This window comes from Mytilus edulis, chromosome 14, assembly GCF_963676685.1.
Source record: "Mytilus edulis chromosome 14, xbMytEdul2.2, whole genome shotgun sequence".
Lineage (NCBI taxonomy): Eukaryota > Metazoa > Mollusca > Bivalvia > Mytilida > Mytilidae > Mytilus > Mytilus edulis.
In genome coordinates, this window is record NC_092357.1 from 46,202,173 (window position 1) to 46,346,351 (window position 144,179).

General features: G+C 32.4%; 5 protein-coding genes and 2 long non-coding RNA genes across 11 annotated transcripts in view; 3 read left to right on the top strand and 4 right to left on the bottom strand.

Moving 5' to 3' along the window:
• The first annotated feature begins 321 nt into the window (after positions 1-321).
• Positions 322-11,264, top strand: LOC139502472 (uncharacterized). 4 transcript variants are annotated; one of them, XM_071291952.1, is made up of 8 exons: positions 536-693; positions 3,855-3,897; positions 6,225-6,316; positions 6,884-7,137; positions 8,185-8,395; positions 9,159-9,308; positions 9,967-10,095; positions 10,785-11,264. In XM_071291952.1, the coding sequence occupies exons 3-8, from the start codon at positions 6,232-6,234 to the stop codon at positions 10,889-10,891; spliced, it is 936 nt and encodes a 311-aa protein (XP_071148053.1). In that variant the 5' UTR covers positions 536-693; positions 3,855-3,897; positions 6,225-6,231; the 3' UTR covers positions 10,892-11,264. The 4 variants fall into 4 exon arrangements, with proteins under 4 accessions (XP_071148052.1, XP_071148053.1, XP_071148054.1 ...); XM_071291951.1 differs by lacking the exon at positions 3,855-3,897 and having other exon boundaries at positions 322-693; XM_071291953.1 differs by lacking the exon at positions 3,855-3,897 and having other exon boundaries at positions 583-651.
• A 3,951-nt stretch (positions 11,265-15,215) lies between these two features.
• On the top strand, positions 15,216-17,392 carry LOC139502476 (uncharacterized). The gene is made up of 3 exons (XR_011658856.1): positions 15,216-15,387; positions 15,866-15,955; positions 16,299-17,392. It is a non-coding gene; the product is annotated as an uncharacterized lncRNA (long non-coding RNA).
• A 4,891-nt stretch (positions 17,393-22,283) lies between these two features.
• Positions 22,284-28,492, bottom strand: LOC139502473 (microfibril-associated glycoprotein 4-like). The gene is made up of 5 exons (XM_071291954.1): positions 28,040-28,492; positions 25,850-25,974; positions 24,766-24,862; positions 24,074-24,238; positions 22,284-22,774 (listed from the first exon to the last, which is right to left on the bottom strand). The coding sequence occupies exons 1-5, from the start codon at positions 28,272-28,274 to the stop codon at positions 22,527-22,529; spliced, it is 870 nt and encodes a 289-aa protein (XP_071148055.1). The 5' UTR covers positions 28,275-28,492; the 3' UTR covers positions 22,284-22,526.
• A 4,493-nt stretch (positions 28,493-32,985) lies between these two features.
• LOC139502471 (TPR repeat-containing protein DDB_G0287407-like) lies at positions 32,986-69,672 on the top strand. 2 transcript variants are annotated; one of them, XM_071291948.1, is made up of 19 exons: positions 32,986-33,098; positions 36,264-36,655; positions 37,965-38,179; positions 39,721-39,822; positions 40,329-40,404; positions 42,611-42,725; positions 43,518-43,750; positions 45,153-45,314; positions 46,734-46,962; positions 47,340-47,569; positions 48,394-48,540; positions 51,693-51,878; positions 53,164-53,339; positions 54,719-54,932; positions 57,971-58,169; positions 59,212-59,294; positions 61,311-61,500; positions 62,450-62,568; positions 65,088-69,672. In XM_071291948.1, the coding sequence occupies exons 2-19, from the start codon at positions 36,281-36,283 to the stop codon at positions 65,292-65,294; spliced, it is 3,258 nt and encodes a 1,085-aa protein (XP_071148049.1). In that variant the 5' UTR covers positions 32,986-33,098; positions 36,264-36,280; the 3' UTR covers positions 65,295-69,672. The 2 variants fall into 2 exon arrangements, with proteins under 2 accessions (XP_071148049.1, XP_071148050.1); XM_071291949.1 differs by lacking the exon at positions 32,986-33,098 and having other exon boundaries at positions 35,623-36,655.
• Positions 69,673-72,353: 2,681 nt separating this feature from the next.
• LOC139502477 (uncharacterized) lies at positions 72,354-81,275 on the bottom strand. The gene is made up of 2 exons (XR_011658857.1): positions 81,168-81,275; positions 72,354-75,780 (listed from the first exon to the last, which is right to left on the bottom strand). It is a non-coding gene; the product is annotated as an uncharacterized lncRNA (long non-coding RNA).
• Positions 81,276-89,906: 8,631 nt separating this feature from the next.
• Positions 89,907-98,580, bottom strand: LOC139504260 (EGF-like repeat and discoidin I-like domain-containing protein 3). Its single transcript, XM_071294328.1, has 3 exons — positions 98,370-98,580; positions 93,136-93,223; positions 89,907-90,061 (listed from the first exon to the last, which is right to left on the bottom strand). The coding sequence occupies exons 1-3, from the start codon at positions 98,523-98,525 to the stop codon at positions 89,907-89,909; spliced, it is 399 nt and encodes a 132-aa protein (XP_071150429.1). The 5' UTR covers positions 98,526-98,580.
• Positions 98,581-134,578: 35,998 nt separating this feature from the next.
• The window catches only part of LOC139504261 (microfibril-associated glycoprotein 4-like), an 18,223-nt gene continuing 8,622 nt past the window's right edge, over positions 134,579-144,179 (bottom strand). The window contains exons 5-6 of the mRNA XM_071294329.1: positions 140,890-141,054; positions 134,579-136,171 (exon numbers count right to left, since the gene is read on the bottom strand). Coding sequence (XP_071150430.1) covers positions 135,924-136,171; positions 140,890-141,054 — 413 coding nt within the window. The 3' untranslated portion in view covers positions 134,579-135,923. The remainder of the gene's footprint in view (positions 136,172-140,889; positions 141,055-144,179) is intronic.

Consider the following 144,179-nt stretch of genomic DNA (forward strand, 5'->3'; position numbering starts at 1 on the left):
TTGTTCACGCATCGCTGTAAATATGATGGAATTTGATGAGACTGTCGTACAATGAGAGCTTCGCGCTATAAAACCAGGTTCAATCCACCATTTTCTACATTTGAAAATGCCTGTACTAAGTCAGGAATTTGACGGTTTTTGTTCATTCGTTTGATGTGGTTTATCATTTTATTTTGCCATTTGATTAGGGACTTTCTGTTTTTAATTTTCCTCGGAGTTCAGTATTTTTGTGATTTTACTTTTAAGTGACTGTGTCCTGTATCATAGTTAATTTGAACTTTCAATAAACAAACTATACGTGTACTTTCCTTAAATTAAATATAGTTTAAGTATGATGCAATTACGCCGAGTCGTTAATGGTAATAGCAAGAAAGAGGACATAAAATATACGATATAAAATATTGTAAATATCTATTCATTGACTTGATATTTTTTGTCTACTAAAACTTGCGCAATCTCTGATCGATAGACGAATATTACCTTCATCGTTTATAGGGTGACTGTTAACTATATCATAGTTATTTTTAACTTTCAGTAAACAAACTATACGTGTACTTCACGTTATCATTTAATGATTGGATATCTTGTATTGACATATCTACGTTGTGGTTTTGTACAGGGAAACAATTAAACGTTTCATGTAGAGCAAAGGTACAGGCGGAAGTAAACAATTTTATTTAACTACAATCTAGGGTAAGGTGATGTAATGATTTCTTATTAGTTGCATTAATGTCTGAACTTTTGTTTTGATCGTGGTTATAAGAAACTGATTAGTATATATTGATGATTTGTACAGAGAATTACAGGTAAAAAAAATATACCACACGATTGAATGCGACGCTGAGTTATATGAGTTATCAGGTGTGAAATTCTTCCATTGATTACCTGAATCGTTTAAAAGCAATACACTTATTTGACATGACATAAACATCTGAATAAACTGCTAATCGTCCAAATCTTATTCATCTAGAATTCCAACCACATAACATGATTATTACTATGTCTCTTATTGTGCTATTTATATTATTTGGTTTAAAATGTTGAACAATTATGAAATAGCTTAACCTTTATTGTTTAATTTTTTGAGTTTTTGCAGTTAATAATTTGCATGATTTGTTTGTTAAACCAACCAAATTTATCAGGTGAGCGTATTGAAAAAATAAGATAAATACAATTTGGAGTGTCAAGAACTCGTTGGAAGTACTTGAAAAATTGCATGCTTATATTGGTAATTTTTAATTGGCATTTAAAAAGTCAGAATGTGAATATGTATGTTTAAAAACTTTTAGGTCATTTTTAGCTCACCTGTCCCGAAGGGCCAAGTGAGCTTTTTCCATCACTTGTCGTCCGTCGTCCGTCGTCCGTCGTCCGTCGTCGTTAACTTTTACAAAAATCTTCTCCTCTGAAACTACTTTGACAAATCAAACCAAACTTGGCCACAATCATCATTGGGGTATCTAGTTTAAAAAATGTGTGGCGTGACCAGGCCAACCAACCAAGATGGCCACCATGGTTAAAAATAGAACATAGGGGTAAAATGCAGTTTTTGGCTTATAACTCAAAAACCAAAGCATTTAGAGCAAATCTGACAGGTGTAAAATTGTTAATCAGGTCAAGATCTTTCTGTCCTCAAATTTTCAGATGAATCCGACAACCCGCTGTTGGGTTGCTGCCCCTGAATTGGTAATTTTAGGGATTTTTTGCTGTTTTTGGTTATTATCTTGAATATTATTATAGATAGAGATAAACTGTAAACAGCAATAACGTTCAACAAAGTTAGATTTACAAATAAGTCAACACGACCAAAATGGTCAGTTGACCCCTTTAGGAGTTATTCACCCTTATAGTCAATTTTTAACCGTTTTTCGTAAATCTTAGAAATCTTTTACGAAAATCTTCTCCTCTGAAACTACTGGGCCAAATTAATCCAAACTTGGCCACAATCATCTTTGGGGTATATAGTTAAAAAAAATGTGTGGCGTGACCCGGCCAACCAACCAAGATGGCTGCCATGGCTAAAAATAGAACATAGGGGTAAAATGCAGTTTTTGACTTTTAACTCAAAAATCAAAGTATTTAGAGCAAATCTGACAGTTTCAAAGTGTTTATCAGGTCAAGATCTATCTGTCCTGAAATTTTCAGATGAATCAGACAACCTGTTGTTGGGTTGCTGCCCCTGAATTGGTATTTTTAAGGAAATTTTGCTGTTTTTGGTTATTATCTTGAATATTATTATAGATAGAGATAAACTGTAAACAGCAATAATGTTCAGCAAAGTAAGATTTACAAATACATGAAATATGTCAACACGAACGAAATGGTCAGTTGACCCCTTTAGGAGTTATTGCCCTTTATAGTCAAATTTTAACCATTTTTTCGTAAATCTTAGTAATCTTTTACAAAAATCTTCTCCTCTGAAACTACTGGGCCAAATTAAACCAAACTTTGCCACAATCATCATTTGGGTATCTAGTTTAAAAAATGTGTGGCGTGACCCGGCCAACCAACCAAGATCGCCGCCATGGTTAAAAATAGAACATAGGGGTAAAATGCAGTTTTTGGCTTATAACTCAAAAACCAAAGCATTTAGAGCAAATCTAACAGGAGTAAAATTGTTTATCAGGTCAAGATCTTTCTACCCTCAAATTTTCAGATGAATCCGACAACCCGTTGTTGGGTTGCTGCCCCTGAATTGGTAATTTTAGGGAATTTTTGCTGTTTTTGGTTATTATCTTGAATATTATTATAGATAGAGATAAACTGTAAACAGCAATAATGTTCAGCAAAGTTATATTTACAAATAAGTCAACATGACAAAAATGGTCAGTTGACCACTTTAGGAGTTATTGACCTTTATAGTCAATGTTTAACCGTTTTTCGTAAATCTTAGAAATCTTTTACAAAAATCTTCTACTCTGAAACTACTGGGCCAAATTAATCCAAACTTGGCCACAATCATCTTTGAGGTATGTAATTGAAAAAAATGTGTCCGGTGACCCGGCCATCCAACCAAAATGGCTGCCACGGCTAACAATAGAACTTAGGGGTAAAATGCAGTTTTTGGCTTATAACTCAAAAGCGGAAGCATTTAGAGAAAATCTGACAGGGTTAAATTGTCTATCAGGTCAAGATCTATTTGCCGTGATATTTTCACATGTATCGGACAACCCGTTGTTATGTTACTGCCCTGAGTTGGTAATTTTAAGGAAATTTTGCCGTTTTTTGTTATTATCTTGAATATTATTATAGATAGAGATAAACTGTAAACAGCAATAATGTTCAGCAAAACAAGATCTACAAATAAGTTTTCATGACCAAAATAGTCAATTGACCCCTTAAGGAGTTATTGCCCTTTATAGTTAATTTTTAGCATTTTTCATAAATTTTTGTAAATTTTTAGAAAATATTTTCCACTGTAATTACTGGGCCAAGTTCATTATAGATAGAGATAATTGTAGCAACAAGAATGTTCAGTAAAGTAAGATCTACAAACACATCACCATCACCAAAACACAATTATGTCATGAATTTATCTGTGTCCATTGTTTAATAGGCACATAAACCAAGGTGAGCGACACAGGATCTTGAGAGCCTCTAGTTAAGTAGCAATACAAAAAAACTATTTCAATTGGACATGCTTCGATACTATGTCTGCCCTTGAATTTTTAGTAGATAACATGTTTGTTTGCTTTGGAGATTCAAAGACTAAGGTTATCAAAATTCCAATGGAAACTAACTGTGCACCACTTATTTGCGGACCTGTTTTTGTATTGCTATGAGTTACACTTTATGACAAAAATCAGCAAAGACCCATCGAAACAACATCTGATAAACAAATTTAATAATACTTTTAGATATATTTGGATGATATGTTGGCTCTCAATAATGACGACTTCAGTATGTTTACTAAAGAAACTTATCCTGTTGAGCTTACTTTAAATAAAGCTAATACTAACAATGACCACTGCCCTTTCCTCGATCTTGATATCTATATCACTAACGGAAAGCTTAATACTAAAATTTATGATAAAAGAGATTTTTCATTTCCTATCGTTAATTATTCATTTTTAAATGGTGACGTTCCCTTGTCACCATCGGACGGTGTTTATGTATCTCAACTTGTACGATTCGCTCGTGTATATAACAATGTTTTAGATTTTAACGAGAGAAATTTATGTATTACTGAAAAGTTATTACACCTGGGTTTTCGATATCACAAACTAGTCAAAACATTTACTAAATTTTATCATCGGTATAAGGACATCATTCGTAAATACAGCTCAATATGCAGACTTCAGGTATTTCACATCCAATTTTTTTTTGGAAATATTCTTTATAAAGCACAAAAATGTCAGTATTCACCTCAGAAAATAACAAAACCTTTAAATAGACTTATTAAGAAGGGATATAGTTACGATACTGTTGTCAGGTCATTAAAGATTTCATATTTTGGCGTTAATATTGATTTACTTATAGGGTCTTTGCATCGGAACTAAACACATTTAGTAAAAAACCAGTTGTTGGCATGACACGGGTTGTTTATTCTTTAGTTTTCTATGTTGTGTCATGTGTACTATTGATTGTCTGTTTGTCTTTTTTTATATTTAGCCATGGCGTTGTCAGTTTATTTTAGATTTATGAGTTTGACTGTCCCTTTGGTATCTTTCGTCCCTCTTTTATGTTCTTCTAATATATGTTATGATGGTATGATACGTAACCCCTAACGGGAAGGATTGTGCCTAATATTCATATGATGAAATCATACTCTTTCAATCAGTTTAATTGAAGTCTGGAGCTAGCATGTCAGTTAACTGCTAGTAGTCTGTTGTTATTTATGTATTATTGTCATTTTGTTTATTTTCTTTGGTTACATCTTCTGACATCAGACTCGGACTTCTCTTGAACTGAATTTTAATGTGCGTATTGTTATGCGATTACTTTTCTACATTGGCTAGAGGTATAGGGGGAGGGTTGAGATCTTATAAACATGTTTAACCCCGCCGCATTTTTGCGCCTGTCCCAAGTCAGGAGCCTCTGGCCTTTGTTAGTTTTGTATTATTTTAATTTTAGTTTCTTGTGTACAAATTGGAGTTTAGTATGGCGTTCATTATCACTGAACAAGTATATATTTGCTTAGGGGGCAGCTGAAGGACGCCTCCGGGTGCGGGAATTTCGCGCTACATTGAAGACCTATTTGTTTGCTATTGTTTTTTTCTATGGTCGGGTTGTTGTCTCTGTGACACATTCCCCATTTCCATTCTCAATTTTATGTACAAAGTAGATTGTAATATATACGACAAAACACAATCTGTTGGTCTATTTTAGCTTTTATTATTCCAATAATAACGTTATTTCAATACAATGTTATGATATGGATTATGTTCTTCTAATGTATTTTATGATGTTATCATATAACACCCCAACGAAAGGGGTTGTGTCTGAATTTTATTTGATGAAAACGTAATCTGTCAATTAGTTTAATTAAGGTCTAGAGCTAGCATGTCAGTAACTGCTAGTAGTCCTTTGTTAATTTATGTATCATTTGCATTTACTGAGTTTCTTTTGTTACTTATTCTGACATCGGACTCGGATTTTATTTGAACTGAGTATTACTATGTGTATTCTTATGAATTTTATTCTACATTGGCTAGAGGTATAGGGAGAGTGTTGAGATTTCACAGAACATGTCTAACCCCACCACATAATCACACCCGTCCTCTCGCCGTTGTTAGTCTTGTATATTTTTATTTTATTTAAGTTCATTTAAATGTTTTGGAGTTAAGAGTGTCTTCCATTGTCAGTGAAATAGTACTCAATTTAATTTAAGGGGTAGCTGAGAACCATCTCCGGTTTCAGGATTTTCTCTCAAGCTTGAAAGGAAAAATTATCAGAAACTAGAAAATCCAGACATAAAATTGAAAAACAAATTGGGCATGTGAAACAACAACTTGACCAAAGAACAGAAAACATGTTTTTTATACATTCATTTAGCACATCATGATTAGAAAATACCTTACTGATGTCTCAAAATTATGAAATTGTATCTGTTAATGAAAATACACATTACTACCAAACATTTGTAGTGACATTATATTGTTAAAATTTCCCTTTAAATTGAAAAAAACTCGAATATCTCAAATTAAATAGAGTACATACAGACAACAGGTAATTTAGTTAAAGAAATTTAAAATATTTTTGGAATGCAGTTTTTGCTTAACTTTCAGAGAGATCATGGCATTGAAAATGTCAGCTGCTGCGATGGCAATGATGTTGGTGATATCAGTTCATATCTGCCATGGAAAAACTCAAGTGACATGTATGTCTATTTCTGTTTTCTCTTATATGATTATTTGACGCATCTTCTATAAATTCAGTACTGATGATAAAATTTGAGGTCAAATACATGGTGCTTCCTGTTTAGTGTACATAAAGTAACATTTTAACATGGCGGAATAAATAGATCAATCAACACTCGCAACAGCAAAGTGAAAAGGAATAAATATTATTGTTTTAACTCAACATTAAATTTGTTATTTATGAGTGTAAATGTCCTTTTTGTTATCTTTCGCCTTTCTTTTGTTCAAAAATCCAATAAAATAAGACATACTGTGGATTCATTTATTTTCGTGGGTACCAATTTTCGAGGATTGAGACAAACTTAGTGGATATTTTATTTCGTGGTTTTGCCAATGCTACATAAAACCTTGATAAAAAATAGTTGAACATTTGAATTTGTGGTTTATCTGTTGCAACGAACCCACAAAAATTCGTATCCAATGGGAAATGAGGAATCCACAGTAATGTCAAATGTCTCTAATGTATCTGTATATAATCAAACGTTCCTTTCAAGTTGAATATTTACTTTTGTTTTATATTTTATCAGATGTATTTCCAACTGATGCATGTGCCTCTGATCCATATCTTGTTGATGAAAATACCATGGTTTACATGAAGTTTGAAGGTGATTTCGGCAGCCAGGAATGTAGACAAATGTCATTCACAACTCCAAAATCTCCTTTCTATTCATATACAATGTGCATGAAAGAACTTTTTTACAGTAGCCCAAAGTGTCAGAGTAAAGTTAACTTTAAGAAGTATTGGTCTGACTACTACAGCTATGATTATAATAATGAGCAGGTAATATATATTATAATGCAACATCGTTTGTAAAGTTCATTTTGATTGGATATAGTGATGAATTTTCATGGCATCAATTCAGAATTGATGCTATGAAAATATACGTGCGAATGCAGACGACGTATAACAGATTTTAAATGTATGTTTTAACGTTGTTTCATTAGAATAGAGATCATTATGTTGTACAGGTACAAAATAAACGTAAAGAAAAGGTAGGACGAAAACAACAATGAGATAGATATACCAGTCTTATATATATATATATATAGTTATTACTGCTTTACGACGCGTGCTTAGGGAGGAAGCACCATTAGGGACTTTCTGAATATTCCACGGAGTTCGGTATTTTTGTGATTTTACTTTAAACCAGTTATAACCCTTTGGATGTGTGAGGCTTGTGAAAATATCTTACGTCATTGGATTCATGATTGAGGGCGGATAATAAATATTTCGTCAAATCAAATAGTTTTGATCATCATTTTCTTCTTTCCAAGTTCGTCATACGAAGTTATCAACTAGGCATTTTGATATGACATCACTGTAAATGTATACATGTATCGTGTTCTTTCTATTTTTTCTGAAAGACTTTACCATTTGAAACGCAGAACTTCGGGAATGTCCAGAGAGCCGACAACCTTGCTTCTACACATCTAACTTATTAAAATTGCACAGCGACAAGATGTATTAAAGCACACAAGAATATTAGACACGGTTTTGATAAGAATTTTATCTGTTTTATCTTAATGCATCATATTTTTGTACATTAACAAAAATAACTTTGACCGTTTTACTTTTGACAAGCCATTAAATCTTTCGAATTGTTATACTTGACTTCTACTTCAATTATGTTTTCGTCTTTGTCTACGTTTTGTTTTTATTTTTTGGGTTTTTTTTTCAACTTTAAATATTTTATTTTACTACTGGTTGTGAACAATGTCCATTAGCGCTACAGCAATGACGCTAAGGCTCCTCTCCGTGTTATTAATTGCTAATGAAACCAGGGGATTTCATCATTTGTTTTGGTACTATTTTTTTTCTTTTTTAAAGATATTAGGAGAAGACTGTTCTGGCAACTCATATAGCAGAATGTTTCCCCGATGTTTAACCGATGCCAGTCATGTTTCGTTTGAACTAAAAAAATCAAAACGTGAGAATAATGGTTATAACAGATATGATAACAAAAAACAACAGGAAGTGATTCCAGACAAACTAAATGATACTTTTAGTTTTCAAATTGAAACAAAATGGGAATACAATTGTAAGTACTTTTATTTTTATTATGTACTTTGGTTATTGAATTATTACGCTTAAACTGTAATAATAATAGTATTATTAATATAATAATAATAATAATAATAATAATAATAATAATAATAATAATAATAATAATAATAATAATAATAATAATAATAATAATAATAATAATAATAATAATAATAATAATTATAATAATAATAATAATTATGATAATAAAGATGATAATATTAGTAGTATTATTGAAAATAAAATAGTAGATATTATAATTATAATAATAAATTAATAATAAACAATGATAATCAAAATTATAATAATAATAATCAAATAATAATAATAATAATAATAATAATTACAATAATTAGGATGATAATGAGAAAAATAAATGTAAAAATATTACAAGTAGTTATAGTAAGGAAACATAAAGGTTACAAAAAAATTGTGAAAAAAAAAGAACATTGAAATATACCTAAAACATCATTAACAATTTGGAAATAAGTTTGGCGTTCATTATCACTGAAATTGTATTTATTTGTTTAGGGGCCAGCTGAAGGACGCCTCCGGGTGCGGGAATTTCTCGCTACATTGAAGACCTGTTGGTGACCTTCTTCTGTTGTTTTTTCTATGGTTGGGTTGTTGTCTCTTTGACACATTCCCATTTCCATTCTCAATTTTAGATTACAACTCTAGCTTTTGTTGTATGTCGTTGAAACTACAATGCCATAAACTGTTACGACAAAGTGTATATGCCATTTATTTATATTTAGATGGCTTGATTGGTGGAATTGCAGGTGGAATCGTTGGGGTGTGTGTCCTCACAGCAGTAGGAATCTATTTGTGTATCAACTGTCGCCGTAGGAAACGACTTACAGGAAGATACTGCTGCGCATGTCCAACATACAGACCCAATTACTCGAGTGAGTTTGTTTTTTCGGGGTTTTTTTTTTGTTCCACTTGAATTCTGAAATATTGTATTTACAATATGAACAACTAGATTTTTGTCCAATGTTAATTGGACTTGATTGAATGTTAAAAGATCCCCTTTTATACCATATTCAATGTATTACTATTAAATTTGTTTCTGTCATAAGTAAGACAAAAATGACTGCCACTCTTTGTCAAAAAACTTTTCAACATATCGCACTATTAAAAAATATACGAAATTTATGTCTTTCTGTTTTTTCCTTTTTCGTAAATTTTTGAAATAATTAAAAAACAATCTAAAACATAAAAACGAAATCGAATGCATTCTGTGTAACTTTTTAAAAGCGTAGACCAAACCTATAGAATTGGTATTACACGTCCTAAACAAAGAAAATTCAACAAATAAAGTTGTTTTTATTTCAGGCTACGAGCAATCAACCTCAGTTCTTATTCTAAAACGAAACGACCACTCGAACTACAGTGAAAATTGTTATCATGATGGTTTCTTGAATTTTTTTTTTTTCATGTATTCACAAATTAAGAAAATGTGAATATCTCCTTACCTGCAATTCAATAAATGTTGAAATGGTAAAGATGGTGATCCAAACAAAATAGAGCAGTACTGCTTAATGCAATATAAATCATTTTTAGAGTTCATGACAGAAGGATTAACCCAAGGTTTCTCAGCAGAATGTGCTGTAGCTGGTATATTGTTGTGTTCCTGCGTACTATGTAGACGACAAACACGTAATGGACATGAGGAAGAACAATCTGAAAAAGGTATAAAAATGAAAGAGCAGAATACAACCCAAGGCTCCCATTGGGTCTTCAACACGGCCAGAAAATACTGCACCCAGATGCAGACTTTAGATGGACCCCAAACAAAAATGTATACTCGTTAAGCGAAACTGGATATCAAACTAAACTCCGAAACATATAAATGATTTTTTTTTAAACATTACCAACAAATGCTACTAAAAAATGTCACTAAAAAATGCCACTAACAATGCCTAGAATGTAAACTTCCAAGTGAAGCGTAATATATGATTTAAAACAATGGAGTATGGTGTCGGTTGGAAATTCACACTGTCTAAGTACTGTTGTTGATTAATAATTTACATGATGGTTCATTTTGGCAAAAAGCCTCTTTTGAATCGTTCAAATTAATAAGGTGAACGTAAACTGAGAACACCATGACAATCAAGCAAAAAGGACCAAAAGAACAGTATAAAAAACATAGAAAGTTTTCACCATTCGCTGTAGACATGCTAGTTCATTTAGGATGATACTTTTGCGATTGACTGGTCGGTATCATTCAATTGCCAAAATAATATAACCACATTTAAATAAACCGATTATTAATTGTTTCTCTTTTTTGTTTGCGATCACTACATGCACTAAAATAACTCATTTATTCATAATACAGATGTATGTCGAATAATGCATTTGTTTTTTATATATATTTTTAGTTACCATGGGAATTGATTACACCTCGTCTGATGCAGAGAATAAATGGGAAACCGTTAAGGGCTTGCAAGATCCAGACACAGTTCCTCTTATTCAGTGTGACAACTAAAGTGGCAGACGACATATGAAGATCAGGACAAGAAACATGAATTGCTTGCAAATAGAAAACATTATTTTTTCCATAATGCAAATATAATCTAAATGAATGAATATTGAAAATTACCAAAAAAAGCATTAAAAATCTGATTTTCAAGGTACATTCCTAAAATTGCACTTCATTTAAAATGATAAACTTGAAAGCTATCAATCAACAGAACAATTAAAAATAGACTGATATTATCCTGACATTTTTGGTACACGCATTTTCCACAGAAAAAAATGTGTGTTGAACCAGATTTCATAGCTAGCTAAACGTTCCAATTGTACGACATCGATTTTTCTTTTGTATTGATTAAAGATGACTGCAGTGATGTTATCATTAATCAGAGTTTAATTTCGAATATGATTAACAACATGTTCCACTTAGGGTTGCCACGTTACCATCCCTTTACCTAGACTTGTTTGAATGTGAATTCAAAATACCATAACCAACACACTGATAACAACTTGTGGATCGAAACTGCTGTGTTCATTTTTTAGCCGATCGAATATAAATATATTGTATGTGTTTTTATTTTGTCTATAGTTACATGTGTACTTTTATTGTAGCCCTCTCTTTTTGTCAATTTTTCGTTCAACTCTGAATATAAAAAAAGAAGATGTGGTATGTTTGCAAATGGGACAAGATCCACAAGAGACCAAATGACTCAGAAATTAATAACTATAGGTCACCGTGCGGCCGTCAACATTGATCAAACCCAATACCGCGAAGTCTGCTATGTGCGGGATACATTCAGTCCGAAAGCTTTTACTGATTTAGTATCATTGAAATGGACATGCTGAGAGTTTTAAGTTTGTTGCACATGTTAATTTGTGATACATAACTTTCTTCCAAATCAGTTTCAGCGTACCTTTGTGGTTTAAATATCTTTAAACTTCGCTGTTTATCTTGCTTTCTCATAGCAGGCGAAAGATATATCAAAAGGTTGAATAAAATGCATTTATAAGTCCCAAAGAAATTTACAACCCAACGTTTATAAAGCAAACACAAAAAGACAACACATGACAGACTCTACACAACACTACATAAACACATATTTATCGACCTAAAATATAAGTTGCCAATCCCGGTGCTCTCCGTAAACAGATCCTGCTTAACATGCGACACACGTCATGGTACTCATGTTGAATTCAAATTCGTTGAGGAGTCTTATTCGGTAATGATACAATGGAGTGAAAAGGAACAGAATTATAGTGACGATAAGTTGAACATATCTGTGGCCATGAGTAACACATATTTTCCATAACGATCATCCATCCATCCATCTGGAAAATACAAAAAGGATAACTTAAACCAGTAGAACCGTTCTTGTCAGCAGCAATTCTTTTTTAAGTAAATTATGATTAGAAACTCGGGTTCTAAGGTATGATATCAACTTGGAGATATATACTCATTATATAGATGCTGCTCGAATGTTGCTACTTTGTACAAAAGAAAGGGAAAGTTCACAATTTGGAAACTGAAATCATCCGTTATTCTCAATTTTATATCTAACCAAAACGAATATGTTCGTAGTATCTATTATGGTTTTGATTTGTTCGCAATACCGTTTGGAATTTTGAGATCATCAATGCTCTCAAACTTGTTTATTTGGGCCTTTGACTTAGACATAGACATAGATCATGTAAGTGACTAAAAGAGATAATTAAAAAAAATCCTGAATCTATACCATGCTACTGATAGATATTTTCCAACCACTCCTTTTTGTCTTTTATATAAATGAAGAGATAAAGCAAAATTAAACATAAACGGTGCTTTAATTAAAGGTTAATAAGACATTTACTGCTGCTTATAAGATAATTAACATGACTTGGTGAGGACTATAAGTATGCACAACCAAAATGAAATATTTCAAGTTGGTAGTGAATAAAGCTATAGTATATGTATTTATTGTATGGTCTTATTACAGGTATGCATTTCATATAAAATCCTTTACCTGTATCACTTTAAAAAAATATATATACTACCACCACACCAGTGACATCGCAGAAACTTATTTCATCTGTTTTTCTTATAATGTATTTCTTTGTTGTGCCGTTCAACCATTGTACCACTTTTAGTGCAGTATAAAAGAGGGACGAAAGATAGAAAAGGGACAGTCAAACTCATAAATCTAAATCAAACTGACAACGCCGTAGTGAAAAATGAAAAAGACAAACAGACAAACTATAGTACACATGACACAACATAGAAAACTAAAGAATAAACAAAACGAACCCCACCAACAACTAGGGGTGATCTCAGGTGCTCCGGAATGGTCATAAGACACTCGTCAAATGTATGCTAGTCAGGAGTCTGTTTTTCAGTTGCTGGAAAAATATGGTTAAAAAAAATAACTTTTCATTGTAATATAAAAATAAAGCGTTCACATTAAATAAAGCTGTCTCATTTGCAATCATACCACAACTTCCTCTGTCTATTTGACATTATTCGCTATATTGCATGTTCACTATAGTTCATCAATATTAACTAGGTTAATCTCAATATTTAGCTTTATGAACTACGAAAATTACCCTTGCTTAGCACTTATTACACATACACTGATTGTTGAATCTCCGAAACACAGTAGTTTTAATCTACCATTTCACTATGAAATATGGTTCGTCTATTTCTTCCCCATGAATAGAACTAGTATAACATAAAAAAAAATGAGCAAAACATGTCTTTTTTATTATTATAATAGAAAAATGCAGGTTTCGATATTTTACAATACAAATGTTATGATAAAGGAAGAGACACTAGAAATTAAAAAAAAACCCAGATGTGTTACAATGAAGTAGTGAAACAACAATTTTAAAGGGATTGATCAAAAGCATCGAAAATAAGTTATCAATTGTCATGGTTTTTTTTTCAAACACTGTTATAACAGTAGCATAAAAATTAACAAGAAACATAACACATAGATATATTTTAAAAAAGAAGATCTGGTATGATTGCCAATGACACAACTATCCCCAAGAGACCAAACTAACACATAAATTAACAATTATAGGTCACCGATCGGGGTTCAACAATGAGCAAAGTCCATACCGCATAGTAAGCAATAAAAAGGCCCAGCAATGACAATGTAAATCAATTCAAACAAGAAAAGTAATGGCCTAATTTTTATATATAAAAAAAATTACGAAAAACAAATATGCAACATATAAACAAACGACAACCACTGAATTACAGGCTCCTGACTTAGGACAGACACATACATGCAGACTGTGGCGGGATTAAACATGTTATCAGGATCCAAACCCTCTCCTTACCTGGGATAGTGGTATAACAATACAACATAAGAACGAACTAAATAAATCAGTTGAAAAAGGCTTAAATCATTAGATGGATGAAAATGTATTGAATATCTTTACTAACAGACTAACTTGATTATTCCATTTATCGTCGGGCACTTTCGTAACCAGTATCTTCTTCATAGATAGACAAACCATTCTCTACATCCTCGCCATGCGTATTCACTGAATCAGACTTTCAATAAATGATTGTTATCCATCATTTTCTACTTTTGAAAAATGCCTGTACTAAGTCATGGATATGACGGATGTTGTGCATTCGGTTGGTGTGTTTGAAAACAAAACTTTACGATTTCAGCTTTCCAATTTTGAACTTTCCATTTTTTAGTAGCAACATTCCAGTAGCACCTACATACGATTGATACGATATTCCCGTGTTTGCATTTCCTATCATCATGATTTTCTTGATAAAGGGTTGCTGCTCACATGCAAGGAAGCTATTAAACCAAGAGTTCCAAATGGTGAAGTTGAAATCATTCCTTCGTAAATTTTACGGACGCCATCACGAGTTGGTTGACCGTTATGGAATAACTGTTTCACAAATGATATCAGATATGTTCCTTACGTTGTAACTACAATCCCATTTCCATTCATGGATGAGACCTACCGAATTAGATTATTTACCAGAATTGTTTTCACATAAACAACACGACGGGTGCCACATGTGGAGCAGGATTAGCTTACCCTTCCGGAACACATGAGTTCATCCCTTGTTTTTGTTGGGGTTTGTGTTGCTTATTTATTTAGTTTTCTATGATGTGTCATTTATACTATTGTTTGTCTGTTTGGTTTTTGTTTCATTGTTAGCCATGGTGTTGTCAGTTTATTTTCGATCTATGGGTTTAACTGTCCCTTCGGTATCTTTCGTCCTTCTTTTATCATATGATTTTGCCATTGGATTTTGGACTTGTCGTTTTGAATTTCCTCGGAGTTCAGTATTTTGTGTAATTGTACTTTGTATCTGTATCATAGTTATTTTTAACTTTCAACAAACACACTATACGTGTATTTTTATGGATATCTTTGACAATATGATATTTTGTATTTACATATCGACGTAGTGGTTTTGTAAAGGGAAATATTTCAACGTACCATGTAGACTAAAGGTACAGGCGGATGTATACAATTTTATTTTAACTACGATCCAAGGTAATGTGTTGTAATGATTTCTATTATTTGTATTATTCTCTGAACTTTATTATTGATCGTTGTTATAGTATGATAGTACTTGACAAGGGACTTTGTTTGCCAATAGTTCTAAGTACCTGTTTTTAGGTTGTTAATGACATGAGCTAAAGTATTTGAATATTGTATGTATTTTTATTGTGATTTTGTTATGTCAGACAAGGATTTGAGAAGCATTATGGGTGTATGGCGATTACATGAAAAACTGCAAAAAACATATATGTCAGATTTCCGATTGTGAGAAATATATTAACATTATTCGATGTGAAAGAAACATCGCAATAAAAATAAACAGAACTAGAAACTGTGAAAACATCCTGATTTTTTTTAAAGATCAGAGATATTGTGTTAAGATTGAAACCCCTCGTTTAACGCAAATGAAATAGAGCACATATCCACTACAGAACATGTGTAATTAGGTTAAAGGAATTTTGACTTTCAGAGAGCAAATTATTGAAAATGTCGACTGCTGAATTGGCCATGATGTTGTTAGTATCTGTCCATATTTGCCATGGACAAAACCCATTGACATGTATGTTGATTTATGTTTTCTGCTTTCTGCTTTTTTGTCGTATCTTCTGTATATTCAGTAATGATACATAAAGTAAGATTTGACTTCAAATAAATGTTAAATGTACAGCAGATCTTCAATTTTAATTGAACGAGATAATAGATTAATGAACATTGAGTAAACATCAATTTCAATTCATTCATTCATTTGTGAATGACCTTTTTTTAATCGTTCGCCTCTCTTTTGGTTTGACAATCAAATAATAATATGACATAACGTTAAATGTATCTAAGTTATCTTTCTCTAATCAAACGTATGCCCTTTTAGCTGAGTATTGACTTTTCTATTTTACATGTTCCATTAGATACATTTCCAACTGATTCGTGTGTCTCTGCTCCGTATCTTGTTGATGAAAATACCATTGTTATCATGAAGCTTGAAGGTGAATTTGGCGGTCAGGAATGTAGAAAAATGTCATTCACAACTCCAAAATCTGCTTTCTATTCATATACAATGTGCATTGGCACTCAAAGCACATCTTCCTATATCTATCTATTGAAAAAAGTAAAATTTACAGATCTGCCACATGCGATGTTCCCGCGGGGAATTTGACTTTTGAAAATGAACAAATATAGTTTGACACAGACATCGTTTTCTTACAAAATGCAAAATAAGCATGGACTTTTGTCAACTTGTTTTTATATGTATATAACCAATTTTTATATGTTTCAGTATAGACTGTATATTAAATTTGTGTCATTATACAGTAAACAAGGATCAATTCACCAAAAAACACAGAATGAAAACTTAAATCTTAGAATTTTTGTTAATAAACAAAGTAGAAAAACGGTCAAAACAGGTGTAATTTAGGTTTCTCTATTCAATCTGAGAAAAAGTTCTATTATACGAGTGTGGGAGTCTTTACGAGTACTATAATTGAAAAAAGAATATATCGATGAACATACTTTTGATTCTTTAAAGTAGTGTGTAATAGCGTCACAAAAATCATTTAAAATGAACAGCTACACAATTAGTTACACAGGTACTGGTATCTACAGGGACATGATATCTCATATGAAAGCGAGGCTCGAATCCCCATTTGACAGTTACAGACCCGTATATGTCGTATTAATTCACATGCACACTGTGTAACAAATTACCTTACCGACTATATTTCTTCAGAAATCCGTATAAAATAGCTATAAAAACTGAAAATGACAATGCGCATTTGTGACGATTTAATCAGATAACAAATAAAATTACGATTTATAGTTCACAAGTGCATGTATCTTAACTATTGATGTCTATTGTAATTAGGCCTTCTTTTATTAAAAAAAACGGTTGATTACCCTTTTTCCTTCTTTTAAGATATCAGGAAATGTCTGTTCGGGAAAAACAAACATGTTATATGACAATAACAGAATGTTTTCAGAATGTGTAGACCATGCTAGTCATGTTGTATTAAAACGCAGGATTTTCATCTGTCATTATCCTGACTTGATACAGGCAAATAGGTTGGTTCAACCTGATTTTAAAGCTAGCTTAACGTTTCAATTGTACAACAGCGATTTTCCTTTTAAATTGATTAAAGATACATGCAGTGATGTTATCATTAATCAGAGTATAATTTCAAAATTTGTTTATGATATGGCCAATAAAATGGTCCAATTAGGGTTCCCACGTTACCATTCCCTTTATCTTCGAACTGGGATTGATTTAATGCGATTTGAACTTACCATGATCAACATAATGGTAGAAACTGCTGCTTTTAATATCTAAACGATCGATTTCAAACCGCTATGAGGTGCTTCTGTTTTGTCTTGGTAATGGTAAGTTTATTTGAATTATCCGTTTTGTCGTAAAGGTTTGTTTTCTACCCACTTTTATTGTCAATGTCTTTATATAAGTCAATGAATTACTTACCTAAAGAACATCATCTTACGAGCGGAGAGTAAAGTTACAGAGATGTAATCATTAATCAGATTGTAATTTCAAAATTGGTTTAGAATATGACCAGAAAAATGTTCCACTTAGGGTTTTTACGTTACCATTCCCTTTATCTTCGAACTGGGATTGATTGAATGCGACTCGATCTTACCATGATCAACATAATGGTAGAAACTGCTGCTTTTAATATCTAAACGATCGATTTCAAACTGCTATGAGGTGCTTTTGTTTTGTCTTTAATTGTTGGCTGTCCTATCGACATTATTCGATTGACTCTGATGTTGTCTGTGTTTGTATTAACGGATACATAAGTCCGAAAACTTTAAACCGATTTGGAATTTTAGAGATATGTGGAAAGTTCTAACATTTTGTCTAAGGTTTGTCGAACTCAATGCATGGATAAAAGCAACAGTAGTAAACCGCTGTTCGAAAGTCATAAATCGATTGAGAGAAAACATATCCGTGTTACAAACTAAAACCTAGGGAATATAGACTGCTTCCAAACCAGTTGTTGCGTAACGTTGTTTGCTGTTATAAATGTCCTTAAACCTCGTTATTATTATGGCAGTTTCAGCTCCGATCCGCAAACTACTCTAAAGGAATTTAGTTCCGGAACGAAAACGATCACTGTAAGGAGTTTGTTAATTTGGCTTCCCGAAACAGGTGAAATATATCATCCGGATACGTCAAACTCAATAGTTCAAAAGAAATTGACAATATTCAAAACAAAAACGAATATAGAACGAAAAGACACACTAGTCTACATAACACAACATAGAAAAATAACGAGTGAACAATCAATAGAAATCACTGAATCTCCAGAAGGATAATAAGATCCTGCTCCTCACGTGACACCATTGTCTATCCTGTTAAATGCAAATTCGTTGATGAGTCTAATTCGGTGAAGTTACTTTCTCGGAAAAGAGGACGGGATTATTGTAAAGACAAGTTTATCTTAATTATCCATTTTTTTCGTAAAGGTTTGTGTTCTTCCCACTTTTATTGTCAATGTCTTTATATAAGTCAATATATATGAAGCTTACATAACGAATTTGTAGTAACTATTTCTTTTGGCAAAACCGTTTGGAATTGACGGTTCTCAATGCTCTTCAACTTCGTACTTTTTATGGTTTTTTAACTTTTTTTTATTTGAGCGTCATTTATGAGTCTTTTTTTTAGACGAAATAAGTGTTTGGCGTAACAAATTTCAATACTGGTATCTACGATGAGTTTATTTACTTCGACGTTTGATCAATTTCGGTGAAATAAATGCGTTCAACACAGTTTTCATGAAACATTAAATTACTTACTTAACAAACATCATCTTTCAAGCGGAGCGTAAAGTTAAAGGGTAATTATAGTAATTTTCTGTCCTATCTACGATTTTTGAATAAAGTAAGCAACATATGATCAAACGAATAGTATTGCCGTTCATAGCTTATGTGTTATTTGTTATTGGTTTTGTTCATTGAAGGCCGAACGGGAACTCACAGTTGTTACATTCTATGTCATTTAGTGGTGGAGAGTTGCCTCATTTGATATTATACATGTAATACTACATCTTCTTGTTTTAAAATCGGAGAATGAAAATGATATGAATTAAAGGTGCTTGAATGCCCCTTTGTGTTTCGATTATCAATATAGTTGAATTGTCTTTATGTACTTATACATCTCGTTAATGTTTTTGTATTATCTTTCATTTTTGCTGGTGTGTTTTGTATATGCGACTTTTTGTGTTTCTTTGGTTCTTATAGCGTGACTCTGTACTTTAAAAGATCCCGTCATTATGTTATTGTTCTATTATAAATTTGAAAATACTTTGAACGACACACCACAAAATTAGTTACTCGCGTAGTGGTATTAACCATATGTGGATTCTAAAAATTCTAAAGAACTTCTTGACAATTTTAAATCTCGGTCTATTTCTGAAATTAATTCTAACATAGCTTTTGATTTTTAAACCCTGTATACCACCATTCTCCATGTGAAATTATAATTGTTTTGAATAAACATTGAACGACAACTTTCTTCCTATGTGACGTTTAAATTTGTTTTCTCTCAATCGATTGATGACTTTCGAACAGCGGTATACTAATGTTGCCTTTATTTTCCGTTCAAAGTCATATTTGTTCGAGATAATGGTAGGTTTTGACCAATTGGTTTATATCCCACATTTACATTCATATGCATATTTGTGTGAGAAAATGATAGGTTGCTGTGTGATTGACTTATAGCCCATATTTAAATTTATATTTATTTTTGTTTGAGTTACTGGCAGGTTGTTTCATTTTTGGTAGTTTGCTGTCATGACTAATACCCTACATTTTCATGCTTGATGGAAGTTTCAATAGGTTGCTGTCTCATTGACTCATGCTACACATATTCATTCATAATCATATTTGTTAAATATTTTAGTCGGTTGCTGTCTCTTTGTTTTATACCCAACATTTCCATTCATATTAATGATTGGTGAAGGTTTTGATGTTTTGGTATGTTGCTCATTGTTAGCTATCCCATACTTTCTACCATATTTGTATTTGTTCGGGGTACAGGTAAGTTGTTGTCCACTTAGCCTATTCCAATCATATCTATTCAAAGTCATATTTGTTTGAGTAAATATCTAATTGGCTTATATCCCACATTTCCACCCAAAGTCATTTTTGGTTTAAGTACCTGTAGGTTGCTGCCCAATTGCCTTATACCCCTCATTTCGATTCATAGTTAATGTATTTTTTCGATATCACAGTAGGTTACTGTCTTATTGAATTATACCCCACATGTCCATTCATAATTATATTTGTTTGATTATTTTGGCAGTTTCCTGTCTCATTGGACTTATACCTTACATTTCCATTTATAGTCATATTTTTGGAGGTTTTGATACTTTGCTGTCTCATTTACACATACCAAACATATTCGTTCATAGTCAAATGTGTTTGATGTTTTGGTACGTGGCTGTCTTTTTTATATCATTCTTGGAAGTTTTGAAGTGACATAATTTTGCCCTGATTATCTAATAAGTCTTGCACTGTCCAAAATTTCAGCTTTTGCCTATTTTTTAAAGTTTTTATAGTAAACACTTGAACAAACAATTTTCAATATTTTCTTCTGTCTATAAAGCTAGGATAACAGAAATCTTTATCAAAACATTTTAGTTTTCTTATGTATTTATTTTTTTATTTGAGGTTTTCCTTTAATTAAAAACCTCTTGCCGAAATTCCTTTGGTGACCTTCTCATGGGTCCAATGTAACTTATATCATACAATTAATTTGCTCCTCAATCAAGACTATTCTCACTCACTTTTGATTTGAATTAAACAGCATTTTTATGCATGTAATTTTCAGTCTCAGAATAAATGCTTTTGAATTAAGTATTTTTAAACCACCAATATAACAAGATCTTAATTGATCCTACTTAGTTTATTATCCCTGATAAAAGCATACATTTCATTTGATAAATTACGAAACATTGTATCATCTGGACTATGAATAGATAAAAAAAAAAAAGACAAACACCAACACACATAGACACAAACAATTTGATAGAAACAGACGATTTAATTAAGATATGACTAAAGTTTTCAAAATGAAGATCTTCTCAAAGGGAGTGAGATACTGTCTTGAAACTTTTTTCAAAAGCTGTATAATTTATCTAACACTGGCCTATACAAACTATTTTTTTTATTTAGATCAACTAAAAAGGTCATTTCAAGGACCTTTAATGTACTTGAGCCCCATTTCAATCCAACACCAACACAAAGATCCTGGCTATGTGTTTTTCTATCTATCTTAATAATTTGTTTTCCTATGTTTATCTTTAATCCCGAGATTTTGGCTTTAAATTGGAGAACACGCATAGTTGCATCCAGTGATTCTAGTGAATCATCTTATATGTATCGAAACAGTATAAATTCTATATCCCCTATATCTCCTTACTATTTTTTACTAAAATACCTAATACAACTGAACATAGCAAACAGATATAAGAGGAAAAGGTTCCCCTGTTTACAGCCTCTCTCTACAATGAAGAATGATGACAGGAAACAGTTTTGTATCACTGCAGTTATTATTATTATTATTAAAAGGCGTTTACCCAGGACATAACTGATTCACCAAAATTGAAATATCTTAAAGTATCCTCAAGAAAGGAACAAGATATGAAATCAAATGCTTTCTCAAAATCTATCAAAAAGATAACCCTTGGAATATTTTTTCTCTCAGAGTCAGTTAAATAAAGAATATCATATACATAGAGCAAAGCCAGTTTGAAGAAAAATACCGAAGTCAAAGGAAAATTCAGAACTGAAAGTTCATAAACAAATGGCAAAATCAAAAGTTCAATCACATCAAACGAATGGATAACAACTGTCATATTCTTGACATGGTACAGGAATTTTTGTAAAAAAAATGTTAGACTGACAAGGGAGTGAGACAAAATACCACAATATTGGACTAGAAATGTATACTCTTTTCTAGGAAATGTTAATGCGGAATACAGTTTATAAAACAGATATAAAAATGTTTATAGTTTTTATATTACATTGTAAACGAGAAACAAAATTATATATGCCGAGTTACAGTGAGCAGTATGTTATGATAAGTTGACTGGCAATCGGATCAGTGTCATCTGTATGCTATGATTATGTTAATGACGACGACGAATCATCATTTGTGTCTTCTTGAGGGAATAGTTGTAACCCTTCCAGTGATACCACTCAATACCATCTGCAAACGACTTGTGCGAACCATTTAGATACAGTCCATTCAGATTGGAGTGATGACAGCCGTTATACCACCATCCACCTTTGTACTTCTCTGCACAATTGCTCGAACTGTCTCTATCTAATGTTGAAAATGGCTGACGGTTGTGGTTGGACGTACCCAAAGAATTCTCTAAAATGTCAACAAAACTTCAAGTTATTGGTACAAAAGTACAATTATATGTTTGAAAAGTTTTATTCATATTCAAGTAAATATTTGAATAGACCATGTAGACCGGATTATAATTTGTCCAATATGAGCTTTGTCCGTTTAATCCCCCTTTTCCCCATTAATAAAACTGGAACTTCAGTGAATACTTTACCTTACTTTAAAGTTCAAAAGCTTGGATTAGGCAAAATGCGATTGTTATAATTTCGAATGACTACAGTCTTTATGATTCCTTGCAAGGTACAGAAGACTAAAAATATTTTTTTGTAAGTATTCCAAACGAACACTGTTTTGTTCTAATTATTCCTCTTTGCGAATTAAAATAACATTACACACAAATTGAATCTATAAATATCAACTATAACTTGTGTCGACAACAATTAAAAGGGCCAATATTTTCGAATGGTACTTTCCAGATAATTAAGTATTCGTCTACCCCTAAACGGATAATTTGACATGCATGTTTACTTGTGTTAATATGTCTTTTGATTGAGTAAAGCCATTTCAATTGACATTTTATAGTGTGTCTTTCTATGTTGTGAAGTTACACTTCAGTATAGATACACAAATTTGGAGCTTTATAAATTTACCGTTCCCAAAATGTATTTCGTCATCAAGTTTTCCTAATTCCCACAAAATATAAAGGCCTAAAAGCACGACGTCCTGGAAAAGGTCCTTTCGTCCAACAAGATATTAAGATATAACACATGAACTACTGCAACAAGTATGTGTGCAGAATGACTCAGATTGCGAAATAATTGCGATGGTTTTTTTATGCCAAAAAATGCGACAGGTTTACAATCGCAATTATTTCAAATTGCATTTTGAAATTTTGTATATGTAGTAGACAGGATTTCTTTCAATATTGCAAACATTTAAATCCCATTTTAGTCTTGAATAACAAAATCGCAATTATAAATGCACGCAATAATTTCTCAATTTACAGTATCATTAAATGTATTTGACGAATTTATTAACATTTTGCACGCATTTTCAAAATATGCCTGTTGAATTTGTAATTATCTTGCACGATTGTAAAAAAAAAGGCCTGGTGAATTGGTTATCTTTTGCACGCATATTGCAGATAGGCCTGAAGAATTGGTATAGTTTTGTTTTTATACAATTCCCTCTAAAGTATTATAAAAATTGATACCTTTTTGATGTATCAATTTTTACAAGACACCCTTAAATTTCATCCCAACACCAAAGTAGGTTATAAATATGATCCCTTAATCATTTAGAGAGAACACAAAAGTTACAGACCTGCGTTTCCGCTGTAGTCTCCGATGTCTAGGGTGAATTTTGACTGTATGTCTCCTATATAAAACGTCTTGTACCTCGCATATTTTTGTTCTCCTTCAAAATCCTCCATTAGTATGTACAGTTCATATTCATCTTTTGTGGTAATTTCATGGATTCTTGAATTACCTAAATGTAGATAAGATGATTTATAGGTTAAATCTTATTTCGTCAGAAGTATCATAGCATTGCAAGGTTTCCAAAATGTAGTAAATAACAAACTTAAAAATTATACACACAACTAAAATTGGTTATTTGTTAATATATCATACTTCCAATGTTTTGATTGGTCTAAATGTATTATTATTTTGGAATAGAAAAGATTTTCCGCCGCCAAGTTGGTTTATGGTAAAAAGTACATTTTGGAGCCCATTGACGACATTGCGAACACATTCATTCCCTTAAATTTCTTTATAAACAACATTATTCTCAGAAACTTCAATATACCCAGAAAAACTATAAATGTATTTAAGATGACAGTGTCCTAAAAATGAGAATTATTTTTTTTCCCATTTTTTAAAAAGAATTATTTATATTGAAAGCGAATGGCGTAGAAGTTAAAAGTATATACGCACTTGACTGACCAATGATTTATATTAGGAAACAGGGCAGTCTATTTTATTAATTGATGTAAAGCACGATAAATACTGCCTTACCTAACCAGAATTCCCCTATCAAGTCACCAAACCCGTTTTTGTAATCTGTCCAATTTCTGAAGAAGTCAACACTTCCATCTAGCCTTCGCTGGAAAACCTGTATTTCAAAATGAACAGTAATTATATGAATATGTCGTAAGGTACTAAACTGTTTGAAATATAATCACTGTCAGTTTATTGAAAATATCCTTTTTTTGAATTATTTTAACATTGTATGTAATTGTTAAATTAGTTATTTTTTTTATTTTGGAAGAAATGACAAAAGAGATACATTTGAGTAGTTTAATTGTAATAATATTTTTGTAATTGTTATAAAATATATCAAATAAAATAATTACAAACCTAATCCTGATTTATATACAATTTTTAGAAATTCACCTGTGACGTCACTTTTTAGCTTTGGTTAAGTCGTGTGACGGACAGTTCGTAGTTCTGTTGTGTTATTTTTATGTGCTGTTGTTTAACGTGTTCGTTGAAATTCTGTGGTTAGCATGTCGAAATGTACGTACTATTGTATTGTTTAGTTAAATATTTCTCTGTCATGAATTGTTTTGCATCTTAATTGTACTGTCTTCCTGTCATATAATGTTGTCAATTAAGTTGTATAGTTCATAATGTCATAAAAGCACGAGGTTTGGCCAGCCTCAAAATCAGGTTCAAACAACCATCTTTCTTAAATATATACTGTACGCAATTTCAGGAAAATGCCACTTGTTATCTTATAGTTTCTTTTTGTGTGTGTTGCATCGTCGTTTGTTTTTGTTGCGCTCAAGTAAATTCAAAGATGGAAAGAACTTTAAGTTGTCAGAATACAACTACAATTTCTATAAGAGCTTAAATATAATATACGAAGAATACACGGTTTAACATTCATTAAGTGATAAGCATGGCTATATCATACGCATGTGGTTGATCCTGTTAGTACATATTCCGTAATTGGTTTAATTCGGTACGTCACATCCAAAGAAAAGAGTGCAGGATTGTAGTATCGACAATTTGAAGATATCCGCTGTCATCAGTAAACGGATTTTCATAACTATTCAATTTGTAAATTATAATTAAATGTACTTAAAATCAACCTTACCAACCAACCCCCGCCTGCGGTCGTCATGTCACAGTATGTTTCAAATCCACGGATATCTGATGGATATATTTTGTATATGCCACTTTTTGACTCTTTGACATCTTCGCAATCTCTAGGATATTTTTCTGTATAACAAAATGGTGTATTCTGTTTAAATGTTATAAATATCAATGGTTAGTATAAGTATTAGTATAAGGTGATCATTATTTTTTCTATTTACTGTAATGGAAATATGAACAACTGTCATATAGTACGATAACAGTCAGGTTTAACTCACCATTTTCTTTGAACAAAGTATGTTATATATTAACATTTACTTTTTTTTTATTTTTCTTAAAGTTTGGTGTTTCTTCTTTACTTTTTACTGTGTTATGTGTGTGTTAGAACATTACGTAATGTATCTGCAGTATCATTAATCTGTCAAAGTTTAATTTGTAAGATCGATCAAACCCCGCACTTGGACTTTAAGATAATTTTTCTAGGATTGCCAGTTTTTTGTGTGCTTATAGAAAAGAAACGTTGCCCATATAAAATGACGGACAGGAGGCACTCATTCATCCCTCGCTGCGATGCGGAAAAATGAATAAAAGAAATAGTCGTTACTACTTGTTAAACATATAGTGGTAATGTGCAACACTGATATTTAAATATTATTTTGTCTGTAAACTTTCGTAGGGAGGAGATCAATAGTAATCAAATGTACCAGGATTATAATTTAGTACGCCAATATCACTCGGATCCGGTAAAAACAATAGTAAGCGTATAGATCACAGTAAGGTGGTGGAACGGTCGTGGTGATGTCTTCATGATCGTGGCCAATTTTGAACATGTTCAAAAAAATCGTGATGCGGTCGTGTTGAAATCAGGTTGTAGAAGCGTACCGAGAGCGCAGTAAGGTCGTGGTAAGATCGCAACGGTCACGGAACTATCTCTCCGCGACCCAACAAAGTTTCCACTACGACTGTACTACGTTTATTTTACGCTTATAAAAAGCAAAGTACGATTCTAGCACGCTTATGTCATCCTCATCAGGCTCGTCGTACGACCTGACTACGTTCATACTACGGCCATTTCGAGTTCTAGCCATGCTCATTGTCATTGTCACATACAATATATAAATTATTTCAAGTTGTTGTTTATCTGTATGTAATTTGGACCTCATATCCCTAATTTTCAACAGCTTAACCATGCTTGACACATCTGTATCATTGCCACTTTTCAATACAATATCGTCATATGATCTTGATAGATTAGCATTGCGTTGTAATTCATGATGAATTGGTTGATCCGACATCCATACTGGATCCGGATTCGTATCAGAGGCCCCTCTGACTCTACCTCTACCCCTACCACCACGCCCACGAGTTCTGGTAGATTTTGGTGGCATACCTTAATGTTTTCGAGAATTATACGTATCAATGACAATAAGAAGGGAGGAAACAGTTTTATATGGAACATGGTGTTGTTGTGATGGCTTAGAGCGTAGTTAGATAGCGGTATGAACGTGGAAAGATTATAGAATAGTCGTGGTTAAAGCCTGCTATGAAAACATTAGAATCGAGAATAACGTACAAATTAAAAGGAATGCCATGATTAAGCAAAACAAAAAACATATATCTTAATGAAACATATTAATAGTTTTTTATATAAAAAAAAAGAAGATCTGGTATGATTACCGATGAGAATACTCTCATCACAAGTGACCAAATGACACTGAAAATGTAAAGGTATAGGTCACAGTACAGTCTTCAACAATGACCAATATTTGTTTATAATGCGTTTATAAAGTAATTTATAGCGCAAAATACAAATTTAATGCTATGGATATGTAACAAGTATTTTAAAATACTAAATGCGTATAACTTTGTTCTTCTTTTTGCATTTAAGAACTTTCTAATTATGTGAAATTTTCGGCTTATTAAGCATGTTAAGTTACATTGTGTTATGACAATAAAGATTATACTCATTTAAAAGTCAGGGAGGTTATAATATTACGTTAGACAATGATAATTTGTTTTCAATTATGACGTCAGATAACGAAATATTCAATCAAGATGAATAACATACAATTCATATAATATTGACACATGATAGGTAACATGATAATTCAATCCATTGAAAGAACAATAGTTCTACAAAACCATAAGTGACGTCATATCATACTAAAGCACTTACGATATTCATAATTACCTGTTTTAATTTTAGACAATATATCCAATTTCAATTCGGACATTTTTCCCATAACAGTCTTTTCCATAGTTTTATTTATGTATGTCTTTATTGCCTTATTCAGATTTTTTGTATCCAACTTGGCAACCAGCGGAACATCGTCGTTACTGATAAGTGGCATCTCAACTTCCGTATCCGGGTTTTCGGGTATAACTGATCCATATCCAAGTCCAATACACAATATTAATAACAACATTACGGATATGACAGTACGATCACAGTACGGATAAATAATTCAATATAGGATAAACACAAAATCGTCAGAGTATATATACTAAATAATATTCAAAATCATGACTAGTACCGTTTGTAAATGAACACTCTTTTGCAAACCGTGTTGCAGGAAAATATATTTAACAAAATGTGTTAATGATGAGAAGCGTATGTTTTATGCATTTTTCTACAGAACAGTTTGAGTTTCATTCTGGCATTAACAACAATTTATTAATACGCAGACAATAAACAATATATCTCAGGAAAATTTAATTAACGTTTTTTAACATAAACATAATAAATTTTCTGATCTTTCTCTGGTTTAAAACAAATCGTTTTTTTCTTAATGTGTTTTCAGCTTGTATTATAAGTCAATACAAGGTTTGTTATATATCTTATCAAGACTTATGTATTCATTATCGACCTAATGATACCCTCAAGGGATTATAGCCCACCAACAGAGATAAAAAGTTCGTACACATCTTAATTCGTTTGCATTATCTGATGAGTTAAAAGAGTAATTAGTATTTATCAATATAAACAACATTTTCGAAATTGACACTGCAAATTATGCTTTATATATTGTGTGGATCCGATGAGATTTTCCGAATTGACTATCATCATAAACCATAGGTAAAGACATACAATAAAAGTAATTAAATTCTCCCTCGCCATGCTCGTCCGAATTTATAACATTTCTTTACTTAATCCTTGGTATAATAAATAAAACAAAACTCTAGATATAGGTTTAGTTGCTCGCAGTAACTTTTCTTTTTCTATAGTAAGCAATGTTTAATGACATTATAAATCATCGTATTATCACTGGGGTACAGCTGATGACCGTAACTGCATTCACGGTCATCCCAAGATGTCGGATGAAAAATTAGGTCAGTTTCTGTATTGTCTGTTAAAGTGTTTCTATATCATTTTCTTTACAAATCATACATTGAAACGATGTAAATTTATAAAAGAATCACTCGAAAATCACTAATTACTTCCGAGAAATGTGCATGAAACGGGAAATTCGATTTGAAAAAATCGTTAAGATGACCGTAAATCATAATCAAAATATTTTCAAGATGACCGTAACATAAAACAAGTATGACCGTGATTAGTAAAAAGATGACCGTAACTTGTAAAGGATGACCGTAATTTGTAAAGACTGACTGTAATTTATATAGGACGACCATCAATTCTAAGAAATATCCGTATTGTATTCAAAGCTTTTTTGTTAAGTTTGTCGATCTCAATAGGGGCTCGGTTAGCGGATATAAATATGTTTCATAAATTTCTTTTTTTAAACTATAATATAATTGGCCATATTTAGGATTTATAACAATGATAGTAAATTGCATATTTCTCGTAAACAATGAAATATTTATTGATATCGACGTTAAAATTTTAACACAAATTTACAGCGATACGACGAAAATTTGAAGAAACATGAATGTGTTCCAAGTACACGGATGCCTCATCTACACTATCATTTTCTATGTTTAGTGGACTATGAAAATGGGATAAAACTGTAATTTGGCATTAGAATTAAAAAGATCATTCCATAAGGAAAATGTGTACTAAGTTTCAATTTTATTTAACTTGAAGCTGGACAAACGGACAAACAAACAGACGAATGGACGAACGCACGCACAGACCAGAAAAACATAATGCCAATAAATGGAGCATTAAAACATTAATAATACATACGAATATTTGGTAATCGAGCCCATGTGTATGGGTACAGAGGAAGCAGATTAAAATCTTAATTTGTCTTGATATATGCAGGCGGAAACACTTTTGAAATAGAACAAAAGAATCGAAGCTCTGTGTTTATCGAGAAAGCGATAAAAGTTAACTGTAATGTTTGATATAGTAACAAAATTTTAAAAAGTTAATAGAAACAAATAAAACGACAATTTTCTTATTTTAAAAACACCATTTACATAAGTTTTCAATGTATCTATTACATAGTAATGCAAAACAATAAGATATTAAGTCGACGACATGGTTCTTATCGGGGCCTTTTATAGCTGACTATGCGGTATGGGCTTTGCTCATTGTTGAAGGCCTTACGATTACCTATAGTTGTTAATGTTTGTGTTTTGTAAATTTATTGGGGTGTAAATTTAAAGCGTTGACGGAAGTACTGTTTGTATGAATCGCGGAAGCGCTAGCGCTTCATTCTAAAAATGTGCGCACGGTCAACGCTTTTACAACCCTATAAAGTTACAAAAAGAAGCATTCAATACTTATAATTACATTTTTTTAGCTATGATCATGAAAACACGAATTTTATATATTTTTTTATTTACTTCACCTGTGCACTAGTACTTTATTGTTGGACCACGTACGTGTTATCATGAATGAAAAGTTGTATTGAGCAATGCAACTGCTTACGGAATAACACGTGATGTGCAGTTAGCCAATCAGAATAAAGTATTATAATGAAACATACATCTAATGTAATTATTAATAAAACATCTCCATTCTATACATGTATTGCCCAAGGGTAGCTTGTTTGAATCTAACAAATCTACACAGTTCGCAAACGAGAGCTTACTTTAGAAGTATATTTATATTCGGTTATAGCTATATCATCAGGGTTGATTTTTTTCTTCGGCATAACCTCAATTTACTCAATTTTCTTTGTAATATGTATACTAGTAGTAACATGGATAAAGGTTTGAGGGGCCTTTATAGTTTGCTGTTCGATGTGAGCCAATACTCCGTGTTGAAGACCGTACTTTGGCCTAAGATGGTTTACTTTTACGAATAGTGACTTAAATGGAGAGTTTTGTTATTGGCACTCATACCACATCTTCTTATATAATTCTGCTCAATATTAGTCAATGAAATGATCTAATTGTTCAAGCATTTTACTTTGCAATGACTACAAAGGTGATAATCATTAATATATTTAGCCTCCTCCATTATAATAACTGCTGTTTCCTTTAAACGGCTTGAATAAGAAATATTAAGATAAAACAAATGTTTGCGTTATAACACAAAGGTTTGCGTTATAACGCAAACATAGGAAGAAATCTTAAAAAAAAGTTGTGTGGCGCTAATGGTATCAGGTCCGTTCGCGCCCAATATACTTTCGCACCCTACACGTTCGCACCTCGCACGTTCGCACCCAAGGTCCGTTCGCACTCTACACGTTCGCGCCCAATTTAATTCAAATTCCAGTTGAATAATTGGAAAATCATGATTGTTGTTTTTAATTGCTTTCGTGTAAATACTGAATGTATTTATAGCTTGGTATGAGTAAAAGATTGAAGATTTTAAATGAAAAACACAAAAGATAATTGTTTTTAACAGCTTGGTCCCTTTGATCTAAAATAATGAAACAATAATACGCTTCCATAGATTTCCATTGCCAATTACATTTAATTAATCAAATCCCGTTTACTACTATGCCGGAACCTCTCTATCGGGTAGTTAGTAATCATTTGATTGTTGGTCATCCTGAAATTGAAGACAAGTGTCATATATTTCATGCATGTTCAGAAGTAGGGCAAATTAACAATTAAAAAACACAGCTTGTAGTTCCTGCAATAGAAGGTCGACCGGGATAAACTGCAGGAAATTCAGAACGGCCCACTAGTTTAAACATTTTATTCATCATCAATACAATTATATCATCATACAAAATACATAATAATGATAGGATTCGGAAACACGCTACATATAGCTTATATTAATCTGTTCTTGAAAAAACCAACTCCAGTTTACTATTACATAAATATAGCGTGCAATGTTACATTTTAAAATAATTAAATAAAGTACTAATGTATGTTAAACATGTACTCAACTGCAATAACAATAACTAATCGAGTACTCGTTGGTATTTTTTTCCGCGATACCCGAGTACGCGCTCGAGAATCATATATATCTTCAATACAGAAACCGATCGAGTAAAATACTCGTATTTTACATTCTGTGGGTTGTTAATTTAGTGTATAACAAACCCCAGAGTTATTGATTACAGATGGTGTCAAAAATAAAACTTGTAATGCCATAAGTGTGTTGGACAATTTAGTTTTCTCTTCAAATGTATTTCCAGTCTTTTACGACGGTTCGACCAAGGAATTGTATATTTAAATATACAATTCCTTGGTTCGCCGTATACATACGTTTCCCAACAAAGTCTTGATCAAGTGGGGGAAAGGTAAAACTGTTTTTATCAATTAAGATCAGGAAGATTATCATTAATGGCCAAAATACTCAGGTGACAGGCCCGTAGCCAGGAATTTCCAAAGGGGGGTTCGTTGGCCTCACAAACTCGACTTTTACAGTCACTATTCGAACAGAACGTTGACTTTAACAGTCATTATTTGTTTTCAAGGGGGGTTCGTCCGAACCCCCCGAACCCCCCTGGCTACGGGTATGGGTGATCATCATATATATAAACTTTTATTTGACTGCTTTCTATGCATGATTCTTAATTTGCAACATTTACAAAATATACACGCACCTCCTCTTGTTTTTTTAATTAAATAATTATTTTCAGAGAGGACAGTTTCCTTTTACTATATACATAACTTTTATTATTCAGAAAAAATATGTTACAGTAGGCTAGCCAGTCAGTGCATGTAGAAATATATATGGACCTTTTTTTAGTCTGAAATAAAGATGATCTTATTACGGATTTTTACGTTTCTCTTCCGTAAATGTACTATTTTTATTTATTTTAATGGTTCCCTGTTGAAGAGATTTTGTAGGTTAGCTGCAAGGATAAATTCTGTAGCAACAAAAACCAGATTAAGACGCTTTCACATCATCATCTGTGAGGAAAACATTATCACAGGTATATTAGTTTAATTGAATGGTATTTGTTCACAGAAAATAAGTTTTCTATATATGTTCTACAACAAGTTTTGACGAAGAATTTTATTATTTAATTTATTATACAATAAAAAATTAGCACCGGCAACGGAGCGAGCTGTTGATGTTTGAAAACAAATATTTTGCGCAATAAAATCTAAAAGGGGCGTAAAGAGGGGGTTTCTGTTCGGAAGAACGCAAAATAACATTGCCATTTCACGATGAACGCACAATAAAGAATGTCTTGCAAGTTGATCTTTTTACCAATTTCAGGAAACACGTTGAAATTGAATAACAAACCTTTTCACGGCTTCACATGATATAAAAGTGTCAAAACATGTTGAACGTAAATAAACCTTTACCACCCTCATCTAAGGGTCATCATAACAAATGAACAAACCACGTCAAAAACTACTCTGAGTATAGACTTACATGTACCTGTCCAGTTGATAAAAATGTAAGGCCTGGCATGTTACATTCACTAGATATATATATATATATGTAGGACTCGGAGGTGCGATGGGGACGCTGAAGTGTGATGGTCACGCTGAAGTGCGATGGTCCACGCCGAAGTATGATGGCCATTTTGCTGAAGTGCGATGGTTTGGCATGACGTACGTTTCAATAGTGCGACGACGCAGTCGGACGTTTTTATATACAACATGTATAACGTAACATCAAATACAACATAGATTTGCAGGCAGGATAATAAATTGTTGTAGATAAAAATGTCATGCGAACAAAAGAAATGAAAAAAAGATTCAAGTTATGAACAGGTTTAAGCCATTTGCTGGCGGATATTGCAAAAGTATTTAAAGCTATGTCAAAGTGACAAAAAGATTAACATGGTTTGTAGATGAGCTAATCAGTGTTCGGAAGAATGCAGCAAACATTTTGTACGACAAATAAAATGTATTGATCTAAATATTACTTTTAACTTCTCTTTAAGTATGCTTTACACGATTTTGTGTGGACAATTTAATGATGAAATCACTTACTAGCATTAACTATATTTTTGCTATATCAAGTTGATTTGTAAGAACACCGTCAGTGTAGCCTTATTTACATGTATTGTGGTTACAGTGTTTAATTTAACTTCTACTACATGTTAGGCATTAATCTGACTGACCCATACGTGTACTTCCATATATATATTGTTTTTCTCCTCAGCGGCGAATCAACTAATTTCAGTTTTTGTGACTTAAGTACTATTCTGTAGACCTACACGCCATGATTATCATATTTTCTGACACCATACTAGAGGGGGGATAGGAGGGGTCCTGATCCCGAAATCCCGGACTTAAAAAAACGAAATCCCGAGGTCCCGAATTTAAATAAAGTAAATCCCGACGTCCCGAAATCAGAAAAAAGGATTCCCGGATCCCGAAAGGGTCAATCCCGAAATCCCGAGCTTAAAAACACCCGATCCCGGAGTCCCGACAAAGGTCCTATCCCCCCTCATACTACTGCGTATCTAATTATTGGCAAATTTAAAAATAGATTAAAACAAAATGAAGATTTTAAAGTCTTTGGTTTGAATTGACAGAAATAAAAAAATATTTCAAATGCGAGGCTAGCAGCTGCATTTGTACTTTGGTCAAATCTGAATAATGATATTTCATTTAATTATCTCATGTACATGTACATTTTGCTTTTTACTCTATATCACAGACAGCTATACCATACATGTAGCTCTTTTCTTTGATGTAACCCAGTTTTAACATGAAGTACATACAATTCTAAATTGTACAATTTGACAAAAAAATATATACCGCTCACTCCACTTGTCAGTCAGGGGTACTACTTGTATAAGTGTATTTTATTTACTTGAAGAAGTAAAAAAAAATATACACATATAAGTAAATAAACATGATAAATAATGTTTGAATAATCTCCCCTTAATTTTCTGAAAAATTTACTTGTATAAGTAAATTTTTCTTACAATCCCACAAAAATCCTCAAGTTTTGAGATGTGAAATCATGCCTTTAATGATTTTTCCCAGGTTTGTTCAAATTTTTTCATTAAAGTTCAATGTTTCATCTCATTAATTCATTAAAGAAACTGATTGAGCAAAGACCTTGTATATTTGCGCATGGCAATCAAAAATTGCTCCTTGTAAATGAGCAGGGTTATGAAGATAACAGACAAATGGGATTTTCTTTGTCCATGAAATTACACTTAAATGATTAGTAAAGACATCTGTAAAGAGTTCACAATTTAAAATAATATTAGAGCAAAGAAATCTTAAGAATTCAAGAAAAGAAGAAAGGATGATTTGTTTACTTATACAAGTAAAAAAATCTGAATGCCTAAGTGAAATAACTAAGCCAATTTTGTTTTTACCTATACAAGTAAATAAAATTCACTTGTATAATAAGTATCCTACAAATTTACTTATACATGTATATTTTTTTTTACTTCTTCAAGTACCCGTCTCAACAAAACCAATTTTCAAGAAATATATAAATATACAATCAAAAAATTTTGCTCGCTCTCCCCATATTTTTTTGAGCTTTTGTCCGAAGAACTATAAATCAAATTGGTGTAGCCTAAAAGTAATATGCATTTTGTGTTACAAAACGATAAAATCCACTTTGTCTTTGTAAATATTTTTCAGACAAGTTGGGTCCCACTAATTAGGGTCAGAAGGAAAGTTCACTAAATCACATTTTTTTTTTATGCCCAACCAACGATAGTAGAGGGGCATTAAGTTTTCTGGTCTGTGGCTCCGTTCGTCCGTCCGTCCATCATGTCCATTCAGGTTAAAGTTTTTAGTCAAGGTAGTTTTCGATGAAGCTGAAGTCCAATCAACTTGAAACTTAGTACACTTGTTGCTTATGATATGATCTTTTTAATTTTAAAGCCAAATTAGACTTTTGACCCCAATTTCACGGTCCACTGAACATAGAAAATGAAAGTGGGAGTTTCGGGTTAAAGTTTTTGGTCAAGGTAGTTTTTGATAAAATTTAAGTCCAATCAACTTGAAACTTAGTACATATGTTCCCTATAGTATAATCTTTCTAATTTTAATGCCAAATTAGATTATTACCCAATTTCACGGTCCATGGAACATGGTAAAGGATAGTGCGAGTGGGGCATCCGTGTACTTTGGACACATTCTTGTTTAGATTTAATTTTCTATTACAGGCACATATATATAAAAAATGGGTAGTGGTTCATCAAAGAAGAATAAAGAAACAGCCACAAAATCTAATAGTAACAATACATCTGAAAATCCAAAGTCTGATACAGCAGTAAAAAACCATGAAAGTGAAAGTACCAAACAAAATGAAGAAAAGAAAATATTGCCGGAAAAACCAGATGCAGTGCAAAATCAGACTGCTATGTCAAAAGAAACCAAATCGGCTGAGGCGAGCAATCAAAGAAAATTATCCAATGGGGATCATCTGAGCTGGATGGAAACTGATTTGTCGGAGCTCATGGGTGGATTAGAATTAAGTGATGACCCTTGTGTTTGGGAACAATATGTGGATGATTTGATATGTAAAAGGAAACCAGAAATTACTCCAGAAAAAGAGGTATGCAAAATATTTTGATAGATGATGATTTTTATGCCCCACCTACGATAGTAGAGGGGCTTATGTTTTTTTGGTCTGTGCCTTTGTTCGATCGTTCGTTCGTTCGTCCGTTCATCCCGCTTCAGATTAAAGTTTTTGGTCAAGGTAGTTTTTGATGAAGTTGAAATCCAATCAACTTCAAACTTAGTACACATGTTCCCCATGATATGATCTTTCTTATTTTAATGCCAAATTAAAGTATTGACCCCAATTTCACGGTCCACTGAACATGTAAAATGATAGTGCGAGTGGGGCATCCGTGTACTAATGGACACATTCCTGTTATACATACATGTACATGCATGTACATGTCATGCATGTATACACATACCTATTAATCATCTACATTGTACATGTAATAATATGACAATACTTTTAAAATATAGAAAAAAAACCTCTTGAAAACATCTTATTTTCTACTGTTTTATTCATGACAGCCTCAATTCTAGGATTTGAGATCAATTAGAGAGACTCCATTCTAGTAATTGTACATGTACATGTTAATTATGATATTTTTTGGTAACTTCAAGTGCAGAGTGTGTCTGTATACAATAAAGATAAGAAGATGTTTTATAATTACGGATGTCAGACAACTGTCCACCAGAAACCTAATGACAAAGAAGTTAACAAATATAGGCCCTATATGGGCTTCAACAATGAGCAAAACCTGTATCCTATAGTCAGCTATAAAAGACTCTAAAATGACAAATGTAAAATAGTTCAAATACAAAAACTATCAGTCTGATTTGAGTTCACAACAATGAACGAAAAAAAAGAAATGATATATTATAGCAACAATCGTCAATCAGTCACTTGCTCTGACTGAGTAACAACTTACAGGCTCATGTCTTGGGACAAGCACATGACAGAATATGGCTTGGTTAAACATGTTTGTAGGTGCTAATCCTCATGGATACATTACTGTACATGTACATGTATTTTTAGGAAAACATAGTGAGACCTTTTTTTTTGGTGATTATATAATACATTGTAATCGCAATATATTGCAAACCAACTTATTTAAATGCAGATACTTTATTTCACGTTTATCTCTTTCAAACCCATTTCACGACAATTTAATTTCGTGGTTCTAAAATTTACTTAATGAGGATAAATAAGGAAAAATCCAAGTTTTACATATTTGCGATATTTTTCTACACCCACAAGTTGCGAAAATACAATGTAAATCGCTCATGAAAATTAGTTGGTTGACAGTATGCTTAATTTCTAAATTTGAATGTGCATTGTGTTACATTTAAAAATTTTTCAGAGGCGAGGTTGGAAGACAATTAGACTTTTTGTTAGTAGTACTTTTAAGGACATGAACAATGAACGTGACTATCTCGTAAAGGTCATATTTCCCCAACTCAGAGAGTGGTGCGAGGAAAGGAAACTGAGGCTGGTGGAGTGTGATTTAAGATGGGGAATACCAAAAGATGCTGACACTAGGGAAACATTAACAACATGTTTGTCAGAACTAGAGAGGTAATTGTCAGACTTATTTGATGCAGGAATTTATTTGGGATAGACCAGTATGTCAATTTAGCAAAATCTTGAAAATGGTCCATATCCCCAGCCCTAAACCATGTATATACTATAAATTCAGAAATTATTGCGATGTTTTTATTATTGCAAAAATTGCGACAGGATTAAAATCGCAATAATTTAACTCGCATTTTGAAATTTAGTATATAACTTTAATAGTTTTTTTCTCAATATCGCAAAAATTAAAATCGCATATAAGTCTATAATGACAAAATCGCAATAATAAAAGCACGCAATAATTTTTGAATTTACAGTAATTCTGTATATCGACAATAACACACATCAAATGAAATATGGGGAGAGTCCATGGGGTTACCCCCTACCCCATTCAATTTGAGAATGTGCTATTATCTTGTAAACGGTCCAGATCCCCACCCCTTAATCATATATATTCTTGTAGGGGACAATAAAACAAATGAAATGAAATAAAAGGGAAGTCCCTAGTGGGCCATACCACCCCCTTTTGTTTGTAAACTTGTAAGCAGTCAAGATCCCCACCTCTAAACCATATATATTCTTGTATTGGACAATTAAATAAATCAAATGAATACATGGAATATGGGACCATTGGAATGGTGAGTTCTGGGAGCTTTGTTAAAATGGGAGACTTCCTAACAGAATCCTGTTACAATTACTTTTTGTTGTCTGAGTGTTTGGCAAGAATTTACTTGGGACTAGTCCTATGTCAGTATTTCAAAATTTTGCCAGTCCCGCCATTTAATTGATTCTGTTTTAAGAAATAATATTAAGTCCATCCTCTGAATTATTTCCTCCGTTCTAGGAGCACCTGTGTACAACCATGACAGAAGCTACTAATTGAACATTCTAACTCTATGGAAGAAGAACTGACAAACTAATCAAAACTATCAACAGAAATGCATCAGTGCATAAAAACAAACAGTTTTAAAAAGCATGAACCAAAGCTGTGTATCACCAAAAACAATCTTAAGGATGTTCGCTGCTCAGTTTCAAAATAAATAACTTTTCATAAAACTAGTATGCATTGATAGGGAATAAATTGAGGAATCAAAAAAGCAAAAAAAATAAAGGCCCGACAGGTCAATGTGCTTGTTTTCGAGATATTAGCCATTGGAATTTTGGCGGGAAAATGTTCTCTCTTGATTTTTCATAGCTTTATCATTGACCAGTTAAAGTTCTCAAATACTATTAAAAAATAAATAAAACTTTATAAGACTTTTACAAATGACTTATAATTATACATATAAAAGATTTATTAAAAGAAAAATGGGGGTTCATGGGGAAATTTTTTTAAGGCATTCAAATGGATAAAACCAGAGGATTCCGAAAATCTGACAAAAATTCCCAAACATGACAAGCAGACATCCTTAAGTATTCTTCAAATGCGTTCACACTGGTTATTTTAGTATGTAATTAAGCAAACTAGAGATTCATAGTACTGGAGTTATGTCCCTTTTTCTAGTTTTGTCTCTATACCAATAATTTTTTACTATTTTTTGTAGATGTCAAGAAGAGAACACATATCCTTATTTTCTAAGTTTAGTATCTGAAAGATTTGGCTGGGTGCCAAAAATAGAAGAAATTCCAGATGACATCAGGGCAAGGTTAGGTGACTTCTATTTTTTATTCAAGCTGACAATATGTGATTCTCTGGATAATAACTATAAGAATAAGGCATTACAAATATTTTATAGACTAATATTGCAGAATTTTGGAAAACCATGGAATCCAATATCCAGGAAAATGCAATTTTCCCTCTCACTTATATTTAAGGAATGACTGTAATATTTTTTCTGTCTATGAAGAAATATAACATAAACAATTTGGTGCACACTGAATAACGCGCGTAGCAGTTATTTAACAGTGTGCACCACATTTTTTATGTTATTTCGAATAGACAGAAAAAATATTACAGTCATTTCTTATAATTTAATGCTAAATTCCATTTTAAACCGTAGAAAACCACAAAAAAAAACGTTGATGACGTCACGGTCACATGACTAAATTATGTTTATGGGCTTATAACAAAATAACCTCAGCCAATCAGAAGACGTGTTACATCCAAAATTAAATTATTTATAATTAACACTAATTTGATTAATCTTTCCAGATACAAATGGATGCCTGGGATGTCTGTCACTACATCAGAGATTATGGTTGGTGGATATTGGGGACAAAATAGAAATGTAAGTTAAAAAAGAAGGTAGGGTAATTACAGATTATTGACTGCATTGACTTCAAAAAGATTGCAAACATTTTCAACATGAATTAGATGAATATCATATACTTATCAGGTTTAAAATTAAATTTTTATTAAGTGAAATTTTCAAATCTTTTCATGCATCCATTTAGTAAGATAAAAAAACATAAAGATTTTGGGGAAAGCTTTCATTCAAGGGAGTAAAACCTATATTGAGTTTGCGTGATAGTTATTAATTTTCCAGACTTGTCACTATATTTGGGATGAACAAAAAAATTGTGTATCGAGGGCAATATGTTATGTATGCAGCATCTATTCAAGTTGAAAAGTAATCAAAGTTAACCATACTTGTCAACAACATTTCATAAATCCTGCATGAAAAACTAAAATTTTAAATTGGAGTTATCTTCCTTTGTTTATAATTTGCTGTTGAATCAACTAGTATATGTCAGGATTCTACTTCGTCAAAATTATCTCCCCATTACGTCAGTTCATTTTCACAATTGTAGAAATGGAAGCCATTGTAGGGATGACTCTGCCAATTTTGCTCTTGAAAACCGATAAATTTATTCACATAGCACCATTACGATCCTTATATGTCAGTTGTATTTTAAAAGACAAATGTATCTACTAGCTAATGAGCATCAGTTAATGATCTTGTCTGCATTGATTCAACTTAAAACTATTGTCTGATTGGTTGTCAGGAGGAATTTTGGAAAATTCTTAAACATTTAAAAAAAATCTAATTAAATATTTCCTTGAAGGGCAGACTAAAAAAATTCAGTGGTTGAAGATTATAAATAGAATTGAGAATGGAAATGGGGAATGTGTCAAAGAGACAACAACCCGACCAAAGAGAAGACAACAGCAGGTCACCAACAGGTCTTAAATGCAGCGAGAAATTCCCGCACCTGGAGGCGTCCTTCAACTGGCCCCTAAACAAATATATAAACTAGTTCAGTGATCATGGTGATAATGAAGGCCATACTGAACTCCAAATTGTACACAAAAAACTAAAATTAAAAATAATACAAGACTAACAAAGGCCAATGGCTCCTGACAGGCACAAAAATGCGGGGGGGGGGGGGGGGGGGGTGGGGGGGTTAAACATGTTTATTTGATCTCAATCCTCCTCCTATACCTCTAGCCAATGCAGAAAAGTAGACGCATAACAATTAATACGCACATTAAAATTCAGTTTAACTGAAGTCTGAGTCTGATGTCAGAAGATGTAACCAAAGAAAATAAACAAAATGATAAACCCTAGTTATCACACACAAAAAAATATATTTTTTCAAAGATATGCTTTTTTCATCATCCAACTTAAAAGACTGTGTTCATGTACTTTTAGTAAAAAAAAAAATAGCTATTCAAACACACCTACTCTGTTTTTGTGATTCATTAGAAAGGTATTTCACTTGACCCATATATTTCATCTTTTCGACTGTGATTTTTTTATGTGATAAAGTCAACCTGTAGGTTTGATATATAAAAATGATAGAATCTGAAGCGAAATGATATATCAAATACTCTTGCTTTGTACGTGTTAAAGACAAAATACAATGTATACACCTCAAACATGCCCTGACATAAAAAGGTGCATTCAATTTTCTCTTTTTGATACAATTGTTACCCCTTTTTGGGAATTTTTTCTTGAGTCACATAATGGAAGGGCAGAAACGAAAATTACTGAACTAAAAGATTGATATGTTCTCTGTCTGGGGTAAAAAGATTAAATCAGAGGTTATTCATTTTCTACATCCAACTTGATAGATACCCATTTCATTGACTTAATATCTAATTATTCTGCATTACTATGCAATAGATAAATTGAAAACTTATGCAAATGGTGTTTTTAAAATAAAACACTTCGTAATTGAGAAGAAAATTGTAGTTTTATTTGTTTCTATTAACTTTTTAAATTTTTGTTACTATAGTAAACATAACAGTAAGCATTTATCGCCATTTCTAACAAAGAGCTTTGATTCTAAAAAGTTTGTTTTATTTTAACTGGGTTTCCGCCTGGTATTGCCTTCCAATGCTTTATACAATATTATGTTTAATTTTTAGTTTCCACTGAAAAATGAATGCTATAAAGCACTTTGATTCTATTTTGTTATTGATTTTTTAATAAGTTGAGAAAAATGCACATTGAGGCTTTATTGCCCTCATTTGAAGATTTCTGATTTAAGGCTTTGTTTTTAATGAGAACACCAGATTATTTGGACCATGTTAAAGATGAGAAAGTGAAATCATATTTGACTGAGAAAAATGATAACCATAGACATTCATTGAATACCCTTAAAAGTAAGTATTAATATTAGTGCATGTTGGATAAATTTTTAAAAGAAAAAAAAAATAGGAAATGTCCATGTTATACTTTATTTTAGGATCTTCACACAGTTGAAATAAACCTAATTGTTAAACCTTTCAAACAGTCTCAAATATTCTTCAGAAACATTATTGTTTGTGAGGTACTCATTTCCATATAATTACATTAGATGTATGTTTCATTATGATACTTTAATCTGATTGGCTAACTGCACATCACATGTTATTCCGTAAGCAATTGCATTGTTCAATAAAACTTTTCATTCATGATAACAAGTGGTCCCACAATAAAGTGCACAGGTGAATTAAATAAAACAATAATAAAATTCGAGTTTTCATGATCATAGCTAAAATGTAATTATAAGTATTGAATGGTTCTTTTTGTAACTTCATAGGGTTGTAAAAGCGTTGACCGTGCACACATTTTTAGTATGAAGCGCTTCTTAGCTTCATACAAAATGTACTTTGGTCAATGCTTTTACACTCCAATGGAGTTACAAAAAGAAGCATTCAATTCTTAAGTAATTCTTAGATCTATAATACAACAAATTTAGAATCTAACAATATATATATATACATATAAAACTACTCCAAATTTGTTGACTATTTCTATCACAATTTAAAACTCTAAGAACTAATATTGTTTCACCTTCCATGGAATTTAATACATGTACCAACAATGAAGGTTACTTGTTGACAATCATTTTCAAAGAACAGCATCTGCTTGAACTTATCATCACCTTAAATTCTCAATTTTTTTTCTTTCAGAAAAATTGAGGACAAAGTATCCAAAACAAGTTCATGACTACAGTTGTACATATGAAAAAGAGGCCGAAGGAAAACTTTACTTGAGTGGGTTTGAAGAAATGGGAAAAAGAGTGCTTCAGCATTTCAAGACAATGTTAAGTCTACAGTATCCCACCGATAGTCTTGGTCTGTCACCCACACTGAAAGATGTCTTGAAATTGGAACATGAGACTTTTATGTTTCAGCGTTCTCAGGTAAATGATGAACGATATATCAGATGCGGATCCATGATTTTGAACAAAGGGGCTTGGACCCCTAAACTTTGGAACTTTTGGAGTGGGACATGTAAAAAGTCTTTCTATAACCATTGACATATGTAGTTCATTTTAAAAGACCTTTCCCCCTCTTAATACTCCTCTTTACATAAAACAATAAGATGTGATTTGATGGCCAATTATAAGACAACTATCACCAAAGAACAAATGACAGATGGTAGTAACAACAGGTCTTCAAAAAATGACTAAAACCCATACCATATACTGCCATATACTGTGAATTCATTAATATTTGTTAGATTACCAACTTTAGTTGGTTTTGTGAGAACAGGTGAACCATAAATTTAAGTATTCAATGAAATCCAATTTCTATCAAGTTGTATGCTAATTACTTTAGCAAGACCATGAAATCACATATTCACAATACAGTCTTCAACAATGACCAAAACCCATATTATATAGTAGATAATCTACAGTTATTACCATCCTTCAACAATGACCAAAACCCATATTATATAGTAGATCATCTACAGTTATTATCATCCTTCAAATCTTAGACTGGGAAAACAAGTCCCTTGTGAGTTGAGACACAGACTCATTAATAATGTATCCTTCAAGCAATTTTTAATGTTGACTGTTTTAAGATATATATATAGAACCCCAAATTCAGGTCAGGTCACAAAGAACATACAGGACAGTAGTACATATTTAAAAAAAATCCTATGCATACAAATGTAGCTGTAACTTACTCAAAAAGTAAAACATAAGTTAAATTTGGTATCAATGAAAGCGCAAGGACTTGGGATAAAAGTGCATTTTTGATTTATTGCTTTTGAACCATAGATAGATAGAATATATGTGCACCGCGGGAAACATTGGAACTCTTTTCTTTTATATTTATGTATCTAAAATATGCTTTTTTAAGTTTTACTAGAAGCTTAAGAAAAGAGAGCTTTAAGATGATCAACAGCTTTATTATTTAAGGTGGTACCTAACACTACAGGGAGATAACTCTGTAAAATCGGCTAAACGTTTTAATTACATTGTGTTGTTAAGGGAATATTAAGCTTCTCAATGATCAAAATAAGTGTTTGCCAAACTGCTATATAACCAGTGTAATTTTTCTGACAAAACAGTTGGTTCAAAATTTTTGAAATTTTTATATTTTTGTTAAAGGGTCAAAGTAAATACTTTGTCCAAATTTTATCAAAATTAAACGAGCCAAATTAATTTTAGTGAAACTGTTAGGTACCACCTTAAACATCTGAATATGCTTAAGGTTTTACTAGAAAGAAAGGAGAATGAAGATCATTCACACCTGAAAATCAAAATTATTGATCATGAAAAACCAATATCTGAAATTCTGAATATATTTTTTTAGGTTTTACTAGGAAGAGAAGAAAGTGTTCAGATGATACACAGCTATATTGATGACACAGTTAAAGAACATGTTCCATTGGTACTTGCAGGTTTTCCTGGGTCTGGTAAATCTGCCCTGATAGCTTATACTGTGAAACAGTGCCTTACAAATAAGAAATACAAGGTGATTATAATTAGTGTGGAGAGAATGAGAGGTGAACTGAAATTTGGAGATGCAATGAGTTTTAGTAATCTCAGCAGGGGTCGAATTTAAGCTTTTTAGTATACTGGCCAGCCGGACCAGTGGACTTTAGATCTACTGGTCCGGCTCAAAATTTACTGGTCCTGCAAAAATGACATTCATTTGATAACCACTTAAAGATATAAAAGATGTTTAGTTTTATTTTTCTCAGCTGCTTTCCTCTTCTTTATTCCAAAAATAGCACCCCCAATACCCTAAAAATAATTTCTCAGGTTTATTTTTTTGTAAACAAAATGAGATAGAGATGCAATCATTGATTTTAACGAAAATTTCTACTGATCTGCCGGACCACCAGCTGACAATATCTACTGGTCAGACACAAATTCTACTGGTCTCAGACCACCAGACCAGCGCCAATTTCGACCCCTGAATCTCAGTCAGATGACCTCTTTTTCACTTCTTAAGACTTTTGACTTACGGTCATTTTGATCATTCAAGAAAACATCAATGAATTTAATTAGTGATTGCTAAATGAACTTGTAATAAGTTTTCAACAATACCTAATGTGATTTCGGAAATTTTTGGTGAGGATTTTAATATTGTGAGAATTGCTACAAACATTTTTTTAAAAACTTTTTTTTTGGAAAGCGTTATTTGTGTGTGTCATTTCTTTCAGACTGATAAGTTGTTCTGTTCCAATTTCTTTACACATTTTCAGGCTTAAATCAGAACATGGTAGGTACAAAATCCTAGACACAACTATTTTTTTATGCCTGCCATAGATGATGGATCAGCATTAAGAGTTACCATTGACCATCCATCCTTTCGTCTTTCCATCCCTTTGTCTCATTTTAATTTCAAAACTTGACTAGGGGCATTCATGTCAATCTTTTAATATAAATGTTTCAATAAACACTATTGTGATTCTGACTGAATTTGATGCTGACTTTTTGCAAAACTGATCAATGACTCTTACACTGTGATGTCAAAAGGTTACAAAACCGTCACTAACAAATAAATGTTTGGTTTTGACCTAATGCACTTACGATTATTTTACTCAGACTAAGATTTCAACCAATCAGACACTGGATTTGGTGCATAGAGCACAATTTTGCTAATCCATGGTACACAGTTATAAAGTTACATGACTCAGAGCCTTGACTCTTGAGTATTGCCATGTTTTTCTTCAGATAATATGTATGAATGAAAAGTAATGTTAATGATATTTTTAGATGTAGTGAAATTAGATTTTTTTGTTAAAAAGTAAGACAAATAGAGATTGAAAATATTATAACAGCAAGTAAGAAAAACATGTAAATTGGTCATTCAATCGTATATAGTTTCGGTTGTTTTTTCTATGGTATTTTTAAACATTGTGTATTTGCTAATTTTATTTTTTAGGTATTTTACCATTTCATTGGAGCAACTCCAGGATCCACAGATTTATTCCAGATCTTACAAAGATTTTTCTTGGAATTTATGCCTGAGGGAACTAAGATGCCTGATGACTTACAAGAAATGAAAAGATATGCTCACACCATGTTTAAATATGCAGCTCAAGTTGCTAAGAAAGAAGGTTATCAAAAGATTGTTGTGTTTTTGGATGCTCTGAATCAGATGGATGATGATGGTAAACTATATGTTTTGTCAGGCCTGGTTCAACCATTTTTAAAAAGGGTTTCCAACATATGCAAATCATAAAAAAGGGATCACACCAACCATATGTTCCCATACAAATGCATTAGTTGTCAAATAAAAAGGGGGGGTCTAGATGTCAAAACATAGAACCATTAATAACCTACAACTAATGTCCAGAAATTAAACTTTTTTTTTAAACATTGCTTCTGAACTCTCCAAAAAGAATTTAAATGGAATGGTTGAATTAAATGGGTTTTTTTTCTTTTATTTAGTCTGTCTACAACACATGTCCAGAAATAAAACTTCCAGTCCTACCCTCTCCCTGTTTTGATGGAATAGCCCAAATTAGCTGTTTTCTTTTCCTTTTAGGAGATGCTCATTATCTGGTTTGGTTACCGAAAAAACTGCCCGAAGGAATGAGGATCATTGTTAGTACATTGGAAGGAAAATGTCTCAATTCTCTCCGTGATGATCCAGATCGTAAATCTGACGAGAAGAAATCAATTGAATTGTCTGTTGATCCACTTGTTAAAAGTATTCGGAAAAATATCGTCTGTAAAATACTTGCTGAGTATAACAAAAGGCTAGATGATGAACAAGTAAGTCTTAAGAAAAATGTTGAAATAAAAAAGAGGACCAAGAAGGGGTTAACATTAAAGAAAATAATGGCCAAAAAGGGCAGAATAAACGGCTAAAATATCATGAATTGACTAAAATAGAACTAGAAATAGAGAACAGAAAATAATGAGATGTTAGAAAATAGACAATATTAGAGAATTATAGGCAAAATAGATATAGAAAAAAGAAAAATTGTCTAGAATATTAAATAATAAAGAAATTACCCTCATAAAATAAGATGTTGTGTGATAATCTTTGAGACAATAAACGTATTTACGCTTTTGGTATTTAGCTGTATTTTGCCTCCGAATGACCTTATATCACCTCCGAATAACCTTTTGACGTCAAGCAACAATCACTTTTTAGTTGTGACTTCAAATATTTTGAATTATGAAGTCAAAGTTTACGGGAACCTGTGTGATGTTATGTAATGGCGGACAAATTTGCATACAAGTGTAAATACGCCTATTATTCACATGAAGCAAAATAATGAAGTTGTTAACAACTCATAATTAATATTCAACAAGTTTTCAATTCTTATATTAGCATGATTATTATTAAAAGCAGTACCTGATAATTCATTTATATTTATACATGAGAAAAAGAAATTTTCAGAATGATTTATACTTTTGTTTTTGCAGTGGGAAATTTTAACTGATAAGCCTGATTCTAGACAGCCATTTTGTCTGACTGCTGCATGCATGTGAAGAACTCAGAGTGTTTGGTGATTTCAGAAAACTTATATTTGAACATAATTAATTGAAGGCTAAGAAATTTTCAGGATGATCACCTTTTGTTTTTGCAGTTAGATATTTTAACAGATAAGCCAGATGCTGGAAGGCCATTATGGCTGACCGTAGCATGTGAAGAACTCAGAGTTTTTGGTGAATTCAGAAAACTGACACAGAAAATAAGAGATCTACCTATTGATATGATTGGACTGTTACAAGTTGTAAGTCAATCATTGTTTCTGAATCCAAAGGATTGTGGATATTTTTAGCTCACCTGGCCCAAAGGGCCAAGTGAGCTTTTCCCATCACTTGGCGTCCGGCGTCCGGCGTCGTCGTCCGTCGTCCGGCGTCGTCGTCCGTCGTCTGAAACTACTGGGCCAAATCAAACCAAACTTGGCCACAATCATCATTGGGGTATCTAGTTTAAAAAATGTGTGGCGTGACCCGGTCAACCAACCAAGATGGCCGCCACGGCTAAAAATAGAACATAGGGGTAAAATGCAGTTTTTGGCTTATAACTTAAAAACCAAAGCATTTAGAGCAAATCTGACAGGGGTAAAAATGTTTATCAGGTCAAGATCTATCTGCCCTGAAATTTTCAGATGAATCGGTCAATCGGTTGTTGGGTTGCTGCCCCTGAATTGGTAATTTTGAGGAAATTTTGCTGTTTTTGGTTATTATCTTGAATATTATTATAGATAGAGATAAACTGTTAACAGCAATAATGTTCAGCAAAGTAAGATCTACAAATAAGTCAACATGACCAAAATGGTCAGTTGACCTGTTTTGGAGTTATTGCCCTTTATAGTCAATTTTTAACCATTTTTCGTTAATTAAAGTAATCTTTTACAAAAATCTTCTCCTCTGAAACTACTTGGCCAAATTAATCCAAACTTGGCCACAATCATCTTTGGGGTATCTAGTTTAAAAAATGTGTGGCGTGACCTGGTCAACCAACCAAGATGGCCGCCACGGCTAAAAATAGAACAAAGGGGTAAAATGCAGTTTTTGGCTTATAACTCAAAAACCAAAGCATTTTGAGGAAATCTGACATGGGATAAAAATGTTTATCAGGTCGAGATCTATCTGCCCTGAAATTTTCAGATGAATCAGTCAATCGGTTGTTGGGTTGCTGCCCCTGAATTGGTAATTTTGAGGAAATTTTGCTGTTTTTGGTTATTATCTTGAATATTATTATAGATAGAGATAAACTGTAAACAGCAATAATGTTCACCAAAGTAAGATCTACAAATAAGTCAACATGACCAAAATGGTCAGTTGACCCGTTTAGGAGTTATTGCCCTTTATAGTCAATTTTTAACCATTTTTCGTAAATTAAAGTAATCTTTTACAAAAATCTTCTCCTCTGAAACTACTGATCCAAATTAATCCAAACTTGGCCACAATCATCTTTGGGGTATTTAGTCTAAAAAATGTGTGGCGTGACCTGGTCAACCAACCAAGATGGCCGCCACCGCTAAAAATAGAACATAGGGGTAAAATGCAGTTTTTGGCTTATAACTCAAAAACCAAAGCATTTTGAGGAAATCTGACATGGGATAAAAATGTTTATCAGGTCAAAATCTATCTGCCCTGAAATTTTCAGATGAATCGGTCAATCGGTTGTTGGGTTGCTGCCCCTGAATTGGTAATTTTGAGGAAATTTTGCTGTTTTTGGTTATTATCTTGAATATTATTATAGATAGAGATAAATTGTAAACAGCAATAATGTTCAGTAAAGTAAGATCTACAAATAAGTCAACATGACCAAAATGGTCAGTTGACCCCTTTAGGAGTTATTGCCCTTTATAGTCAATCTTTAACCATTTTTCATAAATCTAAGTAATCTTTTACAAAATCTCCACTGAAACTACTAGGCCACAATCATCTTTGGGGTATCTAGTTTGAAAAATGTGTCCGATGACCTGGCCATTCAACCAAGATGGCCGCCACGGCTAAAAATAGAACATAGGGGTAAAATGCAGTTTTTGGCTTATAACTATGAAACCAAAGCATCTAGAGCAAATCTGACAAGAAGTTAAATTGTTAATCAAGTCAATATCTATCTGCCCTGAATTTTTCAGATGAATTGGACAACTGGTTGTTGGGTTGCTGCCCTCCAATTGGTAATTTTTAAAGAAATTTTGCCGTTTTTGGTTATCTTGAATACTATTATAGATAGCGATAAACTGTAAACAGCAATAATGTTCAGCAAAGTAAGATCTACAAATAAGTCAACATGACCTAAATGGTCAATTGACCCCTTAAGGAGTTATTGCCCTTTATAGTCAATTTTTAACAATTTTCATTAATTTGGTAAATTTATGTAAATTTTTACCAAATATAGTTCTCTGTTACTAATGGGCAAAGTTCATTATAGATATAATTGTAAGAAGCAAAATCGTTCAGTAAAGTAAGAACTTCAAACACATCACCATCACCAAAATACAATTTTGTCATGAATCCATTTGTGTCCTTTGTTTAATATGCACATAGACCAAGGTGAGCGACACAGGCTCTTTAGAGCCTCTAGTTATATAAACATTATCAAATGAACTTCAATGTGAGGACTACTGTGGCTAAATTAATATTCATGGGATATCAATTTTCATGGATTTCGTCGGTTTAGAAGAACCACAAATTTCAATACTCAACAAAGCGGAAATTTTCTATAAGCTTATTTGTAGACATTGGCAAAACCACAAAATCAAAAATTGGTACCCATGAAAATAAATGAATCCACAGTTTTTAGATTTCTGAACCTTTTATGGGGGGGGGGGGGGGGGGGATGATCTCCCGAGGTCCCGAAATTACAAAAAAATGAAATCCTGACATCCCGAAATTCAAAAAAAAGAAATCCTGGATCCCAAAATGGTCAATCCTGAAATCCCGACCTTAAAAACACCCGATCCTGACGTCCCGAAAAAGGTCCTGCCCCTCTTTTATAGCTTGTACACAGTATGGCATTTACTCATTGTTGAAAACCTTACACTGCCCTAAGGCTGCTAACTTTTTAATGCTTGGACCTCAGTTGAAAAGTTTCATATAGTGGCAATCGTAACATATCTTATTTTCAAAAATTTATACTAGTGTTTGTCTGACCTTTTGCTTATTTTATAATTGCTAAACTTAATAGCAAATACAGACTGTTAATTCAGAAGTTTTTGCATGCATTCATTTTCATGCAATTGTTGAACAATATTGACACAAAATGCATAATTATTGTAATTTATAGAAATGTTGTATCCAAATTTAGAATGCAAGATTTCATTCTGTGACTATTTTTGTAATAAGATGAAAAAAAAATAATGAATATACAATAATAAATCTGTTCTTTTCAACAAAAATCACACATTTTTTTTTTTTTTTTCAGGTTTTAGGCAGAATTGTGAAGGATCATGGGAATGAACTGGTACAAGCCACTTTGTGTTTAGTGGAGACATCAAGATTTGGACTTCTAGAAACAGAATTGTTTGAACTGCTGGCCATGCAGCCCAGTATACCTGGAGCAAAGATTGCAGATGATTTAGCTTTTGAAGGCAGACTTCCAATGGCAAAGGTTAAGTATTTAAAAAGATATCAAAGTTTCTTTACAGCTGATTGCATTGAGTGTGTAGGTAAAGGTAAAAACTTTGTTAAGCTTGCTTGCTAGCTGAACTGTGAAGGTTATTAGGTTAGGTAAACTTACTAACCCTCCTATCATAGTAGACTAGACAGACAAATAACCAATCTATTGGTCTGTAGGACTAGACAACTTCGAAAGGAGGGTTATATACCTTACCTATTAATGACTTCACAGCTCAGCTAGGAAGCAAGCTAACCAAAGATATTCCCTTTACCTACACACTCAATACAATCAGCTGTAGAAATAAAAGAAGAAGAAGAAATGGTATGATTGCAATTTTGCAAAAGAGACAACTCTCCAAAAGATACCAAATGACACAGAACTTATCCACAATAGGTCACTGTACAACCTTCAAAAATGAGCAATGGCCATGCCACATGTAGCCAGCTATAAAATCCCTGAAAAGACAAAAGTAAAACAGTTCATATTTTTTCATTTTTTTTTTGGGGGGGGGGGGAATAGTTCAAGAGGACCATTGTTTTCATCCAAATAAAACAATGACTTTTACAAAGTTAACACTTTAAATCATGTGTAATATTATCTCCCTTAACCATGATCTACCCAGGCGGCCTCTTACTTGATAGATATCTACTTTCCCATGATCTACCCAGGCGACCTCTTACTTGATAGATATCCACTTTACCATGATCTACCCAGGCGGCCTCTTACTTGATAGATATCTCCCTTAACCATGATCTACCCAGGCGGCCTCTTACTTGATAGATATCTCCCTTAACCATGATCTACCCAGGCGGCCTCTTACTTGATAGATATCAACTTTCCTATGATCTACCCAGGCGACCTCTTACTTGATAGATATCCAATTTCCCATGATCTACCCAGGCGGCCTCTTACTTGATAGATATCCACCTTCCCATGATCTACCCAGGCGGCCTCTTACTTGATAGATATCCACTTTACCATGATCTACCCAGGCGACCTCTTACTTGATAGATATCCACTTTCTTATGATCTACCCAGTCGGCCTCTTACTTGATAGATATCCACTTTCCCATGATCTACCCAGGCGGCCTCTTACTTGATAGATATCCACTTTCCCATGATCTACCCAGGCGGCCTCTTACTTGATAGATATCCACTTTCCCATGATCTACCCAGGCGGCCTCTTACTTGATAGATATCCACTTTTCCATGATCAGTACCTCTTTAATTAATAGGTACCACTTAAGTTAAATGGACTATTTCTTCTAATTGACAGTGGGCTTTAGTGTATGTTGGATTACGACAGTTTCTTCGTCCATGTGGGAGCTCGGGAGAAGGACGATTAGATTTTCACCACAGAACAATGAGTAAAGCTGTCAGAAAGATGTACCTATCGGACCAAGTGGCACAACGTTGGTGGCATCAAAGACTTACTGAATATTTCGACAAATGGTTAGAAATCAATTATCAGTATCTTTTTACATTATAATTTTTATGGGATTACTATTTCTTGGTGACATTTCACATTTATTTACACTAGAAAATCCAAATATTTATTAATGAGATATTGTTTGTATGAAAAATAAGTAAGTAGTATGAAATATATATATGTTCCAGACCGTATGAGTATTTGGACCGTACACGTACGGTCTGGACAGTATGCATACTTTTTCAAAATATGCATACGGTCGGACCGTACGTGTACGGTCCAACTAATAATAAGAAGATGGTCATTAGTTTATCAGATACAAATGTAAATAACAGATAAAAAAATCTTATATCTCAAAATAATATAAAAAGTTCAATTGATATTAAAAGGAAAACTTAATATTCTAACTTTTTAAAAAGGTCACGCTAGTTTAATCTGTTAATCTCCTGTAATTAGCATGTCAGTAATTAATTAAAGGCCAGTATGCTCATTGAAATTGAGGTTAACGGATGTAAACAAAATGTACTGTAAGGACAATTATTTTATAATATTTGTGAACTTTAAAAAAAAAAATGCATATGCAAAGGAACATTAATGGACCGCAAACATGTAAATGTAAATTATTAAAAAAACATAACATTCCTTGTGGTAGTTAGTGTCAACTTGAGCGAGAGTACAAAAATGGGATTCAGATATAGAATTAAACAAACATTTAATTTCAATTGTACGCTTATTCACTTACCCATCTGATGTAAAAATAGCATCTTGGAGAACTAAAGCTACAAATTTTTGGTCATTGTTTATTTTTTTTAATTTAACCCATATGATACCAAAACATATATGGTCAGCTGGACCGTACACGTATGGTCCAAATACTCGTATGGTCTGGAACATATATATACATATACGGATAAACAGCACAAACATAAGGGGATAAAAAAAACTGTTTTTTATTTATGCCCCACCTAAGAAAGTAGAGAGGCATTATGTTTTCTGGTCCGTTCATCAGTTCGTCTGTCCTGCTTTAGGTTAAGTTTTTGGTCAAGGTATTTTTTGGTGAAGTTGAAGCTTAGTATTCATGTTCTCTATGATATAACCTTTCTAATTTATGCTAAATTAGCATTTTTACTCCAATTTCACAGTTCACTGAACATAGAAATGATAGTGGGAGTGGGGCATCCATGTTCTTGTTTTTTATTAATTGATTGTTGGTGCTTATGAGTATTTTCACATGGCTAGATATATACTATTTTATCAGTGCCAAATGTTTAAAATTTCAGAATTTTGTGCTCTCTAAATTCAGTGATTCACAGATTTTTTCACCATGAAATTAAACTTTTTCATACTTTTCATATCCCCCTGTCAAATTATGACTCCTATCATGATAAACTTTTTTTTTCAGTACTGACATGGAAAGAAAAGCAGAAGAGTTGCCTTATCATCTAGAATGTTCTGCTGACAAGGAGAAATTAAAAGAAGTTCTGTTGTCACAAGATATGTTTAAAGAAATGTACAAAGACAACAGTAAACAGCAGTTAATGAAATACTGGCGTTTCATTGGTGGATACCAAATTGCATCAGAATCTTATTATGATTCTCTAAAGAGATTTATCACGGTATATATAATTGCAGGGGCGGATCCAGCCATTTTAAAAAGGGGGGTTCCCAACCCAGGACAAAAGGTGGGGTTCCAACTATATGTCAGTCCCCATTCAAATGCATTGATCTTCCAAAACAAAAGGGGGGTTCCAACTCTCAGAACCCTCCCGTTATCAAACTTGTTAGTTTATTTAACTAAAGTACTGTCTAAGTATTATGCCCTTCTTTTTTTCTTGAAAATTAGTAAATCTTCCATTCTGTGGATTGGTTTGATGACAACGACTTATCAAGGCATCGAATTTGTTTTCAATTGTCAATTTTCTCCTATGATAACAGTTTTTACTGACCCCGAATGGTCGTAAGTTTAATGTAAGTAAATGTTATGATATTTTCACTGCAAAGGAATTATTTGCAAAATATAGAACATAGGGGTAGAATGAAAAAACTTGGTCTTAAATTTTGACAACATCTTAGATATATTACATGAATTATTCACGATAAAGTAAATTTACATGTCAAAATTTTTTCAGAATATCAAGATCTACCAATTTTCTATATCGACCGAAATTATCAGATTACTCATACCTGTCAACTTGTGACGATGAAAATGCAGGTCATGACCTGCATTGAAGAATCAAATCTCAGGTCATAACGCGTACGGACTTTTTCGAGCTGAATTTCAGTATTTATGGTACATTTTCTTATAATGTATATCAAAGATACCAAAACATCAATGCATGTTCACTTTGTTAAGTCATTTTAAATCTTATTAAATATTATTTCATTGCACTTTTAAAGATTTTTATAAATTTGTGTAACTCAGTCTTATGTGCTTTACTTTTTGAGAAAAAATACTACAATTATCACACACCAGAATTTATTGTAAATCTTAAATGTTTCAGACTATTGACTATGTAGTAGCCTTTAACCATAATACTTTTAATTTATCAAGGAAATTAGACTATGATAAAATATAGTAATACAGTTAAAGGAAGTATAAATATAAAAAATAATTTTCAACTTTTAAAAAAAAATTGTATAAAGGTATAAACATAATGAAAAGTTATTTTTCAATATGTATTTGAATTTTATATATTTTATGATTTAATCTTTTTCACCCATAGAATAATTTTGAATGGTGACAAATAAGGGGAAGTAACTCTAGTTCAGTTTGTAAACCGATGGTGCAATTTATTTACGACCTAAAGCTACTAAGGTAACTGGTGTTAATTAACAGTGTGTTTGACACCAAAGCTGTCAAGTGAAGCCATGTACTTAATGGGTCACTTAATTTGACAGTTTACATAGCTAGATGAACTTCCTGTTCATGGAAGAATAACGAATTTGCCGGTATTTCAAAGGAATATTACTTATGAAATCAATCTCAAGGCTAAGAAATACGGGTGAAATCGGGTCATTTTCGGAATTCCCGGGTTATTTCAATGACCCGGCTGGTGTTCCGGGTGATCCCTCAGAATTGTGAAAATCTCGGGTCACACCCGCAGAATACGGGTCAGTTGACAGGTATGGATTACTCCATGTATGAGAATTTGCCCTTAAATGCATATATGACATTTTGGGTAAATTTTATAATTTCTGTTTTTATAAATATATATATCTTGAAATTATTGTAGAAACTGTCAGAGGACAATAAAATTTATCATCAAGAAATAGAATTTAAAAAGTGCTGTTGTGTAAACTGTCTACTGACTATTTTATTAGAGTAAATGCACTTAAATTACTATTTTGGAAATTATTCTGATTATATTTCCTTCATGTATAGCTTTTATCTGATTGGATACACTTTTGGCCCTTTCCTGTTTTATAAGCTTAGTATTTAACAATTCTAATGAGGTATGGTAGCTGGCAGGGGATATCTAAATATCCAACAATAGATTTCTCTTAAGCTTCTTCTAAAGACTTCTTGGTCAATGCATATGTACTTTCTTACAAATTTAGATATAAAAATCTTGGTGTTACAGTCATTATTTTTGTATTATAATTCAATAATTTAATTTTGGATGTAACGCGTCTTCTGATTGGCTGACGTTATTTTGATATGAGCACATAGACATAATTTAGTCATGTGACCATGACGTCATCAACGTTTTTTCATGGTTTTCTATGGTTTAAAATGGAATTTAGAATTAAATTATAAGAAATTACTGTAATATTTTTTCTGTCTATTCGAAATAACATAAAAAATGTGGTGTGCACAACATTTTTTATGTTATTTCTTCATAGACAGAAAAAATATTACAGTCATTCCTTAATTGAAACTAACAAAAAACACATTTCATTTTTTATGTTTTATATTGGGAAACTTATTATTACCTTATCATGCTTATGGAGGAAACATTAAATAATAGAACTGGTATAAAATTTCAAAAGATAATTGCTTTAAAATTCCCAAAACACAAGTTGTCAAACTTAATATAATTATCTGCCCTTGATTTTAAAAGGATTTTTATATGAAAATTTTAAATACACTGACAACAACACTTAATTATTTTATTGTTTAGTCTTTTAATTTCAAGTTTTAGATGTTTGTATTGTATATCATGTATATTTTTAAATGATCCTTGGTTAATATTTTTAATGCATAAATGTTTTTTACAACATGCCCAAAAGGGGTGCTCAGACACATATTCTACATTGATGCCAAAACAGGTGGTACCTAACACTACAGGGAGATAACTCTGTAAAATCAGCTTAACGTTTTAATCATGCTGTATTGTTAAGAAATGTTAAGCTTCTCAATGATCAAAATGAGTGTTTATGAAACTGCTATATATCCAACCATTTTTTTTCTGATAATGTGTCTGGTTCAATTTTTGGAAATTTTAATATTTTTGTCAAAGAGTCCAAAGTAAATATTTTGTCAAAATTTTTAGAAAATTAAACGAGCCAAATTAATTTTAGTCAAGATGTTTGGTACCACCTTACTTGAAATAAACTTATTGTATAATAAACTTGGAGATAAACTTTTTATGGAAGAGAAATATACAAACAAATATCATATACCTTTAAACTTTTTCCTGTTTTGATATTGCAGGATAACAATTTAAAAGAAGTTTTAGACTGGGCTCCCATACAATCAAAAACAGCCTCTTTCCTGGTAGACATTGGAGAGTATACTATTGCAGAAGATATGCTTAGTGAGGTCATCACAACACTTGTTGAAAAGTATGGCAAGGATTCTAAAGAGTTATGCGAACCAACTTATTGCATGGTCAATCTATTGTTCAAGAAAGGTAATGACGAGTATGGACTATTCCAGTTTGAATGGTTTTACACTAGTAATTTTGGGGCCCTTTATAGCTTGTTGTTCGGTGTGAGCCGAGGCTCCGTGTTGAAGGCCGTACATTGACCTATAATGGTTTACTTTTATAAATTGTTATTTGGATGGAGAGTTGTCTCATTGGCACTCACACCACATCTTCCTATATCTATACCAGTAAAATGAATTTGGTCTGGTGTTCCGGTTTAACTCGATCAATAGTGCATGATTAACTTAGAAAATTTCAAAATAATTTTGGTGGGAACAGGCTCGAGTGTAAAAAGGAATATCCAAAAAGGCAAATAGCACGGCAGGGAGGGGAATTTGAGACAAATTCTTTTAAAATGAGGAAAAGATGTTAGAATATATATACCAAAAAATACACTTGGTAACAACCAAGCAAAATCCAGTATTCCTATATAAGGTGTAATTAATACAATTTACACATAGCTGAGGGGATGATAGAGCAGAGCCAAGGTTGACAATGACGTTTCCAAGGGTAACAATCTCCTTATCACCTTATCATTGATGTGTTATATTTTAATTTGTTATACTGAATGTTCTGTTTTCACTGCATCTGACTATTAAATTTTTAAATACAGAATAAAAAAATATGGAGTCTTGTACATCAACCATTTGTATTTGATAAAGCGCACAGTTGATCAAATGTGTCTGTAAAGGGTAAAAGAGTATTTATTTTTTTACATAAATAAAGTCGTTAGTTTTCTTGTTTGAATTGTTTTACATTGTCTTATCAGGGCCTTTTATAGCTCACTATGCAGTATGGGCTTTGCTCATTGTTGAAGGCCGTACGGTGACCTATAGTTTTTAATGTCTGTGTTATTTTGATCTTTTGTGGATAGTTGTCTCATTGGCAATCATACCACATCTTCTTTTTTATATTTATAATACCATTGGATAGAGTAAATTGTCTACCACAAATTAACCTTCATTTTAACACAAAGTATAATAAATAATACTAATATGACTTATATTCACCTCTTTTTAACTAACAGCTTTACAGTATGTATATGGAGCACATCCAGGATACAGAGAGTGTCGTGTTAAAGGTTTAAAACTCTCAGAACTATGTGTGGCAGTGAGTAATATTATATATATAGCAAACTTTAAGGAGCAGGGCATAATAATGGTCCAGGAAAGTAACATGTATGAGTCTATGGCCATTTTTCAAATTTGACCAAAAATTTAGGGAAACGCATCAAATGTATAAAAGAAATAAATCCATTCTTTGGTGTTAATTTGACCTGTTGACAAAAGTTTGATCCATTTCTTGTTATTCAAAAAAATTGAGAATGGAAATGGGGAATGTGTCAAAGAGACAACAACCCGACCAAAGAGCAGATAACAGCCGAAGGCCACCAATGAGTCTTCATGCAGTGAGAAATTCCGGCAACAGGAGGTGTGCTTCAGCTGGCCCATGAAACAAAATGTAATACTAATTCAGTGATAATGGACGTCTTACTAAACTCCAAAATATATAAAAGAAACTTAAATTGAAAATCATAAAATACTAACAAAGGCCAGAGGCTTCAGACTTTAGACAGGTGCAAAAATGCGTTGGGGTTAAACATGTTTTTTGATATGTTTACTTATTTTGTATTATATCTTGTCCCACTTTTTGTACTAAATGTTCAACCTTTGATAAAAAGTAGTTAGTATGATGATAGAGCAGATTGTTACCCATTGTCAACCTCTGGTGAAGCCAAGGTTGACAATGCATTTTTGGGGGGTACCTATCTGCTCTATCACCCTCTCAGGTATGTGTTATTTAATTTATTATACTGAACACCCTATCATTATTTTCTTTTTCAGATTAATTTTATTTTAAAAGTATTTTCTATGATGTCACATACATACTTTACGGGTATTAGGAAAAAAAAATTAAGTAAGATGTTTTATTTTCTTTTATTTTGATAGTCAAATAATAAAATCTTAGGCAAAACCTAAAATTTAAGCATTGTATTTAATTACTTGATGTAAATTCAATCCATTGTCCTTTAAATTATTGATTTTTGATTGGGCTGGATGAGAGGGTAACATGACCAAAAAATTGCCACCCGCTCAGCCATGTGATAGAGTAAATTAACACCTTTGTATTAGCCAATCAAAATATTGCATTTTAATGGGAAGTAAAATAAATGTATTAATTTAAAAAAAAAAATGTTTCAGTACACCAAACAACAAAATAATTATATTTGAATTTACGTCTGCATGTTACTTTATAGAACCCCGTTTTGTCCCTTGTTAAAGTTCTCTTTTTGATATTGTTCTACATCTTTTTTTTAATTAATATTTAGAAATGAAATGATATCGTATGAGTTCCAAGTGTTTTTATATTAATTCATAGATCAGAATTGTTAATTCAATGTATGGTAACTTGTTTATGTTTATTTGTCATTTCAAATGATATTAAATAGTGTGTATTTTTGTGTATAGTAATGCCAGTCTATACTGTTTCAGGTTAGGGTGAAGGTTGGTGCCTGTTTAAGTTTTCAAACCCACTAGTGCATTTTTATGCAATTATCTTAACTTACTTTGAAGGAGCCTGTTGTTCAGTTGTTGTACTTTGTTGGTGTGTTTCACAAGTGTTCCTCATTTCTCTTTTTTTATATACATCTTCTGACATCAGACTCGGACTTCTCTTGAACTGAATTTTAATGTGCGTATTATTATGCGTTTACTTTTCTACGTTGGCTAGAGGTTTAGGGGGAGGGTTGAGATCTCACAAACATGTTTAACCCCACCAAATTTTTGCGCCTGTCCCAAGTCGGGAGCCTCTGGCCTTTGTTAGTCTTGTGTTATTTTAATTTTAGTTTCTTGTGTACAATTTGGAAATTAGTATGGCGTTCATTATCACTGAACTAGTATATATTTGTTTAGGGGCCAGCTGAAGTGTGGGAGCGGGAATTTCTCGCTACATTGAAGACCTGTTGGTGACCTTCTGCTGTTGTTTTTTTCTATTGTCGGGTTGTTGTCTCTTTGGCACATTCCCCATTTCCATTCTCAATTTTATGATGTAATATTTTAAAAATAGATTGTTGGTTTTCCTGTAAAAATTTTAACTAATATCATATATTTTATTTTTTTATTCAAGGTAAATAAGAAATATTTTTCCAAGGATAAACAATATCTTGGACGTGTTTTATTGTCCTGCGGATACTTTGAAAGAGGAACAAGTTGTTTGGAAGAAGCAAAGAATATGTTTGAGAATATTAACGACCAGCAGGGGTTAGCAGTGGCATTGTATATGTTGGGTGAAAAGAACCAGTATCACAGTGATTTAAGTAAGTCTATTTAAATAACATTAAGGATGTTGGCTCCTTCATTTAAAAGAAAATAGTTTTTTTTAAAGACTACAATAAATTGATAGTATATTGATAAAGGAACTTAAAAAGCAGTGTTGTGTGGTTTTAAAAAAAAAATATAATTAATTGAAAATGAGGTTGAAAAAGTATAGGGGTTAAGGGGCAAAGGTTTTATTGGCACTATAAAGATATAAAAAACTAGAGGATTCCAAATATCTCACGAAAAGTAAAAAACAGCATGATCCTTCACTCATACTGTAAACCAAGTAATTTCAGAAGTGACTTTCATGAGAAGAAAAATCAGGTGGCAAACATGTGAGAACATCTTAATGTGAAATGAATATACATGAATATGAAACCTGTTTTGTTCTACTCAAGTTGCATTTTTATTGTGTTTCTTCACAAGTTTAAGTTTATAAGTTTGTATTGTAGAGAAGTAGCAAATATCAATTTTCAAGTATTCAGTTTGACCAGGTCTAGATTGAGTATGAAACAACATTTGTACAATAAGCGTTAAGGGAGCTGAAAAGACACCTCAAATTTGCAATTTTATAGTATGACAATTGAAGCACAGTTGAAACAATTAAGCAATTCTTTTTCATATTTTATTTATATTTTTAACAAAAAACATTTTAATAAATTAACATTTTTAAAATCCATCTAGCATGTCTAGACTTCACTCATAATATCCCAAAAACTGGGGTTACAGGTAAATTGTCCTCTGCTTTCAAAAATTTAGTCTATGTTTATACATTATTTTTGTAATTTCTCAATAATTTTTTTTTGTACAATTGATTGATGGATTGTTGTTTAACGCCACTTTCAGCACTATTATTGCATGATTATGGATTTTATTGTGGCAATTATTGAGGAAGTTACTCCTTAAAAAATTTGTTAATTTAATAATATTTATCTATACTTAAAACAGGTATACCAACAGAAATGTTTAATAAATCTATGGGACTCTGTTCATCCATGTTTGGTAAATTTCACCTCAACACAGCCAGATGTGCACAGCTTCACGGACAGATGTTATGGAATAATTGGGTAACTTTTTATACGAATGCAAAAATAATTTTTTGGTTGTATATATATTGGTATCACATTGGCGTCGTCGTCGTCCGAAGATATTTGGTTTTCGCACTCTAACTTTAGTAAAAGAAAATAGAAATCTATGAAATGTAAACACAAGGCCTATGACCATAAAAGGAAGGTTGGGATTGATTTTGGGTGTTTTGGTCCCAACAGTTTTGGAATTAGGGGCCAAAAAGGGCCCAAATAAGCATTTTTCTTGGTTTTCGCACAATAACTTTAGTATAAGTAAACAGAAATCTATGAAATTTTAACATAAGGTCTATGACCACAAAAGGAAGGTTGGGATTGATTTTTGGAGTTTTAGACCCAAGAGTTTAGGAATTAGGGGCCAAAACAGGTCCCAAATAAGCATTTTTCTTGGTTTTTGCACAATAACTTTAGTAACAGTCAATAGAAATCTATGAAGTTTTAACACAAGGTTTATGACCAAAAAAGGAAGGTTTGGATTGATTTTTGGAGTTTAGGGTCCAAAAGGGTCCAAAATTAAACTTTGTTTGATTTCATAAAAAAATAAATTATTGGGGTTCTTTGATATGCCAAATCTATCTGGGTATTCAGATTCTTAATTTTTGGTCCTGTTTTCAAATTGGTCTACATTAAGGTCCAAAGGTTCCAAATTAAACTTAGCTTGATTTTAACGAAAATTGAATTCTTGGGGTTCTTTGATTTGCTGAATCTAAACATGTACTTAGATTTTTGATTATGGGCTCAGTTTTCAAGTTGGTCCAAATCAGGGTCCAAAATTATTACATTAAGTATTGTGCAATAGCCAGAAATCTTCAATTGCACAGTATTGCGCAATAGCAAGAAGTCTTCAATTGCACAGTATTGTCCCGTTTTGAATATATGGGGTTCTTCAATATGCTGAATCTAACCATGTATTTAGATTTTTGATATTTGGACCCGATTATCAACAAAAATTGAATTCTTGGGGTTCTATATGATATGCTGAATCTAACCATGTATTTAGATTTTTAATATTTGGACCCGATTATCAACAAAAATTGAATTCTTGGGGTTCTATATGATATGCTGAATCTAACCATGTATTTAGATTTAAAATTTTTAAGTTTAAGTTCTTAGACCACATTCATTCTGTGTCAGAAACCTATGTTGTGTCAACTATTTAATCACAATCCAAATTCAGATCTGTATCAAGCTTAAATGTTGTGTCCATACTTGCCCTAACTGTTCAGGGTTTGACCTGCGGTCGTATAAAGCTGCGCCCTGCGGAGCATCTGGTTAAATTAAAATTGAGATCTTTTTTTTTACCCCTTTTAATGCCCCTGCTACAGCAGAGGGGGACATTAAGTTGTACCCTTGTCCGTCTGTACATCCATCTGATTATCAGAGTTCTCGAAAAGTGGTAGAGGGATTTGACCACTAAAATTTGCAAAGCACTGAGTCGGACACTCTTTTGGTATTTTTTAATAGAAATAGTAGTGAGGACGAGCAGTTTTTTGTCAGAGACCAACAGATATAAAAAGATTTCGAGAACTCTGTGTTTATGTTACCAATTTTTATCCCCCTGATATGTGTCAGGCTATTTATTAAATGTATTGGCAACTCATAACTGCACTTCATTTTTTGACAAGATTTAATTATAAACTTTTATTACAGAAATAAAATGACTTAGGGTCAATGCTAAAATTAGTGTACAGAACTGTAAACAGGCTTTTTGTGTTGGTCTTTTTTGCAGTACATGTTAAATGAACTTTATTCTGTTGTCAGACATTTCTCTTGTACTACATACCAGAATAACTTCATATTTAAAGCAGCTTATTTATTGCGTCGGGTATAATGTTTTTGACCCATCTGTCCATTCGTGTGTCTGTATAACTGTCCATCAGTCCTGTTCTTGTCATCTCAAATCAACTAGATCTGAAACAATACAATAGAATTTCATGAAACTTTGTAGATAATAAGGACATATTATGTAGATGTGAACATTGACAGGAAAATACGTTTCAATTTTTTTTCCTAGGAGGTATGCCCTTTGAACATAAAATTTTGGCCTAAATATACTACAACCACAGTTTGTAATTGCAACTCCTCTGAAACCACACAACATAATTTCATGAAACTTTGTAGTTAATTAGGACATAATATGTTAATAATTAATGTGTCTATCCACATGCAAGAAAATGTTTACCAGTTGACTTAGTTTGTAGAGTTATGAGTCTTTGAACTTAGGAACCTGGTGAGATTTTGTTTGTCCTTTGACAATATGGGTGCTAACAAAGGTAACCTTTAATTAAAACTTTGGTGGAAAGTTGTCATATTGGCAAATATATCTCATCTTCTTATTTTTATATATTATACATGAAATTAATTATTACAATTTCAGGAAAAAATGCAAACAAAAAGTGGTATCAAATTGCATCCCGTTGAATTTTTCACTCTGATAAAAACATCATTATAATTTTGAATTGATAGTAATTTTGGGGATAAATTTTTTTTTAAATTTGCAGACAAACAATCGTAAACCTGAATTCCTGGAAAACTGTCTAGTACTATATCAACAAGAAGTGGAGATTTTATGTGAAGTTCAAGGTGACCTCCATCCAAACACAGTACGTTCTAGAGAAGATGTCATAATAATCCTGCAGAAACTAGGGCGGGATGAAGAAGCTAAAAAATATCAAGATCAACAACCAAAGGAACACTCGGCTCTTTAGAGATCTTTAGAACTGTTCTCTTTAAGGTTCATATAGTTTTAATTGTTTCTTTTGGATTTTGGTAATTTTGATATATGTTTTAGTATACTATAAATCAAGTATGATCGAGAATATGGGTCAAATCAGTGAACCTGATATATATATCATATATTGGGATGTGTTTTAGAAATGTAATAATCAGGAGGTAATGTGAACTTTGTCACCTTTCTATGTTTATACCTCTGCTTTAAAGAAGTTGGGGTATACTGTTTTACCTCTGTCTGTCCGTCCCTCTGTCCATTCATTTGTCTGTCTGTCCATCTGTCCCATGAAGTCTTTCATTGCATCTTTCTCATTATAATGAGGATTTCTGAAATTTGGTTTTAGGGTGTAAATAAGTCAACTTCCCAGGCGTTCGGGCAGGTTATCAAAAGTTAGCAGTAGCTCACAGTTTCTTTTGTTTTTTTTTGTCAATTTTGAGCTTACTTAGTTTTTAAACTAGTAACCTCTAAATTTATATTTATCAAACCTTTTTTTTCCTAATACAAAGGATTTTCTACCACATGAAAAAGATTGCATAGCTTTCAGAGTTTTAGGCCCTCAGTGCTCTTCAACTTTGCACTATATTGTGAATGTACTTATTTGTCCTTTTTAATGTTTTGATCGGAGCATCACTGATGAGTCTTGTTGATGAACTGTGCATGTGGCGTTCAAAATTTTAAGCCTGGTGTCTGTGATAAGTTTATAAGTCAGCTTTTGGGAGTTTGTGGCTGTGTTCTTAAACTTTTCAGATAAGTATAGTTTATCGGGTTTTCTACACATTGACATCGTAAAATATCAGCTGCAATCCACAATGTGATTTTTTTGGTGAGTGAGTGCAGCCAAAGAGCTAAAAAGCATTAAATTATGTCGAGCAGCTGATATTTTAAGATACCTATACATAGAAAACCTGATTATTTCTCCCTGCCTAAGTCAGTTTTACACATCACGAAAGCAAGCTTGATAACGTCTTCTCACACATTGAGAGGTAGTTGATTGATAACTTCTCCTCTAAGACATTGTGATGTTGTATATATTGCCTGCTCTCGCCTCAAAGCCTTGATACGAGAATTAAGGATCGACTGAGCAGGGTGATATAGGCACAGGGAAGGGCAATAAAGAAATCTATTAATTAGTTTGATGTAAGTCAAATAAATGATCATCCCCTTGTTAATAACCAATTCAATGATTATTGTGCATTTTTATAAGCATTTACTTTGATAACATTTAATTAATACACAAACTAAATGTCCTCATTTCAAAGCATTGATTGTCCAAAAAGGGGATTATGGTCCTCTGTCCCCACTGGATCTGCCATTGTCTTTCTATAATGTATTTTTATGCCCACCTACTTGGGGGCATTATGTTTTTTCCGTCTGTGTGTCCATCATTTTTTTGTTGATCTGTTCAATTAATGTGTTGTCTGTTCATTTGATTGTCTGTTCATTTGTTCGTCTGTTCATTTGTTTATCTGTTCATTTGTTCATCTGTTCATTTGTTCATCTGTTCATCTGTTCATTTGTTTATCTGTTCATTTGTTTGTCTGTTCATTTGTTTGTCTGTTCATTTGTTTATCTGTTCATTTGTTCATGTGTTCATATGTTCATCTGTTCATTTGGTTGTCTGTTCAAGTTTTGGTTAAAGTTTATTGGTCAAGGTAGTTTTTGGATGAAGTTGATGTTCAATCATCTTGAAACTTAGTACACATGTTCCCTATGATATGATCTTTCTAATTTTAATGCCGAAATTAGAGTTTAGACCCCAATTTCACTGTCAACTAAACATAGAAATACTGGCCATAGAAGTGATAGTGTGAGTGGGGCTCACATGTACTATGGACATATTCTTGGTATAATTGTGTATAACTTATTATTGTACTTGTTTATATGTATGTTTTTTATCTTTGTAGCGTCTCAGGCACCAATAATGTATTTGTATCATTGAAACAAACCAAATATTTGTTATCAAGTATTATGAGCAATCAATTTCTATCAGGAATATGGAAAATTTTGTTTTTTCCCAAAAAACTGTGATATTTTTTATTTTTGTTTTTTTTTATATATATTACAACATTTATATTTTGAATATTTTCATATGTGATATTTCTACCTTATAATTTATAATCAAACTGACAATAAGAAAGAAATAACAAACAACAGACAAACAATAATACACAAAACTCAACATAGAAATCTAAAGTCTGAGCAACACTAACCAAAAAATGGGGATGATTGTAGGTGCTAGGGAAAGGTATAAGCAAATCCTGTTGGGCATGTGGCACCCGTTGTGTTGCTCATATTAGTACAAACCCTGTAATAAGTCTATTTCATGATCAGTAGGTCACATTAAGAAAATCATAAGTCAGAGAAAAAGTTATTGGTCCAGCAACTCTAAAACAAGTGTACATGAAGGAACAGAAGAAAAATCATCAACATTTCATGCATTTATCAATCAGATCATAATACAGAGCCTTTGTCTATGCTACTTTCTACTTTCTGTTTTAACAACCGGTGAGATCCTATAGTTTTGTCATGATGAGACACACCTTCAAAAAAGGCAGACATTTCATTGGTTTATTTTGATATTATCAGAAGAGAATGTAAAATAAAATAATCTTGTCATATCCTTTTTAAGGAAATATTGACTGACAATCTGTTGGGTTTTTTTTTTAATGAACTTCAAACTTTCACAACTACTTTTACAAGCAGTATACATTTACAAATGAATGTTCATTAAATGTCTTAAACTATAGTATGTTAAACTTAAGTAATTGAACTGTGATCAGTTAATTTGATATTTTTGATATTTTGCTTTTTACATGTACATTACATTTTGAAATAATTTTATGTTTGATATCCAAGTGTTAACTAGACAATCAAATGCATGTTAAATCTCAGGGCACTCACGAGACAATTGTACTTAAACTTTACAACCATTGAAATTTGTTTACTAGTACAGTTATTTGATTTATATTTTAAGGTATAACACATTATCTGTGATAATAGCTATTGATTTTTTTGCCAAATATATATAATATTTATTTATTGCTGTTTTCTTAAATTTTACTTTGATCTTTTTGTGTGCTTATTTTCCATATCAATTTGATTGAGAGGTTTTATCTCTGTTGAGTAGCGTGAGAACATGATGACATCATGTGATAATTAATGTCATTGATGATGCCCAGGCAAATAGCAGTAAACAGTTATACTATTGGTTTTAAAATCCAGGAAGTTTCTCAGCTACATCTCATCTCAGGGCTTTCACCATTTGGTGAGATTCTAACAGATTATGAGTGAGCAAAAAATCTCATTTTTTTTTTATAAGGGTTTTGAAGACACATTGTCAAATTTGTTATCATTAAGGAGGTAGACCTAGGTTAAGGGAGATAACTCTTAAAATCATCAGTACGTTTGTGTCAGCCATTTTCATAAATATGTTCTAAGCTTCTTGGATACATAGATTATTTCCAATCTGTTTCAGGTAAATGCTTCAAATTCATTGGCAAAACCTGAATTTTACAAACGCATAACTGATTTAAAGAGTTATCTCCCTGATCCAAGGTCTACCCCCTTAAAGCCAACTTTCAATCTTTTTTTATGAAAATATTGTTATTGTATTGAATTTGCGAAGTAAATGTCCTGGCCGATTTTATTTGTTTTGATAAAAATGTTGTATATTTATAGCAGTATGTTGTAAGAGCATTTTCTGTTGAATTTGGGGGGAATTTGAAAAGATATGGATATTTTTAATTTAGAAGTTAGGAAACTGATTTGTATAATCTTTCTTTTTAACACTGTTTTAACCCGAATATATCTGAATAACCTATGATCAACAATTTATTTTTGAAATATACGTTCCTGTTTTTTTCATAAAAAAATACATCTTTATTATTTTATTTTTTATTCTGTTTGTTAAACTTTATTTCTATACATTGAATCTAGATTTATCTCCATCAATGTCTATGAAAATACTGTTGTGTTAACATTGATGTGCAACCATGAAAATACTGTTGATATTATTGTGCAACCATGGAAAACACTGTTTACATTGATGTGCAATAGTATATATTTGTTGTATGCATACTTCATGTTTATTGTATTGATATGCATTTTTTGTGACACACTTCTTGAATTTTACTATAGGCGATATTTACCAGTATCAGAAATTTTGCTGCTAAGTCATAGTATCAATATATGTGTATGTGTATTTGACTTGTATTGTTTTATAACCATTCAAATTTAGGGCGTGACATTTTTATAGTTTTTCGCTGTTGCCTTTTTCAAAAGGGGGAGGGGTAGTTGAAAAGTTGTTAATTGTGTATGAAAAACTGATGACAAGTTAAAAAAAGTATTGTAACATTTCTAGCAATTAATTTATTTTGTAAATAAGGCTCCAGGATTTTAAAGGGTTTTAATGTGTTTTTGATAAAACATGTACCAGTGTATATATTTATTAACAATCAGGGCATACATTCCAGCTTGAACAGAAGCTGCATTGCATTAATTATATTTTTTTTATTATTGTTAGTAGTTGATTTTGCATTTCTTTATCTGTTATAAATAAACTTTACCTTTTTAACTTTATTTTTGTGTATATGAAGAAAGGGAGATGTTGGTTATACATCAATGAGACCCAGATACACAAATTCTTAGGATAAAATGAGGACATTTTCTATTAGAGAAACACACAAATATTATGCTATAGACAGGTGTCTTTGCAATATCCCTAGCTCAAAATCACCCCGAGTCTGAAAAAGTTGTGACTAAGTAAAAACAAAAAAAATAGATGTGCCACAAATGTAAATTAAAAACTCAAAAGTCTAAGAGAAACTGACAATACTGGCCAAATCTGAATCTACTCCTTTAGCATAACAAAATAGTTGTTTGGTAAACATAGGAAACTTTGTGGAGAATTGGAGAAATATGATCAAATATAGATTCCTACACTGCAACAAGTGTATTACGATATTTCTCCACTCGAGACAGTTAAATTTTATTATTTGAAGCGCGAGGCTTGCCGAGCTCTTTAATAAATAAAATTTAACTGTCGAGAGTGGAGAAATATCGTAATACACGAGTTATAGTGTAGAAATCTGTTTTTCTAATGATTTTTAGCCTTCTTTTTCAAAGATTTTCCGAAACTTGTGTTCTTTATATGCGACGTCATCGGGCATGGTCACCCGTTTTCATGACGTCACAATAGGAAAATTCAGAAGAAAACAAAACATTTAGACATCATAATCAAATTTCGACTAATCATTTGCCGAGGAACAGATTTTTCACTAGTGAGGAGAAATATTTTTCTCACACAGGCCAGGAAATGTGAAAATAGCACAAAAATTAGAGAATAAGGACATTCTATATAGATGTGCATATCGAAAAAAATATATGAATCAATTTTTTTTTTCTAAGAGTTATGAACCTTTTAACTAGTGTGTTTCCCAAAGCAATTTTAATATTCCCTAATATTGGTCTAGTATATTTGGTGAATTGAAGTATTGCAAGTTGTACATGTGCAACTGGCAGGTTTGCTAGCTGTACATGTTTGCCCGACAGGGTTAATCTGACCTTGACCTCACTTTAATGGTTCATCTGCCAATGTTCAGTCTTCTTGGTTTAGTCTGTTTCTTAGAAACTATACATAAAAGGTCAACTATTTTAGTGTATTGAATGATTGTAACATGTACAATACATTTCTTGTTTGGGTTATAAAAGTTGCAGTAAAGCTTTCTTTTTTAGGACTATCAATATGATATCAATGGAATGTAAAGAAGGCCGTACATTTCGGCGTGTGTACTCTTGTTCAATTCTTTATAAATTTTGACCATAATGGATCATTTTATTCTTTTAATGTCCCATTTATGGGCATTATGTTTCTTAGTCTGTGCGTCCGTCTGTTCGTCCGTCTGTTCGTTCGTTTGTTCACTTGAAAATTAGTACACATATTTCTTATGGTATGATCTTTCTAATTTTAATGCCAAATTAGAGTTTTTACCCCATTTTCACGGTCCAGTGAAAATGTTGTGAAGATGAGGCATCTGTGTACTAGGGACACTTCTTGTTATTTTTATTAAAGGCAGTGCTTTAATGCCTGACTTTCAAGTCATGAGGTTCATCTTTCCTTACGCGACATCCAACAAATCTATGCTGGGGGTCATTTGGCCAGAAATAGATCCGGAAATGTTAAATTTTCTCTTCTTTTTGTGGTATGAAATGGTTTTTGTTTCTTTCATTTACATTGGGAAATAAAGAAACGATTAGTGTGTATTGTTCGTTTTAAAAACTTTTTATTAATGTGTATTTTGCATTATAAGCAGTCAACCTGACTACAAACAATCATTATTTGAATTCCGTGTGGAAAGAGGTCGGGTCAATTTCGAGTACTATCTGCCGCGATCTAAAGATATTTTAAACATGTTAAAATCATTTCAGCCGTTGATATTACAATTAAAAGTCGACTGAACATGAATTATATTGCATATTATACAATTTAAAGCATTTCTGTACGTGAAGCCGAGGTTACATACTGATAAAAGATTGTAAACAGGGAAAACAAGGGGTGCAAAGTATTTTTTATTTGAAACAAAAAAAAAAGATAAATTCTGCATTATTTTATGAAAAGTTCAAAATTAACAGACTAGGGGAAACAATGGCGGTATATATAACTCCTCTGATAACTCTCGTACCCCTTGTTGTGGGTCACACACTTCAATTGGGAAACTGTGTTAACATTTCGATCATCAAATATAGAAAAAATTCTAAAATAACCATATATGTGGAGTACGCACCCATTACCTATAACCTAACGATAAGGTAACAATTAGACAAAAGATACTGTTTGTCAACAGTAGACAACTACCTTTTTCTGATAAGGACAAACAACCGATTTAACAAAATTAACTAAAAAGTATGATCCCTTAAGATTAAGAAACTGTTTGCTTCATTCAACGGATGGTGTAGCTACGATTTTCAGTAACATAAAATAATTTTGAAATTACAGATGCTGAATAATGCACAATCGTACATAATAGAGGATAACATAGACTTTTCAAAATATTAATTAAGCACAAATAACACAATTGCATATACGTACATATTAAAAACAAAAATAAACAGTGTTTCATAAACAGAATTAAAATTCAATTAAAACTTGAATGTTTATAGCTATTTTCTCCTGTGCTAGTGACTGTTTTTAAAATGTACCAATACATTCAGATACGTCTTGTTTATTGTTCAGGGTTGATGATTTTTGATAAAAACAAACTTATTCTGTTTAACTCTGCTTAGTTTCCATTTCGCGTCAAAAGTATTTTTATTTTTACGTTTTACATCTGAAAAAACAATTTCTGTTTGTTACGGCCGCCATTATTCGTACGACCGGTTCTGACTCAGTCCCGTAGTTTTCAATGCGCAATCGCCCGTTGACGAAATTGCGATTTTGTAGTCTCTCTTTTGAAATTCTTGGTTAAACGAAGGCAAATGTAAAATAAATGACGGAAGAATAATAAATCAGGCCTTGCTATAATGTAGGAACTAAATTAGTTTGGGTGAGTCTTGATGGGGTTTACAGAATGGGAAATAATGGCCAAATAATAAAGCGAACATATAAAAAAGAAGATGTGGTATGATTGCCAATGAGACAACTATCCACAAAAGACCAAAATGACACAGACATTAACAACTATATTTCACCGTACGGCCTTCAACAATGAACAAAGCCCATACCGCATAGTCAGCTATAATAGGCCCCGATAAGACAATGTAAAACTAAGACCATTATAGAGAAAAATTAGCAAATCAATAATGTTAGAGAATAGAGGAGTGTAAAGATTTAAAGAAGAGAGGCCCCTCATAGGTTGTCCAAGTTCTAGATTGTCACATAATCAAAAATACAATTCTAGATTACTAGTATCAAATAAACACAAATACAATTCTAGATTATCAAATAATCAAAAGTACAATTATAAATTATCAACTAATCAAAAATACAATTCTGAATTATCTGATACATGTAATACAAAATTCATGAAATATGTGGTCTGGTAATTAAATAATCACTATGAAAACAGCCAAGAAATCACATAATGAAAAGCCTAAGGAGGCTCAGAATAGTCATGGAAAATAAAAGAATCTAGTAAAACAACATTGATTACGGAAATAAACACTACATAAATGCATACAAGTACAGGAAAGCACTTTACTCTAAAATATCGGTATATTAGATAACAAATCTCCGAAACAGTGGTAACTCTAAAATATCGGTATAATAGATAACAAATCTTCGAAACAGTGTTAACTCTTAAATATCGGTATAATAGATAACAAATCTCCGAAACAGTCTTAACTCGAATAATTCTGCGCCCTCTAGCGGCCTATAGCCTAACGTTAATGTAGCAATCGGAGATTAGACGGAGATCAGCGGAATATAACGACTGACATTATTCGGGTTAAAACACTCTTAACTCTTAAAATCGGTATAATAGATATCAAAACTTCGAAACAGTGGTCTAGTCTTCCTTGCTATGCTACGTTGCCGCTGTTTAGGAGTAAATAATTGTTTCATGCCATGCTCTGTGTACATTTTAATATTGGTAGGCATTATATTTATCATTATCTTAATTAGCTTGGAAACCTGCCATTGTATTCCTAGTAAATTAAGACTTGAGCCGAGCACACCTGTCACGTGGGTTATTCGAACTGTTTAACTCCGTGTTGAGAGGCTTGTAGTTCCAAAGGGACTTGTTTCTATCCATTGGAAGGTCGACTATCATATCCATATGGACCTTCCCGTGGATATTAATAATAATAATATTTTTTATTTCCCAAATTACAGGGCTCATAAAGGGCATAAAATCAGATAAAATTGATTTACATAATTGGTAACAACAACAATAATAGAGGCATATACATAAAGATTTAAAATATAAGTATTGATCAGAATCAAGCTAAAAACCACATATATATTGTGAATAAATAATAAAATTACATTATATATGTATTTATTCTCAAATTATTTACTTGACTTAGTGTCAGTGTTCATACCTGATCTCCTTAATTCAAAACAGTCACACATATAACAGCCCAGTTTTTTCCATAAGAGTAACACTTTCTTGGGTCAAGAGCCATAAAAGTTTAGAAGATTTATTTAAATTTATAAAATTATAACAATTGTTAGAAATGTCTTGAAATGTCCCTTTGAATATCATAAAGAGGGCATTCTAATAAAAAATGAAGCTCATCGTCAACTTTACCAAGTGAGCAATTGGAACAAAGACGCTCAGATCTTTCTATATGTTTTTTTGAATATCTGTCTGTCTCAATTTTTAAAGAGTGAGCGCTTATTCTTAATTTACAAATTGACTGTCTTTTTTGAAGTCCTGTAATTCTGGATATAAACAAGTGCCTGTAAGTTAAACAGTAGTTTGACTACATAGACTGATCGACCAACGATACCTTAAGATGGTTGGTAGATAAGTTGTATTTTCTGTTGTGTTATTTCTTTTTATCTTGAGTGTTTCAGTATGGTTATCAGACCTGATATATTATCATTATTCACTTCAAAACAGCAAATAACAAATTTTGAAAGACAATTTCGAGCCCTAAAATAACGTTGGTAGGAACAATCTAAACTTTTTTTTTTATCTTGCCTCTCTGTGCGAACACCGAGTTTAAGGATGTTCGCTACTCTGTTTCAAAATAAAAAGCTTCGCTACACTGTTTCAAAAAAAAGCTTCGCTACTCTGTTTCAAAATAAAAAGCTATTCAAAAGACTTATAACTTGATAGTATTTAAACATGATAAATAAAGGAACTAAAAAAGCAGAACAAAATTAAGTGTCCGTTTGCTTGTTTCCGAGATATTAGCCATTGACATTTTGGCGGGAAAATGTTCTCTTGATTTTTTATATCTTAATCATTGACAAGTTTAAGTTTTCAAAAGCTATTAAACAATAACAAAGATTCTACAAGAATTTAACAGATGGCTTATAATCATACATGTAAAAGATTTATAAAAAGAAAAATGGGGGTTAGTGGGCATTTTTTAAATCCGAAAATCTGACAAACTTTCCAAAACATGACAAGAGAACATTGTTGAACAATCCGTTGAACCTACATGTATGGAGAATAGCGACAACGCGTGAATGATCATGTTGTTATTATTACAAAGTATTACAATATACATAGCTACATGTATGGCATTTAAATAACAATGTGTTTAAAGTGAATATAAATAATAATGTTCAAAAGCAACATCAGTTATAATTTCTTTTCTTGTCTGCTTTATCTGGCATGGACCAATTAAGAAATGTATTTCCCATCATCGTAAATCAGGTTGCGTATTCTCAGGACGCCTGGACTAATCAAAATGTCCAAAACGAAAATGTTACAATAATCCAAAACAAATTCAAATTGTTCCCTTTTATCTTCTAAAATGTGTGTTGTGTCAATATCCTATCACTCAATAAGCGTCTGTAAAATATAATGATTGACAAGAATACTGTATACAATTTTTTTATAATCATAATAAGAAGATAAAATTGCCTACGAGACAACTCTCCACCAGATACCAAATGACATATAAATTAACAACTAAAGGCTACCGTACAGCCTTCAACAATGAACAAAACCAATACCGCATAAGCAGCGATAAAAGTCCCCGAAATGACAAATGTAAATTAATTCAAACGAGAAAACGAACGGCCTGATTTATGCACAAAAACAATGAACAAAAACCAAAAAAAAAATGATATACAGCAACAAACGACAACCACTGAATGTCTTTGAGGCGGAAGCGCTTTCAATTTAAAATTGTGCGCACAATCAAAGCTTTAACAGCCCTATAAATTAATAATATGTGTATATATATGCTACAGCCATGAAATGTAAGAGTTATATCAAGCTTTTCGTTTGTTTTTCTATGCATTGTTTTAACCATGTGCAGTCCTAGATGTTATATTTTTTACGGAAATAAAATTTGATATGGGAGTTCAATGCCACGAATTCTTAGCTAAAAGTTCCAGTACACCACCAATATTCAATCGGCAATCCTCGGGTGAATCCGCTACTCGCCATGAAGGTACGGAATCGGCCGAGTTGTGACGAATGCACAAACATTCCTCATTGTTGAGGGTCTAGATGAGGAGTCCTTCATTCTGTATTCATTAAATTTTTAGGTCATTTTTTTCTAATCTTTATATTTAAACACCGCAATGTTCTCTATTATAATGTTATGGCCTATTTTTCTCTTTCCTTTAAGATATTTGCCCTTTATTCTGAACGTCTTGCCTTTTATTGACTATTCAGTAAAACCCGACCCAGACCCTAATTAATGGTTTGAAATACATTGTATTTAATAATGACCTATGTCGCTTAAACGGTGGGAAATTTAGTGACAAAATATTACTTCCCCTGTAAACACTGAAAACTAGACCAATGTCAATGTTTGTCCCAATTTAGCAAGGACGCTATCAATTATGGATTCACGGAAAAAAGTTCTGGTAAATAGTAAAAATAGAAATAAATTGAAATAAAAACAAAACAACCACTCAATGTTATCATTTTCCTCCTTAAGTGGCCAACGACGAGTACAGGCTAGATCAGAGAAAATCAGGGGTAAAAATCCAAAGGAATCGATTGAAATGCATCAACGATTGGCACTTTTTAAATTAATTTACTTAGCAAAATCATACAGACCTTATCTCGATGTTAACATAAAACGTGAATAGATCGAGAAGACCGCAAATACTCGAGACGACCTTTTCTTAAAATTGTAAACAAAATAGTAGAAAGGTACCTACTTTATAAAAAAAGTCATCTTAAATTTTGTAACCTGCACAGACACACTTTTAAATGTTTATATTCACGAAAAACAATAATTCTCTATTAAATATACATGTGACAGGAGCAGACCGGTGTTCTCGATAACTTAGGTATGAGAAAATAAGCATAAATTGGGAACATGTAACATACTAAGGACTTTTTGGAACACTCAGAAAATTGGTGACTTGAAAGATCTTTCGATTTTGTATGTACATGATTTTTTCCATTTTTTTTTATCAATATACAGCAGAGATTGGCAGTTTTTAAACTCAATTTCGCAAGCTTCTCAAGCAATTATCTCGATAAATACTGAACATGAAACATCGTGCATTTGCATGTACAATCCTAAATTCACAGTTTAACAAATAGTTTCTTTAAAATGTACAATTATTATTTAGAAATAACTTTTGATCAATATCGTCACCGGTATTGTTTTATTATTGACTTTCTCGATTCTATCATTAGAAGAGTGAATTGTCTTTTGTTTTTGTTAACTGGATATCCCACTGAACATGGCCGTGTAGTATGACCATTTTCATATTACCGACTATTGTCTCCGAAGTTTATATTTTTTCGACAGGTTACTTACTCAGAGGTACGACATCCTGGTACCAAGTCAAGTAAGAGCAACGTAAAGAAGCAAAAACGTTGGGGAAAATTAACTACTTTATATTTTCTTTACATGAGAAATTCATCGGAAAACAGTAAACTTTCCCTCCAAATTACATCGATTATATGTTTAATTTTACTTATTTTGGTTGCTCTTACTTGACCGAGGATGAGGATGTCCTACCACAGAAAATGTAACCTGTCGAAAAATTAATAATCTGGAGTCAAAAGTAGTCTATGTATAAGTATAAATTACGAACGTAATTGGCTGAGTTGTAGAAATTCAAAGGAGGAAATTTCTTGGCATGTAGATACAAGGTTTTCGTATTTGCCAAAAATGTAAGATACCAAATATTAATACTCAGCGACAACATTCAACCCGGTACCTTCTATTGTTCTAATTGTCACTCGAGTGTTATCCCTTAATGATGTTGTTAGGTGAAATTAAAAATATATATATACTTTATAATTGATATTATAAGTCAGAAGAGCATAAGTTAAGGAACAAAATAAGCTAAAAATATTGATAGGTTATGGAACCTTTTTTGAGATATTTGATTTTTTTTTTAAATAAAGGGAAAAGGGTCACGCCTGTATGAAACAATCCGTATGGAATGTACTCGGAATACAGTAGGAAAATTGCTTTGAATTCCTACCAGAAAAGAGTTATATTCTAGTCAGACAGTAGTAGGAATACACACGGAAAAAAGCCGAAAAATTTAAATTAACAGGAATTTCTTAGTAGGAATATTGTATATTCCTACCAGGAATATGCAAATTAGCAGGAATAATTTGGTAGGAAAATAAAATTCCTACTAGAAAACCTGGTAGGAATTTTTCAAAATTCCACCCAGAAAAAAATATTTTCTGGTAGGAATGTAAAAATATACAAAATGTAAGTGTATATATTTAAAAATACACAACTGGGTCAATGATAAGTTTGAATCTCAACAACAAAGATCAAAGGAAATTCATGGAATCAATTCCTTTTTAAAAAATAGATTTTGAAATTTTTAAGGAAACTGCATGCAATATATGCAAGCTATAGAAAGTGTTATACATAAAGTACATGTAGATCTAAATTAGTTTAAAGAATAAATAATGAGTAAGATTATGCACTATTAATGAATTATTAATTGATTACTAAATATTTTTGGCAGGCAGATAAAAAAAAATCATCTTGGATGTATAAGAATTACCTTTAGTCTTGATTAGCCATATTTCCTTACATTTCTTTATTGTTACGTTGTGTGTCCCTAACTTACAGCTCATTGTATTCCAACACAACTTTTCAATCTTTCCCCTCCAACTTTTGAATTTGTGAACTGGAACTTGCTTGCATTTCACATTGCAAAATGTGTGTCATTAGCAAACAGGAATTCAGTTCAAGATAACTTTCCAGGTAGAAAGATTTTCTGGTAGGAATTCAATTTATAAATTAATTCTGGTAGGAATCTTAAACATGTAGTAGAAAAATAAATAATCAAATAAGATTTTCAAAACAGAAAAAAAATCTATACAGACTTTAACAATTCCACCTAGGTAGTAGGATTTTTGAAGTAGGAATATTAAAAAATCCAGTCAGACTTTTGTTCATTTTCCATGTTCATCTACTTTCTATATGGAATCTTTGAATCTAGGTGGATTCCTACTTCATTCCTACTAGTGTCTAGGTGGAATCCTACTACTTATTTCGTACGGGTGACTCGGATTTTTTCTGTATATTTAGCTATGATATTATATATTTGGGACTCCATTCGTAAAGAAAAATGAAGAATCTTCTTAAAGTTTGGTAATGACTTTAAATGAACTATGTGTCTCTATGAAAAGAAAAGTGGGTGATATGGGGCAAAATACGTATGATTTTACATATTAGGAAATGTGTCAACACGGTACATTGTACCTTCTACCATTCTCAATGTCACTTAAATTTTCTCCAATAATAAACTTTAACTAACTGGTGATACTCCAAGAGATTTCTGGAAAAATTTTGGGTTTATTAAACTGACCAAAACACTCTTTAAATGTGTTGAAAATTAGAATTCGACAGCCAAGATATATTCTGGAAAATCAAACATATGCAAATTATATGCAAATTAGTTGACTCTTGATACTGTAACTGATGATGATCTATTATATTAAACTATGTATTGATTGATGGCATGGGAAGGGGGTGTGGTAGATTTTTGATTTCTATTTGTGCCTTGATTGTCTTAACGGGGAATTATTATTGAGGAGCCAGGTCTGCTGCCGTTTTTACAGACTTCAGACAAAACATTGTCCAATTTGACCTTGTTTTACAGATAAGATTTTCACATGAATTGCATGATTGAACTCCTTGCTCTGAATACAGATCAGCTGGGGCAGTTCTAAAAAATAATTGAGGGTTATATGGACTATCAACGGATGGTGTTTTCAATCACGACTACATGCGGGATTTGGAGTGAAGAGGTTATTCGTATTTTGAAGTTCCCTCATCCTGAGCTATTAATGGTAGGTCTTTCGTTTCTGTCTGTCTGGTTATTCCAGAAATCTCAGATAACTTTTGGTTGCCCCGATATTAAATTACGTACTTGTAGTTAGCTCTCCCTTATCGTTAATTTCTAGTACATTTCAACTAAATTATATCATGAAATACCGGTACCAGAACAGGAAATAAAACGAATATTATATTCGTGCACAATTATACATTTTTAACTAGAAGTTAATGTAAACTTAAGTGGATTTGTGTTTGTCGTGTTTTAACCGCTGACTGGTGCTTAAGGACATACGATACAGTTTTGATCCCGTATTTACAGTTTGATGAAAATTTCCATATAGGCCATTTTTTGCCTGATTAAATCAAATATGTAATAAAAAAATACCTTCATGCGCTACTTGTTGAGTTAAATGAGGTCGAAATTTTGTATATTTGCTCAAAATTCGGATTTGTGGCCGTACTTTTTCTTTCGAAAGAAAGACATAACTTTTTTGTTTTAAAAGATAAACACAAATTGTTTTTTGTTAAATAATTTGTAATTTCTGTATTTTATTAGTATCCTAACAATTTATGCTTTTCTTATTCAGAAATAACTCATATTTATCAAATGGTCATGCATTGAGAAAAAAAAACGTAATTTTTGCTGTATATTTATCAAAATTAAAAAAAATGCACTATTTACAGTTTAATAAAATTTGGTCCACATAATCTCCCTGCAAAATGAAACAAAATGTCGTTTTAAAAAATAGGGGTCAATGCACACTTTTTCAAATTAAATCAGTTTCAATGATAAAAATCAGTCGAAAAATGCATTTTTTCCCGATATGTCACAGTTTGACGTCGCAAAAATAACATTTTACTTTAGCAAAGTCATTATTTCTCCTGTAACTGTATCGTATGCCCTTAAGCAGACTGACCCAAGACTGAGTTAGGTAAAATCTCTACTTACGTTCACAGTAAGTTCCATAATAACCCCCTGGACAATAGCAATAACAGCCAGATACAGAAATTACACAATGCCCACCATTGTGACAATACACATTGGTGCATGGAGTGTCTGGAAAATAGAAATTGAATTTATTTCAAGTTACAAATAATAATATCTTAAGTCTTTGCCTCCGTTTCAAAACCCAAACGACTACAACTGATTTTTTTCTAAGAACGGATGAAAGATTGTGTGTTGTATAATCATGTCATGACTTGAAATCAAGTACATAACACTACAGGGAGATAACTCTGTAAAATTCAGCTGAACGTTTTAATCACGTTCTATTGTTCAGAAAATATAAAGCTACTCAATGATCAAAATTAATGTTTGTCAAATCCCTATATATATTCAATGAAATTTTTCCGATAAAATGTGTGTTCGAGTTTTTTATTTTTTTTTTATTTTTGTCAAAGGGTCAAAGTAAATATATCGTCATAATTTTATGAAAATTAAACGAGCCAAATAAATTTAGTCAATGTGTTTGGTACCACCTTAATAATTATTTGGAAGTATATAATATGGATTTTTTATTTAAAGGGTTAACATTTTACAACCTTAAAAATTACTTGAGTTTTACAAGTCGATGAACTTTGATGAGAAACATGACGGGTAGCATTTAATTTGTGGAGCAGGTACTGCTCACCTACCCGCAGCACGTGAGTTCATCCCGAGGTTCTTATTACTCCACCTTTAGTTTTCTATGTTTTTTTAGACTTGCTCGGTATTTTTGTCGTATTCCGTTTTTGCCATGGCGTTGATTTTTATTCTTTCAAAATGTTGAAAGCCCAATCGTTTATTTTCCGCCTCTTTGTTCTAAAAAGGCGGTTAGTTAAAATATTTTTTCATGCAATTAATATAGTGAAACTCCAAGAGATTTCTGGAAAAATCTTGGGATGTAAAACTGACCAAAACACTCTATTAATGTTGAAAATCAGAAGAAACAAATTGGGTGATACTGATTCGAACCCAAGGTATTTTCATGTGAAGTTAAATTGTTGCTCCCTTAGTTCCCCTAAATTGTTAATTTCTAGTACATTTCAACTAAATTATATCATGAAAAAACAGAACAGGAAAAGGAAACAAATAGTATCTTCGTGCACCATTATACATTTTAAACTAAAGATAATGTAAACTTGAGCGGATTTGTGTTTGTCGTGTTTTAATTACCACTGACTGATGCTTAATGAGATTTGCACTAAGACTGAGTTCGGTAATATCTCTACTTACTTTCACAGTTAGTTCCATAATAACCGGCCTGGCAATTGCATTTCCAGCCAGATCCAGAAACTACACAATACCCATGATAGCCACACATCCTATTGGTGCATGGAGTGTCTGGAAAATAGAAATTGAATTTATTTCAAGTTACAATTAATAATATCGGAATTATTTGCCTCGATTTCAAAATCGTGTCATGATATGATATGATATCAAGGATTTTAAAAGGACCAAAACACTTGATAATATTATAAACTTAGTTTTAAACTGATAAGGTTAAAAATCAATTTTCTATTTAGTAAAGAAAATTGTAATAACAAACCGAAATAAAAAAATTGCTAAGCTGTGAAAATAGAAATAAAAATGAAAAGTAAAAAAATATAAAAAAATTGAATATTGAATATCTGGTTTTTTTACCAACTTGATCCGTTTGGAAGTGTATAATATGGATGTTTGATTTGAAGGGTTAAAATTTTACAACCTTAAAATTAACTTGAATGTTAAAAGTCGATGAACTATGATCAGCAACATGACGGGTAGCATTTGTGGAACAGAGACTGCTCACCTTCCCGCAGCCCATTAGTTCACCCCAAGTGTATCATTGCTCAATCTTTAGTTTCTATGTAAAGTGGACTTGCTCGGTATTTTTGTTGTATTTCGTTTTTGACATGGCGTTTTTTTCAAAGACTCTTCGTTTATTATCCGCCTTTTTTCTTAAATGCGGCTAGGTCAAATAATTTCGGGCAAATAATAGTCCTTTTTAATTGTTCTGTTTTTTTTTTAGAATATGGTTTATCTAACAATATTAGAGTTCACGACTTGAATTGGCTATCGAAGGTCGTACCGTTGCTTATATTTATATATTTACTTCATTTGAAATATGTTGGATAGTTGTGTCATTGGTACGGGCGTATTGCATTTCCGCTAATTTTTCAAAGTCCCAATACTACGTTTCCGCAAATTTAAAATATACGTTTCCGCAATTTGTATTTATTACTTTTCCGCAAATTTACCTGGTAGATTATAAAGATTTGAATGTACATATCATATATGATAAATTATTTAAAGTAATGCCAATTTGCGGAAACGTAAAACGCCGATTGGTACACCTCCATATTAATTTTTATATCCAGGGTTTTCGATTTTTATTTTGCATTCCTTTTATTTTGATTCGAGCGCCACTGATGAGTCTCGTATAGATCAAAACGCTCGTCTGTCGTTCTACTTTATTCCTTTTTGGATCATGATGTTCTCTCGACTTCTATGGTTTGTCTATTTCCCAACTCGTTGTCAAAGTCGTGTCTTATTGACGCTTCAATAAACATTATCTATCATCATGTACATGTATATGATGTTTATAGAGCCCGTAAACTTAGATACGATACATATACACTTATTGGTTCTTTCAATAAACTTAATCTTAAAGGTTATAAAACTATAGTAAGATCCCTAAATATTGTCTTGATCGTAACTTTCATTGATTTTGTTTTTTTACAAATTAATAAAAAAAAAATATATATATATATGAACTGTAACAGTCGTGCGTGTAGATGATGCCTATCTTTTTGCACTGCACAATGTAATACTTTTTGTCAAACTATTTATAATGTCTTTGCACTAATTTGTTGGATGTGTCCTAATCCTTGTAAGGTTTTTGAAAACACGATTGATTTATTCTTTAAGCCAATTTCTATATTTTTTATTCCGTTATTCTGTATTCTTTACATTTAAGCACCCCATTATTCTCTATTCTTTATTTTGTTTTTTTGCCTATTTTTCTCTATCCTTTAAATTTTCTGCCCTTTATTCTGCCCTTTTTGAACATTATTCTCTATTATGTTCACCCTATCCAGACCCTCATAAACTGTAATGAGCAAGGAAGTTTGCTACTCAGTTTCAAAATAACAAGCTTTTCATAACACATATAGAATAATAGGTATATAGTCTTACCTGTCTGAAAGTTTCAAAGCCATTGTCCCAGTAGAAATCCAAATATATTCATTTTCTCCATGTCGGATATTTTTATTGACTGTACAATCGCTCGCAAGTTGACTTTAATATCACTCGGAGCCTTCCTGTAAATCACTTGGAGCTTTCCTGTAGAATTGCTTGGCCAAATTTCTTAAATACCGTGCATATGCATTGCATTGGTTGTTTATTGCTGTCCTATTTGTTCATTTATGGTATTTGAAGTGAAAATAAGCACAAAACCAGTCATTTTGACAATTAAGATTCTATCAAGGAATCCTTTTAAGGTGACTATATCAGAGACAAAAACAAAACGTGTACACTACACATAAAAAAGAAGATGTGGTATGATTGCCAAAGAGACAACTTTCCACAAATTAAGAGACCAAAATGACACAGAAATTACCAACTATAGATCACCGTACGGTCGTCAACAATGAATAAAGCCCATACCGCATAGTCATCTTTAAAATGTTCCAAAATAACAATGGAAAACGACTTCGGAAAACTAACGGCTTATTTATGTACAAAAAATGAACGAAAAACAAATATGTGACACATAAACAAACAACCACTGAATAAGTATACAAGACAAAAAGAAAAGGACAGTACAAAAATGTTAAGAATCTAATCTTAAATAAAAATGAAAATAATCCTCTTACAAAAAAAATATTTATATATACTGAAAAGATTCTCTGGAAAGTTAATTGACATATTTTGAATTTTACTTATTATATTATTCATCAGCAATTTTAGAAAAATAGTACATACATATTTTAACAATACAACAAAGAATTTTTCAGCACAGGATCGGGATATTGTAACTTGATATGTACCATAGTTTGTTTGAAAAAGTGTGAGGGAATCGACACATACACCACAGTGCGATATCGACCCTCTGATTGGTTTACCAGAAGATTGAAAATGGTCATGTGGTGTATGTTAGATACTTCACACTTTTAGCAAGAAACTACATTGTAACACATTTTCTTTCTTGTGATATCAGTTGAGAACTTTGACACATGTCATTGACCAAATAAAAAAGTGATTGGCTATAAGTGTAGATACACCATAGGATGAACTAAATTTCAAAGCGAAGCTTTATCGTGAAATTTAGCCTCTCTTATGGTGTATCTACACATACCCAACACTTTTTAATTTGGTATAACAAGGAATTCGAATGTGGAATTGTGGTAGCTAACCACTGACCCAAGAAAAGACACGTATATGTCAATAAACATGATATTAAAATAGAAGATGTGGTATAATTACAAATGAGATGTCTGTTTATTACAAGCTATACATGTAGCTACTGGTAGATAAAGCTCCAGTAAAATTAAATTTTACCAAGGATGGGAGAGGACTTATTATCTGAAAGACAGAGAAAACACAAAATTCTTCAACATTTTTTTTATATCAATGTCACGATTCAGGAACTTTTTAATAATCCCAACTAAAGCATCTGACAAACGAACGAAATAGTTGTTTTTATTTAGGGAAAACAACATTTTATCAAACCAAATTTATATTTTCAACATAAAAATAAGGAGATGTGATATGATTTTCAAAGTTAAAAAGTAAATGGATTTAAGCAATTATAGTCGGCTATAAAAGGTCCCGAAAAGAAAAATAAGAATCAATACCTTCCGAATTTAACTGACGGCCTAATTCATAATAAAACAATTTACGAAAAACATATATGACAGACACGAACCAACTACAACCACTGAACTACGAGCTCTTGACTTAAAACAGGTACATAAAGAATTTGGCAAGTGTAAAAATGTTTGTGTGCGCTCATTTCTCCCTAAAACTATCACAGCACAAGACCAAACTATAAAAATCAGATGAATAATCGGATCATCATACTATCATTGACGATATCAGACCAAGTGCAGATCCCGCCTGTCTACAAAGGGGGATCCACACTACGGAACACCATAAAAATCGAAAAAAAAATAGGCTTCAACCACCAAAAACTCCCTCTCCCCGCATACCAGATCCGCTAATGCAGGCTGCAGCCATTCAAATAAAACGTTCAAAAATCATTAACACTTTTGAGTGTGTACTTTAGGTTAAAACAAAAATCGATAATAATACAAAAAAACGTAACAGAAAAAGGAGAGAAAAATCATACCAGACATATATTGTATTGGATTGCAGTAGTGTTAATAAATATTTAGATGACACAAGTATCATGGAAAACATAAACTGATCATGAATGTGGCAGAAGAAGTTTAGCATTATCTACTTAAGAGTTATAATTAGTCATATGCAACGAGAAACTATTACAGCAAAATGCATTGACTAGCTTGCTTGCTAGCTGGACCGTGAAGTCATAAGAAGGTTAAGTAGGTTACCCTCCTTTCGGAGTAGTCTAGTTGGCCAAACGATGAAAAGAAAACTCCGAGTGATTGTACAGGAAGGCTCCGAGTGATATTACAGTCAACTTGCGAGCGATTGTACAGTCAATAAAAATATCCGACATGGATAAAATGAATATATTTGGATTTCTACTGGGACAATGGCTTTGAAACTTTCAGACAGGTAAGACTATATATCAGAAAAGGTACATGTGAAAATCCAGGTAGCAAACAATGATTTTTCGATGTTTATTTGACATTTTTGATCGCTGTTGTGTGACAATTTTGATCGTTTTACACGGAGCTCCAACATTCTAAGGAAAACGTTTTGATGCATATATCTTTCTTATTATTTTATTGGTTCATATTTACATAAAGAATGTTTTAGCTATCAAAACTTGAAGCAGAAACGTTATATAGGAACATAAGAGTTCGTCAAAGTTTCCATCAAGCAACTTGTTATTTTTCGAATGTCGGAGCACCGCTTGACAGTCTCCCGAATGACCAAAATATTAGAAAACCGTACAGTTCCGTTCCCACACTGTGAGCCTTATTAACCCCTAATCAAGACTCATCCATCATCATTGCCGAACACATAATTCATTTGAAAAGGTCTTCCCAAATCGATTGGACGTTCACACAGACAGAAATATTTGCCACTGGTCTTTATACTCAAACAACGATTCACTCATAATTGTATTACTGAAAAAAGGGTGAGGTTAATTGTGTGTAGTATTTCAGATCCGTTGGAATACAATTAGAAATAAAAAAAAAAACATTTCCCCCTCCCTTTTGCAAATACTCCTCGGAGAATAAATACCATTTGAAACAAACAGACAAGATAGAAATGTAGTGATCCTTAACATCGCAACTCGTTTTCTTCGTCTGTTAGCACGCTGTTTGCGAGCCTACGTTTTTAATGCGTAATCGAGACATCTTTAAACTTCTGCAAATCACCCAAAATGACTTTCTAAAAGTAGCAACCACTTTACTTTAAAAAAAAAAAAAGGAAAGAGAGGGGGGTGTTCTGATTTTTTTTCTCGCGAAAGTTTTAATTAGGTTGTTTTTTTCGATGTACAAATTCAATATTTAACACTAAAATGTATGGGGAAACTTTGGATTCAGAATATTTGTTCTTTCTAATCATCTGAGTGACCCGATGTTTTTAAATCAAATTGTTGAAAAAGCCATCCCCCCTTTTTATTTGAAGTCAAATGGTCGTTCCCTTACTGCTAGAAAAGTTTTTCGAAAATCTGAATTTCGGTTCTACGTAATGAACATTTAAATGACATATAGTTTACAAGTGTGAACAAATCTTGTGTACAGGTAGCTAAACAAGGTGTATAGATAACAAATTTAATGTGAAACTAGTGTACGTTACAATCCAAATGTAAACATGTTTACTGTACATGGCGTTTGGTGTGAACACGGCCTTAGTCAAACTTTAGTTACGTCAATAGTATGCAAATCTATTGTTGTTCCTTTGTTATTTAATATACAACGCTCTATGACAATGCGAACACCATTCAGACCCTCATAAACTGCAATTTCTCTTAATGTCTTTTGTCTTTTCGTAAGTTTATTTTGCCCTTCGTGATGATATGTCATTGGTCAATCCCATTTCAGTGCAACAAAAATATTTTAACTAGTCTAAGGCCGTGTTCACATTGGCCTAAATTAGGTGTTGTGTTAGTGTAACTCACACGTAAACTAAACACAATTGCGTTCCCATTGATAAAACTCAATGTTTACATGTAGTTTAAATCATGTTTTATCTACACACAGTCGATAGTCAATGTAGGCCTTGTTTAAGTTAAGTGTACACAAAACTAGGCATTGAGGACATTAGTTGTATCGTGTATATATTTAAGGAGGAAACTATTTTTGAGTAAAATTGATATTTTTGATAATTTTTAGTATAGTTCTTTACAGAAATTGTTGTAATTTTACAGATATTTTTTTTTTTTAATTTATTTAACGTACTTTATTAACCCCTGATCAAGACTCTAAGCAGCATCATTGCCGAACCCATAATTGACTTTCGGGGTGGGGGTGGGGGGGGGGGGGGTGCTAATATAGTTGAAAACAAAACATAAAGGCAGGGGAGTGGGGTGGTGGTGGGCCGTGGATTTGTTTTAAAAAAAAATGTTTCCAGTTTTTGGCCATGATTTTTTTTTTGTTTCTTTCACCCTCAGTTGCCGCTTTATACAATGCTAAATTTGATTTCGACTTGTCATCAAATTTTTTCGTGAAAAGATCTATAGCCCATGCCCCCTACCCCTCGACCCCCCCCCCGCTCCCCCTCCAAAAAAATGAAATAAATAGTTGCTGCCTAATTCATTTGAAAAGGTCTTCCCGAATCGACCTGACGTACACAGAAATATTCGCGACTGGTCTTTTCTCAAACAACGATTCACGCATAAATGCATGACTAAAAAAAGTGTGAGGTAAATGATATGTTTGTCTAGTATCTCAGATCCATAAAATAACACTTGAAATAAAATAAAAACGTTACCCTATTGCTTAACCAAATACTCCTTGGAGAAGAAATACCATTTGAAACAAACAGAAAAGATAAAATTGTAGTGATCCCTAATATCTTTTTTTTCGGCTGTAACTTGGCACGCTGCTGCAGCTAACGTTTTTTGATGCGTAATCGAGACATCATTAGTTTATTCAAACTACTACAAATTATAAAAATGGCTGTCATAAAGTAGCAACATCTTAACTCAAAAAAGGGGGACAGTTATTTTTTATCTGAGTCAGAATTTTTTTCCGCGCGTACGTTTTTATTCCGGTTTTTGTTCGATGCTGGTGAACAAATACTTTTTTCAGTATTAACCACTATAATGTATGGGGAAACTCTTGATTCAGAATAATTTTTTTATCATCTGTATGAACAGATTTTTTTTTATCAAATTGGGGATCGGAATATTTCCATCCCCCCTTTTGAAGTCAAATGATCGTTCTCTAACCGCTAGAAAAAATGTCCGAAAACTTTGAATTCAGTTCTACGTATTTAAAATTTAAATGACATATAGTTTACAAGTGTGAACAAATCTTATGTACAGGTAGCTAAACAAGGTGTATAGATGTGAACAAATGTAATGTAAAACCAGTGTATATTACGGTAAACTAATTGTAAACATGTTTACTGTACACGGCGTTTGGTGTGAACACGGCCTAAGAGTTGCTTACATTCACAACGATCGCCATAGTAACCTTCTGGGCAAATACATCTGTAATCGTTGACTTTGTTTCTGCATACACCATTGTTTTGACAAGGGTTAACGTCGCAAGGTGCATCTAAAATAAAAGAAAAAATATTGGGCTCTTCAAACGAATATATCTAAAGGTTTCAGATTCCCCCCCCCCCCCCCCCCCCCAAAAAAAAAAGATAAAAAGCGCCACCAAAAAGATTATTTCAGAGATACTTGTCTCTTAACAAACAAGTTGCTTTCTTCAAAAAGGATGGCAACATGTGAACTCAACGCTGATTCGTTATCTAAAAACATTGCAGGTTTTTCTTTCTTTTTTTTTGTTGTTTTTTTTTGCTTTTGATTTGACACAATTGACTGTAAATAGAATAAGTGATGTTTTACATTTTTTAAAATGCTTGACTATTTCATTTATGACTTTGAAATGTATTTTTTCTTCGTGTTTAATACAGAATATTGCAATTTCCAGTTTCTACAAACCGGGTGCATGTCTAAGGTAAATAGACTATTGTCATATTTCCAACTTTTGCCGGACTCCAAATTATATGTTTGACAGGTTACCTACTCTGTGGTACATGTAGGACATCCTGGTCCTCGGTCAGGCAGGAATAAACAAAAGAAGTAAACTCAAAACAATTTGGTGAAAAAATTTTAATGTTATCTGAAGACTTTGTCGTGAATAGAAAAAAAAATCAGAATTTCTGTCCCTGAAATTGTACCGATTGAAAGTTTGATTTAACTCCTTTATGTTGCTCATATTTGACCGAGTACCAGGATGTCCTACCACAAAGTAGGTAACCTGTTGAAAAATATAAACCCCGTAGTCAAAAGTCGTTTATATGAAAATACCGGTAGTCTATTGCACAGTCCAATCGCAATATAAGTATAAGCACTCAGTTCGCTTTATAATCTGGGATGCATTTATTTCATCTTTCATATCTTCATATTTTGTTTCCTGGATGCTTTCAATTAGTCACATGCATCTACTCATTATTGAAACTATTTGTACTCGTGGTTGATGTGTTATATATAGATTAATTAACAGTCGAATTTCAATGTGTTACTCTGTGGCATGAAACGTATAAGAAAGTTTCGTATTTTGTTCTGAAAAGTAACGCACCAGGTTCATGAGGACATCTTTTATGCTGACAATTATTTTGGTCTCATAAAACATAACATAGTTAAAGGATTTCCTAAAGTCACTTAAATCAAACATTCTACAGGCTCAAAATGCCGAAATCGAAGGGTCTGTGTGAAAACTGTTGAAATATGGAAAAATACAGGTTGGCAGGTAGGTAAAACTTACATAAATGAAGAGATAAATGAAAAATGAACAGATTAATGTCCGATTTATATTAATCCCAGGCCTTCAGTGGGCACCAGAATCGACGAAGCAGCGCATCTATTTTGGGTGGGCAAATATCCATTTTTTGATATGGGACGAGCTCTGACGTCCCACGGCCCCAGCTTGACTTGCAAACCAGCCGTTGGACGTCAGAGTAATCCCGGACTAGCACTTGGGGTTTTTTTCTCGAAAGAAATAGTTATTAGAAACCATACGTACTGATACTCTGGGTTAGAATACGCAATTTCGTTATCATGTATATATATTCTATGCTCAAAAATGTTAGTTGATTATTGGGGGTGGAGTGAGATGTAGGCTTTTTAGACTCTTCCGACCTAAGTTTGGCCTCTGATGAAGACAAACCATGAGTTGTCCCACCTGGGCCTTTTGATCTAGTTTGTAAAAAAAAGTATTGCCGTAGGGAATTTTTGACAGACTTTGAAAGATCGGAGATGGGGAGGCATCTTGTGCTTTTTAAACCTAAGTTTAAACCTAAGTTTGGAGGAATAGTGAAGACAAACCATGAGTTTTTCTCTCCTGAGCCTTTTGGTCCAGACACCTCCGAGTTTGTCAGCATAGGGTTGGGGAGGGAGTTATCTCGGTATATCACACAGTCAAAATTAACCATTGCCGGCTGGCCAAACTAAGAAATTCTTCACGAGGAAATTATACAAGAGGTAGTGGTATACATGGCCTCCAAATTGGCACATAGCACTTATACCCTAGACTCGTACGAAATTGTCAGTATAGTGTGGTGGAGAGGGTTATATATCACAAATTAAGTATTGCTGGTTAGCCAAACTAAGATATTCTACACGTAGGTCATTATACCAGAGGTAGAGGTAGATATTGCCTTGAAAAAAGCCTATTACATAAATGAGTATAAGTTATGTGAGCCATTTAAGAGACTATATGCCTACCTCTACCTCTGGTATTATGTCCCACGTAAAAAAATCTCTTAGTTTGGCCAGCCAGCAATAGTTAATTTTGACCGTTTTATATACTAGGTGCAAATAAACTCATCATAGATACCAGGACTAAATTCAGTATATACGCCAGACGCGCGTTTCGTCTACAAAAGACTCATCAGTGACGCTCGAATCCCAAAAAGTTAAAAAGGCCAAATAAAGTACGAAGTTAAAGAGCATTGAGGACCAAAATTCCTAAAAGTTTTTTTCAAATACAGCTAAGGTGATCTATGCCTGAGGTGAAAAAGCCTTAGTTTTTCAAATTATAAGTAAAGGTGTAAGCTCCATCAGACCAAACGGTCCAGGTGGAACAACTAATGGTTTGTCTCCAACACACTCAGGTTTAATTGTAGGTGTATAGCTTGTTGTTCGGTGTGAGCCAAGGCTCCGTGTTGAAGGCCGTACTTTAACCTATAATGGTTTAATTTTTAAATTGTTATTTGGATGGAGAGTTGTCTCATTGGCACTCACACCACATCTTCCTATATCTATTAAAGAGTCTACCTGTTCAATGCCCCATAAACCCAATCTTTTAAAGTCTGTCAATCATTCCCTACGGCAATATTGTTTTACATACTATGTGTAAATCATAGGTTAAAGTCTAAAGTAACGTCCATTGTACCGTAAGGCCTAAATGGAAATTCCTACGGTAATACTTTTGTACATACTTAGATGAAAATGATAGGTTAAAGTCTAAGGTCAATTGGGCCAAAAAGTATAATAAATTGAGAAAAGTGACCTTTATAAAAATAAAGGATATAAAAATGAAGGATCCCCAAACCAGATCCTCTTATAAGAGAAATTGAAGTATGGCTTGAAGAACTTCCAAGACATTATCTAATCACTTACCAAATTCTAGGCAGATATGATTATTGAACATGGCCAGGATACATTGTTGTCCAACTTCACATGGGTTTGGGGTGCATTCATCTTTATCCTATAAATACAAAAAATATTTTCTGCACTAGGGAATGACCGTCAAAGATAGTTCATATAGACTGTAATACAAATTCAAATTTAATGTAAAAAATAAAATGTACATATATAAGCAAAAACCTTATCCGAATACAAATCCGGTATATACGTTATATATAAAAGTGGTGTGGATTGGGTTTACTGGAAAATGTAACTATTTTGATCTGAGCGTCACTGATGAGTCTTGTGTAGACGAAACGCGCGTCTGGCGTATAAAATTATAATCCTGGTACTTTTGATAACTATTTACACCACTGGGTCGATGCCACTGCTGGTGGACGTTTCGTCCCCGAGGGTATCACCAGCCCAGTAGTCAGCACTTCGGTGTTGACATGAATATCAATTATATGGTCATTTTATAAATTTTCTGTTTACAAAACTTTGAATTTTTCGAAAAACTAAGGGTTTTCTTACCCCAGGAGTAGATTACCTTAGCCATATTTGGCACAACTTTTTGGAATTTTGGATCCTCAATGCTCTTCAATTTTGTATTTATTTGGCTTTTTAACTATTTTGATCTGAGCGTCATTGATGAGTCTTATGTAGACGAAACGCGCGTCTGGCGTATAAAATTATAATCCTGGTACTTTTGATAACTATTTACACCACTGGGTCGATGCCACTGCTGGTGGACGTTTCGTCCCCGAGGGTATCGCCAGTCCAGTAGTCAGCACTTCGGTGTTGATATAATGATGCAAAAATGCGTGATATTTAAAGATAATATTTATAAATAAATTACAAGTTGTTATAACCAAGATGACTTATTACTTTTTAGATATTCTTATTCTTATTTTTATTATTAATAAAACAATTTTATTCTTTAATGTTTTACATTTTTCGATCTCTTCATTCTGTATTTTAGGAGCGTTGGTGCTTTTTTTTATTATCATTATTATTATCGTTTCTCTACAACTTATATGTGGTAAGCCCGCTTTTCTTGGTAGTCTGCTCGAATTCCAACAAATATACCCGAGTCATTTCCTCTCGCTGGAGTATGCTCATTTCCTGGGTACTTTGCTCCGACTCCAAAACTACCGCAAGTCATACCCTCATTTTCTTTTATATTGCTTTAGTCGGATTTGTTATTTGTTTTACAATGGATAGTTTCTAAAACATTTGATTACAGTTAAGATTTTACATTATGGTTGATGATTTGCTTATGCTAGAATACATTATGTTTGCTATAATCAAGGTTTTACATGATGACTAGCTAGGTCAACACATTTAGCACTATTTTAATCAGTATTGCGTCAATTACCAATTCTTATGATTAAACTAACATTAAATTCTTACATACGGGAACCTTAAAACATATGTTTCTCTACACTTTATCGTAATCGCTATAGAACCATTAAAAACTTTCACAATCAACCAACATTTTATTCTTTTTTTACACGTGCATTTCTCTTTAAATTACTACTAGTAATTATTTATTTCTCTGCATTTGTTCCTTATAGGACACTTTGCATTATCTTTTTGGCATTTTCTTCTATTTTTAAATCTTTAAACAACCAACCTCTTCTTAAGATTTTATTTTTTTATGTACTTTTATCTTTTGAAGGTTAAAGTTTAAGGCATTATTTTACGATTCTCATATAAACAAGGGTATTTATTTCTACTCTTTTACGTTAAATGAATTTGAACCGCCTGAAAGTTAACTTCTAAGACATATTACATTTTAATATAGTTACTCTAAGTTACTTGTTCTTACTTTCTATATTTTTGTATTTTCTATTCAGTTAACTATAAATATTTTACTTCTCATCTCATATTGCTTTGTTTTCTTTTACATTCCTTTTCTGTTGTGCGGGAAAGAGGGGGAAAGCGCTGACTTAGGCAGTTGCCTCCCCTTTCCCATTGAAGGGTTAAATTGTATTGTTGTTGTTCTATTGTTTTACATAACTGTGTTCTCTATTTTTATCTACGATAATTGGGGGACTATCGTATGCGTTCTTTCGAGGCCTCCTGGTGAATAAAACAAAGATGTCAATATATGTTTATTTGGAGTCCAACCATACAAGTAAATTCATTAAATACATTAATATGTAATAAAAGAGTTTTGATTCTGAAATAACATTTATCAAAATACTTTATCAATTAATTAAAATAGTGTATCATAATAGTTATGGAACTTTAATCAAGAAAGACTTCTATTATTTAACTTTTCATTAAACAAAATTTATAAGTTTACGAACCTGGTGAATAAAACAAAGATGTCAATATATGTTTATTTGGAGTCCAACCATACGAGTAAATTAATGTTTCATTCCTTAGGGTTTCCTATTTTAAACCCTAAGAACACGTGCTGGTTGGACTTGTTTTATTCACCAATCAAAATGACTTTTAGAATACTTATTTTTATAAGGACAGTTTCTATTGGTTAGATCTCTTTTACCTTATTCACCTTTTTGGGGTTACTATTTTTAATTACTTAATACTTTGTTTTTACGGCCATTAGGGGAATCCGATTATTTTGGTTATATTGAATTCTAAGTGCACAATGGAAAAGAATTAGATATATTTGCTAAAGGAAATACTTCTAAGAGTATAAGCTGTCAAACCTTATTTATGTCGCTAAGTGTCAAATAAGAAGAATTTCACATCTAATACTTTGTATTAAAAGTTACATAACATTACAGACTTTCTAATTATATCTTTCATACAAAAAGCTTTATACAAGAATTAGTTATTTTCTACAATTACATAGAAGATTCCTTAGTTTTATATGAAATATTAAAATTTATTTCTTTAAATATGAAACCTTAAATTTTAGATGACTCTGTGAAAATTGACAAAAATAAAAAAACTGTGTAAAATAATGTATATAGAACGACGAGTTACAAATCAGTGGATTTATTCTAGTCGGAACAAACAGCCAGCGAACCAAGATGACAGACAACCAAGAAACATTGAACTATTATTGCAATTGATTATTATCTCATATAAAAACACATCTTGTTCTACTAAGTAATCATAACTAATTTTTAGAAACAAAAATTTTGAAACAAAGGGGTAATATAATGATGCAAAAATGCGTGATATTTAAAGATAATATTTATTAATAAATTACAAGTAAAGCGTTCGTGAATAATGGAAGAATTGCACAGAAGTTAATGAGAATATTTATCATTTAATTGTAAAATTAAATAAAAGAAAAATAAACGTAAATAAAACAAATTAAAGAAAGTTTAACTTGTTTAAAGAACAATTTCCTAAAAATATAAATGTAAAGTGTTTAATCCTTTAAGCATATATGATAACGTTGTCTCAAAAATGTCCCCCAGCTAATTGATAAATGTGTCAGCTTCTAAAGCATAAAGATAATTATAGTTACTTTTGAAATTAATAGACTTGAACAATTAAGATTAAGTAATTCTGCCTTTAACCGACAAAGTCCATTGTTTATTAAAAGAGATCAGAGAAAGCTATTATTTTGAGTAACAAAATATAACGTGTCAAATTAAGTCCAGTCTGCTATATAAAGTCGTGCAAAACTATTTGGTTCACTAGACTGTGAACCAGAATAAAATGTAGTTAGCAGACTGGATTGTCTTTTAAAGGTTAGTAAAAATGTTAAATTTGTTTAATAGTTTATCTTATAAATTTTAGCAGAAAAGAGTTTAAAGAATTAAAAGATGTTTTCTAGTAAACTAATTTTAATCACATTCACAAGTAAAATCGTGGTACAGTTTAAATAAATAAGAGGCAAAGTTTGAGATAAAATTTAGGTAAATGATTTGTATAAAATATTCTTAACATATAAAAAAGAATTTAACTTATTCGTATAGATAACTTTGAAAATACAATTCTTCATTTGATATTTGATTGAATATTAAAAGTAAACGAAATAAGGGGAGATAACAGATTACACGAGTGTTCATTTATGGCGCGTATACTATTGTCGAGTTTTGTATTATTGTTCGATTGATATCGCGAAATATTTGATGTATAACTATGATGGAAAAGTTATGTAATCTTTATTGTAACTATTGTAAATATATGACTAGACTGTGAACCAGAATAAAATGTAGTTAGCAGACTGGATTGTCCCGTTGTCATGCCGAGTCCAAGCTAGTTCCCAAACAATGTAACATATGATGTGAGCAGTTCCCCGCAAAAAGAATCGATAAAACCATGAGTTCCCGCATAATATTGACATGAATATCAATTATATGGTCATTTTTATAAATATTCTGTTTACAAAACTTTGAATTTTTCGAAAAACTAAGGGTTTTCTTACCCCAGGAGTAGATTACCTTAGCCATATTTGGCACAACTTTTTTTGGAATTTTGGATCCTCAATGCTCTTCAATTTTGTATTTATTTGGCTTTTTAACTATTTTGATCTGAGCGTCACTGATGAGTCTTATGTAGACGAAACGCGCGTCTGGCGTATAAAATTATAATCCTGGTACTTTTGATAACTATTTACACCACTGGGTCGATGCCACTGCTGGTGGACGTTTCGTCCCCGAGGGTATCACCAGCCCAGTAGTCAGCACTTCGGTGTTGACATGAATATCAATTATATGGTCATTTTTATAAATTTTCTGTTTACAAAACTTTGAATTTTTCGAAAAACTAAGGGTTTTCTTACCCCAGGAGTAGATTACCTTAGCCATATTTGGCACAACTTTTTGGAATTTTGGATCCTCAGTGCTCTTCAACTTTGTATTTATTTGGCTTTTTAACTATTTTGACCTGAGCGTCACTGATGAGTCTTATGTAGACGAAACGCGCGTCTGGTGTATAAAATTATAATCCTGGTACTTTTGATAACTATTTACTGAATAGAGGATAATCGTTAAAATTGCATAGCAAAGGGGGAACAAGTATTTAGAAAAAAAGACAAAAAAAATAGAGAATAGAGAAAAAATGGTAGATATCAAAACAAAAACAATAAAAAAAAAATGAAAAAAAAAAAACCACAGACTACAATTTAGCCTTCAGTGCTAGCAAACGTTCCACGTTCTCACGTCCACGTGACAATGCTACCACAACAAGAATTTAATATTTTTATAATTCGTAAAATGCCTTCATATCCTATAAAAATGGTAAGCAAAGAATATTTTTAAAAAAGACAAGAATCATTAATTAAAAATGCCTACCTTTTTCCAACCACCTATCTCTGTGTAATAAGAACCGTCCATATCAGTAATACTGTCACCCGGATAGGAAACGACAAGCAATTCACATTCTAGTTTATTTCTGTTAAAATTCACTGCGTTGCATTCCTTGTACATCATACAGTCACTAACACACATCAATGGACCAACATTGTTAAATGCCAAGATAACATGAGAGTCACTAGATTTGTTTTTAGTGGTCCGAGACCACCATTGTCGTCCCTTGATTTTCGTTGTTCACAAATATAGTCCCTAGTGTTGACAGTGGGTTACTTGCCATTAATTTTTATACCCCTTCCAAATTTATTTCTCCATGTTCACTGCCTCAAATTGCAAGAAGGGGGTTGAAATTACACTGTAAAAAAATTTGGGTCCAGAATTTTAAAGGAAAGTAGTGATTTGGTCCAGCTGAAAAAGGTTGAAAATGAGCACTTCGGAAGCTGTCAAAAGATTTCAAGACGCCCTAAACATAAAATTGGCCATATTTTGAGTTAGAGGCGATGAAGTTTTCTATAAATTTGATATAATTTGTCCCAAAAGTAGTACAACACACTGTAAAAGTTTCTTTGAGAAAGCGCAGGTGGGATTTTTTTTATTTTCATTTATGTTCTAAAAGAAATGCACTACGAATTAATTGTGTTCTCGGACCTAAGAGGTGAAATCTGTAAATATAGAATTTGTACTCTGGCAACTTCCCTAAATGATTTGATGGTGTCAACTTGTCAAATAGCATGAAACTAAAGGATTTAAACTTTTATTTTATAGAATTTCTGCCAAAACGACCAATTTTGACATTTTATGGTCAAAATAGGCATTTTATAACTTTTTCAATATTGATGCATAAATGGCATCCTGACTTTCTATCTGACAGGTTTTTATGTGTCAATATTTGTGTTTCTATGCCTTTACCTGCTTCTTTTACTTATTTATGAACTCTGAATCTACAGAAAAGAAGTTTATCTCAGATAAAATGTGCAAAATGTGTTGTATGAATGACCCTTGTCTAACGCCTTGTTTGGATGAAGGCAATAGTGGGGAGCTTGGTATATAAAATTTGATGTCCATATTAGAGACTTCACTAAATTTGTATCAAATGCACTTTACAATGTCTATTGTACCTGTTCCATTTCACATACTATATTTCTTTTCTTCTGTAGGATAGCAAGTGGTTTAAATATAAGCCTGTTGAGAATAAATTGCATGAAAGTTTTTCCCTAAAAAGGCAAAAATCTTTGTTTCAGCCCATACTGCTTGTAAGAAAAGTTATTTGCAAGAGTCTTTTTGTGCTCAGATTTGTTGTATCATGTCACATGAGTATAGAAATGATAAAAAAGACACACATTTTTATTTTTTATAGCCTCAATATGCATTTTTAAATGTAAATATGTGGCACGGCCTTAATTGACCCTAAATTTTTTCCAGTCTTACTTGGCCTAAGACCCTTTTAAACTAATATGATATGTTATTTGTAACTTTTCTTTCCATTTAAAGTACTTTAAATACATATGTAAGGATTATTTATAACCAAAAAGCTTCACAAATTTAAAATTGCTGGAAAATATTACATCTTCATGTAAGGCTCCACTTCATTGAAAAACCTGAATTTTTAGGCGCAGGCTCATATAAATTTGACTTATGAATAATTATGCCAAGTCTGATAAATCAAATGAGTACTCTATTGCTTTTAGTACATGATAAGTTATATATTAAGGCATTTAACAAGTATTTTTTTGCAATATTTAAATTTTTAAAGCCCCAAATGTTGATAGTTGAAATTTTTCAATTTTAACGTCAAAATTTTACACGCAAAGATGAGTATAGAACTAAACTTAATGTCTATAATATACATCCTATTGTCATGAAACTTTGTAAGTAGTGTTATAATACATTAAGCTTTGTTCATACCAAGTTTTTTTAAGATTTGTCTACTCTTTCTACCCTATTAGGTCCGAGACCACCATTGTCGTCCCTTGATTTTCGTTGTTCACAAATATAGTCCCTAGTGTTGACAGTGGGTTACTTGCCATTAATTTTTATACCCCTTCCAAATTTATTTCTCCATGTTCACTGCCTCAAATTGCAAGAAGGGGGTTGAAATTACACTGTAAAAAAATTTGGGTCCAGAATTTTAAAGGAAAGTAGTGATTTGGTCCAGCTGAAAAAGGTTGAAAATGAGCACTTCGGAAGCTGTCAAAAGATTTCAAGACGCCCTAAACATAAAATTGGCCATATTTTGAGTTAGAGGCGATGAAGTTTTCTATAAATTTGATATAATTTGTCCCAAAAGTAGTACAACACACTGTAAAAGTTTCTTTGAGAAAGCGCAGGTGGGATTTTTTTTATTTTCATTTATGTTCTAAAAGAAATGCACTACGAATTAATTGTGTTCTCGGACCTAAGAGGTGAAATCTGTAAATATAGAATTTGTACTCTGGCAACTTCCCTAAATGATTTGATGGTGTCAACTTGTCAAATAGCATGAAACTAAAGGATTTAAACTTTTATTTTATAGAATTTCTGCCAAAACGACCAATTTTGACATTTTATGGTCAAAATAGGCATTTTATAACTTTTTCAATATTGATGCATAAATGGCATCCTGACTTTCTATCTGACAGGTTTTTATGTGTCAATATTTGTGTTTCTATGCCTTTACCTGCTTCTTTTACTTATTTATGAACTCTGAATCTACAGAAAAGAAGTTTATCTCAGATAAAATGTGCAAAATGTGTTGTATGAATGACCCTTGTCTAACGCCTTGTTTGGATGAAGGCAATAGTGGGGAGCTTGGTATATAAAATTTGATGTCCATATTAGAGACTTCACTAAATTTGTATCAAATGCACTTTACAATGTCTATTGTACCTGTTCCATTTCACATACTATATTTCTTTTCTTCTGTAGGATAGCAAGTGGTTTAAATATAAGCCTGTTGAGAATAAATTGCATGAAAGTTTTTCCCTAAAAAGGCAAAAATCTTTGTTTCAGCCCATACTGCTTGTAAGAAAAGTTATTTGCAAGAGTCTTTTTGTGCTCAGATTTGTTGTATCATGTCACATGAGTATAGAAATGATAAAAAAGACACACATTTTTATTTTTTATAGCCTCAATATGCATTTTTAAATGTAAATATGTGGCACGGCCTTAATTGACCCTAAATTTTTTCCAGTCTTACTTGGCCTAAGACCCTTTTAAACTAATATGATATGTTATTTGTAACTTTTCTTTCCATTTAAAGTACTTTAAATACATATGTAAGGATTATTTATAACCAAAAAGCTTCACAAATTTAAAATTGCTGGAAAATATTACATCTTCATGTAAGGCTCCACTTCATTGAAAAACCTGAATTTTTAGGCGCAGGCTCATATAAATTTGACTTATGAATAATTATGCCAAGTCTGATAAATCAAATGAGTACTCTATTGCTTTTAGTACATGATAAGTTATATATTAAGGCATTTAACAAGTATTTTTTTGCAATATTTAAATTTTTAAAGCCCCAAATGTTGATAGTTGAAATTTTTCAATTTTAACGTCAAAATTTTACACGCAAAGATGAGTATAGAACTAAACTTAATGTCTATAATATACATCCTATTGTCATGAAACTTTGTAAGTAGTGTTATAATACATTAAGCTTTGTTCATACCAAGTTTTTTTAAGATTTGTCTACTCTTTCTACCCTATTAGGTCCGAGACCACCATTGTCGTCCCTTGATTTTCGTTGTTCACAAATATAGTCCCTAGTGTTGACAGTGGGTTACTTGCCATTAATTTTTATACCCCTTCCAAATTTATTTCTCCATGTTCACTGCCTCAAATTGCAAGAAGGGGGTTGAAATTACACTGTAAAAAAATTTGGGTCCAGAATTTTAAAGGAAAGTAGTGATTTGGTCCAGCTGAAAAAGGTTGAAAATGAGCACTTCGGAAGCTGTCAAAAGATTTCAAGACGCCCTAAACATAAAATTGGCCATATTTTGAGTTAGAGGCGATGAAGTTTTCTATAAATTTGATATAATTTGTCCCAAAAGTAGTACAACACACTGTAAAAGTTTCTTTGAGAAAGCGCAGGTGGGATTTTTTTTATTTTCATTTATGTTCTAAAAGAAATGCACTACGAATTAATTGTGTTCTCGGACCTAAGAGGTGAAATCTGTAAATATAGAATTTGTACTCTGGCAACTTCCCTAAATGATTTGATGGTGTCAACTTGTCAAATAGCATGAAACTAAAGGATTTAAACTTTTATTTTATAGAATTTCTGCCAAAACGACCAATTTTGACATTTTATGGTCAAAATAGGCATTTTATAACTTTTTCAATATTGATGCATAAATGGCATCCTGACTTTCTATCTGACAGGTTTTTATGTGTCAATATTTGTGTTTCTATGCCTTTACCTGCTTCTTTTACTTATTTATGAACTCTGAATCTACAGAAAAGAAGTTTATCTCAGATAAAATGTGCAAAATGTGTTGTATGAATGACCCTTGTCTAACGCCTTGTTTGGATGAAGGCAATAGTGGGGAGCTTGGTATATAAAATTTGATGTCCATATTAGAGACTTCACTAAATTTGTATCAAATGCACTTTACAATGTCTATTGTACCTGTTCCATTTCACATACTATATTTCTTTTCTTCTGTAGGATAGCAAGTGGTTTAAATATAAGCCTGTTGAGAATAAATTGCATGAAAGTTTTTCCCTAAAAAGGCAAAAATCTTTGTTTCAGCCCATACTGCTTGTAAGAAAAGTTATTTGCAAGAGTCTTTTTGTGCTCAGATTTGTTGTATCATGTCACATGAGTATAGAAATGATAAAAAAGACACACATTTTTATTTTTTATAGCCTCAATATGCATTTTTAAATGTAAATATGTGGCACGGCCTTAATTGACCCTAAATTTTTTCCAGTCTTACTTGGCCTAAGACCCTTTTAAACTAATATGATATGTTATTTGTAACTTTTCTTTCCATTTAAAGTACTTTAAATACATATGTAAGGATTATTTATAACCAAAAAGCTTCACAAATTTAAAATTGCTGGAAAATATTACATCTTCATGTAAGGCTCCACTTCATTGAAAAACCTGAATTTTTAGGCGCAGGCTCATATAAATTTGACTTATGAATAATTATGCCAAGTCTGATAAATCAAATGAGTACTCTATTGCTTTTAGTACATGATAAGTTATATATTAAGGCATTTAACAAGTATTTTTTTGCAATATTTAAATTTTTAAAGCCCCAAATGTTGATAGTTGAAATTTTTCAATTTTAACGTCAAAATTTTACACGCAAAGATGAGTATAGAACTAAACTTAATGTCTATAATATACATCCTATTGTCATGAAACTTTGTAAGTAGTGTTATAATACATTAAGCTTTGTTCATACCAAGTTTTTTTAAGATTTGTCTACTCTTTCTACCCTATTAGGTCCGAGACCACCATTGTCGTCCCTTGATTTTCGTTGTTCACAAATATAGTCCCTAGTGTTGACAGTGGGTTACTTGCCATTAATTTTTATACCCCTTCCAAATTTATTTCTCCATGTTCACTGCCTCAAATTGCAAGAAGGGGGTTGAAATTACACTGTAAAAAAATTTGGGTCCAGAATTTTAAAGGAAAGTAGTGATTTGGTCCAGCTGAAAAAGGTTGAAAATGAGCACTTCGGAAGCTGTCAAAAGATTTCAAGACGCCCTAAACATAAAATTGGCCATATTTTGAGTTAGAGGCGATGAAGTTTTCTATAAATTTGATATAATTTGTCCCAAAAGTAGTACAACACACTGTAAAAGTTTCTTTGAGAAAGCGCAGGTGGGATTTTTTTTATTTTCATTTATGTTCTAAAAGAAATGCACTACGAATTAATTGTGTTCTCGGACCTAAGAGGTGAAATCTGTAAATATAGAATTTGTACTCTGGCAACTTCCCTAAATGATTTGATGGTGTCAACTTGTCAAATAGCATGAAACTAAAGGATTTAAACTTTTATTTTATAGAATTTCTGCCAAAACGACCAATTTTGACATTTTATGGTCAAAATAGGCATTTTATAACTTTTTCAATATTGATGCATAAATGGCATCCTGACTTTCTATCTGACAGGTTTTTATGTGTCAATATTTGTGTTTCTATGCCTTTACCTGCTTCTTTTACTTATTTATGAACTCTGAATCTACAGAAAAGAAGTTTATCTCAGATAAAATGTGCAAAATGTGTTGTATGAATGACCCTTGTCTAACGCCTTGTTTGGATGAAGGCAATAGTGGGGAGCTTGGTATATAAAATTTGATGTCCATATTAGAGACTTCACTAAATTTGTATCAAATGCACTTTACAATGTCTATTGTACCTGTTCCATTTCACATACTATATTTCTTTTCTTCTGTAGGATAGCAAGTGGTTTAAATATAAGCCTGTTGAGAATAAATTGCATGAAAGTTTTTCCCTAAAAAGGCAAAAATCTTTGTTTCAGCCCATACTGCTTGTAAGAAAAGTTATTTGCAAGAGTCTTTTTGTGCTCAGATTTGTTGTATCATGTCACATGAGTATAGAAATGATAAAAAAGACACACATTTTTATTTTTTATAGCCTCAATATGCATTTTTAAATGTAAATATGTGGCACGGCCTTAATTGACCCTAAATTTTTTCCAGTCTTACTTGGCCTAAGACCCTTTTAAACTAATATGATATGTTATTTGTAACTTTTCTTTCCATTTAAAGTACTTTAAATACATATGTAAGGATTATTTATAACCAAAAAGCTTCACAAATTTAAAATTGCTGGAAAATATTACATCTTCATGTAAGGCTCCACTTCATTGAAAAACCTGAATTTTTAGGCGCAGGCTCATATAAATTTGACTTATGAATAATTATGCCAAGTCTGATAAATCAAATGAGTACTCTATTGCTTTTAGTACATGATAAGTTATATATTAAGGCATTTAACAAGTATTTTTTTGCAATATTTAAATTTTTAAAGCCCCAAATGTTGATAGTTGAAATTTTTCAATTTTAACGTCAAAATTTTACACGCAAAGATGAGTATAGAACTAAACTTAATGTCTATAATATACATCCTATTGTCATGAAACTTTGTAAGTAGTGTTATAATACATTAAGCTTTGTTCATACCAAGTTTTTTTAAGATTTGTCTACTCTTTCTACCCTATTAGGTCCGAGACCACCATTGTCGTCCCTTGATTTTCGTTGTTCACAAATATAGTCCCTAGTGTTGACAGTGGGTTACTTGCCATTAATTTTTATACCCCTTCCAAATTTATTTCTCCATGTTCACTGCCTCAAATTGCAAGAAGGGGGTTGAAATTACACTGTAAAAAAATTTGGGTCCAGAATTTTAAAGGAAAGTAGTGATTTGGTCCAGCTGAAAAAGGTTGAAAATGAGCACTTCGGAAGCTGTCAAAAGATTTCAAGACGCCCTAAACATAAAATTGGCCATATTTTGAGTTAGAGGCGATGAAGTTTTCTATAAATTTGATATAATTTGTCCCAAAAGTAGTACAACACACTGTAAAAGTTTCTTTGAGAAAGCGCAGGTGGGATTTTTTTTATTTTCATTTATGTTCTAAAAGAAATGCACTACGAATTAATTGTGTTCTCGGACCTAGTGAACGAACTGTCAGCTATGTTCAGTAGAACTGCCTCACTAATGTTTATAATCAACAGCGAAATGAAAATTTCAGATACTCTCAACAACATTGTATCCCTCAATTCAATGTAATTATCTAGAACTATTGCTTCACGCGGAATTTTATCAAGAATACATGTGTTCTGTTGATTAGACGAAGTTGTATTGACTACAACTGTGTCATTGCGCTGTAAAATGTAGATGCCTTGTTTTATCCGATTTTTTTTAAATATAAGGCATGCTCAATTTAACGACAGTAATATTAAATACAATATTGAAGTTTTCGTGACTTGGTTTTAACCAATAGGAATAGTTTAGCTGAAACTATTGTTCATTGTTATTTATAGACCAACCGTTTCAATATTTCCAGGAGTTTGATTTGTTAAGCTATTGTATGTTATGAGACATTACAGGAATTAAATAATAAACATAATGCATTTGTTTGCTCTAAATTCTTGTTTTATAGCTCCGATATTTTTTTCAGAAAAGAAGGTTGTGTTTTTTTCATATTTGTATCATTTTCGTGCTAAGACTTTTATAAAAAAAAATATCCCCTTTTAAGGAAGTAGCACTTTTGTCGTGGCATGAAACATCATCATTTGCAGTTTGGTTGTTTGTTTGTTTGTTTGTTTGTTTGTTTGTTTTTATTCTTATCAATTTTATATCTATAAAATGTTAAAATAATCGACAAGCTCATTTTTCTACCATTTTTAAGAATATTCTGTTAGCATGGCTTTTTTTCAAGACATTTAGACCATACGATTAAATCGATTTACGATTAGCATGTGATTAAATCGTTCAGTTGATCTTTAAAGAGTGAACTCCCCTTAGGATGTATTTTGTTGACAATTCGAACTGTTTGAATAGTTGGAAGGCTGAATCAAGAATGAAGTTAACAATGTACTCAGGTAAGGTTTATGAATGTTTGTCAAATGTTCGAACTTCTTGGGTTGTTTCCCATTGTTCCCGCCATTTTTTTAAAACTCAAATATCGCAAAAGAGAATTCCATAACCAATCAATATTTGAACCTAACTACATCAACATATAGCACTGAAAACCAAACATTTTGAAAAGCTATCATCCTTACAAGTACTATGCCTTTAGAGACCCCCCCTTTTTTAGAAGGACGTTTTAGTTCCGAACGATTCATCATTTTGTATTGACAATTTTTTTTTTTATAATAAAATACAGTATTGGTGATATACATGTTACTTTCAGGAGACTGTAGCATATGTGCTATCTGAGAATATCCTCATTCCCACTTTTTTTAAATAATGCATTACGTTTTTCGAAGTTAAAACTGAATAAATTCGACAATACCTAATATAAAAGGGCATTGTCGATGCTTTGTTTTCTCTTAACAATATGTTTTTCATCTTGCTCTGCTAGCTTTCAATTGCATAAATTTCAAAACAGATGATTAAGATAAGGATTGATTGGTTATTCTAATTATTTATTTAATAATTAGTAACATGGATTTATAAGGTAACATGGCAGATTTTTATCAATACACGATTTATAAATACGAAACTATTCAATATTTTTCAAAGGATAAACTTTTATGTTTTAATCCCGCTAGATCGGTATTGTTTTCGGTATTGTTTCACTTTTATTGTAAAATTCAAAATATCATTTTAATATCATAAAATAAGCATTCATGTGTTAATCCCACTAGATCAGTATTGAGTTCGGTATTGTGTCACTTTCATTGTAAAATATAAAATATCATTTTGATATTATTAAATACATCTAATATTCTAAGGCCTACAATTACAGTGCAAATGTATTCTTCGAGTCGTCACGATTTTTTTTTATCTGAATGTTTATTGTTTTACTAAATCTTTGAGGGTCTCGATAAGGGGTCCTTCAATTCCATATTCTTTAATTTCTAAAGCCATTTTTCTTTTTCTTTATATTTATTTCTCTATTTTTGATGTTTGATGCACAATATTATCTCGCCTTTTTTTTCTTGTCTTAACTATTATATTCTTTATTATTTATTTTTATATTTTTGCCATGTATTCTGCATAGTGTATAAAAACTTTTATCATCTACTCATGAAACCCCACCCAGACCCTCAGAAACAAACTAAATAAAAAATTAAGCAAATCCAGAACAATAGTTCAAAAGAAGAACTGAACATTCCCTATTGTTGTTCTTATAAATAATTTTACATGGTGGAATGTCGCATTTTATCTAGAATTAATGCTTATAACTAGCGAAATAAATGTCAAATTGATAAAGGATTCAATTTTTACAATGACATTTTAAGATGTTTTTTAATGAATCATTAAATAAATGTAGTTGAAATTTAATTTCATCGTACCCTTAAAAGGAATTGTATTGCAAATATCTTGTCCTTCCGTCTGTCCGTCAAGCAAATACTTTTGTCGTGATACTATACATATTATCAGAGTGAGTCATCGGCATCACAGGCATAAGTTTGGCAAGCCCTTTTTGTATTTTTTCAAGACATCTTCTATAAGATATATCCTTTAATATATAAGATATCTTATAAAATTTCTTTATATATTATAAGAGATATCTTACATACTATATTATAAGATATCTCATAAACTACATGTATATGTTCCGGACCATATGAGTATTTGGACCATACGCGTATGGTCATGACCATATGGGTATATACTCATATGGTCCGACCATACTCATATGGTCCGACCATACGCGTATGGTCGGACCATACGCGTATGGTCGGGGTAATTAACACTCTGTTACAGTTTACTTTTCATACTTCTAAACCCTTCATATGGTATGACCGTTCATTCAAAATACGCTATCATAAAGGTAATTTTATCATTATATTATAATAAAAAGATAGAGCTAAATAATAATAAAAAGTTTCACATAGTTCCTTAATTTTACTTAATTGTCAAATTTAAAGAAAACACATTTTATACCGATGGTCATTACCGATTTGTTAATACGAGTAATGGCAATATGTCGACTTAAAAATTAAATTCCAAAAATTTCTTAATGAACTGTTACATAAGAAGTCACTGGAAAGTAGCATACTATTAATTTATTTAAGTTGTGTTGTGAAGATGGTGTATTGCAGTCATTTTACGATATTTGAGATCTAGAGCTTCTTAAAAACACCGTAGACATCAGAATTGCCAAAGACCTCGGTATCACTGAACGCAGCTGCAAAAAAGGCTTGTTTTTCACTCGCAAACAAAATGTGTAAATGAAAAAGATCGTGCACAAATTTCTTGCAAATGCAAAAAAGCTATGATACCGTGTGGAAGTGAATGTCATCCAAACCTAAATGCAGGAATGTAACTAGCGATGAAAACTAACTATGGCATCAATATTAAATTTTACGTATTTTTTTTTATTACAAAATTACAAAAATTGTCATGTATTATTGAAACGTTTATAATGTAATTTGAAAAACATATATACACATATATGGTCCAAATACTCATATGGTCCGGCCCGTTAATAACCAAACGAGTATTATACTCATATGGTCCGACCATACGCGTACGGTCGGACCATACGCTTACTGTCGGACCATATGAGTATACGCATATGGTCATGACCATACGCGTATGGTCCAAATACTCATATGGTCCGGAACATATATAAGATATCTCAAAGACTGTATATGAACACATAGCAAAATGGCTTGCCATAGATAAGTGCTATTTTGATCTTTCAGAAACTATGATAGTTGGTGTTTGTGAATCGGACTTTTTACTCATGAGTTTTTAATTTTTCGGAAAACAGTTGATTTTCCCGCCAAAATCAACCGATTATAAGCTGAATTTTGATTGCGTTTTTCAGTTGCTCTCACTTGACCAGGTACCAGAATGTCTAACCGCACATAAGATAACAAGTAAGAAATGATGTACTCCGGAGTCCAATGTCGGTAATACGAAAAATGGTCAATTATATACTTTTCAATACATGTTGAATGAATTTGATATTTTGGTTTAAACAATATTTATTCAGATAAATCAACATTAAACATATTATACAATGAAATAATATTAGGGATTCAGAAACAAGCAATTTGCTTTTACAAATCTGTCTCCCTTTACAGACATAATACACTTATAGAACAATACATAAATATAAATACTGGCATGCTCTGTAATAAATATATGAATATGAAAAAGGTGAAAAGGAAGAGAAAAAAAAAAAAAAATTCATGAGAAAAATAAAATAAAAATAATAATAAATAAACGTGAATAATTGTAATTTATACAGTGTGAAATGCTTGGGTTCCTATTGAGCGATGAGGCATTAACATCAAGGGTTAAAACGTTTACTTTTAATAATATATTTTTGCACCAAACTGAATAAAATACTATTTTGCTCATCTGAGAGTACCGTTGATCCAAAAAGCAAAGTTTTTGTGTTTACTTGGACAGGAAGAACTGAAATAGAATCTAATAGTTCATGTCTTAAATTAATGTATATAGGACAAGATAACAGAAAGTGAGTATTTGTTTCTACATCACCACAACGACAATTTGGAGAGTCTACTAAATTACGAACGAAAAGGTGAGAATTCAAAGAACTTGAATCCATCCTTAAGCGAGCATGAAGAATTTGACCAAAACGATGTCCTATATAATAATACGTTGGGACCTTACTATTTTGGGTACTTATTTGTTTTTTGAATAATGATAGAGATTCACATTTTCTTATGTTCAAGTTAAGAGTGTTCCATAGTTTTGTTGTTGCAGGGATGAAATATTCAGAATATAAACGGGTCCGTGTGTTGACTTGGGTAATATTATTTCTTTGTCTTGTATTATGATCATGCCTACTTCCTACTGAATCAGGCAATAAGTCTCTTAAATACTCTGGAGTTTTATTATTCAAAATTTTGTGATAATGAATTAGTCTGTGATTGCGTCGTCTTTCAGATAATTTTTCCCATCGAGTTTCAATATATAAATTGTTTATACTGGTAAGTTTAGTACCCCCCGTGACGATACGCGCTGCGTCAAGCTGGATATTTTCAAGTTTAGCAATCAAATTCTGATTTTGGGAGTCCCAAACGACATCAGCATATTCGAGAATCGGGCGAACAAATGATATGTAAACTTTTTCAAGTGAAAATCTATCAAGAACATTTTTCATTTTTCTCATTATATTTATTCTTTTGTAAGCTTTAGAAACTATATATTCAATATGGTCGTTCCAGGATCCGTTGTTAGAAAAAAAGACACCTAGATGTTTGTGTTTGCTAACTGTTTGTAGCTCTTGGGTATTCATATTTAATGGAGGATGAAAGGGTCTATTTACTTTTTTTGAAATTATCATACTTTTAGTTTTTTGGGCATTAAAATTCACAAGCCATTTTTTTGACCAATTATAAATCTTATCTAGATCGTCATTTAAAATTGTAGCTGTTTCTGTTGGATTGTCAACCATAATATATAATGAAGTGTCATCTGCGAATAGCTTAATTTGAGCTTGAATGTCTTCTACAATATCATTTATAAATATAAAAAAAAAAGGAGAGGGCCTAGAATGGACCCTTGTGGGACGCCTGCATTAACAGGTAACCATTCGGAACATGAACCGTTTATAACCACCCGCTGGACTCTGTTTGTAAGATAATTTTCAAACCACCTTAGTAAAGAACCTGATATGCCCGCTTGTTGAAGTTTAAATAGCAGTCCCTTATGCCAGACTCGATCAAACGCTTTACTTATATCACAGAATACTACCCTTATTTCTTTACCGCTATCTAAAGCCTTCCCAAAATCATTTGAAATGTTAATTAATTGATTAACCGCTGAATACCCCCGTGTAAAGCCTTATTGATTTTTCGTTAAAATATTATTACGCATAAGGTGATTGTAAACATGTTTATATACACATCGTTCCATACACTTTGAAATTACACTCAACAAGGAAATAGGTCTATAGTTTTTAAAGTCATTCGGTTTACTATTTTTATAAACTGGGGTAACATTTGCTCTTTTCCATTGATCTGGAAAAGTAGACGTACTTAACGATAGGTTAAATAGCTTACATAGTGGATACTTCAAAACAGAAGATGCTTCTTTTAACAATATGGACTTATTAGGTCTGGGCCAGAAGCTTTTGTGGGATTAACAATTTTCAATATATCTTCAACTTCAGTAACATTAAGTTCTATATAACCAATGTCATCACTAATAGTTTTAAGTTCTTCAGGTAACATAGCACTTGAATCATCAATATTTGACTGGGAAGAAAAAAATCGATTAAATTCATTTGCCTTTTCGATTTCATCAAATATTAAGTTGTTATTAACCATTAATGGAGGTACACTTGCGTCGTTTGCTTTTAATCCGAATATTTGTTTAACCGTTTTCCACCAGTTAGTAGTGGACGGGCTACTGTTCATGATTTTTTTAATTAAATTGTTGTTATAATCATCCTTTGATTTTCTTATTAAACTGGTAACTTCATTTCGTATTTTCTTAAATTTTGACCAATCCGATGGGTTATTATATTTTTTAGCCTTTCTGTGGATTCTATTTTTTTTCCTTATCTTTTTTTTAACATCATTTGTTAGCCATGGAGGTTCATTTTTACGAACAGTTATTATTTTATTTGGAATACATTTTTCAGCAGCTTCTATGATAATTTCTGTTATTTCGGTTGTAATTTGTTCAACGTTATTTAAGTTTATTACGGAATCCCAATTTTTTTCTGATAAAATGTTACGATATCTGTCATAATCTCCTCGATCATATAGCCAAATTTTCCGCTTAAAAGTTTTTTGACGACATTTTGGAAAGTTCAAAAGACTAATTATAGGGCAGTGAAAGCGTATTTGGTCTAATAAAGGTGGCCCGACTCCACAGTAAGTTATTATGTGAGCATCGTTTGTTATAAAAAGGTCTAACAATGATGACGACGATTCAGTAAAATGAGTAGGTTCATCTATCAATTGAGTAAGACTAAATTGGCTTAACAAAGGTGTAATTTTTGAATTAACAGGGGCTAGTTGGTTATCGTTAAAATCGCCTGTGGCCATTATGTAATTAATAGTATTATCATTAGACGCCATATCAAGAGAATATTCATTTTTTTCCCAGATATCTGGTCCACTATTGGGAGGTATATAAAAGGTTCCGAGCAAAGTCTTTTTATCTTTAAATTTAATTTCTAACCATATTGCTTCCAAGCTTTCGCTTTCGAGGTCAATTCGACGTTGAGCATGTATATCATTTTTTACATAAACAATTATCCCCCCTCCAACCTTGTGTGGACCTCTGTCGCGACGGAAGGGGTGCTGGTAATTTAGGATTTCAATTGATTCGTCTGTATGATTATTGTTTAACCAGGTTTCACTAAACGCTAAAATGTCGAAATCAGAATATTCAGCTTGAATCAAATCTATTTTCGGGGCTAGACTTTGTACGTTTAAGTGAAGAATTGAGACTGATTTTGAAAAAAAAGTTCACCGAAATCCGACATGTCAGTTGAGTTAATTGAACTTTGAGAAGAATCGATATCGTCACTTGGACCTGGATTTACCTCTAGTCCTGCTAGGATAAGCAAAATTTGAATAACAAATAGTAAAAATAAAATAATAAATAATCTAAGATTAACATTTACACTTGTTATTTTTTGTACATTTGAGTCTACATGTTTCATCTCTAAAGGTGAAACAGAAATTATATTTAAAGTATTGCAGCATATGGAAGAAAGAATTATTTAATGATAAAAGACAAAATAAGACCTCTGGAAATAAACTTAGAACTTATCGATTATTTAAACCAAATTTTAATTTTGAGCCTTACTTATTGAAATTACCATATATTCAAAGATGTGTTTTAACAAGATTTAGAATTGGAGCTCACAAACTTGAAATAGAAAAAGGTCGTTATTTTAATATTAAACTAGAAAATAGAATATGCAAACTCTGTAATGAGGAAATAGAAGATGAGATGCATTTTCTTTTAACATGTAAAACTCTGGATAATGTTAGAAATCCCTTTCTAAGCAAAATATATAGTAAAAATAAAAATATTTCAAAACTTGATAACAAATCTCTTTTTATTTGGCTAATGGGAAATGAAGATAAAAACATTTTGATAATAATTTGTCAGTTATTAGAGGTTTTAAATATAAACAGAAATACAATATTAAATTAGATTTTCTCTATATAAAATTATGTATGATCAAATATGCATTTACATAAGTTATTTCTTTTACATTTGATAAATTATTAGTATATACTACGAGGTGTGCTGTCCAATAAAGGGACCAGAGTAACAGACTATTGGTCATATTGTATTATATATGTTTATTATTTACAAATTGCCTACTTCATTTTCTTTAATATTATATCAATCAACTAAATCAAAATCAATCATATTATGTTTAACCTATTTTGAATTTACTTTACATTATGTTTGAAAATTGTATTATAATTATTCTGCTCATTCTGGGCGCCGTGATTGGCAAATAAAATATTTGTTGTTGTTGTTGTCTAAAGGTTTAAGACACACGACTAGTTGATGCGTCAACGTGAAGATTAAAATTGATAACACCAGTGCCTGCGAGACACTTTTACAAGCGAGAAATAAGTTGATACAGATAAAATCAATATAATTTAGTCTTTGTTTGATGTTTTTGCCTGGTGAGTATTGGCCAACTCTAATACGATATAACTCGATTCCTACCCCCATGAGTTATGTTACATCTGGCTGAAATTGGTCAAGCTGAGAGCGGCCGTATACAAAGATAAATAACCCATAGCATTTCATCTGTTCTGTGAAAAAAGTGTAAGTAAAAAATATGAAAAAATTGTGAGAACAAAAATTGGATAACAGTATGTTGTATGCATGAAGCATAAGAAAAAGTATGCACATGTACATGGATGTAACAAGTAGTTTGGAGGATTGGTTTGGAGGATTGATTATACACATGACATTGTATAAATGATTGGTGAATGATACAACTGTATATATACGTAGTAATTCAGTACAACTGTTAATACCAGCCGTGTCAAATCATCTCGATTTTGTTTTGATTAACTAATTGAATATTTGATCGCTGAATTGACAAGATCTGTCCTTACAATTTACATCTTTTTTTAAAAAAGTTGTTTTAGAAGCTTGAAATTAGCCATGAAAATGTCCTTACCGTGGAATTTAACTACATGTAAAACAACCGTTATAGTTTTACCATTTTCACGCATGAGTAATTAATTTTACTATGAGAGTTTGTGTTGTGAACATCAATACGTTAAAGTTTGTCACGTGACAAATCAGCGATCAAGGTAAGTATTCCCGTGTAATTAACAGGACAAATTAGATGTATTATGTACAACAATTGTGTAGCATGTAATTATAATAAAATAAACAAATACAGAAACAACAGAAACAAAATAGGCAAAAAGTCAATTGCAGACTATTTGGCGAATTTGACATCACTATATTTAGTCAGTGTACAGTTGTTTTTGCGAAATTCTGAAACAAGACTGTCAATAGTCTAAATACATGTAGAAATATGTACATAAAAAAAACATGTAAGGGTTTACCTCAAAAGATCAATTAGTACTAATACATGCTGTGTTCTAGGTATTTATATCTGTAATAAGACTGGACAGTTACCATTAGTAATTTTTACATTACGCAAATTTATGCGAGATCAGCAAAACATGAAATAAGTCTGAACTAAAAACGAAAAACAGGTTGTATAAATATACACTTCTTAATCATGTTGTATAGATGTACCAAATAAAACTGTTGTTGTAGTCGTACGGTTCAACGCAGTTGCTGATAACAGTATGAAGGTGCTATTATACGCGTATATCACCTTACAATAACGTGGCAATATGGTGTATAAAAAAGATATCTATCATGATGGAATTGACAATTTTTGAGATAGACATATTAAATAATCGCTGTACAAGAGATGGGACTTTGTATAATTAATAACTGATGAGATAAGAGACCGTAATAGTAGTAAGAAGGAAATAGTTAACGTACATCCGCATGGTATTAATACTGAGACTATGACTTTTAAAAGTAAAACATGTAAAAGTTCACTATATAAGATACATTAATATAAATCATAAAGAACACATGAGTTAAGATTGGCCATTGGCGCCGGATTTTTTTGCGGCTTCAGATTCGGCATATGTTATAAGTTTGTCTTTTGGAGCTTGTCGAGATTCTATTTCAAGCCGCCTATCTCTAGCCTGGAGCTCAAGTCTCCCAAGAAAGTCCATAGTCCCTGGATAGCAGTAAAGAGAGCAGAACTCCATAAATGCGGTCATAGTATTGACAACGTGTATTTGATCTTGATTGTCTTTGACTAGGATCTTCCCGTCGACTGACCACGTATCTTTGATCATGCGTTCGATTTTGATTTGCCTGGCTTTATAAGCAATATTATTGCGAGTTTTTGTTAGATCTTCGTTCATATGGATTTTTTGGGTTTCACGCTTTTCCTTCAGATGCCGTTTACATTTGAGTATCCTTTTCTTTATTGCTGGGTCCCTTAATCTGACGATAATTTGTCTTGGTACTGTGTTTTTATTGATATTTGATATTTTTGTCACATACATGCATTTCTCAATAACTACCTCATGCTTTCAAAAGAAGATGTTAACATGTATGATGTGGCCATAGTTTTGCCCACATAACTACATTTTGACTACATTAATTAATAAATTTCAATATTAAATTTCTACCATAGATAATTCTCTTGATATGATTATCAGAAGAAGTGGTATGATTGTCAATAAGACAACTCTCTACAATAGACTAATGAAACAGAAATCAACTACTATAATAGAGATCATCGAAATTCCTTCAACAATGAGGAAAACACATACCGCCTAATCAGCTATAAAAGGCCCCGATTTGATAATTGTTAAACAATTCAATCTAAAAAAGAATAACGGTCTTGTTTATATCCAAACAATGAACAAAAAACAACAAATGATATACAGCAACAAACGACAACCACTTAATTACAAGCGCCTGACTAGGGACAGACACACATGATGTAACGGGAATAAAAATGTTAGCGGGTACCCTACCCTCCCCTAACCGTGGATAGAAGTGCTCCTGACTAGGCACATACACATACATAATGTGGCGGGGATTATATAGATATAGGAAGATGTGGTGTGAGTGCCAATGAGACAACTCTCCATCCAATTAACATGTTAACTGGTGCCCAACCCTAGGCCTCCACTAACCTCTGACAATGGTGTTCCTGACTAGGGACAGACACATACATGTATAATGTGACGGGGATAAACATGTGTGCTATATTAATTTTTTTTAATGGCAACTGCCAATAAATTGAAAAGAAAAAAAATTCTAAATTATCATCATGTATATTATACGATATTCGAGTTATTCAGAGTCTTGAAAACAGGGGATGGACAATTTTAAACATATATAATTTATAATTGGACAACATATATCATGCAAATGAACGAAGGCCTAAATAAATGATTTTAAACACACATTGACATATTTGTATGATACATATTTTAGCAATACGTATCATAAGATTTTCATTATCTGAATCTAAAAGACAATCAAATTAAATAACGTTAAGTCATTGGTTGAGTTTCCATTGCTTCAAACGTTTTAAACCAATCAAACATTTCAGGTAGTTTTTTAAAATATTACCAGTTGATTTTCAATTGTTTGTAACGTTTTTAACTAATCACAACGTTTTGGTGTACGCTTGTGAAAATATTACCCAGAAGATTATAGAACGGCCAAAACGAATTTTGTTTAAAAGAAAATATATATATGACAGAACATATTATTTTTAGAAGCATTATGAAAACTTGACCAAAAAATCTATCATCTTGAATGAACACTGGGGTAAAGCTGATGACCGTAACTGCATTCACGGTCATCCCAAGATGTCGGACGAAAAATTAGGTCAGTATTTTTATTGTCTGTTAAGGTGTTTCTACATCATTTTCTTTACAAAGCATACATTGGTACGATGTAAATTTATAAAAGATTCACACGGAAGTCACAAATCTCTACCGAGGAACGTGTATAGAACGGGAAATTGGATTTGAAAAATTCGCTAAGATGACCGTAAATCATCTTTAAAATATTTTCAAGATGACCGTAACATATAATAAGGATGACCGTGATTGGTAAAATGATGACCGTAATTTCGAAAGGATGACCGTAATTTATAAAGGATGACCGTACCTTTCATAGTATAACCGTCATTTCTAAGAAATATCCGTATTTGTATTCCCTTTTTTGTATCAAATAATTAATCGTGTTGATGAAAGACGTATTTATTAGACAACATTTGTTTTAACAATATTTATTCAGATAATTCATCATGATACGATATTATTCAAAGGAAATAATATTCAGGATTCAGAAACAAGCAATTTGCTTTTACAAATCTGTCGCCTTTACAAAAATAATACACTTATTGAACAATACATAAATAGAAATACTGACATGCTCTGTAATAAATATATGAAGATAAAAAAGGTGAAAGAAGAAAAAATTTAATGATAAAAAAAATAAACATGAATTATTGTAATGTATAGTGTGAAATGCTTTGGTTCCTATAGAATAATGAAGCATTAACATCAAGGGTTAAAACGTTTACTTTTAATAATAGATTTCTGCACCAAACTAAATAAAATACTATTTTGCTCATCTGAGAGTACTGTTGATTCAAAAAGCAAAGTTGTTGTGCTAACTTGGACAGGAAGAACTGAAACAGAATCCAATAGTTCTTTTCTTAAATTAGTATATAAATAGGACAAGATAACAGGAAGTGAGAATTTTTTTCTACATCACCACAACGACAATTTGGAGAGTCTACTAGGTTACGAAGGAAAAGGTGAGAATTCAATGAGCTTGAATCCATTCTTAAGCGAGCATGAAGAATTTGACCAAAACGATGTCCTATATCATAATACGCTGGGATCTTACTATTTTGGGTACTAACTTGTTTTTTGAACAATGATAAAGATTCACATTTTCTTATGTTTAAGTTAAGAGTGTCCCATAGTTTTGTTGCTGCAGGGATGAAATATTCAGAATATAAACGGGTCCGTGTGTTGACTTGTGAAATATTATTTCTCTGTCTTGTATTATGATCATGCCTACTGCCTACTAAATCAGGCAATAAGTCTCTTAAATACTCTGGAATTTTATTATTCAAAATCTTGTGATAATGAGTTAGTCTGTGATTGCGTCGTCTTTCAGATACTTTTTCCCATCGAGTTTCAACATATAAATTGTTTATACTGGTAAGTTTAGTACCCCCCGTGACGATACGCGCTGCGTCAAGCTGAATACTTTCAAGTTTAGCAATCAAATTTTGATTTTGAGAGTCCCAAACGACATCGGCATATTCAAGAATTGGGCGAAATTTTTTCAAGTCAAAATCTATGAAGAACATTTTTCATTTTTCCTATTATATTTATTCTTTTGTAAGATTTAGAAACTATATATTCAATATGGTCGTTCCAGGATCCGTTGTTAGAAAAAAAGACACCTTGTTTGTGTTTACTTACTGTTTGTAGCTCTTGGGTGTTCATATTTAATGGAGGATGAAAGGGTCTATTTTTTTTTTTTGAAGTTATCATACTTTCAGTTTTTTTGGGCATTAAAATTAACAAGCCATTTTTTTTTTTACCAATTATAAATCTTATCTAGATCGTCATTCAAAATTTTAGCTGTTTCTGTTGGATTGTCAGCCATAATATATAATGAAGTGTCATCTGCCAATAGCTTAATTTGAGCTTGAATGTCTTCTACAATATCGTTTCTAAATATCAAAAAAAGGAGAGGGCCTAGAATTGACCCTTGTGGGACGCCTGCATTTACAGGTAACCATTCGGAACTTGAACCATTAATAACCACCCGCTGGACTCTATTTGTACGATAATTTGCAAACCACCTGAGTAAAGAACCCGGTATGCCCGCTTGTTGAAGTTTAATGAGAGCTTTCTTACAAATTGACGAAAGGTACGAACGAACGTAAAGGGAGCACGTATTTCATTTCCAGAATAACAGTTAAAACAGTCTTTGTGTTATCCAGTAAAAGAGCATTCTTTTCTAAATCAAGTTTATTTTTCAAAAATAATAATATCGCAAATAATACACGATTTTTATACAATCAAACCAAAAAAAATAGTGTCACATACACTTACGTCCGATACGTTACTTACGTAAACCACGAGTAAACACAGTTCCGCTGGAATTTTATAAGCACGAGTTTCACAATTAACTTTTCAATGGCATTATTGAAGTACGTTAGTCTAAATTTAACGACAAGATTCACATTTATTTTTATTTTTTATCGTACACTTTCAGCAAATTGTCAAAGTGGAATATCGAGATTTGATAAAAAAAAATGATGCTACAATGTTTTTAAAAAGAAATGTTGAATAAATCTAGAAAAACAGATTGTATATCAAGAAAATAAATCTACAATTTTGCACCATATACTGTACATTGTTGATTTTATAATGACGATTTAACAGTACACTTGTTTGAATGATAATCGCGAAGTTGTCACTTATCGTCCAGTGGCTAATATTTCATGAATGTTCAGGACTATAGCGAAAACGCAATTATACGCTTAAATATTCGTTCCATTGCTGCGGTGTATCATGTATACAAATTTAGGGGGGGGGGGGTGAATATTACCAGAGGAGAGGCGATGATTCAAAACCTATTAAACGAGCACCAGCATATGGCAAAGTATTGCAAATTTCGAATCAAGGAAGTATTTGTGTTTTAACTTTTTCTTATTTTTCTGTAAGGAAAGAAGACAATGTATTTGCTTTGACATTTTCTGAGGTTAAACAGTGCAACATTGTAATATTAAAGAGTAGTGAAGGGGTCGGTTTTAAGTCTTTTAGGGGCATTTTATTCGTCTGACTACTAGATGTATTTAGGACATTTTGTAGTGTTATCTCCTCCGATCTGGTGGTTTCATATTTTAACCTATCGTACGTCCCGAAATTCTGAAGATATTTTACGAAAAGTCCAATTTAATAAGTGTCGTTGCATGTAAGATAATTGTCCGAAATTCCACGACTATTATTTAAATATGTCAAAATAAGGGATCCCTAAAACGAGTCTTACGTATGACTCGTCAATAATACGTACCGTTCGTCAATTTGTAAGAAACCTCTAATAGCAGTCCCTTATGCCAGACTGGATCAAACGTTTAATACTAATATCACAGAATACTATCGTTATTTCTTTACTGCTATCTAAAGCCTTCCCATAATCATTCGAAATGTTAATTAATTGAATAACTGCTGAATCCCCCCGTGTAAAGCCCGGCTGATTTTTCGTTAAAATATTGTTGCGCATAAAGTGATTTTAAACATGTTTATATACACATCGTTCCATATATATATACACTTTGATATTACACTCAACAAGGAAATAAGTCTATAGTTTTTAACGTCAATCGGTTTACTATTTTTATAAACTGGGGTAACATTTGCTCTTTTCCATTGATCTGAAAAAGTAGACGTACTTAACGATAAGTTAAATAGTTTACATAGTGGATACTTTAAAACAGAAGATGCTTCTTTTAACAATTTGGGACTTATGAGGTCTGGGACAGAAGCTTTTGAGGGATTAACAATTTTCAATATATCTTCAACTTCAGTAACAGTCAGTTCTATATAAATAATGTCATCACTAATATTATGAAGTTCTTCAGGTAACAAAGCACTCATCAATATTTGACTGGGAAGAAAAAAATCGATTAAATTCATTTGCCTTTTCGATTTCATCAAATATTAAGCTGTTATTAACCATTAATGGGGGTACACTTGCGTCGTTTGTTTTTAATCCGGATATTTGTTTAACCGTTTTCCACCAGTTAGTAGTGGACGGGTTACTATTCGTGATTTTTTTAATTAAATTGTTGTTATAATCATCCTTCGATTTTCTTATTAAACTAGTAACTTCATTTCGTATTTTCTTACATTTTCACCACTCCGATGGGTTATTATATTTTTTTAGCCTTTCTGTGGATTCTATTTTTTTTTTTCCTTATCTTTTTTTTTAACATCATTTGTTAGTGGCCACGGAGGTTCATTTTTGCGAACAGTTATTATTTTATTTGGAATACAATTTTCAGCAGCTTCTATGATAGTTTTGTTATTTCGGTTGTAAATTGTGCAACGTTATTTAAGTTAATTATGGAATCCAAATTTTTTTCAGATAAAATGTTACGATATCTGTCATAGTCTCCACGATCATATAGCCAAATTTTCCGTTTAAAAGTTTTTTGACGACATTTTGGAAAGTTCAAAAGACTAATTATAGGACAGTGAAAACGTATTTGGTCTAATAAAGGTGGCCCGACTCCACAGTAACTTATTATGTGAGCATCATTTGTTATAAAAAGGTCTAACAATGATGACGACGATTCAGTAAAATGAGTAGGTTCATCTATCATTTGAGTAAGACTAAATTGGCTTAACAAAGGGGTAATTTTTTTAAGACAACACTATCCTTAAGGTAGACAAAAATAAGACATGCTTCAAATACATGGTTCGTCATATGTAGCCTCCAACTACAAGCTAAACAGTTAAAAAGAACTAACCGAGCCCCTATTGCGACAAACAAAAAACAATGCATACAAATATGGATATTTCTTTTAATTGACGGTCATCCTTTTAAATTCAGTCATTCTTTATAAATTACGGTCATCCTTAACAATTTACAGTCATCTTTTAACCAATTACGGTCAGCCTTGTTATGAATCGCTAATCCTGTTACGGTCATCTCGATTACGATTTACGGTCATCCTCGCGAATTTTTCAAATCCAAATTCCCGTTTTATACACGTTCCTCGGTAGAGATTTGTGACTTCCGTGTGAATCTTTTATATATTTACATCGTATCAAAGTATGCTTTGTAAAGAAAACGATGTAGAAACACCTTAACAGACAATAAAAATACTGACCTAATTTTTCATCCGACATCTTAGGATGACCGTGAATGCAGTTACGGTCATCAGCTTTACCCCAGTGAATGAAGAGCTATATGCATGCATACGAATTATCCTAAAATCTTATATACACGAAATTCAGCCCGTGGAAAATCTTGGCCTCACAGTTTCTACGAATAAATCACAGTTATCCTTCTTCTCAATTGTTTTTAAGTAAACTAGATGGACCACTGTTGTGTTCACTTATCGCTACACTTCGGTGCGGAGAATACATGTTTAGTTTACAAGACTTAGTAGAGAGTAGTTAGTCCCACGGCAAGCCTTACATAAAATATTGCATCGATACGAATCAAAGAGTAGACATTGTTTTTGATATTTACTAAATGAATGATTTAAAGGCTGTGGTAAGATAGAGGCAAAGTTCTTGTGATAGACTGTGTTGGTTCGGAAAGAACAACACGTTTCTTGCCGACAAATAAATTCTTTAGAGACTAATAAAAAAAGTGTATGTTACTCACGATGAAAATATTATTTGAAATTTCAATAAGGATACTTCCCAGTTGGTATAAACGGAAAAAAAGTCACAAAATCCCTAGGAAAAAAGTCACAGGAAAAAAAGTCACAATGTTTTAGTAAATTTGTTATCAGAACTTGAAGTATGTTTGCACACGAAAAATACACTATATGTACATGTATGCAATAAATAATCAAACTGAAGTGAATGAATGCATATGGAAAAAGTCATAAAATACTTGTATCAGATCAACTATCCTAAGTGGTATTTTTTTAAACCATAAAGGGACGATTAAACTCATTACATGGTATATACAGTGAAGATCAGTTCTAACCTCTCATTAAATCTGTCAGAATCTGTCAGGAGAACTGTTCTAGGACAGTACGTAGAACTGTCAGCCTGACACCTTTTAGTCAGTTCTAGGTTTTGGACAGTTCTACCTAGAACTGATCCTGACAGTTCTACCCTAGAACTGATCCTGACAGTTCTACCTAGAACTGACCAAATCTTTGGTCAGTTCTACTTCTAGAACAGTTCTGCGGTTAGAATTGATTACAAATTCTACGGCTAGAATTGATTTATAAATTCTACGGCTAGAATTGATTTATAAATCCTACTGCTGAAATTGATTGATAATATATTCTATGGCTAGAATTGATTTATAATTTTTAAGAAATCTTTGACTAAATATAAAGGCTTCGACAAAATAGCGATTAATATTATAAAGAGTTTTGCTATTTTGCCGTTTTTATTTCAAATTTTTCGTCGGCAAGAGAACATGTTTACCCCCGCCATATTCTGCATGTATGTGACTGTTCCAAGTCAGCAGCCTGTTATTCAGTGATTTTCTTTTGTTGGTGTATTAAATAAATTATTTGTTTTTCTTTCATTTTTTGAACTTAAATTAGGCCGTTAATATGGGGGGGGGGGGCATTAATATTTCAATTCTTTTACATTTGTCATTTCGGGAGTCAGGATTGCTCGTTTTACATAACAAAATTATCTGACCTTTATAATGTAATACGTTGTTCCGGTGGATCCAGCAGTTTTAAAAGGGGGTGGGTAGGTGGGGGTCCCAACCCAGGAAAAAAGGGGGGTCCAACTATATGTCCTCATTCAAATGCATTGATCGTCAAAAACATTTAGCTGCATACTGCAGGAATCCAGTTTATTTTTAGGCAAGGATACCAATTGTATTGGAAAACATTAATGATTTCAACATTTTATTTGCACTCAATTTGTAATACTAGCATGTCCTCTTTTAATTTAAAATGTTGAATCTTAAACAAATGTGATAACTGTTTACAATATTGGAAAACCATGACCTTAAAATTTTGTTCGCATGAATTTAAAGTGCCAGCATGTCCTCTTTTTATTCAAAGTATTGAATCGTAAACCAAAATCAGTAGTTTTCATACTTCAGACTGAGTTGTGTAATAAAATCTTTTGACCGCATCAATCTAAACTGACCTTATTTGCTCTTTCTTTCTGCAAATCTATATAGCTGCACAGTAATTCAGATATAATTTTAGGTCAAGAGGGACTGTAATATACAAGTTACAGCAATATTGGAAAACAATGACCTTAAAATTTTGTTCGCATGAATTTAAAGTGCCAGCATGTCCTCTTTTTATTCAAAGTATTGAATCGTAAACCAAAATCAGTAGTTTTCATACTTCAGACTGAGTTGTGTAATAAAATCTTTTGACCGCATCAATCTAAACTGACCTTATTTGCTCTTTTTTTCTGCAAATCTATATAACTGCACAGTAATTCAGATATAATTTTAGGTCAAGAGGGACTGTACTATACAAGTTACAGCAATATTGGAAAACAATGACCTCAAAATTTTGTTTGCATGAATTTAAAGTGCCAGCATGTCCTCTTTTTATTCAAAGTATTGAATCGTAAACAAAAATCAGTAGTTTTTATACTTCAGACTGAGTTGTGTAATAAAATCTTTTGACCGCATCAATCTAAACTGACCATATTTGCTCTTTTTTTCTGCAAATCTATATAACTGCACAGTAATTCAGATATAATTTTAGGTCAAGAGGGACTGTAATATACAAGTTACAGCAATATTGGAAAACAATGACCTTAAAATTTTGTTCGCATGAATTTAAAGTGCCAGCATGTCCTCTTTTTATTCAAAGTATTGAATCGTAAACCAAAATCAGTAGTTTTCATACTTCAGACTGAGTTGTGTAATAAAATCTTTTGACCGCATCAATCTAAACTGACCATATTTGCTCTTTTTTTCTGCAAATCTATATAACTGCACAGTAATTCAGATATAATTTTAGGTCAAGAGGGACTGTAATATACAAGTTACAGCAATATTGGAAAACAATGACCTTAAAATTTTGTTCACATGAATTAAAATTGCCAGCATGTCCTCTTTTTATTCAAAGTATTGAATCGTAAACAAATATTAGTAGTTTTCATACTTCAGACTGAGTTGTGTAATAAAATCTTTTGACTGCATCAACCAAAACTGACCATATTTACACTTTATTATATAAATCTTAATATATAGATAATTATATAGCTGCATAGTAAATCACTTATAAAATTGAGAAAGGAAATTGCAAAAGGTGTTAAAGCGACAACAGCCCGACCAAAGAGCAGACAACAACCAATCACGATGGATTGTATAATTCAAATGACAACATGTCCTCTTTATATTCAAAATATTGAATTGCTTACAAATTTTAGTAGTTTTGATATATCAGACTGAGTTGTTTTAATAACAACATTATTTGACCACATCAGCCAAAACTGAACATATATACTTTATCATGTAAACGAGTCTAAATTGAAAACTACGTTCAAACCTATGACTGCGTTGGATAAAAACCGCAATTTTTATACGTGTGCATGTCAATACATGTATGGCCTCATTGTAAACCAATTGTATTCTATGTCAGGATAGATATTGCATGATAAAGACGATACCAAATTTCAAAATCTATTTTGCGTGCCATTATTACCTCTCTGTATCGATAATACTGCACACTGAATAACGTGAGTAGCAGGTTTTTAAGTGTGCATGCACCACATTTTTTTATGTTAATTCGAATCGACAGAAAAAAAATATTAGTCATTTTTTATAATTTAATTCTAAATTCCAATTTAAATCTTGGCAAACCGTGAAAAAATGTTGATGACGAAACAGTCACATGACTAACTTTTTTCTATGGGCTGATCACAAAATAATGTCAGCCAATCAGAAGACCCGTTACATCCAAAATTAAATTATTAAATAATGAATCGTCACAAAAGTGGCTTTTTAAGTCAGTATAGTTCAAGATGTTGGTTTTTTTAAACAAAACTATTTAACGGCATCATCCAACACTCACATGACTGATTCATATACTTTATTTTAAAATAAAAAGTACATGTATGAGCAGTTCTCTTCTTCTTGGAATAATTTGAAGGAGGAAAATGATCGGTTTTGTTTGTAGCCTAAAGTCCAGTGGCAAATGTTTCATTCATGTTCACATTGAGTATATTTTTCTGACGTTCCATCTTCCAGACTCCCAGATTATCTACGAGATAATGCAAATGTAGTCCAAATAATTATGACGTCTGGCAAGGCTATTTTATTATTTTTCTGGGACGCCTTTAACAACACTTTTTTCATTAAAATATCCCATAATTCATCCACTGTACAATTTTCGTTTGAACATTTGTCAAAACAGAATCTTAAATCATGAATGTGAATCCAAGGCAAACAAGGTAAATTAAGATTTAACTTCCATGAATTAAATGCAGAGTTTTATGAAGAGACTGTTAAAAACGGGGATCGAAGAAACGTACACAATGATGTTTCCTATGCAATCTTATAAAAATGTTACTCCGATGAGTTGGATAACCTTCGATATTTGTACATGTAACGTTTGATCAGTAAAACATATAGAAAATCTGCTATTATATATAGCAAAGTAATTGGAAGTGATTTATTTTTTCTAAATTCTAAAGCGCCCCTACTGCAGTGACGTCATTTAGAACTGTTCTACTGTCCTGACTGATTTAGTCAGTTCTGCTGACAGTTCTACGGTAAGAACTGATTTGGACAGTTCTACCTAGAACAGTTTTAGACAGTTCTACCCTAGAACTGATCCTGACAGTTCTACCTAGAACTGATCCTGACAGTTCTACCTAGAACTGATTCTGACAGTTCTACTTAGAACAGTTCTAGGGTAGAACTGTTCTAGCTAGAACTGTTCTAGGACACGAGGTTAGAACAGTTCTATGACAGATTATTCTGACAGTTCTAATGAGAGGTTAGAAGTGATCTCCACTGTATAAACTAATGCTATTGTTTCAGAAAAAGGGAGAAGGTTTGGATCCATTAAAACGTTTAATCCCGCTGCAAATGTTTGCACCTGTCCTAAGTCTGGAATCTGATGTAAAGTAGTTGTCGTTTGTTATATAGTTACGTGTTTCTCGTTTCTCGTTTTGTTTATATAGATTAGACCGTTGGTTTTCCCGTTTGAATGGTTTTACACTATTAATTTTGGGGCCCTTTATAGCTTGTTGTTCGGTGTGAGCCAAGGCTCCTTGTTGAAGGCCGTACTTTAACCTATAATGGTTTACTTTTTAAATTGTTAGTTGGACGGAGAGTTGTCTCATTGGCATTCACACCACATCTTCCTATATCTAATGAAAGTGTAATCGATTTAAAAAAAGAAAATAAAAAAAATTCAAAACTGACTTTAAAAAAGTTTTTTGTTTCCTTTTATTTGATAATGAGCCTAAGTTGTATTTCATTGATGTGGCTTTCTACCAATACAGGAAGTGAAAGGTCTACAAACGGAAATGTAAACACTAAATCATTATAAATAACAATGAGTTGTTTCTTCAACACTAAATTGAAGGATTCTTATCTTCAAAAATCTAGATATTACATATTGTCAAGCCATATACTACATTTTTTTCATGTTTTTACTCAAATTAAAGGAATTGTTCCTGTTTAACACACATCTCCTTCATAAGAAATATAAAGATTATTACAACAAAGTATTATCAGAAGGGCACCAACATGTACACGCTTCTTTTAAATGCTTTGCAATCAAGTTATATCTTTTCTAAAGTTAAAGAGTATAAAACTGAATTAAAATATGTTCATTTTCATAAAAAAAAACAAATATATTGGGAATGTTTTTCCTATAAATACATACATAATAAATATTGTGACTTTTTTCCTGTGACTTTTTTTCCTGTGACCTTTTTTCCTGTGACTTTTTTTCCGTTACTTTTTTTCCGTGACTTTTTTTCCTGTGACCTTTTTTTCCTACATTCTCCCATTTATCCCCTTGTAATCACGAAGAAGCAGATACACGAATGTTTGTCCGTGTTCGGCATGCTCATGAAAATTGTTGTAAAAAGTAAATTAAGGTAGTACCGACACATACAGATGTAGTAGTATTAAGAATTGCAGCACTCTCAAAATTAGGTGGAACAAATTATGGCAAGATTTTGGAAGGAATCAAGACTATTGATGGCTTCCTGTACGTGACATATATAATGCGTTTGGTCCTCGTGTAGTTGCTCTTCCTTTCGTCCATGCAATCAGTGGATGTAGCACTTTGTCGGATTTTCTTGGGAAAGGGGAGAGGTCAGTTTGGCTGCCATGGGAAGTATTTCCAGATGTAACGGACGTTTTTTTTCTTCTCTCGTTTAAGTATATGAAGACACATACATGAACATCATAAAAGCATTTGTTTGCATCACGTAAAACAAAACAACATCAACATTTGCTGTTATAAAGTCACGATGTGAATTGACTGCCAGGAAACAGCGGAATTGTGATGCAATTCCGCCTAACAGACTTTGTTTTTCCGGAGCAATTCAAAAGAAGAACACTCAAGGAGAACATGTGTGGGCTTAACCTTATTCATTTATTCGACAGGTACATGTACCAAGTCATGAACACTGGGGTTGGATTAAAGAAATTAAACATTAATGACAGTTGAAAACCAAAATGGACTCTTCGGTTGTCAGTTTCATTCTCGTATCAGGAACTTTTGCGATGCGGAGGCTAAAAATGCTGCTGTGTTGGTATAGCTGTAAATGCTACCGTTCTGCCATGGCCTTCCTCGTTCGGGTTTTTGTATTGGTAACTGTCGGATAATTATAAGATAAGCAACATGTCTTTGGATATGACGCCATTTGCAAAATGAGCGGTGGCCATCTTGAAAAATGGAATTTTTATATGGCCAACAGCTGATTTTTTTTAAATATCATTTAGTCAACCTTTATACCAAATATCATGCTTGTATCACGATTTGCACAATTATTTCCATTATATCTCCCACTAAAGGAAATCATGGTTATGATGTTTCATAATGAGAGAACAAATTGTTTGACAAATATGTTAACATTTACAACCATGAGTTTAATGATTCTTATTTGAGACACATCATTACACGATAAACTTCTTCATAGCGAGTGTGGTGAAAGTTAATTGATATGCAAGGCTATTCTGAATGCATTAATCTGCAAAGCGAGAACACTTTCACTTTCATCAGCTAAGAGACGGTTAGCTTTTTTTCGAAAAGCTATTATTTGTCTATAAAATTTCAGGATCGAATCCGATACCGATACCAATAGTATTTGTCACAAGTAATTTCCAGTAGAAGTTACAGGTTACATTCTGTAAATCCCTCCACTATATAAGGAGAACCTTGAATTCTACCATGCAGTATGCAAGTAGTTGTTTATATCTAGATTACAATTTACGGGAATAGTTTTTAGGAAGTCTGTTTCCCTCTATTTCAATACCACTATCAACTTTGGTTAAATGGCTAAAAGATAAATCTAGTACTTTAAATTGTTTATTCATGTTTATTGTAGTAAGAAAACTAGGACGGGTTCTGAAAGCAGAAAAAAACTGAATACAATCTATTGTAGTTCCTCAGAAAAAGGATACGAACATTTTGAGTTGGCTATCCTGACTTGTGTAAAATGATAGAAGTGTTCGGGAAGGGGGGAGTAGATAATAAATAAAGTTTAACCCTTAAACCAAATTTAAAAAATCCTTATATAGAAGTTCCTCAGAAAAATGTGACAAAAATTTTCAACTCGGCTCAGTATCATGTGTAAATTGATACAAGTGTTCGGTAAACAGGGACATCAAGATGTTGAGTGATGTATCTAAATTCAAAGGCATCGCATGGTATAACTGACTTTAATAAACCCTGACCAAATTTCAGATATCCTTGTAATGTAGTCCCTGAGATGCGACTAAAATATTCCGTGATGGGACGGACTGACGAATGGATGGATAGACTGAGTGACGGATGGATGGACAGACGACATGGCCCTAAAAGGCTTCCGTAACAGACTGAGGTAGAACAGTATTTAGCGGCATTCTCAAAGTGTCTTTGATCGTAAAGTAAGACAAGGTTCAAATGGTGTATTGACAATTGAAAATGTTGATGGAACTCCTGTCGAACAGGTCATCCTTCGGCCAAAACCTCAAAATCTTGATGTAGTTGACAAGTACCCCCAGGCTGCTAATAACTCTTCTGTTGCTTGTCCAAATAAAGTGTATGCTCCTAAACATGTACAATTACTCTTCAATTCTGAAAGAAGAACACATACATTTTATAACTCAGATTGTGATGGTGACTTAAATTTTGATGTAGAAAATGAAAAACAATGGGGTTGTGTTTGGCGTGGAAGACTAAAATGCCAAGAATGTGATTTTGTTAGCAAATATTACAGATTGTATGATGTTGTTGAAACTAACAAATGAGGTCCAAAGTCAGCAAAGCTGAATATTCAGATTTAGTGTGGTCTGATAACTTCCCCAATCTCAAATAAAAACTTTAGAGACATTCTTATGATTTCTAATATGAGTCCACCTTCCCCATCTGGCATGCAAAAGACTGCAAACAAACTACTTGTCCCCCATATCTGCGGTGACCTTGGTGGTCTATGTAGTTCATCTACTGTTTCACTTGTCCCCCATATCTGAGGTAACCTTGGTGGTCACCGAGTAGTCTATGTAGTTCATCTACTGTTCTACTTGTCCCCATATCTAAGATGACCTTGGTGGTCACCGAGTAGTCTATGTAGTTCATCTACTGTTTTACTTGTCCCCCATATCTAAGATGACCTTGGTGGTCACCGAGTAGTCTATGTAGTTCATCTACTGTTCTACTTGTCCCCCATATCTAAGATGACCTTGGTGGTCACCGAGTAGTCTATGTAGTTCATCTACTGTTCCACTTGTTTCCCATATCTGCGGTAGCCTTGGTGGTCGCCTAGTAGTCTATGTAGTCCATCTACTGTTTTACTTGTCCCCCCGTATTTGAGGTGACCTTGGTGGTCACCGAGTAGTCTATGTAGTTCATCTACTGTTCTACTTGTCTCCCATATCTGAGGGGACCTTGATGGTCTACATAGTTCATCTACTGTACTACTTGTCCCCCATATCTGAGGTGACCTTTGTAGTCTATGTAGTAGATCTACTGTTTCACTTGTCACCCATATCTGAGGTATACTTGGTGGTCACCGAGTAGTCTATGTAGTTCATCTACTGTTCTACTTGTCCCCCATATCTGAGTTGACCTTGGTGGTAACCAAGTAGCCTATGTAGTTCATCTACTGTTCTATTTGTCCCCCATATCTGGGGTGACCTTGGTGGTCACCGAGTAGTCTATGTAGTTCATCTACTGTTCTAGTTGTCTCCAATATCTGAGGGGACCTTGATGGTCTACACAGTTCATCTACTGTACTACTTGTCCCCCATATCTGAGGTGACTTTTGTAGTCTATGTAGTAGATCTACCGTTCTACTTGTCCCCCATATCTGAGGTGACCTTGGTGGTCTATGTAGTTCATCTACTGTTCTACTTGTCTCCCATATCTGAGGTGACCTTGGTGGTCTATGTAGTGCATCTACTGTTTCACTTGTCCCCAATATCTGAGGTGACCCTGGTAGCTTCGAGTAGTCTATAAAGTTCAACTTCTGTTTCACTTGTCCCCCATATCTAAGGTGACCTTGGTGGTCGTCGAGTGATGTATTTAGTTCATCTATTGTATCATTTGACCCTTATATATGAGGGGACTTTGCTGGTCGTCGAATGGTCTACGTAGTTCATCTACTGTATATATTGTCCTCATATATAAGGGGACGTTGGTGATCGTTAAGTAATCTTTAATAGTCTTTTGAATCCCTTGACCCTTTTATCTGAGCACCTTCTTAGTGGTCGCAGAGCGCATCTTCAGTGGTCGCCGAGCGCATCTTTAGTGGTCGCCGATTAGTCTACGTAGTTCATCAACTGTATGATTTTACCCTCATTTCTGGTGATGTTATCATTTGATTGATTTCATACAAAAAATTTATAAAAAAACAATGTACGTTGATAATTACTTGACTGACACAAGAACAAACAATTTTGTTTGTTTGTTATACTGGCCATTAACAGAAACAATACGTATTTTGTAAACATTTATCTTTACAACTCAGAATAAAAAAAAGCTCAGTTTTAATGTGTTATTCGTTAGAACACATATACATGATTCGTATAAATGCTTATCTACATTTGAATATTTAAAAAGTATTTATTCAAATATAAAGAATGAGAAGAAGAATGGGTTGAATATGACGAAGCAATCAATCGTAAAATAGTGTTGCTCAGTTTTTGATTTTCTTTGTTGTGTTCTTCATACTGTTGTTTGTCTTTTAATCATTTTTTTGTCATCGCATTGTTAGTTTGTTTTCATATAATGAGAACATGATCTTTAGATCAGTTTACTTAAGGTCTGAAGCTGGCATTTCAGTAACTGTTAGTAGTTCTTTGTTACGTTAAGTTGATCATTGTCATTTTACTTCGTTTCCTCTGTTACCTATTCTAGCATCGGACTCGGACTTCTTTTAAACTTGGACAGAGGTATATGTGGAGGGTTGAGCTATCACAAAATATGATTAACCTCGCCGCATCAGTGAGCCTGTCCGACGCCAGGAGCCTCTAGCCCTTGTTAGTCTTGCATATTTTCTAATTGTGGTTCATTTATATGTTTCTGAGGTAAATGTGACGTCCGTTTTCGCTGAACTAGTACACATTATTTTGTTTATAGGTCAGCTAAAGCACGCCTCCAGATGTGTGATTTTCTCGTTATATATGTTGAAGAACCATTGGTTGACTTGGGCTGTTTTCTGCTCTTTGGTCGGGTTGTTTCTCTTTGGCACATTCCCCTTTTACATTTTACATTTTATTTCGACTTAGGCGATTAATATCCATGACCTATCCTTTGCCTCTTTTCTATATATAGATGTCTTTGTGTTTACTAATAAAGGTGTTTTTACTTCGTTGGTTGTGTAATGGATGTATTGGCATCGTTTGAAAATAAATTTAGGTAAAAACTGAACGAAAATTGTCTATATGTTTAATAATTAATGCAATAGTAAAGTTTAAGCGATGACGTTGTATAAACCTTTAATCTTGAATATTTTCAAACCGGGTGATAAACGTCAATTAGACCAAATATAGAACATTATTTGTTATTCCAGGACTGTATATATAATAAGGATTTTAATATGATTGTCAGTAAGAAAACAATTCATTAGAGACAAATAACGTAGATGTTTCCCACGTAAGGTCTCCGGCGGCCTTTACAAATTAGCAAAATCGATACTGCATAGAAAGCTTATCAAAAGCCAAGACAAGATTAACCTAAACAGAATTCAAACGAGAAATCCTACGGCCTTATTTATGTTCAAATCAACAAAAGAAAAACATGGGATTAGATGCACAAACGACTTCCACTGAATAACTGGCTCCTCAACATAGATGGTCATCTATTGTTTGTTGCGGGTTGAACATATTTGCTGACGTCCAACCGTCTCCAATGGAAGTAGGGTAACAGCATACCGTAGGAACAATCTATAAACAATTGGGTGTGCAAAGTATAAAAGATATGTGGAGGGGCTTAAAGATAAAGAATAGGAAATAACGGACACTGACATAAAGAAAGATGGAAATGGTCTCAAACAAACAAAATGAGTTGCAACAAACCCCCCCCCCCCCAACCACCCACCCACCCCACCCCATATCCCTTACTAGACATTCATAATGATTAACGCTTTACTAAACCATAGAAGAACATAACTTCTTATGATATCAAAAGTTAGCAGGAATATTCGCCATATAAACCATTCTAACAGTTTATTTGGTGTGCGTTATATTATAGACAAAATGGTGAAGTTTTTTGCATGTTTTGAGCATGACAATTATATATAAAAAAAGAAATGGTATGATTGCCAATGGGACAACTCTTCACAATAGATCAAATGACACAGCAATTAACAACCATATGTCACCTATTAGCTGCTTTACAAGTTCAAAAGTTGAACACAATGTACGTTGTAAATAGTGCAAGCATACACCATTGAAAAAATAGTTGGCATTCACTCAAAATATACATAGATTGGTTCTCTCCCTTGTTACATACGGGTATCTTATGCATACTTGTTGTCAAGTATATATGTCTGAGCCAAACAGACAAAGGATCCGCGACAACAAGGATGACTCATATAACCGTGTGTACAAAGGGAGATAATCAACCTAGCACAATTACAAACGATACACGATATGCTGGATACACACACCACTTCTAAAATCCAGATAATATCAAACAAGGAGTATTGAAAACAAGCTAGTCAAAACTAGACCAGACATTTCAAGGTAGACACATGTCACTGTTTTTCAACTAAAAGAAGCAGATGCTGGTACACTTAGAACTAGATCGACGATTTAGCGATATTCTATGGACTTGAAATAAACAAATAAATTTTTCTGGTCATATAATTTGATATGAGTAAGCATCATTTTTGTCATTATTTTTATACCGAGCGTTATCGAATTGTAAACATTGACAACTGTAATACGATATAGACCTACTTTAAAATAAGTATAGCGCATTGGACAAACGAATTGCTACAGTTATGTTAATTCAAGTTATATTATTCTCTGTTTTTTAATATGAATGACAGATGTTTTAAAATTTTAACATTTTAATTCTGTCTATGGTCGAATTATGCTTTCATCCGTAATTTCAATATGATTCTTTTCAGGTACCCTAAATTTTTATGCAATCAAATTATCTAAGGGTAACTTCAAGGAGAGAGTAAGAATATGCAAAGATATTAAGGGCTAGATACGTGAAATCACTTTGGGTAAATTGAAAGACGTCTTTAAAATTGTCTCAAAATGTACAATGCACAGTGTATTATAAGTCTAGAAAATGCAGCATGTTATTGCGTGATAAAATTTAGAAAGATTTACAATTATGTTATTATGTTTTACATTTTGTAACCGTGTCTTCTTTTAGTTCTATACCCCAAGTCACAATAGGCAGTATTTGTTTCTACATCTAATGGCAATCAGTGTCGTTAGTTCTGACATATACTATCATGTTAACGACGGCGTCGAATCATCATTTGTGTCTTCTTGAGGGAATAATAGTGACCTTTCCAGTGGTACCACTCAATACCATCTGCATATGACTTGTGGGGACCATTGAGATACAGTCCATTCAGGTTGGAGTGATGGCAGTTGCCATACCACCATCCACCTTTAAACAGCTTTGGACAATTACTCGAACTGTCTCTATCTAGCGTTGAGAAAGGCTGACTTTTGTGATTGGTTGTGTCCAACGAATTCCCTATAAAAGACGGAAAATGTCACAAATAAATTGTCTAGATATTGGTACAAAATTACAATTATACGCTGGACATACGTTACAAAAATGTATTCATGTTTAACTAAGCATTTGTATAGGTCGGAATACAATTTTTCCTATCTTTGAGCTGTGTCCGTTTGATCCCTCGCCCACTAAAAATAATTAAACATAGTAAGTTTTTTGCTAAATTAATACTAATAATCAAATATTTCTGCATAAAATGTATGTGATTTAAAATGATTTATGGTAATCACACGATCACTAACCAGAGCTTACTTGTTTTACCAATGCTGAAAACAAGTTTTCAGTTGATGAACATGAATGGTAGTGTCAGAAACGAGGTATATAATATTTGTATGCATAATAAATAAACACAGCTGGAATTTCAGTTAGCCATATTATCTTCATTTAAAGTTTCAAAATGTAGATTTGGCAAAATAAGCTTGTTCTTATTCTAAAGTCGTAGATTGTGGTAACATTGTTGATTTTATGTTTCATATTTGAAAATTATTTCAAACGACTACAATCTTTTTAAATCCCTGCAAGGAACATTAGACTTTGAAGTGATTTTAGAACTATATCAAACATACACTGTTTTGTTGGTGTTTTTTTTTCAATTATGCTCTGTGCAAATTCATAGAATATTAAGTAAAGGTTGTATATTATGTCTTTTATGAGGCAACAAACCTTATTGTTTTAGAAAGAATAGAGTATGATAATGTCACTTTTTGGCCCCTGAATTCCATTTATCCAATATTTAGTTTCTTGTCTTTCTTGAGATGGCATTTTCATTTAAGTATTACATTATTCGTAAACCCAATTTTTAGATTTATGATACTTTTAAGCCTGGTCCCTCTGAAACTGACGTAATGTTGGGCGGATGGACCACTTACTCCTGATGATGTATGTAATATAACTTATATTCTTTTTGTACCTCAGGATGGATACTTTTACACAAATTCAAAGCTCTAAACATGATAAAAGACTACGATTACTAAAACATGTGTCTACACAATAAAAAGTGCCAATATTTCCTCTTTTTTTACAATATTCATGTAATGCCAGATAATTTAATACTTTGATACTACCAATTGGATCTTATACATGCAAGGAAAGGACTTTAAGTTTGATTTGCAAAATTAGTTGTCGGTTTTAATATAAGGTGCCAATTTGTTTACCTTTTTCTAATATATTATGTAAAAGCACTTTTCTTTTTTTTTATTTTTTCACTTCAGAATCGATACTTTTTGCAAAAATTGAACGCTCCAAACGTCTACGGTTACTAAAACGTGTGACGACAACAATAAAAAGTGCCAGTATTTTATCTGTTTTATAATATTCATTTAACGTCCTGAAAATTGAGTACTTTAATATTTTAGTGTGGATTGTTTGACATGAAGATGAAGGGTTTAAAATTCAAAACTATGTTGTCGGCTTTGATAAAAGTGCCACAGTTGTCCCTATGTCTAGAATATTATATTATTTAGATAACAGCATTCATTTTTTGGTACCTCAGGGTGGAAAGTTTAACATAAATCCTATGTTCTTTATATATATATATATATATAAAAAAGTTAAATCCCAAAAATACTGAACTCCGGGGAAAATTCAAAAAGTCCCTAATCAAATGGCAATATAAAAAACACAAACATCAAACGAATGGACAACAACTGTCATATTCCTGACTTGGTACAGGCATTTTCTTATGTAGATCTACTGTAACTAAAGTTTATGTCGACAATAAGTAAAAGTCTGTCTATATTCATTCGTGTGCTTGCTTGATAATTGAGAACTTTAATATCTCAGAATGGATTTTTTTACATGAAAGGGGAGGCCTAAAGTTGAAAATTGCACAAGTTGGAGTTAGCATAAAAATAAGGGGCCAATATTTTCCCTTCTGTTAGATAATTGAATAACGGCACTAAGTTCATTTTTTTTTTGTACCGCAGGGTAGATAATTTAGACAGATTGAGAGCTCTTTAAGTCTATGGTTACTAATACATGTAATAGTTATGTCGAAAACAATAAAAAGTGCATATATATCTTTTGAATATTATATTCTTGTACAGTCCTGATAATTGAGTACTGTAGATACCTCTAGATGATTTGTTTGACAAAATTGAAAGAATTATTACGATTTTTTCATAAAAATGAACTGCTGTGGTCTGTAGGATGAACAGGTTAATTAAGTCTCCCAAACAAAGTTTGGAGACTTATTGTTTTTGCACAGTTCTTATTATTTTTATTATTATTCTTCTTCTTCCTCTTCTTCCGCCACTTTAAAAATGAACTTGTACGCAGCGTTTCTCCAAAACCGCTTGTCAGATTAACCTAGAATTTCATAAAATGGTAGACTAATATGTCTAGGTGAGCCATCAATCTTTCGTTTGTGCATTGGGGTCTATTAAGGGGTATTTTGGGGGGTAGAAAGGAGGGAGGGGTTAACTATAGAACCCTATGGGATTTTATTTTCTAAAATTTTCAAATGAATATAACTTGAAAACTGTAAGTGATAGATACATGCAGTCTTCAGAATTGATTATAGGACAATTAAACAAATCACATGAAATATAGGGGGAGTCCCTGGGAGTTCATCCCCACACCCTTCAATTTGAGAATATGCTTATATCTGGTAAATGGTCCAGATCCCCACCCCTAAACCATATATATTCTTAAATGGGACGATAAAACAAATCAAATGAAATTAAAGGGAGGTCCCCGGGGGTCATCCCCACCCCGTTCAATTTGAGAATGTGGTATTATCTTGTAAACGGTCCAGATCCACACCCCTAAACCATATATATTCTTGAAGGGGACAATAAAACAAATGAAATGAAATTAAAGGGAAGTCCCTAGGGGGTCACCCCACCCCCTCCTGTTTCAAAACTTGTAATCGGTCAACATCCCCACCCCTAAACCATATATATTCTTGTAGGGGACAATAAAACAAATGAAATGAAATTAAAGGAAAGTCCCTAGGGGGTTACCCCACCCCCTCTTATTTGAAAACTTGTAAACGGTCCACATCCCCACCCCTAAACCATATATATTCTTGTAGGGGACAATAAAACAAATGAAATGAAATAAGAGGGAAGTCCCAAGGGGGTCACCCCACCCCCTCTTGTTTGAAAACTTGTAAACGGTCAACATCCCCACCCCTAAACCATATATATTCTTGTATGGGACAAAAAAGCTAATCAAATAAAATTAAAGGGAAGTTCCCGGGGATAGCCCCACCCCGTTCAATTTGAGAATGTGCTATTATTTTGTAAACGGTCCAGATCCCCACCCTTAAACCATATACATTCTTGTAGGGGACAATAAAACAAATCAAATGAAATGTAGGTAAATTTCCTGGGGGTCACCACCACCCCCTCCTGTTTGAATACTTGTAAATGGTGGAGATCCCTACTCGTAAGCCATATATATGCTTGTATGGGACAAAAAATCAAATCAAATGAACATGGGACCATATGAATGGCGAGTTATGGGAGCTTTGTTTGGGAGACTTCATAACAGCATCCTGTTACAATTACTTCTTGTTAAATTTGACATCATACAAGGAATATATAGGTCGATCAATAAATTCGTTTGTAAATGCAATGAACCATGTACTACGGTAATAATTTTAAATTGAGGTTACTCTCTGAAAAAATAATTTTCAGTGACCATTTTTTGTCGCCAGCTTGACACAAATGACAACTTGCAACATTAAGTCAAAACAATTACACAAATATTCACGTCGCAATATTTATTTTCGGAGCGCCTCGTTATACGATGATTACTATGTTATGTTTCAATAAATGAGAACAACCATTTCTAATTTGAACAATATAGTAAACAATTGAATAAGATGAATTATTCTCTGAGGGTCATTATGAAAACAAGTCACATATAACTGTCATATTTTAATCATAGTTTAATCAAAAATTGGTCTAATATATGTTCGATCATGTGTTTTTGCATACAATCTTATAAGGAAACAGTTATTAGTATAAACAGTTAATAACTTCCTGCTTCATCAGTGGTTTTATGAATTTATCTTTATCAGAAAGATCAAACCTAACATTTGAAAGCCAAGGGTTAAATACCCAAACATGTCAGGAGCTTTATCAATAAATTTTGAATTGAGCTTAAGAAGCACATTAATGACACAAAATAGGAGGGAGTATCATCCAGAATTACCGAAAAAAAAGCATTAATTCCCGAGCCCAAATAAGGATTAATCCCGATTTCCTACGAACATAAAGGCCCAGTCCCTAATTCCCGCAAAAAATAAAGGCCTAAAATTACGACGTCCCGAAAAAAGTCCTTTCGCCCTTCAAGATATAAAGTAACATCTGAACTTACTGCTACAAATACGTGTGCAGCTGAATCAGACTATCATTAATTGTATTTGTCAAATTGGTTATCATTTTGCACGCACGTTTAAAATAGGCCTAGTGAATTGGTTATCATCTTGCACGCATGTTCGAAATAGGCCTTGTGAATTGGTTATCGTTTGCACGCATGTTCGAAATAGGCCTGCAGAATTGGTCTAGTTTTGTATTATGAGTATCCCTCTGAAGTATTGAAAAAATTGATACCCTTTTCGATGTCGAAATTTTTTCAAGGCACCCCTTAATTTCTTCCAAGACCCAAATTAGGTTGTAACTGACTAGTCCCTTAATCGTTACGAGACAACACAAAAGTAAACAAACCTGCGTTTCCGCTGTAGCCTCCGATTTCTAAAGCGAATTTTGACTGTATGTCTCCTATATAAAACGTCTTGTACCTCGCATATCTCTGTTCTCCTTCTAGATCCTCCATAAGTATGTACAGTTCATATTCATCTATTGTGGTAATTTCATGGATTTTAACATTACCTATAAGGTAGATAAAATGATAAATATGGCAAGTCTTATATCGTTAGAAGTGTCAAAGCGTTGCTGGGTTTCCAAAATGTAGATATAACAAACTTTTCAACAAACATAGAAAAAAAGAAAATTAGTTGGCATGTCTGCTGTAGAATGTCGAATGTTAACTTGAATATTTTTGTAAATGGATGTGAAATAGAAACCTGGACATGTCTGAATAACAATAAAAACTAACCTGATTTTCACATACATAAAGAAATGTAAAAGTGTTTTTTTTATTATAAAAAAGAGTCATGAACGACATTATGAAAATCCAAGCAACGATAATGTGAAAAAAATGCATTTTTTTACATTTCTATATAAACAATATATTTCTCTGAAAAAAAACCAATATACGATGAAAAAAAAATCAAATATGTTTAACATATAAAAATAAAAAGATGTGGTATGATTGCCAATGAGAAAACTCTCAAAAAGAGACCAAATTACACAGTAACAACTGTAGGTCACCGTACACCCTTCAACAATGAACAAAACCTATACTACATAGTAAGCTATAAAAGGCCCCGACATTACAAATGTAAAACGATTCAAACGAGAAATCTAACGGCCTAATGTATGTACAAAATAATGAATGCAAAACAAATATGATACGCACAAACACCCTACAATCACTGAAGAACAGACTTCTGACTTTGGACAGGCACATAAGGAATGTGACAGGGTTAAACATGTAAACGGGCGCCCAACCCTCCCCTAACCTGGGACAGTGGTGTAACAGCACAACATAATAAGGAAACATAACAAAAATACCGAACTCCAAGGAAAATTCAAAACGGAAAGTCCGTAATCAAATGGCAAAATCAAATGCTCAAACACATCAAACGAATGGATAACAACTGTCATATTACTAATATGCTCCCTTCCACAGTTGGAGTAAAACAAGGCTGCTTTCTAAGTCCTACCTTATTTTCTTTTTATATAAATGATTTAACCTCAATGTTTGATAACACATGTGATCCTGTAACATTACATGACATAAAATTGTCTAGTCTTTTATATGATGATGACTTAGTATTAATATCAGAATCCTCAGAAGGTTTACAAAATTGTCTAAACAAGTTAAATACTTATTGTGAAAAATGGAACTTGACTGTCAATCTTGACAAGACAAAAACAATGATATTTAATAAAAGTGGTAAAAAACTTACTAAAGACAAGTTTGTATTGAATAATGAAGTAATTGAATGTTGCACAGAATATAAATATTTAGGTATACTATTCAAGCTATCAGGAATTTTCACTAATGCAGTAAATCTCCTATGTAAAAAAGCTTCTAAGGCATTGTTTTGTATAAAAAAAATACTCTACTCAGATAAGATGGATGTTTTTTCCCATATGAAACTATTTAATTCTTGTGTTAGCCCAATATTACTGTATTGTAGTGAGATATGGTCGCTAAATATTGTGAAGAACAACAAAACTCTTGAATCTCAATATCTATCTATGGAATCAGTAAAACTCCAAATCAAATTTGCGAAAGGTCTTCTAAATGTTAATTCAAAGGCAGTAAATACAGCTGTATTAGCTGAATTGGGAATGTACCCTATTGGTATACAGGCCCTTAAGTCTTCTGTAGGATTTTGGTTACATATTTTAAAGTCAAATGAAAATGAGTCATTAAAATATAATGTTTATAAAGCTAACAAGCAGTTAAATGATGGATTTGCTTCAAAAGTTAAAATGCTACTTTCAAAATTGAATTTCACTCATGTTGGGGAAAATCAATGTACCTTCTCTAAAAAAAAGATTACTTTTAGCCATCGTTAAGAAGCTCAATGAAAATTACATTATATTTTGGAGAAATTGTCTCTTTAATGATGATAATTCAATAAATGGAAATAAACTAAGAACCTACAGAAAATTTAAAGTAAAGTATGAACTAGAAAAGTACCTTTTATTGAATTTAGATAAAAATGTTACAAAAAATTATGCTAAAATAAGAATAAGTAATAGTATGCTGGCTGTTGAACGTGGTAGATACAACAAAACAGCTTTAGAAAATAGAATATGTCCTTTATGCCATAAAGAGGTGGAAGATGAATTTCATTTTATCATAACATGTTCAGAAATTAATAAAACTAGGATCAAAATGTTTGATGAAATATCTAGTATTGTCCCCTGATTTAATTCAATGAGTGAAGAAAACAAATCTGATTTTATATTTTCCTGCGAAGAATGTGATATTTTACTTATCATTGTTAACTACATTAGTGAAATGTATAATGAGAGAAACAATTATAATGTCAATATATGAACTGTGTAATTGATGGCTCAACTTATAATGTTATATATATTATAACATATTTTTTGTAACATAAGCATAATATATATTTAATTGATAATTTTAAAGAGGAGGCATGCTGTCAAAAATAGTATTATAATTAATACTAATAATCTATGTTTTTGTTTTTCTTTCAATGCTACATGTTTGTAGTGTTTAATGACTATCGTTTTGTAATTAATATGCCACTGTCTTTTTGTTTGTTTTTGTTGTATATTTTAGTAACAATCCTATTGTTTGGATTTTATACTAATAAAATTCTTATTCTTATTCTTATTCTTATTCTTATTCCTGACTTGTAGAAAACATAAGAAAACGTTGGATTAAACCTGGTTTTATGGCTATATAAACCTCTCACTTGTATGACAGTCACATAAAATTTAATCGAAGAACAAACTATAAAAATTAGTAGAAAAAGACTTAACTAATCAGATCGATACAAAGCAGAAAAAAACATCTACAAAAAACACAGAGTGGATGTGGCAGGGTACTTTTACTCCACCACAACACAAATAAACTATGTACAGATCTGAGAGCACTGACAGCTAGTTCAAAGCCAATGACAACTAATAAAAATAAAATGCATGCATCTAAAACTAAAATATCAATCAGTACACATCCAACATGCAATTTAGTGTTAAGATGTCATTAATAGTCAGAGAAACACATGACCTAGTGCAATGCCAAGATACAGGTGCCGACATATTGTAGAGCCATGAATGTGCATATATATATATATATAAACAATATTTAGTTTGATTCAAATTTACTGATAACAAAATACATATTA

Bases quoted from the DNA above. Each gene is read 5' to 3' on its own strand.
- LOC139502472 (XM_071291950.1), top strand. From the start codon at position 784: ATGATTTGTACAGAGAATTACAG. The intron at 6,317-6,883 runs GTATGTCTATTT...ATATTTTATCAG, and splicing joins TGGAAAAACTCAAGTGACAT to ATGTATTTCCAACTGATGCA. The intron at 7,138-8,184 runs GTAATATATATT...TCTTTTTTAAAG, and splicing joins ATGATTATAATAATGAGCAG to ATATTAGGAGAAGACTGTTC.
- LOC139502473 (XM_071291954.1), bottom strand. From the start codon at position 28,274: ATGTTGTTATTAATATTGTGTATTGGACTTGGATATGGATCAGTTATA. The intron at 24,239-24,765 runs GTAAGGCAGTAT...ATCTACATTTAG, and splicing joins GATAGGGGAATTCTGGTTAG to GTAATTCAAGAATCCATGAA. The intron at 22,775-24,073 runs GTCTGTAACTTT...TTGACATTTTAG, and splicing joins AGACTACAGCGGAAACGCAG to AGAATTCTTTGGGTACGTCC.
- LOC139502471 (XM_071291948.1), top strand. From the start codon at position 36,281: ATGGGTAGTGGTTCATCAAAGAAGAATAAAGAAACAGCCACAAAATCT. The intron at 46,963-47,339 runs GTAAACTATATG...TTTTCCTTTTAG, and splicing joins GAATCAGATGGATGATGATG to GAGATGCTCATTATCTGGTT. The intron at 61,501-62,449 runs GTAAGTCTATTT...TACTTAAAACAG, and splicing joins CCAGTATCACAGTGATTTAA to GTATACCAACAGAAATGTTT.
- LOC139504260 (XM_071294328.1), bottom strand. From the start codon at position 98,525: ATGTGTGTTAGTGACTGTATGATGTACAAGGAATGCAACGCAGTGAAT. The intron at 93,224-98,369 runs GTAGGCATTTTT...TTGTATTTATAG, and splicing joins AGATAGGTGGTTGGAAAAAG to GATAAAGATGAATGCACCCC. The intron at 90,062-93,135 runs GTAAGTGATTAG...CTTTTATTTTAG, and splicing joins TCATATCTGCCTAGAATTTG to ATGCACCTTGCGACGTTAAC.